At 42.0% G+C, this 144,179-nt stretch overlaps 1 protein-coding gene and 1 pseudogene across 8 annotated transcripts; one reads left to right on the forward strand and one right to left on the reverse strand.

Annotated features, from left to right (window-relative positions):
* Positions 1-28,631: 28,631 nt before the first annotated feature.
* On the reverse strand, positions 28,632-103,776 carry LOC117078561 (annotated as a pseudogene). Its single transcript, XR_004435018.1, has 8 exons — positions 103,307-103,776; positions 102,386-102,443; positions 99,851-99,932; positions 95,776-98,098; positions 95,557-95,645; positions 83,076-83,259; positions 29,000-29,165; positions 28,632-28,889 (listed from the first exon to the last, which is right to left on the reverse strand). The product of XR_004435018.1 is annotated as an uncharacterized LOC117078561 (transcript).
* Positions 103,777-105,204: 1,428 nt separating this feature from the next.
* Positions 105,205-119,942, forward strand: LOC117077389 (protein CXorf40A-like). 7 transcript variants are annotated; one of them, XM_033201068.1, is made up of 6 exons: positions 105,205-105,879; positions 106,590-106,636; positions 109,920-110,052; positions 110,154-110,435; positions 111,294-111,472; positions 119,390-119,942. In XM_033201068.1, exons 4-6 carry the CDS (start codon positions 110,183-110,185, stop codon positions 119,396-119,398), a joined length of 441 nt encoding a protein of 146 aa, XP_033056959.1. In that variant the 5' UTR covers positions 105,205-105,879; positions 106,590-106,636; positions 109,920-110,052; positions 110,154-110,182; the 3' UTR covers positions 119,399-119,942. The 7 variants fall into 7 exon arrangements, with proteins under 7 accessions (XP_033056959.1, XP_033056955.1, XP_033056956.1 ...); XM_033201064.1 differs by lacking the exon at positions 119,390-119,942 and having other exon boundaries at positions 105,207-105,879; positions 106,590-106,655; positions 110,156-110,435; positions 111,294-113,156; XM_033201065.1 differs by lacking the exon at positions 119,390-119,942 and having other exon boundaries at positions 105,207-105,879; positions 111,294-113,156.
* Positions 119,943-144,179: the final 24,237 nt, after the last annotated feature.

Here is a 144,179-nt window from a genome sequence, read left to right on the forward strand (position 1 = left end):
TTTTAGGTATTTTCAATTTTTTAATACATAGAATCAGTTATGCCAGTTCTTATCAAAATTGCAAAATTACAACTAGTCCTCTCTCCAGAACCAAACCCTGGCCATGTCACATAATCCAGAGATGGATATTTCTACCAAATAGCTAAAAAACGATGAGGAACCACTGGTAAAACAGAAGGGCCTGTGGATGGATCAGGAATCTGAGTAGGGTAAATTAGGGAAAAGGCAGCCTAGAAAAGAAGAGGGCCAAGCACAATGGACAGGAGTTAAGGTAGGAAAAAAATTTTTAATGTGTCCATTTTCTCTACTTACTACTCTGAGAACACCATTCTTTTCCCTGCTTTGCCACTGGGAGACATTTAAACAGTAGACTAGTACCCACTAGTGTGAAATCAGGGCTGGCTGGGATGATGGGTACTAGATATCAACTGCATGTGGAATGACCAGGCTTTAAGAGTTTTTTCCCCACTTCCATCTGTATCTCGACACCCTGAACACTAGAGAACTACAACTACAGAGGATTCTTTTGAAAGAAAGCAATGCCAAGGCTGAGTTACCATTTGTTACGCTAGAGGCTCTCTCCCCAGCAACACAGCTCCCCACTATCAAACTTATTGGGTTGGGAGGGGCACTAGGCAAGGCTTAAGTTTTAGTTGCTCCCCATAGTTACACATTACAATCCAAGACAGTCAAAACCCTAGTGGAATAGGAGTTCACAAGGAAAAACAGCTAATGAGTATTCACTGAAAAGCATAGTGGAACAATTGAGAATAGCAGCTGAAACTGGTGGAGGTCGTCCACTCTCCAGTACTAAGTGAGTACAAAAGGTCTATGGCAAGAAGGACTAAAGAGGTTGTAAGAATCTAGCCACTATGAGTTCTCAAAAATGACTTGTCAAGATTCCTTTCTAGGACAGAATACCACATTAAAGATAAACTGCTAGGAGTGAAATCAAAATTGAGCAGGATCATCGCTTCTGCTTCTGATATGACTGAATAAACTCCTACTGATTGCAATCCTACTGGAAACAGCAATTTTAAACACTGAACAAAATATACATAGAAACAACGATATAAAGAGACTGGAAAGTGAACAGAAGCAGACATATTCTTAAAAGGAGTTGACATTTGAATAAAGGTATGGCATAACGTGAGCAACCTATTTTTACAGCTTTTAGACTAAGGGCAAGCCAAAGCTGCCAAGTGGCTAGCACACTAAGAGTAAACTGACAATCATTCTGATATGAAGAACCAAAGAACAGAGCTTGGGACAAACTAAGCCACTGGACAGTTCGGGGGAGAATCCTGTAAAGGAGAGAGAGGCCAAGATAGAAGGAGCACTAATTTCTGCATATACAAACTATCCAAGTCTCAGTTGACCCCTGAACCACACATACATGGCACGGACTCTAGCTAAGGATAAAAGCACTGAACTAACATTTAGCTACCAACCAAGAGACAGAATTTAGTTTCAGTCTAACCAAGTTAACTATCTGCTAAAACAATAAAATCAGTATTTTTCAGACACAGAACCCAGAGTCTCCATAATATAATATTCAAAAGACTCAGAATACAATCCAAGGTTACTCAATATATGAAGAACTAGGAAATTGTGATCCATTCCAAGAGATAATATAATCAACAAAGAGAAAACCTAAGATGATTCAGATGTTAGAATTAGCAGACCATAATTTTAAGGCAACTAGTAGAATTACGCTCAAGGGAGTAAAAGAAAGTATTTTCACAATAAATGAAAAGATAGAAAATCACAGCAGAGAAATATAACCCATAAAAAGTGAAAATTACACAATTGGAAAATACAATTTCTAACTTAAAATCACTGAATAGGCTTAACAGCAGAATGGAAATAAAAGAGGGAAGTTTCAGTAAACGTAAGATGAAACTTAAGTTACGCATTCCCATAGATATATAGAGAACAGAGAGAAAAGCGTATGAGAAAAAAATGAACAAAGTCTCAAGAATGTGTGGGGCAATATCCAAAGGTGTAATGTACATGAAGTTAGAGTTCTAGAAGGAAAGGAGGAGGAGGAGAATGGGATAGGAAAAAATTGCATGTGTAATGGTTTAAATTTCCCTAAATTTAAAGATTCTAGAGGCTCAGCAAATCCCAAGAGGACAGGAAACAAAGTCTGTGAATATCATAGTCAAACTGCTGAAAACCAGATATAATGAAAAAATCAAAAAAACAGCCACATTTTACACAAAGAGGAGGAAAAATGACTCAATTACTGACACCAGAAATGATGGAGGCCAAAAGAGAGAGGACCAACATCTTCAAAGTGATAAGAAAAAGAAGCCAACCTGGACTTGGCGAAGAACAAGATGGTGGAATAGAAATCTCTACTGATTTTTCCTCTGTGAGGACACTAATTTAACAACTATCTACACACCAAAAAAACACCTTCTTAAGAACCAAAATCAGTGAGCACTCACAGCATCTGGTTTTAACTTCCTATTCCTGAAGGAGGCACTGAAGAGATACGAAAAAGTACTGAATCACCAATGCCACCCCTCCCTCATCTCCCAGCGGTGGCAGTGTGGTTCAGAGAGTGTTCCTGTGTATCACAGAGAGCGAGATTGCAGCAATTGTTAGGCATTGAACTCACTGCTGCCCTGTAACAGAAAACAAAACCAGACCAAACTCAGCTGAATGGAGGGAACATTTAAGCCAGCCCTACCCAGAAGGGAATCAGTAGTCACAGTGGTTAGAACTTGAGTTCCTGCTAGTCTTGCAACCACAGGTTAAAGTGCTCTGTGTCTCTAAATAAACTAGAAGGGCAGTCTAAGCCACAAGAGCAGCAACTCCTAGGAGAATCCTAGTGCTGAACTGGGCCTAGAGATAGCAGACTTTGAAAGGATTTGGGTGTTATGATCTAAACTGTATCTAAGCCCTTTTAAAGTAGATTCAGCCGAGATAAACCAGAAAACTATTAGAACTGTTAAACAAATTCAGTAAAGTTGCAGGATACTAAGTCAAAAGCAACATACAAAAATCAATAGCATTTCTATATGCCAACAATGAACAATTTAAAAAAGAAATCAAGAGAGTAATCCCATTTTTAATAGTCACAAATAAAATTAAATACCTAGAAATTAACCAAAGAAGTGAAAGAGCTCTATAATGAAAAGTATAAAACACTGATGAAAGAAATTGAGGATACCAAAAATGTAAAGGTATTCCATGTTCATTGATTTAAAGAATCAATACTGTTAAAATGTCTATACTACTCAAAGCAATCTACACATTCAAGGGAATTCCTATAAAAACGCCAATAAAATTCTTCACAGAAGTAGAAAAAAATCTTAAAATTTATATGGAACAACGCAAGACCCAGAATAGCCGAAGCTATCCTAAGCAAAAGAACAAAACTGAAGGAATCACATTACCTGACTTCAAATTATACCACAGAGCAATATTAACCAAAACAGCATGGTACTGTTATAAAAGCAGACACATAGACCAACGGAACAGAATAGAGAAACCAGAAACAAGTCCACACATCTACAGTAAACTCATTTTTTTATGAAGGTGCCAAGAACATATATTGGTGAAAACACAGTCTTTTCAATAAATGGTGCTGGGAAAACTGGTTATCAATATACGGGAGAATGACACTAGACCCCTACAAAAATCAAATAAAAATCAAATCACCATATACAAAAATCAAATCAAAATGGATTAGAGACTTAAATCTAGGACATCAAACTATAAAATACTATAAGAAAACATCTGGGAAACTCTCTAGGACATTGGTTTGGGCAAACATTTCTTGAGTAATACTCCGCAAGCACAGGCAACCAAAGCAAAAATAGACAAATGGATTACATCAAGTTTAAAAAACTTCTGCACAGCAAAGAAAACAATCAACAAAGTGAAGAGACAACCCCCAAAATGGGAGAAAATATCTGCAAAGTACCCATTTGACAAGGGATTAATAACCAGAATATATAAGAAGCCCAAATAACTCTATAGGAAAATATCTATTAACCTGATTAATAAATGGGCAAAAGACCTGAATAGACACTTTTCAAATGAAGACATACAAATGGCAAACAGGCATATGAAGAGGTGCTCATCACCACTGGTCAGCGGAGAAATGCAAATAAAAACTTCAATGAGATATCATCTCACCCCAGTTAAAATGGCTTATATCCAGAAGACAGGCAATAGCAAATGCTGATAAGGGTGTAGAGAAAAGGGAACCCTCGTACACTGTTGATGGAATATAAAATTAGCACAACCACTATGGCAAGCAGTTCAGAGGTTTCTCAAAAAACTAAAAATACAGCTACCATATGATTCAGCAGTCCTACTGTTGGGTATATAACTAAAAGAAAGAAAACAAGTAGATCAAAGAGAAATGTGCACTCCCATGTTTGTTGCAGCACTGTTCACAACAGCGAAAATTTGGAAGCAACCTAAGTGTTCATCAACAGATGAATGGATAAAGAAAATGTGGTACTTATACAAAATGGAGTACTATGCAGCCATAAGAAAAAACAAGGTCTTGTCATTCACAACAACATGGATGAAACTTGAGATCATTATGCTAAATGAAATAAGCCAGGCACAGAAAGACAAACATTACATGTTCTCACTTACTAGTGTGATCTAAAAATCAAAACAATGGAACTCATAGAGACAGAGAGAAAAAGGATGGTTAGCAGAGGCTGGGAAGGGTAGTAAAAGGGTGGGTGGGAAGTGGGGATGGTTAGCGGGAACAAGAAAATTGTTTGAAAGAATGAATAAGACCTAGTATTTGATAGCATGGGAGGGTGACTATAATCAATAATAAATTAACTGTACATTTAAAAATAACTAAGAGTATAGTTGGATTGTTTGTAACACAAATGATAAATGATTGAGGGGGTGGATACCCCCTCAATTACATGATGTGATTATTACATATTGCATGCTCATCTCAAAACATCTTATGTACCCCGTAAATATATACACCTACTCTGTACCTACACAAATTAAAATATCTTTTTACAGTCAACCCAGAATTCTATACTCAGCAAAAATGGTTTTTTTTAACAATGAAGGCACAACAAAGATACTTTGAGATACAACAAAATTCTAAAAATATATTGTTATTAATCCCTTGTCAGATGGATAGTTTGCAAATATTTTCTCTCATTGTATGGGTTGTCTCTTCACTTTGTTGACTGTTTGTTTCCTTTGCCCTGGTGTGGTTATTATGCGTTGTATGCCTGTACCAAACTAGCCTATGTACTCTATAAATATACACAACTACTATATACCCACAAAAATTTTAAATTAAAAAGATAAAATAGTGAAATTGTTAAAGAATAAGGGAAGAAAAAATTCTTTGCCAGCAAACCTGAACCACAAGAAATGCTAAAGTTGTAGGAGAACAGCTCTACCGCATGGTGCTCCAGTGATCATTTTAGTCTCCATATGGGCCACTTAGGCAAGCCTTTACTGTAATCTGACCTGGGTCTTTGGAGAACACCACACAATTCCTCTTGGAGCAAGGGAATATAAACAGCCTGGTGAGGAACCATCCCAAGGCTGTTTTTCATCCATCTCCCTAATGTCAGTGAGCACAGAACTTTCCACCTTGTTCCACTCCCTTATGATACAGCTGTATAAACATGTTTGGCTATAGTTTAGAGTTGGTTTCTCAGTGTCAGAGCAACCTGTTATTCATGTCTCCTGGTTCCTCTGGTTCAGTGTAATCCTGTTGGACTATGGATACGGGCAGCTAATGCCATGTTGATCTTGCTGTTACTGTCTAAGTAATAAACTGAATCTATCTGGGTTTGTTTTTCCTTACTGGCTGAATCTATGAAAATGTGACAAGCTGACCTAGCAGCTAGACAAGTGATCCTATTAGCTTCACTAAGCACGCCAATGCTGCCTAGATACTGCTTGACTTCTTGACAAAAGGAAGTTCTTCACCAGGCTGAGGGAAGATGAATCCAGATGGAAATGCATATATTAATTTTAAAAATAAAGCAGAAATTAGAAATATCTGGGTAAATATTAAACAGCCATTTCATTCCTCTTAATTTCTTCAAATACATAGGATTCCTTAGACCAAAAATTATGACATTTACTTATAGGCTTCATATGTAGATGTAATACATTTGACAACTATAGAAAAAAGGATAGGGAGTGGTTAAATTGACCTCTAATGTTGTAAGTTTTCTACATTTTATATAAAATCTTATTTTCTTTACTTAGACTGAAAAGTTAGAGATATGCATACTACTAATTCAGAGAGCACACACTAAAAACTACTGTAAAAATGAGTATCTAAAAAGCCAAGAACTTTTATGTCATGCAAAGAATTTGGAGTAAAATGCTTTCAAATAATTATTTGCTTTAAACTTGAAATAGGTTAACATTAAATCATTTTACCTTATCTTGGTTGATGAAAGTGTTATTTGGATAAATGAAAAACATTTTTAAAGGCAACAAATAGAATGAACCTGGGAAGACTTAATGTTGTAAAAGTGTCAATGATCCCCAAATTAATGGGTAATTCAATGCTATTCCAATTAAAATTCTAGCATTGCTTTTGAAGCTTTTTCTTTTGAAATAATTATAGACTTACAGGAGGTTGCAAAAATAGTTTACAGAATCCACTGAATGCTTCCCTTGGCTTTCCCTAATGGTGCATCGCAGGTGATTATAGGAAAATACAATTAACTAAATTACAGAGTTTTTCAGTTTTCACCAGTATTTAAATGCACTCATGTGTGTGAGTGAGGTATAGTCCTGTGCAATATTATCACATGTGTAGATTCACACAATAAACATCACAATCCATACCGCCAACAGACACATGAAAAAATGCTCATCATCACTGGCCATCAGAGAAATGCAAATCAAAACCACAATGAGATACCATCTCACACCAGTTAGAATGGCAATCATTAAGAAGTCAGGAAACAACAGGTGTTGGAGAGGATGTGGAGAAATAGGAACACTTTTACACTGTTGGTGGGATTGTAAACTAGTTCAACCATTATGGAAAACAGTATGGCGATTCCTCAAGGATCTAGAACTAGATGTACCATATGACCCAGCCATCCCACTACTGGGTATATACCCAAAGGATTATAAATTACTCTACTACAAAGACACATGCACATGTATGTTTATTGCGGCACTATTCACAATAGCAAAGACTTGGAATCAACCCAAATGTCCATCTGTGACAGACTGGATTAAGAAAATGTGGCACATATACACCATGGAATACTATGCAGCCATCAAAAAGGATGAGTTTGCGTCCTTTGTAGGGACATGGATGCAGCTGGAAACCATCATTCTTAGCAAACTATCACAAGAAGAGAAAACCAAACACCGCATGTTCTCACTCATAGGTGGGAACTGAACAATGAGATCACTTGGACTCGGGAGGGGAACATCACACACTGGGGCCTATCATGGGGAGGGGGGAGGAGGGAGGGATTGCACTGGGGAGTTATACATGATATAAACGTCATGCACATGTACCCTAGAACTTAAAGTATAATAAAAAAAAAATAATAAATAAATAAATAAATAAAAAGACAAAAAAATAAATAAATAAATAAACATCACAATCAAAACACTGCTTGCACTACCACAAAGGCATTCCCTCATGCTACAACTTTATCTCCTTTCTAATCACACCCACTCCTCATCCTTGTTCCTGTCCCCTGGCAACAACTATTCTCCATCACTGTATTTTATCATTTCAAGAGAGTTAATAATGGGAATAATATGGTACTGACCTTTTGAATTGGCTTTTTTCACTAAACATCAAATCCTTAATATCCATGCAAGATTTGTCAAGTAGTAGTACATAGTATGGATGTAACACAGTTTGTTTATCCATTCCCCCATTTGAGGGTATTTGGGTTGTTTCCAATTTAGGATTATTATTAATAAAACTGCTATGAACGGGCCGGACGTGGTGGCTCATGCCTGTAGTCCCAGCACTTTGGGAGGCCGAGGTGGGCAGATCACCTGAGGTCAGGAGTTCGAGAACAGCCTGGCCGATATGGCGTAACCCCGTCTCCACTAAAACTACAAAAAATTAGCTGGGCATGATGGCAGGTGCCTGTAATCCCAGTTACTCTGGAGGCTGAGGCAGGAGAATCACTTGAACCCGGGAGGTGGAGGTTGCAGTGAGCTGAGATCGTGCCACTGCACCCCAGCCTGGGCAACAAGAGTGAAACTCCGCCTCAAAAAACAAACAAACAAACAAAAAACTGCTATGAACATTTGTGTACATATTTTTATGTGCACATGAGTCTTCACTTATCTAGAATGAATGTCCAGGAGTGAAATTCCTAGGTTTTATGGTAATTGCATGCTCAGTTTTTAAAGAAATTTCCATACTTTCTTTCAAAGTGGTTGTACCATGTTAAATTCCCACAAACAATACACAAGAGATTGAGTTTCTCCACATCTTCACCAGCATTTGGTGTTATCACTATTTTTCATTTTAGATATTCTAATAGGTATGTAGCAACATCTCATTATGGTAATTTGCATTCTCTGATGCCTAATGATATTGAACATCTTTTCATGTAATTATTTGCCATCTGTGAATCTTATTTGGTGAAATGTCTCTTCATGTCTTTTGCTCATCTCTTAATTGGATTTTTTTCCTGTTGAATTGTGAGATTCTTTGTATATCCTAGAAATGAGTCATTTGTTGGATATGTGGTTCGCAAATACTTTCTCCCTGTCTGTAACGTGTCATTTATTCTCTTAACAGCGTCTTTCATAGAGCAAAAGTTCTAAATTTTTTAACTTTTAATTTTGTAAAACCTTTTTTAAGAGCTCTAATTTACAAACATTTCCTTTTATAGATCTTGCTTTAGGTATCAAGTCTAAGAATTCTTCACCAAACCTTAGATCTGAAATTTTTTCCTATATTTTCCTCTAAAAAGTTTTATACTTTATATTTTACATTTAAGTCCATGAAACATTTTGATCCAGTTTGCTTTAAAATACATTCTGAGTAAATGGATAATGGGCAGGAATACTCAATTCACTTCCTCACAAGAAGAAATATAACTGCTAAACAAATACACAAAATTCAGTCTCACTATTAATCAAAGAAAGCAAATTTGCAATAACAATAAAAGTTATATTTCAAGCAGTTAAGTTAGTAAAAAATCAGGCCATTTTTCCTGCAGAATTCTCCACCCTCTAGATTTGGTTGATTGCATTGACACAGTTTTTGGTCTTTTAAAACAGGGGTTCCCAACCTCCAGGCCATGGACCAGTACCAGTCTGTGGTCTGTTAGGAACTGGCCACACAGCAGGAGTCGAGCAGCAGGCAAGCCAGCATTACCACCTGAGCTCTGCCTCCTGTCATCAGTGGCAGCATTAGATTCTCATAGGAGTGCAAACCCTACTGTGAACTGCACATGCAAGAGATCTAGGTTGCGGGCTCCTTATGAGAATCCAATGCCTGATGATCTGAGGTGGAACAGTTTCATCCTGAAACTACCTCCCCAGTCCCCCGTTTTGGTCCATGGAAAAATTGTTTTCCACAAAACTGGTCCCTGGTGCCAAAAAGGTTAGGGACTGCTGTTTTAAAATGTAGGTTTACTATTCAGGTGTTGTGAGGCCAAAGATCAGGAGACATCTGTCACTGAAAAGACAGTTTGTGGCCAGGCGTGGTGGCTCACGCCTGTAATCCCAGTACTTTGGGAGGCCGAGGCAGGCAGATCACTTGAGGTCAGTAGTTCGAGACCAGCCTGGCCAACATGGTGAAACCCCATCTCTACTAAAAATACAAAACTAGCCAGGTGTGGTGGCACATGCCTGTAATCCCAGCTACTCGGGAGGCTGAGGCAGGAGAATCACTTGAACCCAGGAGGCAGAGGTTGCAGCAAGCCGAGATTGCTCCATTGCACTGTCAGCCTGGGCGACCGAGTGAGACTCTGTCTCAAAAAAAAAAAGAGAGAAAAAAAAGAGAGAAAAGACAGTTTGTTACCCACAATTCCAAAGGGAGGGGGAACACCATGCCACAACATGCAGGGCCACATGGGGAAGCACCAGCCTCAGTAAGAAGGCAAGACTCCAAGAACTTGCTCCTTCAGGATCTCACACCAAGGTTGGTAAAAGAGGTGCTAACTACAAGTAAGGGCAGCAGGGCCTTCCAGTTTCTAGACAAGATTGAAGAGGATGATTATATCCATGGACAACTAATGAATTATCTTTTTGTGACTGAGAAGAAGCTACATAAAATACCAAAACTAATCAAAAATTAAAAAGATAACAGGGGCTTTAGTTATCTAATATAATGCAATAGGAACTGAAATTTAAGCAATCCAATTTTCTAGTTGGCCACAGAAGTTCAGATTCTGACCTTCCCACCTCAGAGGTAAGACCGTGCACAATAGCAAGGAATTGAACAAAACAAAAAGGACCCCCAAGAAGTGGAAATTCTATATAAAAGCTCTAAGAGGAACAGGGAGGTTTCTTTCCTATTCAACCCATTCTCCTCCCAGGAAGGTACAAAACAAATGAGGAAAAAAGAGAAGTTTTGGACCTGGTCATTGGTCTCTAACCTGTTGACCTCTTATTGACTGTTCATTTCCTGTTACAGGAAAACTCCTTTCCCTTTTATTTCACAATCTGGCACTTTTAAGTTCAGGATCCTTCACTTAGCATCTAAAGCCTAAAGCTCTTCACAGCATGGTCCTACCCTTTCTTCCCAGTCACATTTATTTCTGAGTCATAAAGCTTAGTGGCTAAAAAGTTAGGCTTTGGAGTCTGACAGACTTGGTTTGAATTCCTGTTCTGCCATCTCTTAGCAGGTGACCAAGTTACATAATTGTTCTGAACTTTATTCTCCTGATTTGTAAGGTAGGAATAATACCACCTGTAACAAATGAGACTGCTGTGGCAATTAAATAAGAGAATGCATGTAGAACACTTAACACTATGCATAGCACAGAGTAATGACTCAATACATAGGGACTATTACTAGCCCTAAATGGATCCTATGATCTTCCACCTTGTTACTTTTGACCAAGTTGTTCCTGCCTCCTAACATGCCACTGCCTGTAGAAATTATATCTGTTGTTAATGTCTAGTCCCCAAGGCTACCTTTTCAAGAAGTCTTTCCTTTTGTTCCACCAGGATATCCTATCCCTGCTTTGAACCTCCAGTTCATTTGTACTCTTCCCTTGGCACTTCCTTCACACTGATAAGTGTACCTAGGCACTGCCCAGGGCTGACCTTGCACTGAGCAGATGCTTCATGACTATATACTAAATTAAATCCATGTGGTGCCCAAATGTTACATGATTTTCTGGAATTTTAAGTAAGAATTCCAAATACCTGAGAAATAATTCAATTAATTCCATATGCCAAAATTGCTGCTAACACCCTCAACTCAATGTTATTATAAAAACACATGACCAAAAACTGAATTGGGGGTGAGAAAACATGGAGGAGATAATGGTGAGGAAGAACTCTCTGTTGGCACTTGCTAACGTGATAATGTTGGCCTCCAGGATGTGCCTGTGTCATATATTTGTTTTGGGGACCTGCCACTGCCATTTTCTGCTTTGCCCAGCCTGTTTTCTTTGGGATTAGCAACAAAATAACTATGAAAAGTCTGAAAATAGTTCACAGGCAAGCATCTTAAACATCTACAAATGCTTTTTAGATAGATGAAGAAGATGGCATTTGTTTACAACAGGGAAAAGACATAACTTTGATGCCCCTTATCAACCTCGATGTCTCTTGTTCTGCCTGCCTCCAAATATCAACAAATAGTGTCAAGGGAAAGTAAACGTGAAACACTACCTACCTATCCACCTCTTCCCTGGAAAGCAAAGGGGTCCAATACAAGACAGGTGCATCACCCATACAGCCTCAGTGGGCACTTGTTATAGAACCACAGATAAGCAAAAAGTACTGTCTCACTGAAGAGGGAGGAAGGGAGATTTTTCACCAACTCTGTGGAGATGCACTGAAAAATTCCCCCCAAAAAGCAACCCTAGAATCCCTTGTGGATTACTTTCCCTTCTTTTTCCTGGCCTGGGAATGTTTACTGGCATGTGAGCATATAATTTTCCATCATGAATGACTCAGAGGGAGCTTAAGTGTCATGGAGAACCAAATAAATGATTAATTCAAGTGGATTCAAACTAAGCTGCTTTTAATATTTTCATGGTGAAACGAATAATGCTCAATTATCTTCAAGTCACTCATAGTCAAACTTAACACAGGAGATGATCTGCTGAAGTGCAAAATATTGACACACACTGGGATGTCACTTAATCCTCTGTGCACAAAAACCAGAGAGAACAACCATTCTCTTGAATGGAAGCAACCCTAGCTTCATCTTCTGGCCTGTAACTTCCTCCTTTCCTTCCTTTCTGGCACAGACATTTAATAAATACCTCCCACGTGCAGAACCCTGAGAAAGGTACTACTGGTAATACAGAAATGAATAATACTGCATCCTCAGGTAGTTTATAAGCTTAGCAGAAAAGATACGATTGTAATAAAAGCAAAAATGAGCCACTTGAGATTCTTAAAGAATAGCCTAAAAACTCCAGACTGGCTCCCTCAAAAGAACTCTGTCCTGGAGATGTCGTCACAGTAAGAGGAAGACTGACAGATCTGAGAAATTAAAGAAACATTTGCGAGAGGATTCTGGGGAAGTCATCTCACTCATATTTATTATAAATTCTCTTTCATTGAACTTATTTCAAAGACAGTCTTTGTGGTAAACTTTTTGAGGCCTTGGATGCCTTAGAATATTTCATTCTTACATTTAAATGATACTTAGCTGGGTATAAAATTCTAGATTCTAAGTTTTTTCCCTCATTACTGAAAATTAATGTTCCACTGTTTTCTTCTATCTGGGTTGCTTTTGAGTATTGAGGTGTCAATATGATTTTGTTTCTTTGTAGGTAATCTGCTTTTTCTTCCTGGGAAGGCTTCTTTTTTTAAATTTTACTACTGTGTGTCTAGATATATGCTTTGTCTCATAAATCCTGGTTAGCAAACTCTGAATCTTTTTAAACTGAGATCATCCATACTTTCCTAAGATTGGAGAATTCTTGGTCTTTGTTTCCTCAGATACTTACATCCCCTCCACATACTCTTCTCCCTCTCTCTTTCTAGTACTCTTATTAAACTGATTTGACATTTCTCCTTCTAAAGTATTTTTCCCCTACAGTATTTTTCCTGTACTTCCCAACTGTTTATCCCTTTCTGATGACTTCTGGAAAGTTGTTCAATCTAGTATTCCAGGTCAATAATTTATTCTTCATCTGTATCTGTTGTTATTAACTCCTCCATCACGTTATTTCAACTCATATTTTCATAGCTGCTATTTCTGAATGATGTTCTTTGTTTGTAACTGCCTATTCCTGCATCAAGTTACCAACATTGTCTCTTAGCTTTTCAATGATATTCTTGTTGTTTTCAATCACTGTTTTGATTAGTTCATTCATTCTGCTTTGTCTAGTACATTAAGATTGTTGTCTTTCTTTTGGGGTAGTTGCACTCCTCAAAAGATATGTCAGTAACTTCTAAATTTATTTATTAATACTTATTGCAGTTTTTTGACTGAGGAGACCATTTTGGTTATAACTTCAAAACAGATTTCTCAGACTAATGTCAGTGATCCTACTCTCATTCTATTAGGTTTAGGTCATACATTCATCCTTCCAAAGGTTCATTCACCCATCAAAGAGACAATCTTACAAATAAGATAAGGCATCACTGTGGTTGTTACTGCTGTGGTTGCATAGCCTGAAGTATCAGTTGTGTGTGTAGTTTCTTGAATTAGACAACAGCACTAAATATTGTGAGATATTGCTATTTAAACTTTAAAATACAACGTTTAGTGTCAAAGTATGCCAGCTCTAACATCCCTTCACACTAAGTTTATCATTTAGTTTCATAAGGACATACTACTCCAAATAAACATCAATATTTTATGTACAGATATTTCTTTAGAATAAACCAAAAAATAAATTTACTTTTACATGTAAACCATGCAATCCCACACAAAACAACAGAGAAAAGATGAAAGTCTGTAAGCAAAGGGTCCAATTTGTAACTTACTGTGCAGTAAAACTCAGTCTTTAATCATTTTCTTGCTAATCTTATTCTTAACTATAAGCTGCCTCAGGGCATTTTCACAGCTTTCACCAGTCTGTCCCAGTTTAGTTTTAGGTGTTAAGTCTATAGACTCCAGGTGCTAAACACTAGATTAATAAGTCCTAACTAAGAGTTCCAATATCTCAGTAAGCACTTTTGCCCTGAGCCTAATCTTAACCAGTAATCAGCCTTTGCACAGTTCCCATGTCTCAGCCCGTTTCTCCAACTCTCATTTTTCTCTCCTTCTTGGAGTATCTGAGCTGCCTTTTTTGCTAGAGGCATATGAAGGCATTGTGCCTACCCCCAGCTATTCTTAATTTTCTCTCAGATCAGCTCTCTTGAAGGATTCTCTGCAGGTCCAAAGACACAGCCCTTGCTTCTAGGGTGCAGATGAAAAGCTGGAGTGGAGGGAGAAAAAGGGCAGTTCACTAACCCATAATGACTAATCCTAGTAAAATAAAGGGCAGGGCCTTTTAATAAACAGAGCACTCCAGGAAGAGGGTGGAGCCAACTGAATAAGCCCCAGGCTCTGATGAGCTGGGGCTGTCATACCAACAGGAGTTTGCTATTCAAGATGTGGACTATCTCTACTTAAGGCAGTTCTCTACAGCCAGGACATCACTCTCTAAGGCCATCCTTGCTTCTCGCTGTCTTTAAGTACCTGGCTCTAACTACCTGCAAAACCAGTCTCCTGCCTCAAAGCAAGGGCTTTCCTTCCCTGTCTAGAGAGTTAAAATGGACTTTAGGAGACGCTAGACAAATTTAGCTCTCTCCTCCATAGAAGCCCAGTGTTTTGTGGTGTTACAGAAAAAGCCCTGATACACCAGTTCACATGACCCATAATTCTGACTGAATTCATGTGCCGACATCCAGAAGTGCTGCTTGAAAAATGATGATGTAATGATGCTTTATGAAAAGGAATGAACCTCTGAGGTGAAAAGTCTTACCGTAAAATGACACCTGGCTAGAGTAGATAGGATAGTGCCCATGTGCTATTAGCTTTGGAATTAGTTTCCCACTGGGATAGTGGTAGAAACATTTTAATTTTTTGTCTCATCCTATTTAGGCCAGCAGCCAGTTGAAAACAAATCCCTTCAGAGCACAGCAACTTTGATGGAGGAAGGGCGGACTAGGGAGTAGGAGAGTATAGTGGAAACCTATGAGGCGGGACCAAATGGATGAGGTAGCAGTGGTTCTCAGCTCTGGCTACACATTAGAATCTCCCAGGAGGCTTTCTTTAAAATTTTATTTTGAAATAATTTTAAAATTACAGAAAAGTTGCTAAAACAGCAAACAGTTGCTGCACACACTGCATTCTTCATGTCAACATCTTATATAACCATCACAGAGTTATCAAAACTAAGAAATGACCTTTGGCACAATATGATTAGATTTTATTTGCATTTTACCAGTTTCTCCACTACATTGCATCTTCTGTTCAGGGTCAAATTCAGGATTTCACATTGCATTGTCTCCTCTCATCTATGGCAGTTCATCCATTCTTCTATGTCTTTCATAATCTTGACACCTTGAAGAGCACTGATCAGTTATTTTGTATAATGTACCTCAACAGTTTTCCCATTAATGTCCTTTTCCTGTTCCAGGATGCAATCCAGAATATTATGTTGCATTTAGTCATCATATCTTCTTATTTGCTTCCAATCTATGGAAATTTATTAATGTTTCCTTGTGTTTCATGATCTCAATAATTTTAAAGATAAATGGTCAAGCACTTTGTAGAATATCCCCCAATTTGGGTTTGTGTAATGTTTTCTCCTAATTAGACTGGGATTATATATTTTGGGGAAGGATAGCAGAGGTGAAGTGCATTTCTTATCACACAGCATAAGGGGTCCAAGATATGAACATAAACTTACCAGTGATGTTAGTCTTGATTCCTTGGTTAAGGAGATTTCTGCCAGGTTTCTCCACTGTAAGCTACTTGAAGAAGTATTTTATCGATGTAATTGTAGAATCAGATGAAGTTGTAAACGTAATACAGAGAGGTCCTGTGAAACCCTCACTCAATTTTTCCCAATGGATACATCTTATGTAACTATAGTACTATACCAACACCAGGAAATTGACATTGGTGCAAAGTATTTGTGTAATTCTATGCCATTTAATCACATCTGTATTCTTGTAACCACCACTGCAATCCAGAAACAGAACTATTCCATCACTACAAATATCTTCCTTATGCTACCTCTTTATAGTTACAACTCCCCTCACCAGCACCCCTAACCTTTGTACAGCACCAATCAGTTCTCCATCTTTTTAATTTTATCATTTTTGAGAATATTATATAAATGGAATCAATCAGTATATGACTGTAAGGACAATGGCTGTGCTGCAGTCAAGTATAGGCTGAGGTACACATCCTGCACAGTATGACACAGTGGGATTGGAGCACAGGCACACAATCCCATGCATTATATAATCACAGCTATGTAGCCATAACATAGGAAGGTTCATCACCTGGCTCTGAGCTATTATTGTCTGTGAGGTGCATAAATGCAGCACTGACAGTGTGAGGAAACTGCTGAATAAAGCCATGTCCCACCTACCTGGAACCTAACAGTGACCTTTTGAGATTGCCTTTTTTCACTCAGCATAATGCCAATGAGATCCATCCAAGTTGTATATATCAGTAGTTCTTTTTTTTTTTAATCACTGAGTAGTATTCCATGGTATGGATGTACCATAATTGTTTTTAACTATTCACCTATTAACCAAACACCTGGGTTGTTTCTGTTTTTTGATCATTGAAAACAGCTCTGCTATGAACATTCATGTACAGGTTTTTGTATGCATGTATGTTTTCATTTCTCTGAGATACACACCCAGTAATGATTGCTGAATAGTATAGTAGGTATATTATTAGTTTTGTAAGAAACCAATAAGCCATTTTCCAAAGTGGTCATACCATTACCCATAAGCAATGTGGAATGATCCATGCATGGAGCTATAGTGATATCACATTATGGTATTAACTTATATTTCTTTAATGGTTAGTGATGTTGACTGAACTTTTCATGTGCCTATTTGCCATCTGTATATCCTCTTCAGTGAAATGCCTGTTGCTGTTTGTTGCTTATTTTCTAATAGGATTTTTTTATTCTATTGAGTTTTGAGAGTTATTTATATACTTTGTTGGATATGATTTACAAATACTTTCGTCCAGTTTATAGCTTGTATTTTCATATTTAGAAGGATCTTCCATAAAAACTTCCACAGAAAGTTTTTAACTTTGATGAGTTTCAATTTATCAACTACTTTTTCCTTTTATGGATCATGCTTTTGGTGTCAAGTCTAAGAATCTGTTGCCTAGCCTTAGATCTGGAAGATTTTCTCCAGTTTTCTAAAATATGTTTAGTTTTATGTTTTACAAACTTACATGATCCATTTTGAGTAAATGTCTACATAAGGTGTAAGGCTTAAATTGAACTTTGTTTTGCCTATGAATGAATGTCCAGTTGTTCCAACACAGCACCATTTATTGAAAAGTCTATCCTTCCTTCATTGAATCACCTTTGCATCTTTGTTAAAATTCAGTTGGGAATATTTATATGGGTCTGTTTCTGGGTTCTCTATTCTGTTCCATTGATCTATATATTTAACCCATCTGGCAATACTGCACGGTCTTGGTTACCATAGCTATATAGTTAGCCTTAATGTTAGATAGACCGATTCCTCCAACTTTATTACTCTTTTTCAAAATTGTTCTAGCTATTCTAGGACCTGTGTCTTTTCATATAAATTTTGGAATATTACTCTAAGTTCTGACAAGATCGTGGAAATCATCACTCCCATCCTGACAAGAAGAAGCAGACAAACTTAAAATCAATGACTTTTCATGAATCCTTCAGACAAATGAGGTTGTAGGGAAATCTGGAGAGTCAGGAACATCCAGAGAGACATAGCTGCAATTTGCTTGCTTGGACCGAGTCACTGGAGTCATAGACTAGTAGGAGTACCAAAACTGGCAATTTGAACAAATTGCTGGAGGCTGAGTGTAGACTACTATGAGAATGACAAATTGAGGACTGCAGGCATAGGGAAAACCCCAACATTTTGTTGTCTTTACCTTCCAAAAAATCCAACAAGTTCTTATAGTAAAGATCTGAGTAAAATTATCTTGTGGATCTGTCGGCGAGAGCAAAAATCATCATTGTGAAATATGCCCAGAGCTTCCCCTTAACATTGGACAACTTTACAGGGGAAAAGATTTTTCTAGGGTCTTATCTGAGCTGGGGAAGGGCATTGCTCCTACCTACTCCAGTCCCCTCTAGCAAAACTGCAGAAAACCAAAGGAAAAAAACCTTGAAAGACAAGAGAGAGACAGAAAACAACTTATAAAGGAATAAGGAAAAGAATTACATCAGGCTTCTCAAGGAAACATGCAAAAAAGAAGAGAGTAGAGTGAAATATTTAGTCTTGAAAGAAAACAAAAACAAAAACAAAAACACCAACCCACAATTCTATATCCAGTGAAAGCATCCTTCAGAACTGAAAGGGAAGTGAAACAGTTTTCTCAGGAAAACAAAAACAAAAACCGACAGAAATGAAAACCAACTGGCCCTGCAAGAAATGTTAAAAGGAGTTCTTCAGGGGGAAAAAGTTACAGTGATCAGAAACTCAGTCCTACAGAAAAAAAGGATGAGTGTAGACTGTTGGAATATATGAAGGTAAAATAAAATCTTTTATTTATTTTTCTAATTCTTAGCTGATCTAAAAGAACTTTTTTTTTTTTTTTTTTTTTTTGAGACGGAGTTTTGCTCTTGTTGCCCAGCCTGGAATGCGATGGCACGATCTTGGCTCACCGCAACCTCCACCTACCAGGTTCAAGCGATTCTCCTGCCTCAGCCTCCTGAGTAGCTGGGATTACAGGAAAGCGCCACCACACCCAGCTAATTTTGTATTTTCAGTAGAGATGGGGTTTCTCCATGTTGGTCAGGCTGGTCTCAAACTCCCAACTTCAGGTGGTCCGCCCGCCTCGGCATCCCAAAGTGCTGGGATTACAGGCGTGAGCCACCATGCCCGGTCCAAATATAACTGTTTAAAGTAACAATAACAACAATGTATTGGTTGATTATAGCATATGGATAAGTGAAATAAATAGCAATGTCACAGAGGATTGGAGGGAAGATTTGATAATACTCTGTTATGAGGCACCTGCACTGTATGTAAAGTATTATAGTGTTATTTGAAGGTAGACTCATAGTTAGCAATGTATATTTTAAACTGTAGGGCAACCACTAAAAAATTTAAAAGAAGTATAATTGATAGTGTAAGAAAAGAGATAAAATAGAATTCTATAAAATATCAATTAAAAACAAGAAGGCAGACAAGAGTTGGGATATGAAAATGAAAAATACAATAAATAGAAAATAGTTACAAATGTAATCCATACTAATCTAACTATATCAATAATAACTTTAAATTTGAGTGACCTAAAGGCATCAATTAAAACAGAGGGGATAAAAAATCAAACAAGACACAGCTGTATCTTTTCTCCAAGAAATCTACTTTCAATATAAAGACATATGTAAAAATACAGAGATGGAGAAAGATATACCAGTCTAACATAAAAGAAAACTGGAGTATCTATATTAATTTCAGACAAAGCAGAATTAAGAACAAGGAAGATTATCAGGAATAAAGAGGGGCATCATGCAAATTTTAGAACCAGTTTACCTACAAACAAACTTTGTTGAAATTTTGATTAAAATTGCATTAAACCTGTAGATCAATTTGGGACAGATTTGACAACTTCACTGGGTTGCGACTTCCAATCCACACAGTGTTTCTCTCCATTAATTTAAGTCTTCCTGATTTATTTCATCAGCATTTTGTAATTTTTGGCATACATATCCTGTACATGTTTTGTTACATTTTGTTAAGTTTATACCCAAATATTTCATTTTTTTGTAGCAATTGTAAATGGTATTGTATTTTGAATTTTGGTTTTGATGTGTTCACAGTTAGTATTTGAAAATGTAGTTGATTTTGGGGGGCTGACATTGTGTTTTCCAACCTTACTGAACTCAATTATTAATTCTAGAAGTTTTATTGTAGATTCTTTGGGATTTTCCACATACACAATCATGCCATCTGCAAATTGGGAGAGTTTTACTTTTTTTCCAATTCAAGTGCTTATTATTTCTTTTTCTTGCTTTATTATACTGGCTAGAATTTCCAGTACTATACTACATTGAATAAGAGTGATGAGAGCACCTGTTCTTGCCTTGTTTCTGATCTTATTGTATTTTTCACTTTTTCTGATGCAAGCATTTACTGCTATATGTTTCCCTCTCAATATTCCTTTAGCTGTGTCCCACGAATTTTGATATGTTGTCTTTTTATTTTCACTCTGATTAATTCATTTTTTGCTCCATGGATTATTGAGAAGCGTGCTGCTTTGTTTCCAGGTATTTGGATATTTTCCTGGTATCCTTCTATTGATTTCAATCTTCTAAACTTCTTGAAGTTGCTCTAAGGTCTAGTATATAGTTTATCTTGGTATATGTTCCATGGATGCTTGAAAAAAATGTATATTCTGCTGTTGTGAGGTGGAGGTTTTTATAAACACTATATTCTGTTGGCTAATAGTCTTGTTGAGTTCTTTTACATCTTTGCTGACTTTCTAATTGTTCTATAAGTTGTTGAGAGAGGAGTTTGAAGACTCCCACTATAATTGTGAATTTATCTGTTTTCAATTCTATTGAATTTTGCTTCACAGATTTTGTAGCTCTGTTATTTGGCACACACCCATTTAGGATTGCTGTCTTCTTGATTCACTGACCATTTAATCATTATTTAATGACCCTGTCTACCTTAGTAATTTTCTTTGTTCTTACGTCTATTTACCTAATGTTAACACAGCCATTCCCACTTTCCTTTGAATAATACTGGGGTGATATATCTTTTTACTTTCAACTTACTTATATATTAAATAGAAAATATAAATAGTAAATAGTAAAACTACTAAATTTCCCTTTCATGCTTTATTAGAACTGAGTTAGAAAGTCCAGCTCACACTCAATGAAGGGGAATTTATCTCTACCACCTGTAGGGTGGAGTATCAAATAATTTGTGAACACATATTAAAACCACCATAGTAATTAATACAAATTTGGGAGCTAATAGTTTGTAGCTATGTAAATATCTTGTCCTCTGAAATTATTACTGTGGTGTATTCTCTCATTACCTATTTCTCTAAGAAGGTCTAATTCTTTTTAATTGAGAATGGTATTTAGGAAACAAGATGTAGTTTTAGGTAAGCTTAATTCTACTTCAGTGTTGCTGCTTCTAGGCCCTCTCAGTGGACAGAGATCTGAAATACAGTCAGCCTTCAGTATCCACAGAGGACTGGTTCCAGAACTCCCTGTGGAGACCAAAATCCATGTTGGATACCATGAATGCCCAAGTTCCTTATATTAATGGTATAGTATTTGCATATAAATTACACACATCCCCTTGTATACTTTAAATCCTCTCTAGATTACTTATAATAGCGAATATAATGTAAATCCCATGTCAGTAGTTGTTAGACCATATTGTTTTTCCTTTGTATGTTTTATTGTTATATTGTTATTTTTTTTATTGCTTTTCCCCCCAAATACTTTAATCCACAGTTGCTTGAACTCACGAATACAGAATCTACGGATATGGAGGGACAACTATATACATATACATATACACATAGATATATATCCAAGAATACATCTGCTGAATATTTGTGTCCCTCCAAAAGTTATATGCTGAAATCTTATTCCTAATGTGTTGGTATTAAGAGGTGGGTCCTTTTGGGAAGTGATTAAGTGATAAGGGCAGAAACCTAATGAATGCGATTAGTGGCCTTATAAAAGAGGTCTAAAGGAGCTTCTTTAGCTCCTTACCCCTTCCACCATGTAAGGACACAGCAAGAAGGTACCATCTATGAAGCAAAGAACCCTCACCAGACACAGAATCTGCTGGCCCTTTGATCATGGACCTCCCAGACTCTAGAACTGTGAGCAATATATTTCTATTGTTTATAAATTACCCAGTCTAAGGTACTCTGTTATAGTCGCCTGAACAGACTGTGACAACATGGTATCAACATTCATTTCTGTATCTACTTATCTTTACAGATAGACAGATAGACAGACATATTTACTGGTTTTTCATATGGATCTCTCTGACGCTAATCTAGTACCACAGGGTTTAATTCTAGCTTTCGCTCTTTGCTTATTTCTACTTTCTTTCTACAACAGAGTCTCTGGAATGCCTTAAAAATGCAGATGCCTAGAGCCCTATCCAATGCCAATTAATTTGGATACATCCATATATTTTAAATATAACCCCAGACAAGACTGGATATGTAATTTGTGGGGCCCAGTGCAAAATGAAAATGTGGCATGCCTTGTTCAAAAAAACAGAGAAAAAGTGCCTTTAAAGGTACTAAAATATAACGATGTTTTCCTTTCTTCTATGGTTTCTCATTCAACCTGCCATGGTGTTTCCTCTTTGCTATTCAATGTCATTCTAAGTAAAGAAAAACTAAAATTTTAAATCATTAATAGATATTTTACTGTTCATCTTTATATTGTACGACACAGTGATATCTTAAATTAAAATATCAGAGCATTTAACTCCTATGCAGAATCACCAAAATTGTACAATTTGTATTTCATACTTCATCTCTGGAAGGTGCCTTGAGCTGGCTGGAAGAGACTAATGCAAGTCAGATTCAGGAAGGTTGGAAGGAGAAAGAGAGGGTCTCTCCAGACATGAAGCAGGCCCAAAGGACATTCTCTTGGGCACGGGGATATTCATGGGCTGAGGGTAGACCCTTGAAGGCACCCAGGAGCCCCACCCAGTGACTTGTGTCTTGTGTGTGTGATTGGGCCTGACAACTATTGGGTCCTCCCTTCCACCACTCACCAGACTGACATGCTGTGCCTTATCAGAAGGCAAGGAAATTGAGCTTTAGCATCTCTCTTCCCATGGGCCCACCATCCCATCCCACAGAAGACAGGCGACTCCCAAGGATACTACAACCTCTTTACTAGGGTACACTTAGGTACCTAAATCAGGGATGGACAAGAGGCTTGTTGCCACTGTGTTTCCCACTGAATGTACCTGGTGCTGTGAGACAGGAGCAGAGATGATCGATGTCATGCCCTACTTAGAGGGGCTGCAGGGTGCATGCATCTGATCCTGACTCTCCCAACATCCAGGCTCCTGCTGGGGATGGATGAACAAGTATGAGAAAGGGGGGCCCAGGTAAGGCCAAGGGCACCAGAAATCAAGGGAGTGGTGGCCAAAATCTCATCCTGCAGATGTGGGCAGTTGGTAGGAGGTAGACCCATATGTGAATCAAGATTTCAAGCCCCCAGTACATGCTTCATTGTCTCATTATACTTCACTTACAAAACACAGGTTCGAAGATAAAAATTACTAAGTTTCAAATGGAAACCACAGAGCATTAATTTCCCAGCATGGCCCTCCCTTCTGAGCAAGGGGTCCTGTGTAAATGCACTGGTCACATGTCTATTAAGCTGGTTCTGATCTCTGGAGATCCTAATGTGCAATCATGGTTGAGAATACTGAGCTACATACTATAAAAATAGGTGGTCAGGTTGGTTTTGCTCAAACTCTCAGGCTACCAGAGCTTCCACAGAAAATAATGGATGGAGATACTGACCTAACAGTTGCTGAGAGGAGATATTGCCTAAGGCAGTGGCATTATAGTGATCACAGTAAGTAAGCAGAAAGGTCAAGCCCTCAGTTTTGAAGAAAATCTCTAATTATCTCTCCCTCTCAGAGCCCCACGGTCCTATCTCAGTGCCTGCCGGTTGCAGGTTGGCCTGCCCTGCCCAATGTGAGGGATTTTAAGACACAAGTTACACACATCTAATCAAATTGCAGGTGCCAGATAAGCCACCGAGGCCACCTTTCCCAGACTCTTCTCCTCTCACTATTTTACCTACCAGCAGGCCAAGAAAGTACCTCAGGCTGCTCCAGGCAGTCACTTGGGTCCTGGGTTCAGTGTTCATCAGCTAAATTCCAGAACTAGAATACAGAAACCCTCTCACCTTTGGCCCCCAGCATGATCAAGCTCCTCAAGGGCCTTCTTTCTTTGTTATTCAATCTTGATTCTTTTTAGAACCTTTTAGCCTGTGTCAACTGCTTGGCACATAGCAGGCACTCACTCAATGGTTGCAGCCTGATGGATTGGCTCACTTTTGGCTTGCTCATGGAACAGTTCTTACATTCTCTCCCCTAGCTTCCATTGCCTTCTTTGGCTCCTCATTCAGGCAGAATGCCTTCCACTTCTCAGCATTCTCTCTCTGACCTTTCCCTAGTACCCAAATGTACCTTTATGATACCAGTATAACTGCATTTACATTACAGGGCAAAGAGAAGTAAAATGAGTATATATCTGGAGATTTATCACAGGCCCTTTCTGACACCACAATCAAGTGGGGTTTATCACAAGATTGTAAGGTTGCTTCAATAATAGAATAATTCAATTGATATAACTGATCATACTAACAGTGTAAAAAAGTCACGTAATTGTAGCAGTTGATATAGAAAAAGCACTTGACAAAAGCCAACATCCATTAATTATTAAAAATAAATCTCAGCAAACTAGAAATAGAAGTAAACTTTCTCAACTTTAAAGAACGTCTCCAAAAAACCTACAGATAACATCATACTTAATGGCGAAAATCTAAATGTTTTCTCCTGAAGGCTGGTAACAATGTAAGACATCCACTCTTACCACGTATTCCATATCATTATGGAAGTCTTAGCCAACGCAGCAAGGCAAAAATCAATCAATAAAAGGCACACATATCAGAAAAAAAGAAAGAAAACTCTGTTTGTAAACAGCATGACTATCTACATAGAAAATCTCAAGAAATCTACATAAAAACTCCTAAAAATAAGTGAATATTATCAAGGTGATGGAAAACAAGTCAACACACAAAAATCAAGCATATTTCTATATATTAGCAAAGCACCACTGAAAACCAAAATTTAAATGTGTGTGTGTGTGTGTGTGTGTGTGTGTGTGTGTGTATATATAATTTATAATAGCTCAAAACAAATTTAAATACTTAGGTATAAGTATAACAAAATATGTACAGATTCTTCATCCTGAGAACCACAAAACCCTGATGGAAGAAATCAAAGAAGATTTAAATAGAGTTATACCATGTTTATGGACTGAAAGAAACAGCATAATTTAATGCAATTCCAATCAATATCCCATAGAACTTTTTGTATTTACAGATAAGTGGAATGTCAAATTTATATAAAAAGCAAAGGAACTAAAAGAGCTAAAACAATTTTTAAAAAACAGAATAAAACTGTAGAAATAACACTATTTGATTTTAAGACTTACTGTATATACACAGTAATCAAGACGGTGTGGTATTGTCAAAGGGAAGGACACATAGATCAATAAAACAGAAAACAGAGTATAAAAATGGCTCACATAAATATGGCCAACTCATTGTTGACAAAAATGCAAAAGCATTTCAATGGAGAAATATGTTTTTTCAACAAATGGTACTGAAATCATTGTATAACAGTATGAAAAAAATAACATCAACCTAATCTTACACCTTATACAAAAATTTACTCAAGGTGGATTATAGATCTAAACATATAACATAAAACAATAAAATGTTTAGAAAAAAATAGGAGAAAATTTTCCTGACCTTGAGTTACTTGAAGAGTACTTGGATATGACATTAAAAGCATGATCCATAAAAACAGAAGTTGATAAATTGGACTTTATCCAAATTAAAAAAATTTTGTTCAGTGAAATACACTGTTAAGAGAATGAAAAGACTAGCTACAGACTAGAAGAAAATATTTTCAAATCACATATCTTACAAAGGTCTTTTATCTAGAATATAATAAAAAACTCTCAAAACTCAATAGTAAGAAAAAAGTTCAGTTAGAAAATGGGGAAAATACATCAAGAGACATTTCAACAAAGATGTGCAGATAGCAAATAAGCACATGATATTTTCAACATTGTCAACTATTAGAAAAATGGAAATTAAATCTGTGATGAGATAGCACTGCATAGTTGCATAGTTGCAAAAGAGACCTCATGGCCTTCAAAGCCTAAAATATTTACTTTCTAGGGCTTTACAGAAGCACTAAAATATGCACTTATCCACAGTGTTCTCAACACATCTGGTGGGCTACAAACAAACGCTGAGTCTACATTTCATGTATGGCTGTCAGGTCTGATCAGAACTCTTACCAGTATTGGACAGTATAGGAAGTGCACAGCATTAGAGCCCAGGGTTTGCCCTCAGCTAAAACACAATCTTCTACCCGCCCCCGCCACTTGTTACTATGTAAACACCTCTTTACCCTTTAGGACTTAGCCCAAGCACCACCTCTTCCTGAAGTCTTCTCTGACCACTCATTCCCACTCCAGGCTGGGAAAGGAACCTTCTCTTTATTCCCATGATACCCTCTGCATGCTTTTGTCACTTTGAAATAGTATTTGCTATGGTCTGAATGTTTGTGTCACTCCCAAATTCATGTTGATACCTAATCCCCAAAGCAATAATATTAAGAGATGGGACTTTTAGGAGGTGATTAGGTCATGAGGGTGGATCCTCATGAATGGGATTAGTGCTCTTATAAAAGAGTGCTCAGAGAGTTTATTAGCCTCTTGCCCTTTTCACCATGTGAATATGCAGCAAGAAGGGACCATCTATGAAGGAGAGAGCCTTCACTAGACAACTGAACTTGTTGGCACCTTAGTTTCTGGACTTTCAAGCCTCAAGAACTGTTAGTGAAAAATTTACGTTATTTATAAATTTTCCAGTCTAAGGTATGTTGTTATAGCAGCCCAAATGGATTAAGAGTGTCTTATAACTGTTTGCTTGTTCCTCTCTCCAAGAGTATAAGCTCTTTAAGGAAAGGAAAAGTATCAATCTTTCTATCATCACTACTCAGCAATGGTGACAGAAATATAGTGATGGGTATATTTCATAAGTGCTTTTTGAATGAATGGACAGATGGTTGGATGAATGGATAGACGAGAGAGAGAGAGAGAGAGAGAGAGAAACTGAGAGAGAGCGGGTAAGTCCATTTCCTAAAGTCACACAAGTTTTAGCCAAATTAGGACATCCCTTAACAGCAATCTCATCATCTCTCTACTATGGGATTATTTGATATACTCTCTCACCCAAGCCACGTGTATGTGTGTGTGTGTGGTGTGTGTGTGTGTGTGTGTGTGTGTGTACACGTGTGAACCTACTTTTGTATGATGCTGTGACAAAAGAGGACTTATTTTATCAGCTGCAACCCACAAAAGGAGACACCAAAGCCAGAGCCCAATTATCCTCATTTGATTCAGACCCTCACTGTGATTGTACATGGTAGCCCCATTGTTAGGGTTGCATACTAACCCTGGATTATTACCTCTTAGCACTCACAAGATCATTCAAATTCCACTTGCCCTCACTGAACATATACTCTATGCCAAACTGAGCGTTGCATACTTTCACATCAAATGCCTCACTGAATCCTATACCAACCCTTGGAGGTAGGTAGTGATCATTACTTCCATTTTAGAATGAGAAAACTGAGGCATGAGTGCTAAACAGAGAACAGATACTCAGCTCAATGGGAAACTAGATAGTAAGGCACTTAAATCTTAATCCCAGATTATGCCATTTTGATTTCCCATTATGAAGCCATGTTATGAGTCAGGGAGTTATTAAAGGTTTAATTAAAGGTTTTTGGAAAGAAAAGTTTTCACTGCAATAAGTAGCACTCTAGGTAGGGGAAACCTGGTCATCTGAGTTGATCCTGAATTAGGGGCATTTGCCCAAGTCATTGGCTTCCATGCCTGCAAGGTATAAAAGGAGAGATATCACCTGATTAAAGGAAAGACTCTCTGGTTGACCAAGGGCCTACGTGTTCTAGCGTATGGATGGGGGAGCTCATGGTGTCTTTGTCTGCAGGAGAAGAGATATTCTCAAGAGTTTCTTTCAAATTAAGAGATAAAAAGTGGAAGTAAAACAGAGAAGTGAAGGAAAGAAAAAACACCATAAAATGCCATTTCTTCTGCCTTAGCAAGATTAGTTCAACACAGTATGTCTCTCCTCTTGCTTCCTTCCTAATTTCACTCCTTAGATCACATATAAAGTATTTAGCTTTATGACTTTTATTAAGACATAATCATTAGTGTAAATCACAAGGTCAAAAAGCCATACACCTTTAGGGAAATCCAACTTGATGTGGTGATCAGTAATTTGTGTATTCAGGATCATCAACCCTACTGCACCTTTTAAACATCTATCAAAACTAGTGCTGATGAATGGAAATACTGCCTTCAATTTTAAGAAATCTTATGGCATAAATAATCCAAGCTCAGATAGCATTCTAGTGACAAGATAGGCCAAACCAAAATGGACTACACAAGTGTAAAGGCCTTGTGTTAAGAAGAGTTGAACCATATCTCACTCAGTGTAAAGGTTTTCATTTGAAGTAGATTTAATGTGGTCCATTCCAAACAGGCCCTTTGCAATTCACTGGGAGCTTTAAGAAAGGTGGGAAACTTTAAAGGCACACTTTATTCAAAAATTCTTTGTTGGACACCTGCATACAAGAATGACAATCATTGGCAAGAATAAAGGTTTTATCTCATTTCCACAGTACATTTTATTTAATATGCCTCCAATCAGCAGTGCTCTACCTCTGGAATTCCAAGCTCAACTTGTATCTAAGCACTGTCAAATGAAAAGGAGATAATAAAATTACTAGTGTGTTGCAAGGTGATTAAATTTACATAATGACTCTGGATTTGATTAAATGCCAGATCCCCCTCTAAAAAAATTACCTGTAGAGGCATTAAATCTTCCAGCCACACACACTTCACTGCGTTTACGCTTTATCCACAGAAGCTCCCGTTTATCTTAGCAGAGATTACTGCCATCCCACCACAGGAACACAGCATGCAGGTAATGCCTGGAAGCTTATTTAGAAGAGTGGCAGGGGCTCATGCACTGATTTGCAGAATAAATATCAGAAAAACGTGAGAGAGACAATCATTGTGTTCATCCAGAGAACAGACTGTACTAAAGACTCAGATGCAGACTTTTTCTACTCTACCAAAATGGAATGGCTTCTTAAATGCCATCCAAACACGTTCTCCTGAAACTCAAGGCTTCCCCACTACTAACAAATTCTAAGGAGCTTACCATGAGCTGGCCTTTCCAGGAGCACACTGGTGAGAATTGAGGCTATGGTGTGTCAGATTTGGAATCCATTCCTGTCAAGCTGGTAGGTAACTAATGCATGTTCTCTCATCCTAAATATCATCTCAAAATAGGATTGCATAGTGGAATATTTCCCTATTGCTTGTTTGCTGCATGGCCCTGGATGGCAGTCTTTGGAATAAAAACATTTACACAAACAAGTAAAAAACCTATGCATTATAACGATGACACACAGCCAAGCAAATAGCACCATGATACGGCTTCCAGAATACCCATCATGCCTATTGAAAAAAATTACACAACAAAAGAGCTCTGAAATATGATTTGCTTCTAGAACATACCACTGCAAATGGTTGGTACCAGCTAAGAGAGAAAAAGAAGTCTTACCACTTTCCAATAAAACATCAAGAATAGGGACTGTAGCATCAGCATGTTGTTGACTGGGTCCAGACTGCTTTAGTCAGATAAAAGCAATTACTTCTCTTCTATGACTGATGTAAACTGGTCACTCCACATATCCCTAGCTTCAATAACAGGCAGAGTCTTGGCTGGACAACTACCGAAACCTAAACTCCACTAAAGCTCTTGCTGTTGTTCAGTGTTCTGTTATCCAACCCTTTCAAAGCATCACACTGTTTGCTATTAAATATGCACCAATCTCTTGCCAGTCTTCTGTAGAGATTTATTTTATTTTACTTATTTTCTATGCAACAAAAGCCACATTCAAAATCTTCTGTAAAGATTTAGAGGTAGCTATGGTCCACCCATGGCCTACCTACAGTACACCTGTACTGCATTCAGTGAAGGTAAGACTCAAGTCTCAGGTCAGCATTCTCAGTAAATTGTAGAGTTAACCACAACTGTAGCAGGCAGGTTGCCTCAGCAACCTGTAACAATACTTTAGCATATGTCTGACCAAGAGTACTTATGAAATAAGCTATAAAAAGTACCATTATTGGCCGGGCGCGGTGGCTCAAACCTGTAATCCCAGCACTTTGGGAGGCCGAGACGGGCGGATCACAAGGTCAGGAGATTGAGACCATCCTGGCTAACGTGGTGAAACTCCGTCTTTACTAAAAAAATACAAAAAAAAAAAAAAACTAGCCGGGCAAGGTGGCGGGCGCCTGTAGTCCCAGCTACTCGGGAGGCTGAGGCAGGAGAATGGCGTAAACCCGGGAGGCAGAGCTTGCAGTAAGCTGAGATCCGGCCACTGCACTCCAGCCTGGGCGACAGAGCAAGACTCCGTGTCAAACAAACAAACAAAAAGTGCCATTATTGGGCTATTTTTCATGTGGGTAACAATTTGTATATAAAAAGACCAAATTTTCAGTTGCCAGCACCAAGTAAGGACTACATACTAGTGGATTAAGACTTCTAGGCATCTTTTACAGCACTTAAGAATATGTGTGAGTACAATAAATAAACAGTTTGAGAGGACACAGGATGTCTTTTAGTATTTCAATTTTTTTATTATTTGTTAATTTTTGTAATAATCATTTGGAAGGTTAAAACTGAAATTTGTTTCCCTGAAAAAATGTTTTTATCACATTGGTTATTATGGAAGAGTTATTGTGAGTCATGAAACTGCCGTGTTCCATTTTTCTTTAAAAAAAAAAAAAAGTCCCCAGGGAACTCAGGGAATTAAACTCATAAATTTAATTTCAATATCTGGTAAGCTGTGAGGACAATTATTAAGGCAGTCATTTATGAGTATCTAGGGGAAACCCAAGTGATAAACAGTAGTCAATACAGATTCTTCAAACACAAATCATGCCAAACAAAGCTAATTCCTGTTCATGATAGAATGACAAGCTGAATGGTAAAAGAGGATGGAGCAAAGTTAACATATCTTGGAGAGAGAAGCATCTGATATAATTTAACCTGACATTCTTATAGGAATGTCAGAGAAAGACCATAAATAGAGCTGGTAAAGAGAAACCTGATGGCATAGCTAGACTGGTTTGGTGTAAGCTCAATGGAACATATTACAGAGTAGGATAAATTTCAGATGCAATACCACCCAGATCATGCATAACCACTCTTAGGTTATATCAACACAGACTGTAATCATAGTCAATGATTACATAGTGTATGTAGTTACATACACTATTGGGGAGAGAAATGAATAAAATACATTATTAATATATCAGAGATGTTTAAATCAACTTATGTGTCACATTTTTAAAAGTCAAGTATTTCTCACAGAGAATCTTCACCAAATGAGTACAAATGTAACTAGAAGGAATTTGTCTGTAAAAGGGGCTACTGAGAAAGAACCAAGTGCTATGATGACAGGAAACAGACTCCTTTGTGATTCTGAGGGGTGGGTATTCAAGAGTCCCCTTAATCTACAGAGCAAGTCCACACTCTTAGTCTAGTATTCAAAGCTCTTCATAAACTGGGTCGGACTTACCTCTCCAGTTGTATGCCATCCTGCTCTCCACCTTACCAGACTAATTGCCATGCATTCCCTGGGATTGCACACCTGCAGAATGTGTGGTTCTTCAACCTAAACTACCTTTCACCTCAATGTCTTCCTATAATAATCTCATCACCCCAAGACAAAGCTCAAAACCACCTTCTTTCAAACAACATACTTCCAGATACTCTAATTCGAAATAATATTTTACTCCTCCAATATTCCCGTAACACCTTGTTTAAACTTCTGTATAGACCTTTATTATTGCCTTCTTTGTATGAGAATTAACAGTGCACATGTCAATTTCCCATTACAGTGTGAACTCCTGGAGAGTGAGAGCCATGTCTTATTCATTCTTTATCTTATTCACAGCAGGCATTTGACAAATATTCATTGAACTGGATTGGATTGGAACTGGAATAAACACACCATCTAGACATTCGTTATTGGGAATGCCCCCACAATTCCAGGGCAACTGCGATTGGTTTGGCCTTTCCCTTTCCAGATTTTCAGGCTTATTTTCCAGTGCTAGAAATAAACTAAAAATAATAAAACTAAAAACATAAAAACAAACCCCTTTGTAACCATTAAATTTCTATCAGACAGTGAATAAAGGACAGTTATCTAACATCTGAAATGCCCTTCCTTTTGGATACTGAGGAACTAGTTAGAGATACAGACTTGCAACCCCTACTTTGACCCAAAACACCAAGACACAAGAGGGAATGGTCTTTTATTTTATTTTCCTGATCAGAGTTCTGTAGTTTCCTTATCAACGTTACTCACCCTGGGTGTTGCCTCTTTGAATTCAGATTTGTGTGAATGAGGTTTTCTAAGAGAAACCTAGGTAACTAAGAGACGGTTTCTATCTCTGCCTTCTTCTGGTGGACTCCAATCCTGGCTCTCCAGCTGCCTTGCCTTTGTGTTTTAGGGATTCAGAATCAGGATGCGATCATGGCCCAATCACAGAACTGAACATTTCTAAGTTCCTCAGTGTTGCCCAAGGCCAGAGTGGACACATGGTGTTCAGGAAGGAAAACCAATCAAGTTAATTTTCATCTCCATGGAACATTTGCAAGCCGCCAGAATTCTTCAAGTGTCAGAATGCATAACTGGGTAGTGCCCTCGATATAGAGAAAAAGTAAAAGAAACTGAAGACAGCAAATGAACACTGAATTTATACATTCAAAATCAAATTCAGTGCCCTCTACATAAAACTTATCAAAACCTCAGGGTTTTCCTAAAGTTACATTTCAACCATGTAGCCTTTTTTTTTTTTTTTTTTTTTTTTGTTGAGACGGAGTCTCGCTCTGTCGCCCAGGCTGGAGTGCAGTGGCCAGATCTCAGCTCACTGCAAGCTCCGCCTCCCGGGTTTACGCCATTCTCTCGCCTCAGCCTCCCGAGTAGCTGGGACTACAGGCGCCCGCCATCTCGCCCAGCTAATTTTTTGTATTTTTTTAGTAGAGACGGGGTTTCACCGTGTTAGCCAGGATGGTCTCGATCTCCTGACCTCGTGATCCGCCCATCTCGGCCTCCCAAAGTGCTGGGATTACAGGCTTGAGCCACCGCGCTCGGCCTCAACCACGTAGCCTTTAAGGGAGTCAGCAAGACTGAATGTGCTGACATGGAAAGGATGGAAAGGTACACATGTGACATGGTTTCAATGTGTGTCCTCTCCAAATCTCATGTTGAAATGTGATTCCTAATGTTGGAGGTGGGACCTGGTGAGAGGTGACTGGTCAGCCCCTTTAGCTGCTTAGCATCATCACCTTGGTGATAAGTGAGTTCTCACTTTGAGTGCACATGAGATCTGTTTTTTTAAGAGTCTGGGACCTCCTCCATCTCTCTCCTGTTCTCTCTCTCACCATATGATGTGCCTGCTCCACCTTAGCTTTCCACCATTATTGTAAGCTTTCTGAGGGCTTCACCAGAAGCAGATGCCAGCACCAAACTTCCTGTACAACCTGTAGAGCCATGAGCCAAGTAAACCTCTTTTCTTTACAAATTACCCAGCTTCAGGTATTTCTTTATAGCAAAGCAAATGGCCTTCCATGTTGTAATATGGAAATGGATGTACAAAACTGTGTTTGCCATGCTCCAGTCTGTGTTTTCTAAGAAAGCATATATAAGTAAATGTGTGTGTTATCTATGTATACATATATGTATGAATGTATACATTACATACACACTTATATACATATAGAAAATTTTTACAAGGATATGTAAGAAATTGTTGTTGATGTTATACAAAGGAGTGAAATGAGGGGCTTGATGTGGAAGAGGATCTTCTTTTCATTTTATACCCTTTTGTACTGTGCATTTTTACCATAAGTATGTATTATTTTTATAATTTAAAAAGGGACAACAACTCAGAAATAACTCTAAAAACTCAGTACATTGTACAGTACTTTGCATGAAGTAGGTCGCAGTAAATACTTGACTGAATGGATGAAAGTCACTCAATCACCGCATCAGTTGGTATATGGGATGGCGGAAAAGCATATACAAAGAAGAGAAAAGAAATAAAAGGGGAGAATAGCAAGAAGCAACCTGGAGCAGTTTTCATTCCCTCCAAAGATAAAAACAAAAAAAAAAAAAATGGAAGGAAAGTCACCAAAGGAAAAAGCTGACAAGTATCTTCCCCACCCCAGTGGCGCCTGCTGTCAAAAATGGCAATGTGCTTTGCAAATACTGTCAGCAGATCTGTGAGAGCATGTAAACAGAAGGCTCTTTAAAGAGTTAATCAAAGCTGTGCTGCACTCCAAACAGGGAAGGAGCAGAGAGGAGGTTAATGTCCTCCTCCTGGCCATGAAAGATGCTTTGCCATGAGGATGCGTCTCAGTGAGGAGCCCAGGGACTACATGCAAAGTGCAGTAAAACACTCCACATCGGCAATAATAGATGCCATTTGCAGAACACTGCTTTCCCAAATATGAAAGTTTGTAACGAAATGCTTTTCCACAAAGAGTGGTAGAAATTATGGGTACAAAACCCTACTAGGTTATCCACTGTCTTTTAGATTGGATTTAATTCCATATAAATCCTCATATGGATTTAACACTACATAAATCCTAATGCTTTCAATGATGTATAAGGGGGATTTACACTAATAAATCCTAAATAGAAAACACAGGCACAAAGCAACAATAGTAAATGCAAAGGAAAGAGAGTCACCTTCACTGATTCATCTTGATACACACCAAGGTAACTATGAACTGCCAGCATGTTTTAAAATTTAGGTTTTTTTTTTTAAGAAATTACAACTTCATTGAAAGTTTAATGGATGAAGCTATCAAAGTCAAGTTAAAACAAACAAGCACAGATGCCATTTTCATTGATCAATTCAATTTAGTATGCTCATGGGACAGAACCAAATTCCTGAACAAATACAGAAGAGAAATAAGGAAGCCTGGTCCCACAGCAAGCACAGTGTACCTTTATTTTAACAAGGGCAAACCTGGCCTTTGGTCAAGGTGGTCAGACTGACTGCAGTGGCCTTGTTCCCACTAGAGAAGTCCACCAGAGAGCAGATTTACTCATCAATGAAAACCATATAGATCATTTTCAGTTTTGTAATTTAGTAGTTAGGGGCCCTTACAAATATGTTATGTTATTTCACTTTATTTTTTAAACCTTTCTATTTTCTCTCCATTCTATCCAGCTATGAAAAATAGGACACTTCCAAACTTTGGAACAATTACTCACCAAATGGCCCACAGAAAAAGCATAATGGGAATCCAGACTTCTCTTCTAGCAAACAACCTTCATCTCTTTCCTTCTCCTTTCTTCTCTACCTTACTTATTGTCAGGAGATGTGAGTGTGAGGGCTGGCTGTGCCACCAACTTGCTGTGTGGCCTATAAAGGTGGCGTCTCTTCTCTCAGGTTCACTCTCCCTTTGTGTACAATGAAGAGGTGGACTAAATGAATGCTAACTTTCAATGGCATTGACTCCATTAATATAAAAAGTCCTTCTTGATCCCAGTATTAACCTGACAGAACTGGAGGCCTTTTCTAGTCAGATCCCCATTCCCTGATGGAGGATACCCAGCTTTTGGTGCTCCCTTCAGGAGAGTAAAGTTTCTCTGACACGAAGATGAGAGACTTCCACTCAGGCTCTGGATTAGCATCTCAGAAATCTGAGTCAATAGAAATTGTGCCAACCAACCTCTATGGCACAATATATGCTCACTTAGTAGACATAGTAATAATTAATTATTATTACTCAAATATTACTTAATATTTTATGACTATTTGGGTGAAAGAACTCATAATGACAGCTCACTCAAGGCTCTCCATAATCCTGCAACTGTCTCTGCTCAAAGCCACACTGCTATCTTCTTTTTTTTTTTTTTTTTTTTTTTTGAGACGGAGTCTCGCTCTGTCGCCCAGGCTGGAGTGCAGTGGCCGGATCTCAGCTCACGGCAAGCTCCGCCTCCCGGGTTCACGCTATTCTCCTGCCTCAGCCTCCGGAGTAGCTGGGACTACAGGCGCCCACCACCTCGCCCGGCTAGTTTTTTTGTATTTTTTAGTAGAGACGGGGTTTCACCGTGTTAGCCAGGATGGTCTCGATCTCCTGACCTTGTGATCCGCCCGTCTCGGCCTCCCAAAGTGCTGGGATTACAGGCTTGAGCCACCGCGCCCGGCCATCTTCATGATATCTGTTTCAGTCATAGTTATCCAGACAGAACAAATAGGAGATACACACACAAACTCACACACATGCACATGCTCATACATGTGCATACACACACATAAACACACACACACATTATCTTAGTTCATTTTGTGCTGTTCTAACAGAATACCATAGACTGGGTAATTTATAAACAACAGAAATATGTTTTCCACAGTTCTGGAAGCTGGAAGTCCATGATCATGGTACCAGCTGATTTGGCATCGAGTCAAAGCTGTCTCCACTTCCAAGATGGCTTCTTGAATGCTACATCCTCCAGAGGGATAAACACTATTCCTCACATGGCAGAAGAGCAAGAGCTGAGAGGGAGAGAGCAAAAGGGGGCCAAACTTGCCCTTTTTTAACAGCATTAATCCACTCATGAGGGCAGAGCCCTGTCGATCCAATCACCTCTCAAAGGCCCCACTTGCTAAATATTGTCACGATGGCAATCATATTTCAACATGAGTTTTGAAGGGGACAAACAACATTCAAAAAATGTGTGCGCGTGTGTGTGTGCGTGTGTGTCTGTGTATGGAGAGAGAGAGAGAGGGAGAGATTTTAAGAACTGGTTCAGATAATTGTGGGAGACGGTAAGTCTGCACATGCAAACAGGCTAGAAACCCAGGTAAGAAGTGATGTTACAGTCTGGAATCCAAAATTTGCATGGCCGGTCAAGCAGCCTAGAAACTCAGGCAGGTTTCCATGTTATGGTCTTGAGGCCAATGTTTTCTTCTTTGGGAAACCATTTTTTTTTTTTTTTTTCTAATCTCAAGGCTTTCAATGAATTGGATGAGGCCCACTCACATTATGGAGGGTAATGCTTTACTCAAAGTTTACTGATTTAAATGTTAATCTCATCTTTAAAAATCCCTAAACAGCAATATCTAGACTAGTATTTGACCAAACAACTGGGCACCATAAGCTAGTCAAGTTGACACATAAAATTCACCATTATTAGTGTCCAAATATGGTCTGCCTTTGCTGCTCATCTAGGCCATTTACTCTTCTCCTTTGAACTGGGTTTACCTTGGACTAGTTGATACTGGCTTTGTACCCTTTGCCTGGTCCCTAAATCCTGTCATATCTTATAAGAATAGTCCCACACATTCTGTCTGCTCTTCTTCTACCCTTTAACTGCTTCCAGAATAACTTGGGTCTAAACTACCAGACAAGCAACAGCAGGCACCAAACAAAAAGAAGCCAGTAGCCCCTGTACTCTAGCTCAGGAAATTCCTCTCCACTCAGGAAATTCCTCTCCTTCAAACTTCCTCATGTATTAGCTCTGCTGGCCCCAAAGTACTTGGCTTTCTGTACTGTCATGCTGGTCTCATCTAGCTCCATGTCAAGCTGTTTGCCTTCACTCTGACCTCAGGATGTTGATCCAAATCTTCCCTGTCCACCAATACTGGGAAAGAAGTCCCATGTCTGTAAACTCCATCCATCTGGGAAGGAAGACTAGATAACCTGCATGATGCATTACAGTTCTTAAAACACTTTCACATCCACTACCCACTAACTGGTATTCCTTGGCATTGCCTGAAAGCTTATAAAGATATCATCCACAAAGCCTTACTTGACATATGAGAAAATTGAGGTTCAAAAAGTGTAAGTCCTCAACACAAGGACATGTAGCTAGCCAATACACGCAACCCTGCTATGAAGCTGAGGCTCTGGGTCATTTCATTAAACCAGAAGCGCCTTGGCAAGGAGTTGAATACTACTAGACTAAGTACTACTACCAATGCCACCTTAGATTCACATGTAACTCAGCTTCCAAAATGATCACAAAGGCATTTCTCACCTTTCACCTAATTTTCTCAGGGTGGCTCAAAAATTCCCAACAGCATCCCTCTACCTACGGTGGGCTACAAAGACACAAAAATTCTGCTTCATCATCCATCTCAGAATATTAACTTGAATTTAGCCTACAAGGTCATCAAAAGCAAAGTTTTACAAGGTTGTTCATTAACTGGTACATAGTCACTGAGAAACAAGACACAGTAGCTTTCATCTCGAGAGACGGGCCCACAAACCTGGCCCAGGCAGGGCAACCTGGCCCAAGGACTGCCCATATAGTCTTTGTAAGTTATAACTAAAACTTGGCTGGGATTAGAATAGACCAGCCTGGGGAAATCTAAAACACAGAGACTAGGCAGGCCTGTGATGGCTTTGAGGTTAGGGTCTCCAAAAAGAGATGAGAAGCAGAGACTAACTGTGTTGTGTAGGCCCAGACATGAGTTACAGGGCAATGTCCCCACAGAGCAGATGAGGCACACCTTAAAAGGGTCTGGTAATAAGCAGCAGGCAGAGGTCTAGGCAAGGCAGGCCAGCAGCCTCACTGAGGATCAACAGTAAGCAATAAAAGGCTATGCTGGCTAGTAGGCTATGAGGCATTATGGAGTCTTGGACACATGCCTTAGACAAATATCTCCATGGACAGGCAGATGAGTGATCCCAGATAATTCTGGCAGTGGACAAGCCCAGACCCCAGGGAGACTGAAAAGGGCAACAGAATTTCAGTCCACAGGGGAAAAAGACACCAAGTACAAAGCCAAGGTAGGGACCAGGCTCCCTAAAAACAGAAAGTAGGTAGTAGACAGGTAATGAGCTCCTGGATATGGAAGAGAAGGCAAGGTGTGCCAGTCACAGAAAGGTGGCAAGAATCTATTTATTAGGACTAAGGTGAAGAGTCCAAGAACAACTTGCAGCTGTACCGCATCCATGACCTGCTTTTATGACTGGATCCTTCAGATCTCTCTTGACTACAAGGTAGGGCCTCAGAGCCTTGCTAGGTAGAGTGGAGTAAGGTGCAGGGCCTCATTTTGGGAGTCACATAGGCCCAGTTGCGGGGAAAGGAGGAGTGAAGGAGCATGAAGTCAACAGGCCCATTATAGGGTTTGTTGAGTGGAGAAAACACTTACCTATCCAGGGAAAAGCCTATAGGGGAAATCACAGTTCTCTTTACGTGTCACCCACCACTCTGATCCAGGGATCCTGGGATGTGGGTCTCTTTCTTATTTCACAGGATGTCAGTTAAGTACCCGCCAGAGCCACAGCCGGGAGAATTAGAAACCTAACTATTCCAGAATCCTAGAATTGGAAGGCAGAAGAGCTTAACACCTGGCATTTAAAAAATGGAGAACCTGAGATCTGCCCAAGATCACCTAATAATTTAATCATAGAGGCTGAGACTTAGGTTTCCTGACTCCTAGCCTGAGGTTCTTTCCACTAAACCCCAAAGATGAATATTCCGACACCCACACAAACCTGAAGATGGCTTTATGACAGCCCCAATTTCCATCCATGCCTTGGACAATCAAGCTGATTTATCTCATTTGCTTTCAAAAAACATATTTATAGATATAGATCAAGTAAGGGAGACTTCAGCAACCACCATATATAATAAATTACCTTTCTGTCTAAAGCCTGACTTACTTTGTCATTTGAGAAATAATGGAAATACCTACAATATGAACCCCTCCACAAAGCGTGATATATTTAGCAACTTTCAGTAGTATGTTAATTTCAAAATTCCAATATTTCCCTGTTGCTATAGCTATGGCATCTGGTTACATCAGAGTTCAGCAGCTGTGGGCAATGCTAATACTGATTCCAGCCAACTTTTTGCTTTGTTTCTAATGCAGGATGAGGAAAATGAGAGCAAAACAGTCACATTCTCTCCCACTCCCTCTGAGGAGCAAAACCCCTTAACTAGTCTGAGTTAGACAACACATTAATTCTCCATCTGGCACCAATACAACTGGAGCCCTAAGTCCCAAAGTATTGAATTGATGATGCAAGTAACTCCAGATCTATAACTGGGAGTTACATGTTCAGGACGTGCTAATATGTGAAAGCTGTGATCTGCTCATCCAGAGAATCTTGCTGCTTAGTATAGCTGCATGCTTTTGTCAGTTCCTTTTACAAACATACCATTTGAGGATTCCTGGACAGGAAAAAAATAAGGGCTTTCAAATAGAGTCATCACTTTGGGCTACACAGCTCACAGCCTTCCATTTTTAAACTTCCATTTTGAGCTACTATTATTTGAGGGCTTCTTTTACTCAATTTTTCAAGAGAAGTTATCTTAGGCAGGTTTCTTAGGTCTACACACTGGGTCCATTAATGGGCTCTAACCTGTCTACACAGCCTTCTATTTCCTTGACTCCAAATAGTGACTTGGTCTCTAAATGTTATTCCACACATTTATGGGCCATCATAAATACACATGACAGAGATTTCCAAAGTTGTGACAATAAAATCAATACAGTATAAATTATGGCATAGATATGTGATGGCATGCTATCTTATAGGATTGGAAAGTAGGGCTGGGACCATTTTTAAAAAGGCATTTAGCAGGTTTTCTATAATCCTTTCTCTCAAATGTTAATTTTGTCTTCAAATTTTCAAAGTTTTGTTGGCACAGATTTTCTAGAAAATGGGGTCTAGAAAATAGCATCTATACCTGAATTTAAATAGAAAGACCCAAGTCTGACAGAACTAGACTTGGGTCATTCTCAAATAAGGCCAATGGCTCATCTCAATCAGTATAGTTTCTACCTGGGAACCCTCAGCTTAAGAAGGACCTAGACTCATAGGAGATCTGCTACTGAAATGTTTTGGGGGACTACATAAATGGGAAATCTAGACATTGGGATTGTCTTTGTTTTTCCAATTAAAAATATCCACAAAGTGCCTGCAGGGTGAATACCTTTCGTCTGTCTCCAATATCCTAGAATTCTAGCAACAGCTCCCCATTTCCACTTTAATGTGCATTTCCAATGTACACGTGAAGAACCAGGTACATTGCACACATGTCCGGAGGAATTCAACGATTTTGAGTTTCTGTTTAGACTGATGTTGCCATAACATGATTATACGACATCAGGGTTTTATTACACAATAATATGCATTATTGGCCAATATTTTCTTCTTATTCTCAAATGTCTTATCAATATTCCCTTGTGGTATCCATGTTATTAGACACTCATTGTACAAATTCCTCATAGTAATGGGGACTTATCCTCACTGATGCGCACATTAATTCAAAACTCAAAAAGACACAAACTGCTAAGTTTTCGGTGAATAAGGCAGGGATGCTTTGGAGATCAATCCAAGAATCTTAAGAGCATTCTTATGTAACTCTGTAACTTTTGAAATATATTTTGAAGTGAAATATAATTGGTTAACAGTGACTGGAGAGAAGGTAATAAAAGGATATCCTTTACTATCTGGCTGTTGCTTGTGTCCCAAGTTAAGAAAACACACACAGAAAAGCACTGAAATGGTAATCAAAAGACATGGATTAATTAGTCTTTGCTGTGCCAATGTAGCTGTGAGACATTGTGTATGTCCTTTGGCCTCTTCAAATCTCAGTCTCCCTATCTAAAAAATGATGGAGTTTCATTAGCTGATTGCTAAAGGACTTTCCTATTTGCAGAGTCTATGGTTTCCTAGCATTTTCATTCTGCAGATCATGCTGAGGGTGATCCCTAGTTTTTTGATGTCTGTGCTCATGGCCTATTATTAGCCTAACTGATAGCCTAACTGATATGTTTCAGAAGACATAAGCTTCTGAAACTGTATGACCAGACTTGCCTTTATTATCTCATTCTCAAATACTTCCATATTTGATTCCTTTCCAAGATTATTTTAATTTGTGGTCATCTCATTGAAATTATTTAGGCCAAAAACAAGACACAAGAGAAGGAACTGACACATTTTACTACATAGGTGAGGGTTTTGTGCCCAAAATGATAGATGGGTGGGAAACAATGTCATCTGATGACCACTGAAGGAATTTTAAATGCTTACTCTAGACAGGAGTACTTGAAAACTATTTTTACATATATAAAGAGCTTTCATACTTACAAAGAATTTAGTGTGGCTGTGTGGCCCCAAGAAGTTTAATCTAGGAACAAGCAGTAGAAAATACTAGTTGATAGATTTTGCTATGGCCTAAAGAAAAGCTTTCTAATAGGGCAGCCTGATGAAATAAGCTGCCTTGAGATATAAAGAGCATGCTGTCAGTGGAGGTACTCAAAGCATAAGCTAGATAACTACTTGGTAGCGATGCAGCCAAAGGTACTTAGCCTACACTACTAGCTCATCTTTGAGGCCCCTTCAAACTCTAGAATTCTATGGGCCAATTTACTCCCTCACTCCCTTTTCTCACCTTCCCAGATAAAAACTGCTCCGTTATCTGTGTGATGCTCTCACATTCTAAATACTTTGACATATTGTATTCTGTGGTGATGTGTTAGGTGACTTGTGCATGCAGCCACGTCTAAAAACACAGAATGCGAATGTGCCCTAAATGAATTCCCAACCTACAGGGTTTAATCTTCAACATGGCATTGCTGAGTTTGTAAACTGTTTAGCTTCTTTAATAATATTTCTTTATGCTTTGGTCACAATTCAATTTTTAGATGCCTAGGATGGAAAGGTTTTATTATTATGACTTTTTCTTAGAATCTTAAAACATTAGTGGCCACAGCATCCTGAGGAGAAAGATGCTGCTGTGAAGAAAAATGCAAATTGCTTGCTTGTGGAATATAGTGAGTCAGTAGCAGATGAACAGGCATAATTTAATTTTACAGGGCTAGAAAATATGGAATGGAAATAGAAACTAGAAATGCTTTACTCTTCCTAAATGATGATTTCTACTTCTTCCTGTCCCAGATTAAGGTCTTACCAAGTCAGAGTGGCAGTATGAGAGCAGGTGAGCAGTAGAAAATAGTGAAGCCAAGACAGGTTAGCAGACAGGGTTGGATCCAAATAAATGAGCTATTGCAGGAGCTAAAGATGAGCAAAAGATCACACAAACTGGTGGGCAGAGCCAGATGGGAGGCTTTAAGACCATACAAATATCTACATAGTGCTTATGTTTGCACAGACTCACTAAGGAAGGACCTGAAAGAAGGTAGTCATAGCAGTTGCCTCTGGAGGAAGGAATTAAGGAACACAGGATTAGTTAGGACAGGCGAGGCTTACATTTCACTGAATATACTTCTGTTTTATTTGCATTTTTATCATGTAGGTCTTAACAAAAAAAAGAACCTATCAAAAGAAGACAAGTTAGCAACTGTGAATAGTGAAAATGCTGAAGGAACAGCACAAGATGCTCAACAGCCAGAAAATAAGCAAGACTGTCCCGACCTAAGCAAACAAGACAGGCCAGAGAACAAAGTAAGGCCCTTGATCTTGACCCTGACCCTGAGAGCAGTGCTGTCCAAATCACAGGTACCTGTATTAGTTTGCTTCTCACCTTGCTGTGAATTAGTCCTAAGCAAACCTGATTTAGATACCATAGATATAAATGAAAATACCTGGCTGGGTAGAAGGTGAGCTAGGAAGGGCAGGGGGCTTTCTTGGTAGAGGGACTGCTTTGATAATCAGGTTTCTTAGTGCACATTAAGCACATGTTCTTGCAAGACGTTTGATGAAATTTTCTAAAACCTATACACTGATAGGCATTTAAAGAGTGATGGTCACTTACGTCCCAAATGATAACTCTACCTTACCTTGGTGACAGACATAATATTCATATACATTGAATCAGATTCACTTATCACCTTGAAAATGCAAAACCCAAACTTGAACAGGCTTGTGTGCAGGCTTGAATGAGATTTTAAAAGTCATGAAGTTCAATCTCATCAGATGTGTAAGCCCCCTTTACGGCTTCCCTGCCAGGCAAGTGATCAGTTCACTACTTGAACTCTTCCAGTGACAAGGAACTCACTACCAAATGAACTAGCCCACTGAAGTCTTGGATAGCATAGTCATTAGAAAGTTTTCCCTTGTGTTGACCCAATAATCTGACTTGCAGGCATTTCAATCCATTAGTGCTGATTCTGTTCTCAGGAGATTACAGAACCAGACTGTTCTTTGCCCTACATGTCAACCCTTCAAATCTTTGTGAGTTGCTACAATAGTCCCCAGACTCCTCTCATAATATTAAAGTAAATTATCTCCAGTTATTTCCACTGTTCTCTATACAACCAGGTTACAAAGTTATCCACATCCTGATAACTTTCTGAATGGACTCTCATTTGTCTAGGTGCCTTGTATGACAGGAACACAAGTAAGAAGTAAACAGAACAGGTGTGTGCAGGTATGGACCACTGCTTCTTGTAATCTAGGCAACAGCCTTCAATAAGGTGGTTTGAGGTCACATCAGTCCTTTGGAGCAGCAACATCAACCTGTTAGGTACTGTTGGTCTTTCTATCAGTTGAAATCCTGAAGGCTTTTTCCTACCTAGTGCTGTTAAAGCAGATCACTCTTGCGTGGTTGATTGGGGTTTGAAACCCGTATTTCCCTAACTGTTACATTTCTTCCTCTTGGGTTTGATTTACTGTTACTTTCTGACAGCCAATGACTGTGTGAGCCAATGCCTTCACTTAGCTGCCCAGCTCCCCCATCTGTGAATCTCCTCACAGGCCATCAGTGGTCTCTTCATGTCACTCTTGACAGTGCTGAACAGGTCAGAGGAAGGGATGGTGCGCTGAGCAACAGCACCAGCAGCCTTTCTCTGCGGACATTAGTCTAGCCATCAGCATCTGTCACTGTAGGTTCAAAAAGGGCACATTTCTCTACCTTTTCCTTAATAGATGAGAAAGGCCTTTGAATTTTAGAAATCTTCTTTGCAAATACAATGTACTCATATTCTTCTAACTCATATTTACTTTTTACTTTTCTCCAAGGATATAATAATCCTTGCAAAGACTTGCTTATTTCATACTTGTCTGAAGAAAGTAAACAATCTTTTATTGTAAGGTGGAGCCATTTCTTCATACATAATATTTACTGAGTATCTCCCTATGTACCAGGCACCAGTCTAGGAGTTGAAGATAAACAATGAAGAAAGGCAACATTCCCTGCCCTCTTGGCATGTACACTCTAGCATGGCTCGGGGTCCAGATGAATGTTCTTGATGTACTAAGAATATGCTAATAAGCTAAAGTGTTTCTCTTCAAAGTGCAGTCTAAACAAACAATTTGGTCCCTCCTGAAAGAAGACTTACTGCCTAGGAGGGTTCTGAATCTTGTTCATCTTCAAGGAACTCCACAGAGTTTTGTGGTTCAATTCAGTTCAGTGAGTATCTGGGAGGGGCCTGTGTGTAGCCAGCACAATACTTGATACTGTCAGAGACAACAGGGACCTAGTAAGATGATGGTCTCTATCTTTTCTAATAAGGTTAACCACCTAACTGGGGAGCAAGCCTGCATTTAGGTTCCCAAACTTAGTTACAGAAATACAAGATAAAGAATAACAGACTTGAGAGTATCTTACTTCAAAAAGAGCTCACTGACAGACTTTGAAGAATTCCCTCCCTGCTCTTGAGACCCATTTCCCTCCCAAATAAAATGAAGGGATTATACTGGCAGTGGTTCTCAGTGGGGATGGTACTACCCTCTTAGGAGGAATGAGGAAATATATGTGGTGGGGATTTTGTTGGTCATCAGAATGACTGAGGGGTGCTACTGGAGTCTAGTTGGTGGGAACAAAGTGTACTACATGTCTTGCATTGCACAGGACAAACAGTCCCCTGCAAGGAAGCATGGTGCCACCTAAAATTCCAATAGTGCCTGATATGGTTTGGCTCTGTGCTCCCACCCAAATCTCATGTTGAATTGTAATCCCCAGTGTTACCGGAAGGGCCTGGTGGGAGGTGACTGGATCACGGGGGGTAGTTTGTAACGGGTTAGCAACATCCTCCTAGCACTGTTTGTTTAAATGTGTGTTGCACCTCGTCCAACTCCTGCTGGCCATGTGAAGATGTGCTTGCTTCTCCTTCACCTTCTGCCATGAGTGTAAGTTTCATGAGGCCTCCCTAGAAGCAGAAGCCTGTACAGCCTACAGAACCGTGAACCGATTAAACATTTCTTTATAAATCACACAATCTCAAGTATGTCTTTATAGCAGTGTGAGAACAAACTAATACAGTGCCCCTATTGAGTTGCACTGGTAGATCATCCCTCTAAGGGCCCTTCTATCATTTTAACTTTGTGACTTTGTGACTTTAGTTGATCACAAGACCTGATAGGGCTGTCAAACTACCACTACAACCTTGGACTACTTTGTTAACCAGAGACCCATGTTTCTTTTGGGACCACCAGCATCATGATCACCTGTGATGTCTGTTAAAATACAGAGTTCCAGGTCCTACGTACTGAAACAGGATCTCTGTAGGTAAGGCCCAGGATTGTGGATTCCAGTGCCCATTAAAGTTTGAGGGTTTACATAAAGAGAAAGCTGGTCCTGCCCTTCTTGACACTGATGATTAGAGTGCTGGATTCCAACTTCACTACCCCATGACCCTGTAAATGAAATGTGCCCAAAACCCTCCAAAATATCCTGAAGCTTACATCCTGTTGTCCGTCTCTCCTAACTCTCCTCATCAGGGTTCTTTAACACTCCATTTTGCTGTTTTTCCTCCTGTTTCTCTCACTTCTCCTCAGTTTTCTTCATTGACTTCTCTTTTCATCCTATTCCCTAAAATAGCAGTTCTCAGGTTGTGTTCAGGCCCTGAGCTATTCATTCATAACCCTTGCTATTGAAGAGCTTAGTGTTATCTTGAATGATTTATGACTAGCATACTTTAATCATACATGAAATTCAGAGAGAAAAACTTAATTATACAAAATTTACAGACAATAAATGCTTAAATGCTATGGGAGGTCAAAATAAGAGATATTGTCATGTCACATGCCACCCAAATATACTACTGTATCCTCTTAGAAGAAAGAACCAGGAGTAAAGGTGGCAGATGAAGGTAGGATACAGAGGAGTGTGTGGGAAAGTGCCTTCATTACACCGCCCAGGACAGCAAAACTATAACTTCTGCTAAAAGTCTTCTCTCTGAAATATTGCCAAACTCTTTTGCATTTTTCTTCTATCCTGGCACTGAGCCACAGTTGGAAGGAAAGGGTAGAACTGCAGCTATAGTGAAGTCATTGTGCCAGAAGCCATGGGACCCGTATTCTCCAAGTGAGTGAGCCAGGTAACCATGTCATTGGAGTCCAGAAGCTCTGATAACGGTGTGGTTAAGGCCAGCCCTGGAAGCAAGCCACTATCCCCATCTAGGAAAAGTACCCTAAAGTAAATAATATACTGGAGAGAAAGTAATCAACAATGTCTTCTTTGAATACAAAAGTCAATACATTAAGATGGGATATGGGAGGGAACTACCACTTTCTCAGCAATTACATGGTAGGTACTACACTTAAAATAACCCTATGATGTCATGATTTTTATCCCCATTTTTGCAGATGAGAAAATTAGGCTCAGAATGATAAAGCTGGCAAATAGAGAAGTCCTTTCAGAATCAATTATGTCTAGTTCCAAGGGCTATACTTTTTTGTTGCTGTTCTAAAAACTTGGGATTACTGGGCATGGTGGCTTATATCTGTAATCCCAGCACTTTGAGTGGCCGAGGAAGGAGGACTGCTTGAACCCAGCAGTTTGAGAACAGCCTGAGCAACATACTGAGATCCTGTGTTAACAAAAAATAAGAAAGTTAGCCAGGCATGGTAGTACATGACTCCAGTCCCAATTACTTGGGTGGTTGAGGTGGGAGGATTGTTTGAACCCAGGAGATGAGGCTGCAGTGAGCTGTGATGGCACCACTGTACTCCAGCCTGGATAACAGAGACCTTGTCTAAAAAAACAAAACAAGACAAGACAAAACACTAGCCAACAACCTTGGGATCTGGAAATCATATTAGGGAAAAGCCGATATTGGAAGGCAAGTGAACCAGGAAGGATCAAGGTAGCTGCCAGCTAGGTTCCCCAGAACATGGTAGAGGGCAATGTGTGTCTGCTCAGGACAGGCACAGGTCAGAAGAGCCCTAGTCAAGTACTGCTATAAATTATTCCAAAGGATAGGATATGACGGGCAGCAGGAAACAAAGGTTCATCTATCGACAGGGTCATGATAGCTAAAGTCAAAGGTTAACAAAGAAGAAGGTCAAACCTTGATATGTGAGGTACCACCTTGCAGCCCCCCAGATATCAGACTGACCAAGGGATGAGAGGAGGCTGGCATAACCTGGCTGGCAGCAAAAAGGATCGACTGGATCCAGATGTAGGCCCCGTCCCCACTGTTTCTTTTATTTTTTATTTTAATTTTTAAGTTCCAGGGTACATGTGCAGGATGTACAGGTTTGTTACACAAGTAAAAGTGTGCTATGGTGGTTTGCTGCACTTATCAACCATCACCTAGGTATTAAGCCCCGCATGCATCAGCTATTTTTCCTAATGCTCTTCCTCCCTCCACCCCCATCCACTGTTTCTTAATGGAAGGCATCATGGCCCAGCCTGGTAAAATCTTAGGAGGGCTCTAATAAAAAGATAAATGACATTCTACTGACATAACTTTATCCACATGCTCAATAAATACACCACCAAAATTCATTCATGCACATAAAAAACATTTACTGATACGGTATTATATGCCAGGCACCATGACAACAACAGAAAAGATGGCACAGTCCCTATCACTACCCATGTGACTCTGAGTCAGGCATTTTTAGGAACATTCAATACATTTGTAACGATTCATTTGATATCTGCCTTCACCACCAGACTGGGAGATTTACTTGTGCAGGGAGCAACTGTATCATTCTGAATCACCCCAGTATCTGTAGCTCTCTCAGCAAGAACCTGGTCAATAGCTGACATTCCCGTTGCAAATATGTCTGCTGGATTAACAGTACATTTTTTGGGTGGTGCTGGGGAGTCCACAGGAAGGCATCTAAATTAAATTGGGACAAGGGTGGTCAAACATTTTTTTTCCAGAAAGAAGAGGCTCCTCATACTGAATTCAAAAGAATGAGTAGCGTTAGCAAGAGGAAGAAGAGAGGGAACAGTCTCAGCAGATGAACAACAACGCCAATTGCCAGTTCTGACTGAACTAGCCTAAATAAGTACTAATCACTTAGCAACCCCTGAATTCATTCAAACAATTAGATTTTAACCAATCAGAATGAAAGCAGCAGCTGTGTGTAGAGACAAGACTATGCACTGTGCCCTGTGCATGTGTGTTTGCCAGCAGAGTTGGTTGCTGTTCTAGTATGATATGTAATGCTGAGCAGGAGGTGGGGGGCATCACAGGAATCATCCAAGAAAGCACAAGGTAGCAACCTCAAACTCTCAGCAGCTTAATCCTCAAACAGTATTCACTATACCACTCAACAGGCTTTCTAGTCACTTCTTCAAGGTAGCCTCTGCCCCTGGACTATTTGCTGACCAGTCTGCTTCTTGTTCCACTGTCATATAATCTCATCAAGCAGCTCTGGCTGTCTGTGACATGTTAAAGTTGTCCATCAAGTCTCTGCTATTTCTTTCATTGAGAGGCAGAATCTAATTACCTTCCCTTTGAATCTGGGTTGGTCCTCAGTGACTTGCTTGACCAAGAGAATGCAGTGGAAGTGATATTTTGGGACTCCAGAGGCTGAGTCATAAAAGGTTGTGCATTTTCCACTTGGATCGCTGGAACACTAGCCCTGGGGCCCTGACATGACATGTAAGAAGTCCAGCTACCCTGAGGTTACCATGCTGGTGAGGTCATGTGTAGGTTCTCTGGTTGATGGGGTCAGCTGAACCTAGCCTTCCTGCCGTCCTTGCCAAAGCACCAGACAAACATGTAAGTGAAACTGGAGAGGGGGGTTGTAGAAAGGCGGTTACCATACCAGTGCATTTACCATCTGAATGCCACTGAGTAATCCATGTTGATCAAAAGAATCACCAAGATGAGCCCTGCCTGAATTTCTGAATTGTGAGCTATAGTAAAATGGTTTTTACAGTAAAATCATTTTTACATTAAGCAACTAAGTTTTGAGGGTGGTTTATCACACAGCAATAAGCAAGTAGAACACTGTCTTAGTCACCATATATCAATGATGCTGGTATTGTGCTTGGCATGTAGTCAGCTTGCAGCATAAATTCACTGACTGAAGGAATGAGTACTAGAGAGAAGGATACGAAAAAGGGATATCAGGGAAAGATAAAGATGACTTCCAAGTGGCAGTTGTTACGTGTTGATACAACTTCATATACAATCAGTAGAGTTTTTTAAATAACATGGTACCTACTCTGGGAAACTAACCAGAGTAGACATTTACATTGTCCTGGAAGGGGTAAAAAAGAAACAACTGAATCTTTGTGCTATGTTGCCTACCATAAAGTACAGCTGCCCAATGGCTGTCCCTTTGTCCCAGATCTCAGGATATTCCAGCTCTCATGATCTAGACCCAGTCCAGCTACAATTAATATGCTTTTCCTTCTCTTCACTGTAAGATCTCTGCACTTTCCTGGAAGTGATTAATTCCCAAAAAAAGGCCAGCAAGAAACTACGAACAAGAAAATAATTACCATGAATCTTTTCATCTTATTGATAACAATTTTATAAATTAGTTTCCACGGAATAAAGATTATTCTTGCTTTAAAAAAGAAAATAATTACCAAAATGAATGGGCTTTCAAGTTTGGCTTCACCCACTTTCTAAAGTATACATACAGACTGTGCCTCCTGATGGAAACACAGAGACTTTGATTCTAAATGTAACTATGTTTTACTTGCCTCACCTTTAATTGTATGAAGTTCAGACCTAAATTCAATCAGTAGCCTATTGTTTGTTGCTTCCTGGGAAGCAAGTAGCAGCTGAAAGGAGAGCCGGGGAAGAATTGGGTGGGGTTGGAAATCTGAATCTTGGCACGACTCTTATGAATTTTCTTTTCCACTTTACTCACCTCCTTCTGGCTCTGATGTTATCAGTAATTTCCCAAGACAGAGAAAACCCAGACTTCCTCAAAGAGTTCAACTACCTGCCTCAGCAAAATCAAAAATGGGGAGACCAGCTCCTCCATAGAAACTCTGCTCCTGTGTTTGTGTCCAAGGAAACTTACAGAAAGGAAACACACTGGCAGGGCTCTTTCATTTCTGCCTTCCTCTAGCTGGCTAAGAAGCAAAGTCTGTGGTGATTCTGGGCAGTCCATCCAAAATCTGGAATGGACAGGACACTCTTGCAGCCAGTGAATAGGCAGCAAAGAGAAAATCAAGCCACTTTTGATGTATTCAAAGACATGAGCAAAACAGCACCAACAAAATGGATGATGGGCTCTGCAAAGGACAGCGCATAAAAGCAAACTTACTTTTAATTTTCACATTGAGTCTAGGGTTGCAGTTGTTTGACAACAGCTTTCAAATGGCACAAATGTTACAAGACCAAACCTGGCTTTTTCTACCTTACACTGTTCACTTGAATTCCTCTGGTTCCTCCAAAACCACATCTCTGAGTTTCTGCTAAGCTTTTGAGAGTTTTGAGATGAAAAAGCCAATGACTTTCTTATTCAAGTACTAAAAGGCAATATTGTATAGCTTTACAGATGCAAAATGTAGATACAGATCAAGAAGCAGTGTACTTGGGCTCTAGTTCTGCTTATGCTGTTAACTGACTATGTCATCCTAGACTATTCCTTTCCCTCTCTAGGCTTAAGTCTTCTCATCTGCAAAATGAACAGCATGGACAGACAGTGTGTAAGGGCTCTAAATGGCAAATATAATGAAATACTCATTATCCAAGGCTCAGTTTTACAAATGTAGCTTCTCTGTGGATCACCTTGGTTTCAAACTTATGGATAACAACACTTTTGATGAATGCCTTCCCTGTTAAATTAAGGCTTTGCTGCCATTTCAACATCTTCTTAACTTTGTATTCAAAACTACTCTTGGAAATCCACACGCTTAACTACCTCCCATGTTGTAAAGGAAATCTTAGAGGGCAATGATTAAGAGAACTAAAAAATGAGGGGCATATATCTAAAATTAAGTACAAAAATCTGTCGTCAGATAATAGTGACATTGTGTTAAGTGACCACCATATGTGAAGACTTTACATGGATCATTTTAACCCTTATGACAGCAATAAAGGTAATAAAGGATTAAGTTGTTGGTGAGAGTCAGACACTGTATTTGACACTCTGAAATACATGATCTCTGACATAAAATGCTGCATAGCACTTGCTACCTGCCAGGCCTTGTTTTAAGTGCTTCCTGTATATTGATTTCCTTAGTACTCACACTGACCTCATGAGGAAAAAGGTATTATTAACCTCATTCCACAGATGAGGAAACGAAGGCACAGAACGGTTAAGTAACTTGACCAAGGACGTACAAGTTAATAGATAACAGAGCTAGGAATCAAATCTAGGAAGTCTGATCCATACAACCCTACAAGAAAGATAATGTCCTGTACCTGTAGGGATGCTTTTCAGCTGTGGATTAGCTGACAAATCAACCACAAAACCCCAATGGCCTAACACAACAATGGTTTACTTCTCACTCATGCTACATGTTGATTACAAGTTTATGAGTGTCTGTGTTCCATATAGTCACTTAAGGACCCTTTATTGATGGAGGTTCCACCATGGAGATTGTTCCCTGTTACCTCAGCAGGGGTAAGACAGCACATGGAGATTGCACACTTGCTTTTTTCTACTTCAGCTCCAAAGTGTCACAGGTAATTTTCCCTCACAGCTCATTGGCCAGACCTAACCATATGGTCCCTATGGTCCTAACTACAGGAAGGTTGAAAATTAGTCTTTCATGCTTCCAGAAGGAGAGAATCAGATGGTAGTAAATACTAGTTATGTCTATGCAAACTGCATGTATCAAAACATCCAACTAAATGTTCAGCTACATATATAATGGGAAATAGCATTCTTTTAGCAAGGGAGAAGAAAATGGCTAGGATAGGTAAGTAGCAGTGTCCATCATATACCTTAATCTTAAGATGAAGAATGTGAGACTTAGAGAGGTTTAGTAATGGATTAAAGGTCATATAGTAAAAAAGTAGTAACACTTGAATTTGAACCCTGGTCTGACTCCAAAGCCTATAATCCTTTTGCTCCAGCAAACCGCCTCCCAAAGACAGGAAAAAATTGTTTTGTGATTATCCACTACTCAGAATTATCCACAATGGTCCACAAAGTCTATACAAGAGAACTAGAGCTAGAACTGGCTATTGACCACTGCTGCATCATATAAAACCAGAGATGTCAGAACAGGAAGGGGTTCTTACATGACAGATCAGATCACCTATTGCCACCTTAGTACTTTTCAGATATGGAAACTGAGGCCCATGATGTGGAGTATGTTGTTCAAGAATACATGGATGATAATGAGATAGTGCTACTATAACATTTGTATCAAGCAGGGTCTTGGCAGGAAACAGAGAACATTCAAAAGGTGTAACTGAAGGTAGAGGCAGGGTTAAGGGAACCTATAAGGTATCGTGCATTGGTCCTGGATCAGTAGCAGGAAGAAACCACTACCATCTCTAGACTTGAAGTGGGAAGGAGAGTAATGGTTACCAGAACCTGGTCAAAGCTGAGGCTGTCAGAGAGGGACAACCCAACAGAAGGTGTGGCATGAAATAGTGGAACACAGCCACTGCCAAATGCAACCTGACAGAGAAGAAGCTGGAGAAGTAAACACCAAGATCTGGCTTTCCTTTCAACCCTCTGATCCTTTCTCCCTCCCCCACTGATACCTCTCATTGTCAAATCTAACTGGAAGCCAGAGGACAAGGGAGCCTGGCTGATGCAGCCCATAGCAGTCAGTCTCCAGGGGCCCAGAGCAGGGTAAGGAAGGGTAGAGAGTGTAGCTGGAGTGGGAAATTCAAGAGTATCCATTATAGTGACTTTCCTTTCTTTTCACTGATTCATTCATTTATTTACCATGCATAGTATCAGAAAGCGCTAAACACATTTTAATTTCCATCAACATTCAAGTTTTGTCTTTAAAATTTGGTGGTGAAAGCATGTCATCCATCCAAGTATAATGCCATTTTTATTTCAAAGACCAGGGGTAGATTTTAAGGCCATGCTCAGTTTAGCATGACGTAAAGAAAACTACATTTTAAAAATGCTACCATAGCTTGACTTCTGGTTAAACATGGCAGACCGATGATACATGATTATCTCTCTCCCTCCCAAAGTCTCATTAACAGAATTAAAACAATACAAATAAAAACAGTGTGTGTGTGTATGCGTGTGTGTGTGTGTGTGTGTGTGACAGAGAGAGAGAGAGAGAGAGAGAGAGAGAAGATAAAGACAGAGAGAAAGAGGTGTAAGTCCACACAGACTAAGAAAACAGGGAAGGAGACATTAGTGGACAAGAATTGTTCACAAATGTTTCGAAGACAGGAAATGATTGGAAGAATGCATATTTATTTCAGAGAGTAGAGGAAAATCAAGTTAGAACATAAGTGCTTGTAGAAACACATGCCAATGAAAAGTGAAACAATTAGTCCCCAGTGAATCCTGGGAAGGCTTAAGGGTTTAGAAATACCAAGTACCACAGAAATTGGGATAAGACACAGGAAAACAGGAATTAAAACTCTGTATATGGAGCAGCAGGCTCCCATATATACTTTTCAGCATGCAGCTACCCAGGTTAACTATTTTATCCTCCCCTTTTGCCCCCAGGAAACAAGAGAGTTCTACTCTTCAATATGAATAGACAGCCAAGGATCACAAAACATTTGAAGAACTCATCCAACATGAGAGAAGTCAAAACAAACAGAGAAAACAGAGATGATACAGTAACAGAAGAAAACTTAAAACTATAATTAAAATCCTCAGAGATAAGAGAAAAATTTATATCCATAAGCATAAACAGGATACTACAAAAAGGAAGCAACAGAAAACAAAGGAATTTAAGGACACTGAAAATATGATAATCAAACTGCAAAAAAGTAAAAGGATTAAAATAAGAAATCTCCCAAAATAAGAAAATAAAGACCAAGAGAGGAAAAGATAAGAAAAGTAGAGGAACAACGTGGGAGGTCTAATACCCAAATAATTGAAATTTCAGAAAGAAAAAACAAAGGGGAGAAAATTATCGAAGTCATAACATAAGAAAAATAAAGACATAAATTTCCACATTTAAAGCTCCTAAGGAAGGATCAGTAAAATGAATGCATAAAGATCTATACCAAGTCACACTCAAAATATGTCTGAATTGTAAGGGCTAAAAAAAAGAACCTAAAAGGCTTCAGAGCAAGGGAAAAAACAACGCTTATACAGAAGACTCTTATACCAGGACTAGATTGGCATCAGCCTTTTAAATAACAACACGAAAACGAGGAGACAACGAAGCAATGCCTTCAAAATTCTGTGAAAAACCAATTCATAATTTTATATGCAACACAGCTATTTATTTACTTTGGCAAAAAAGTATAATTTTACCTGTGGAAGGATTATTTTTATTTTCCATGCTTATTGACATCAAGCTTGGCCATAAGACTTGATTTTCCAATGACATGTGAACAGAAGTGATGTGTACCACTTCTGAGCAGCGGCTTTGAGAGTCAACACTGATTCAATCAGTGCTGTTTTTCCTCTGCCTTGAGAACTGCTTCTCCTAGAGAGGGGCTGCTCCCTCAACCTAGATGCCAGAGTGAAAAGACCTAGCTAGAACTACTGCTAACCCATGAAAGACATAGGATAGCAGTAAGAAAGAAATCTTGTATAAGCCGTTGGGATTTTGGAATCATTTGCAACCATGGTATAACCTACTAAAACGCTGACTAATACAATTCCTCATATACCTTTACTTAGGAAGCTATTAAAGCACGTGCTCCAGCAAAACAAGTGAGCAAATAATTTTTAAAAAGGAGACAGAAGACCCAAAAACTAGGGTCCTAATACAGGAAACTGGCAAAGGGAGGATGATTCCTGTACAGCAGGCCTAGAGAGCCAAGACTGAAGCGGGAGGCTGGAAGACTCCAGGAAAAATAAAATTGGTAGGTTACTGATATATTTCAGTACTCAAAAAATAACACTGAGGACTACTTAATAAATCTGATGAATGTTGTGCAGAAAATAAGCAATAAATAAAAAGAAAACTAAGCAAATAAGAAATTAGGCAATTATTGACTGGGGAAAATAAAATATTATTCAAAAAAGGAAATGAAAGCATAATGCATTGCTTGGCTTGGCACTGGACATAAATGCAAAGCTATAATAACAACATTGAATACCAATTTTGAAAAAATTCATGATTTGCTTATGCAGCGTAATGGGGGAAGAAAATGGAGGGGCTGTATGGTCGTCATTAGTGCTGTTCACAAATATTCCAGAGCATCTCTTCCCAGGCACATGATAGGGTTGTACTTCTAGGCCTCTTTTCAGATTAAGTATAGTCATGTGGCTTGCTTTGACCAATAAAATGTGAATAAAACTAATTTATATCATACCTGGGAAGAAGTTTTGAGAGGCAGCAGGAAATTACCTCTTTATTTGCCCATTTTGTAGATCATAGGATCAGGTGTTGAGATGGAGCCTCCATCAGCCCATGTCCGTCCTTCAGTGACCAACATGAGCCGGAGGCCCCCTGCCCACTTACGTTGAATGTGTAGCATGAACAAGAAATAAACTTCTGTTCTGTAAAGCCCCTGGTAACTTGGAATGTCTTCTTATGCAGCACAGACCAGCCATGCCTGACTGATAGGGACTATGAGACAGCCAGCCTCTCATCTATCATCACAGGAAGTAAACACACAATATCTAAAATAAAGAAGCAAGTAATGGCAGCATAAGCATATTATATAAAATATGAAGGTAAGTACCAAAAGCAAGAGGAGCAGGATTGGAAGGAAGCAGTACTGGACTGATTGGTTTTGTTGATGTTATTATAAGCCTGATTACAAAAATTATTCATATTATTGCATTGATAAAAAATAACTTTAAACCCATATATATATATATATATGCACATTTTACTGGAGATCCAGTATAAGGAATAAGATATCGGTAGCAGCAAGGTTGTAGTATGAATTTCCTCACCAATGCTCAGGATCCTAATGGAGAAAACAGGGTCTAGCCTTCACTGTTTTTAACAGAGGAACTCAATGATCTCTTGGCCCTTAAGACAGGTTCCTTTAGATTAAACATTAACTCTAGATACTTTGTAGAACTTTATCCTCAAGGATCATCATTCCCTAAACAACAATGCTAAAAACAGCAGAAATGGATAAATCAAGACAGTTTTTATACTAAATAATTAGGGATACTTTAGAAACAGTTTGTGAGAAGGACTCGGAGATTGTATTATTTTAAAAAATCACATTGAATCCAAGAAAACACACATTTCTCCAAGGGCTAAGCAGAAAAAAAGACAGCCATGTCATAATAGAACACCTGCCCAAGTAGACCCTGGTACCTCCATCAAGAGATTTTTCTTCCTTAGAGAGTTTCTCTATTCATGTTTGGAAGGATTTATGCTGTACTATTTTTTTTTTTTAAGACAGAGTTTCACTCTTGTTGCCCAGGCTGGAGTGCAATGGCGTGATCTCAGCTCACTGCAGCCTCCGCCTCCCGGGTTCAAGCGATTCTCCTGTCTCAGCCTCCTGAGTAGCTGGGATTACAGGCCCCTGCCACCACGCCCAGCTGATTTTTTGTATTTTTAGTAGAGACGGGGTTTTACCATGTTGGCCAGGCTGGTCTTGAACTCCTGACCTCAGGTAATCTGCCCCCCTTGGCCTCCCAAAGTGCTGGGATTACAGGTGTGAGCCACAGCGCCTGGCCCTGCTGTACTTTTTAAAGGAGCAATACCTTTTACACACCAATAGCAAAAGAGGAAGAGTAGTCTATGAAAGACCCATGTATCTCACAGCAAAGCAACATAGATATGAAGCAACATAGATATGAAGCAATATGAATGACAGCCCATGGTGAAGGTGAAACAACATCAGGAAAGAGGACCTCTGGCAAAATCTATGTTTCCATGTGGACTGCCACATCAATCCAACCATGCTCCCTGTTATAATCATGGTGTGCATTTGGAAGATGGTAGGTCGGGGACAAGGATAGTGCTTGTGGCTATGGGCTGGAGGGTAATGATACATGTGCCTGGATGAGGGTGCACTGTAACCAATAGCTCCTATCATCCCCAATGTGTTCCTAAATGGTCTGACCTCTGGCTACTCTTACAAGCCTAGTAAGCACTTGATTATGGCTGCTTGTGAATTGAAATCATATAAATAAGCCAAATGAGTCCTTTATATCCGAATCAGATGCGAGGTAGCCATGCTTACTTTTAAATATTAATGGCTGTGTGTTCTGGGACATCACAATATTTCAAGGCAATAATGAAATCAAACTATAAATTTCGGGCTGGGGAGCAGCAAAACTATCCAGCTCTTCTATCCCTCCTTCCAAGCCTTCCTCAAAAAATCAAATCTTCTCTCTCTTCCCTAAGCTAAATATACATCACATACATTTCAGACTGATGCAAAGCTCTGGCCACCAGCCATGCTGGATGCTCTAACCTCTGACACACACTGTCCCTAAGGCTAAGGATCACTATTTCAGCTTCAATAACTTTTTCTTCTACCTCCTGCTACTCTACAAAAAAAGTTCTAAGAATGTAGACAGAATCATTAACTTGGACCCAACACCTTGAGTTCAAGGGATACCAACATAATCTTCTAAAAGCTAAAAGTCTCAATTCTTCAAAATCTGACCTGAATCTACCTTTCCATCTTGTCTCTAGTCATTTTCTGCCAATATCCATATTACTACAGAAGTGATTCCCTGAACAAACCATGTATTTATCTGTTCTCAATTTCTGTTCATGCCAGTGCCCTGACCTGAAATTTTCTATCCAGATTGTTAGGTATTAGAGATAGCTGTTGATGTCTCTCTCTCTCTCTCCTACTAGACTGTGACACAATCTGCAAACAGGGGCTGTGCCTTTCTCATCTGTACATCCCCAGCATCCAGCTCAGCACCTAGCCCATAGGAAAAATATGTGCTAAATCAATCTTAAAAGGCACCACAAACCGTTTGCTGATTTCTTATATTAACATATCTACCAACTAAAACATACCACTCCCTGCAATGCTTCAAATGGCCGAAAAGCCTACACACCCCATATATGAGCTCAAGAACAACAACAACAAAAAGGCAAAGAACTAAACTGAGATGATCATAGATTCCATCTTCAAAAACAAAAACAAAACAAGACCCAAAGAAACTTCATTTCTGCAAATACTACTTTAGTGTGACCAGAAGAAAAGCCCATGGAAGACTTCTAACTCTGAAACAAAAGTGCAACGTATGGCTCTGGGCCCTCCATGTGTTCTGAGCCTGGAACAAATGACTTTGCTCTAGATAGGATTCTGTTTGTCAACTGGGCATTGAGAAATTAGAAATGTGGCAGGAGAAAACAGCCAACCGTTCTTAATTAATGGGTCTGTGAAGATTATGTTGAAATTAACACAGAATAAGAAGAAATGAAATATACCTTAATCCATCAACACAAAAGGGAAAAGAGGAAAGCGGGAAAGCCCCACTGAAGGATGGTCCAGGTACCAACTAAAAGATCAAATACCAACATTCACTTCACCTACAGGGCATTAATGCTATAATACCCCTGTACCCTCGTGAACTGGTTTAAGGGCTTAAGCCTAATAGATGTCATCAAGAATTTTAAAATTAGGTATAATGTGGATAATCTATAAATGATAAAGAATGGGTTATTGTACAGACCAAATACCACTCTACTGTAAAGGTCATCCAGAAGTCTGCTGACATGTACCTTTAGGCACCATTTTTATCCAAAGCCTGAAAGTCTGAAGGAAAAAAATGGCATCTCCAATCCTATATAGAAAGCAGAGGGAGGTAGGGGTAGAAAAACAAGTGTAAGAGGGAGGGACAGGGGGTTGACAGCAGTCAATAATGATTTATGTAATTGGACTTGTCTGGCCTACCCAAAGACCTTGAAGTAAACATAGCCACCAGCTGACAGAAGCAGTAGCAATTCAAGTCCATTTGCCAGAAGGGCAAGGGCAAATCTTATGGAGAAAGAAAGGAGCACCACTTTGGAGCTCTGTAAAGCGACCTGGGCACAGTGAATATTAAGAAAACAAAAAAGGAGAAAACCATTTTTAAGAGATACATGAAAGTACCTTTTTAGTTATCACAGTACCCTGTGATGAAGATGGAAGGTATGTGGAAAACAATCAATAACCTTCCCTAATAGCTTTTTGGGAAAATGGCGGTAATACTTTTGTTGGCTTCTCCTCAGCCATGTACTGAGGACATATGGCATCTCCGAATTCCTCCCAATGACAATTTGCCCTGAAGGGTCTCTCATACTGAACTACAGAGGAGAGAGAAAAAAATTTCAAAAAACTAAAGCAGCCAATTTTTGCTGAAAAATCTGGACAGTTAGCTGTTTGGTATCTGATAGCATTTTATTTCATAGGAGACTAGTGAATCCCCTTGTGGCTTCTTTGGTTAATACTTCCTGAAGAGGAGAGGCAGGAATTTCAGGTTCAACTCAAAGTGAACAGTGAGATGTCCATAGCTCCCTATGTATGTGTAACTAGGCTACGGGATAAAATAGGCTATTTTCCATTCTTTGCAACAGAACTTCTATAGCAATGGTTGGGATTTCCAAGACTTCAATGTAAGAAGAGCAGAAAAAGAAGAATGAGCATAGATCAAGAAGAGTCAGAACTTGGAGAGCCCCAGAGTTGTCCCTAAGAGGGCTGACTGGCTATCCAAGTTACAAAGATGAAAAAATCATGATAAATGCAAGCTGAACAATCTGGCTAGAAAAGACCTTGCACAGTGGCAATACTAAGCTTGGAAATACGGTGCTACCACCTTGCACCTTGCATACGGTGGCAGCACTGTATTTCTAAGATGTTTTATTTGAATTGAGTGTTAGTTGGCAGTTTGGTGGAGAAACAGAGTCCAACAACCTAGGGAAAAACTTAGCAATGGCTAGGCTGGATGCCAGAGGCCCACCCAAGCAGGACAGCCACCAGTTCAGTCCTGGAACACATCCTGGTTTCACCTACACCATCGTGTAAAAAGAAAAAGCTGCAGATTAGTGAGTCTCCATGGGCCCCAGGGGTTCTTCTCAGGGGCACTTAACACTTAAGGTATCAGACTAATCTAGAATTAGAATTACCTACTATGTGTAGGTACTTCTACTATCCTGTCAAGCTTAGTTGCCTACCAATGCTTCAGGTACTGGGAGACACTGAGTTTGCCAGCTGCTGGCCTTTAGTGTCTACTCCTGATTGGGGCTGGGACAGCCAGAGTCTGACAATCGGGTGACAGGACTGGAATGCAGGGTCTATCTTACCATCATACTCTGCCAAGAATCATCAATCCACTGGTGCAGGAATCCAGTGCCATATAAGGAAATGGAATTCAGTCTTTGGTTCAGTGACCCAGGGTACTAGCTCATATTGTATCAATATCTAAATGATAGCAGTTGATAGAAATCTAGCCTTAACATTTCAGTGTCAGTGGCCTCATAGAGAGCTTCAACACATGTACCAGATGGATTCACTCTCTTAGATTTAGTTCCCTTCTCTCAGAAAACTCCTGCAACACCAAAGGAATAATTACTGCTTAGTGAAATGCTGCAGAGTTCTAGCCAAAAAATAGTCACATCAATTTAAACCAGCAGATATGAATTTTTGGAAAAGAAAAGAAGCCTCTTCCCAGAGGCAATTATTTGTCTCTTCAGAAATATTTGCCAGTATAAAATCTCCATCCCAAATCTGTGGAACTCAAAAATGAGAATCACAGCAGTGTATCTGCATGGAAGAGGCTGGAAAGTGTCAGGAAGAGGGGTAGATATGGTTTTGCACAGAACCTTATATGTTGCTGTGACCTGAAAGCTGCAGTGCTAAGGAGAGGGCAACCTAAATCTAAAACTCAAGTGCAGGTGAAGACACATTCACAAAGGAGAGACAACAAATGGCAGAATGATCATCATTTCTTCATGCACGGACTTGACAGGTTACAAAGCACTTTTCCATCCATTATCTCACTAGAGCCACCCAACATCTCTGCAAGGTAGGCAGGACAAGGACTGTTAGACCCATTTTATAGAGGAAGAGGTGGGGTGTGAGAGCTGGGACAGCAATCTGTTGATCTTCATTTCAGACTTGCCTCCGTCCCACAACCATGGCATCATACAGGTGGTGCTGAACACAAAATGGCATATTTTGCCCCTCCAACAGCCACGCCATCCCAACCACACCAGACACTGCTCTCAATTCTTTAAGAAAAGTGGCCTGTTTCCAGGAGAATGGCGTGAACCCGGGAGGCAGAGCTTGCAGTGAGCTGAGATGCGGCCACTGCACTCCAGCCTGGGCGACAGAGCGAGACTCCGTCTCAAAAAAAAAAAGAAAAGTGGCCTGTTTCTTAGGTTTGAAGGAAGTTGTTCAAAGCCCTCCACAGTCACATCCACCTGTCTCCTATGGAGGCTAGTAGCTGATCTAATCAAATTGTTATTAGGCACTACAGGAGGCACCTTCGCTGTACACCTTCTACAGATAAGTCAATGAATATGTCTCTAGCAACCAAAGACTTTGTTTATAACAGTTCACACTGATTCCCTCTTAAAGCAGTAATGGTCCCACCACCGTAACTTCCCCACACTCCAAAGAGCCACCAAGACCCTGGCTGCTGGCCAGGAGCTATGAAGGAGCTGCCCACCTTGCAGAGATGTTGGGTGGTTCTAGTGAGATAATGGATGGAAAAGTGCTTTGCAACCTGTCAAGTTCGTGCATGAAGAAATGATCATTCTGCCATTTGTTGTCTTTCCTTTGTGAGTGTGTCTTCACCAGCACTTGAGTTTTAGATTTAGGTTGTCCTCTCCTTAGCACTGCAGCTTTCAGGTCACAGCAACATACTAGGTTCTGTGCAAAGGTATGAATTCAAGGAGCTATGAATTACTCTCACTCAATCTCCATCCCCTTGAATATTTAGGACACCTTTCAATAGTGTCACTCTTAGATTGGGACAACCAGATCCTGCCCTAGGCCCCATGGTTGGCAGGGCCTTACTCTGGCCCTGCTGCAGCCACACTCCTCACAGGGCAAAGGGTATAGAGGGCCAAGGGGCCTTGCCAACCCCAAGTCTATGCTTCCCTCTTAGAGGCTATCCTCAGGATACCCATGACCTTGAAATCCTCTGCCTATGTCTATTTGTCTCAGGCCTGCCTTTGTAGCCTGTGTGATCCTCTTTCCTAGTTCTGTCTTCCTAAGGATATACTAAACCCTAGGCCTGAAGGGTGACAGAGGGGTGGCCACAGGGCAGCTGTTGCCCCTCCACTCAGTGGTGATGGAGCTTGAACACGTGGGCTATGGCAGTGTTTCTCAAACTTTAATGTGCATGTGAATTACCTAGTATCTTATTAAAATCCAGATTCTGGTCAGCAGGCCTAGAGTAGGGCCTGAGAGTCCATAGTTCTAATAAGCTCTCAGGTAATGTGATGCTGCAGACTGGGGTCCACACTTTGAGAAGCAAGGCTCCTCAAATATAATGTGTTGAAGTCCTCTTAGGGGAAGGAACAGAGCAAGAATGTTGAAGAGAAGTGGGACTTTGCAGTGAGTCTGTATTTTGCACCCTTGCCCCAGGCCCCCAAAGTTAGGAGTGGCCTTACCTTCCATCACGCCAAGGAGAAGTATTAAAAGTATGCTGTCCCTGGGCAACAAAGAAAGTCAAGTGGGAGACCCCATTTGTCCAATTTGTTCCTGCTTCATAGCCTATATATCCCTCCCACGATCACCCCCCATGCCAGAAACTGGAACACTACCTTCTGAGACCCTTCACAATGACATGTCATCAATGTTCAACACAAGTACCCCCTTCTATAGACATTTACATGGTGTTTTACTACTCCACTACAATGTCTGGCTCTTAGAAAGAATACATTCCACCTTGCCTGTCGGTAGTCAGCATCAGACACTGAACAATAACACCTCCTACCAAGCAATCATTCATATGCCCTGGCCTGAGAAGGAGGGTCGGGACCCTTTATGTAGACCTGATCCACCCATACTACCACATAGCCAAGAATCCATAAAACCCCAGTCTTAGGCACTGGTCCACTAACTAGTCACAGACAATCTATATTCAAATTACCAAACCCACATGAGCAAGCCTGGATTTTTTCCTGTCTTTTATTATTGTAAAGAGAAAGGTTAAAATAAAAATAAACACAAAACCACAAAAATATTGTTTAATTGGAATATTCAACTTGGGGAGCAAACCAGCTAATGTATTCCTGAGGTGCAGTCATTTTTAAAACTTTTACAACATAGAATCATCTATTTAAATCCAATAGTAGTGTAAGTCCATATAAAACAGATACAAACACAGCTGTCTGGCTGAAACGGGGGTTGCCAGCCCAGGGCCCTATTCACTTGACACCTCAATGAGTGATATATATGAGGCCCCAAGGCAACTCCAAGAAAGCCCTGGTGCTCCAAGGTGCCCCATTTGAAAATCAACACCGAAGCATATGTCACTTTATTATGTCCTGGATTTTTTCCTGTCTTTTATTATTGTAAAGAGAAGGGTAAAAATAAAAATAAACACAAAACCACAAAAGTATGGTTTACTTAGAATATTCAACTTGGGGAGCAAACCAGCTAATGGGTTCCTTTCTTTCTAATCACACTGATTAGCACTCGGGCTTGAGAGAAGCAAAAAATGATCAGATGAAGGAAGTCATGCCACAGTCATCTGGGGGGGTGGGTCACGGAGCTGCCAAATGTTTTAACAATGCATCTAAATGAAGCCTCAAGATCACTCGAGTAATACAGAGAACTGGGTCTGAGTCCTACTTCCGCAGCTAACTCGCCCTGTGATGTTAAATAAAGCCCTTCCCTTCTCTCAGCCTCAGACATAGGATTCAGACTGATTTACCCAGCCAGCCCTGACGCTCTGGGATTTTATGGTATTTCAGAATTCCATATTTAAGTGAAGATTCATGGTCACATTGTCCATCAGATAGATGCTAGAGGAAAATAAAGGAAACTTTTATGTTGTTCCTGCTGGCATGGTTCCGTGCTTTCGTTCAGAAGCTTAAAGCATTTTAATAACTTATTCCATTGGATTCATAGCAGAAAAACAAAAAGGAAATTAATATTGAAGAAATCATATGTCTCTGCAATCTTTGAATATCTCTTAGTAAGGTTCCAGCTACTTCTGCACATTGGCAGCCCTTACTGACTTCTGGATGCAGAGAGAGAGAGAGAGAACAGCATTTGCCTGTTTGGAAGGAGGGAGGTGGTCTTTAGGGAATAAGATTAGGGAGGCAGGGAGGAGGAAGAAGCATTTGCAGTAGTCTAGATAGCGATAAGATAATGAGGACCTGAACCAAGGCCACGTCAATGGAGGTAGAAAGAAAAGGACAGATGCAACAGACATTCCAGAGAACAAACTGACAGGACTGTGCGCTGACTGATGTTCCAGAGGAGGGAGGGGGAGATGGCACACATGATGGTGACACTATCCAAGTTATGACTGGGGAGAAAAAAGAGATTTGAGAGGCAAGAAGACAGATTATAGGTTGGAATGTTGACTGTGAGATGTCTGCGGTCATTGGGTAGAAATATCCAGCAAGCCTTTCATCATACCGGTATAAAGTCACACAGGCCTAGGCAGGTCAAATGTAACCACAAGAGTAACTTGGAAGTCCTCAGCATATAGGGCCCCTGCCTCCTTATAATTATACCACATTGCCTCATTTAGTCATTAAAGTACTTAAAGTCCCTCCCCAAAAATATTTATAGTCCCTACTTACTTTGCTAGGCAAGAGGATACATGGGTTAATATTTGAGGTGGTGGATATGTTAATTAGCTTGATTTGATCATTCCACATTGTCTTCATAAATCATAACATCACTCTGTATCCCATAAATATATGTAACTACAACAATTTGTTAATTTACAATTAAAAATAAAAAATTTCAAAAATAATAAAATATAGGTGTGGTCTCTGTCCTTGTATAGCTTACATTCTAGCTGGGGAGACAAGTTTTTTAAAAAAAAATACAAGTATAATTTTAAATTGTGATAAATACTATGGAGAAGACAAATGGGTACAGTGATCAAGAATACTAGGGGGAAAAGGAGAGACTTATCTGAAAAGGCCTTTAAACCAAGGTTTGAAGGGCATTCCTAGACAACGGAACAGACTACATGAAGACTAGAGGCAGGAAGAATTTAGCCACAAGGCTGGGAGACCCATTACCTTGGTCTCTGTGCTATGCCTAGAATATTTGCTGCTGCTGTTACTGATACTTAAATGATAGTGGCTGGGCGCAGCGGCTCACGCCTGTAATCCCAACACTTTGGAAGGCTGAGGTGGGCGGATCACAAGGTCAGGGGTTCAAGACCAGTCTGGCCAAAATGGTGAAACCCCGTCTCTACTAAAAATACAAAAATTAGCTGGGCATGGTGGCACGTGCCTGTAATCCCAGCTACTCGGGAGGCTGAGGCAGGAGAATTGCTTGAACCAGGACCTGGGAGGCAGAGGTTGCAGTGAGCTGAGATCGCGCCATTGCACTCCAGCCTGGGCTACAGAAAGAGACTCCGTCTCAAAAAAAAAAAAAAAAGATAATAATGAAGTACTACAATAAGAATAAGGCATGATCATAAAATTACACCAAAGCCAAAGCACTTAATGCCTATGAAATGGTGTTTAACAGTTTTATGTTGTCACTGATGGGGCCAGATACAGATGGTTACATTAGTTGGATGTAATATTAACTTAGGCAAAACTTTAAATAAAATTGCTACAGAGATCTGCATTCCATTATCAATAGCTCTGATTGCCTAAATCGCACTAGCATATTGAAGCCACACTCTGGGCAAAGTCACCATTCTGTAGAGTTTCTGTCAAACACTGTTATTGAGGAAGCAATACTTAAAATAACATTCCTTTTAATGATTAGAGTTGGCACAAACCGCAGGACAGAAAGAAATTCTATATAGCCATTGGGGAAAGGATAAGTAGGTTGTGTTTTGCAATTCCTTCCCGGTGAGTTTACAATTATTCCACAGCATGACAGCTAAAATGCCTAAGAAATCACTTACCTGAATCTCAATAATAATTAGTCCCCTATTCTTTGTATGTTCACCATGAGTTCTGTTGACCTCACCACATGGAAAGATTAAGTTTACCCATTTATAGTTCTAAGTATTTATTCCTTACAGGCAAACAAAAATATGCTAGAGGTTTAACAATTTCTGGCCAACTGTGTGTATTTTAACTAGGATGTTTAAGATGTATCGGTTGAATAATTAATGTATAAATCTTAGCCAGCTGGGTAAGGAAAATGAAACAAGCTTTATTTGTTATAGATATAGATTTAGCTATATTAAAGTCTTTCTGCTTTTAAGATGAAGTCTTTGTGTCAAAAAAAAAAAAAAAAAGCCAAAATACAGAAATACTCCTGTTCGCAGTGTAATTAAAAAGGAAATTAACAAATTGTGTTAATTTGTTGTACTCGTAATTGACTGAAGACTGTGGTGTTGCAGTATTACCATTTGGGTGTGGGAAAGCATGCAAATGAATCCACCAGCACTTACCAACTCTTCACTTATTTCCGCATTTATTAAACTATTCAGAAATGTGTGGCCTGCCTATAGTAAGCTATAATTAGGGCTATTTCTAATAATTAAGGGTTATTTTTAAAATTAAAATTTTAAAGTCCACTGGTAGCCCTTACATCTTTTGTCTCACACTGGCAGGACCAACAGGGTGGCCAGTTCAGAAGAAGCAAGAAGCAGCACTTAACTTTACTGCAGCCCTCAGCAAATGAGCCATGTGTGATTTTGGCAAAGGAGGAAGGTCATCCAGCTTGCTGGTGGTATGTGCGTCACTAGGGGGTCTATCAGCCCCATCAGAGTCCCTGGAACACAGTGAACCTCTGGTTTAGTACTGGTATGTAAGATATTGCATCTCAGAGGTCAAGGAGCACAACTGTTCAACCCTATTCAATTTGCTTCCTGCCATTTCCACAAACGCTAAAAAGCTGACTGTCTTCAACACTCCTGGCTCTAACAAACAAGCTGGGGAAAGGATTTTACTATTTATAGTTTAGTTTTGACTCTCAGGGTTTTCATAGGTTCAACTCAAACGTAGTGCTTAGGGTGTATTTACTTTTCTCAAGTCAAAAAAGCCAAATGCCAAAGCCACAGAATTCTTTTCTATGCTTTAGAACTCACACGTGATAGATGAACTATACATCTGTGCCTCCTTGATCCTCATTGTATATATGGGGAAACTGAGGCACCATTTAGATAACTTGCCTAATGTTTCATGGCCAATTAGTGGCAGAGCACTAGCTAAAACCCAAGCCTCTTGCCCCCTCTTCCACAAACCTCCATGGAGAGCTCTTCCCAGCACACTGTATCATCCCCACCAAAAGTGAGACACAAAATGTCTGGGCAGTGGGTTGTATAGGGTAATTTACTGGTACAAAGAAAGATCCACAGGGTTGTCAGTGAACAGACACTCAGGCTTTTAAGGAATGGCCTACTTACTGAGCTGCTCAGCCTCCCCCTGGGGTCAGACCAAAGTTTAACAATGTGTTGCATTAAGAAAGATAATGAGGGGCCCCCAACAAGGTCAGACACCATGGCTCAACCAGGGTTTGGCTGGTTTAGACTTGTTCCTTACAACTGTTACCTCTAACCCTGACCCAACTGCCTATGATCTGGCTCAAGACCAAGACTCTTCGGCTCCTCCCTTGGTTCATTTTTAGATTCTCATTCTTTCTTCCTCCCTCCCAGCTTCCATCCCTCCATAATTCCTCTGTTCTTGAATCTTCTACCCCACCCTGCCCCCTCATCCCAGGATTCAAAGTCTAGGACACCACAGCTGGAGTACTCTCTCCCTTGGTGCACTAGTTCTTGCAGATGAGAACCAGAAGTGTAGAATGAGGTAGGGAAGGCAAGAGTATTTAAACATCTTTCCTTTTTAAAAAAATCAACTAGAAGGTTCTATCAATTTTTTTCCACAGGAAGGAATTGCAAAACACAACCTACTTATCCTTTCCCCAATGACAACCTTTGTCATAGCCATAGTACAATGAAAAAATAATCAAAAGCTGACCAGGGCTTTGCAAAGATCTTGAAGGGCCTATGGAAGCATCAGGAAGATGAAATTTGATTCTACCACAATTAAGACTGAATGTACTTTCCTAAATTCTTGACTTTTCAAAATTGTTCACCTCTATATGGTTCGCAGCAACTGATTCCTAGTAGAATATTTTCTAGGTATAAAATTACTATTATTTGGGGCTATTGTTTTTGTGATGTTTTTCAAAGAGCCACGAAGTCACCTCAACAATCATAAAGATAATTCCTCATTAAATGGCATGGGTAGAGATCTTTCATTTAGCAAAATAAGCTTTCTGTAGGAAAAGTTACCAAGAAAATTAGAAGTTGTTTAGCAGATGTGTGTCACATCAGTGATTGGCAATAAAATAAACACAGAAAAGTATAATTCAATTCATGCCATTTCTAAATTTGTGATAACTCAATCATGGCTGGCATATTTTACCTTTCCTCTATCTATTAAAGAAAGAGCAACAACAGGTTTCTGAGTAAATTAAGAGTATAAACATGAGCTCTTAGGGGACTTTTTTGTTGTTGTTGTTGTTGTTGTTGTTTTTTTGAGATGGAGTCTCGCTCTGTCGCCCAGCCTGGAGTGCAGTGGCTGGATCTCGGCAAGCTCCGCCTCCCGGGTTCACGCCATTCTCCTGCCTCAGCCTCCCAAATAGCTGGGACTACAGGCGCCCGCCACCTCGCCCGGCTAGTTTTTTGTATTTTTTAGTAGAGACGGGGTTTCACCATGTTAGCCAGGATGGTCTCGATCTCCTGACCTCATGATCCGCCCATCTCGGCCTCCCAAAGTGCTGGGATTACAGGCTTGAGCCACCGCGCCTGGCCCTTAGGGGACGTTTAACCCAGTTCAGAGAACAACTCTTTCCAAGATCTCTAACATTCATTTGCATATAAATAATTAGTGTGCTGATGTCATATGATCTGTACCTACTCAGTGGAGCATACTCAATCAAGACCTCTACTTGGCAATATTTTATTAGCTTTTTGTAATATCATTTCTGCTTGAAAATAAGAAAAAAATTCTTTTAAAGAGATCTCATTAAAGAACATTAAGAAAATGTCTGTCCATAAATGCCTCATGCAGTAATACATGAGGTAGTTTGCCCCATTATTCAGGGCATATAAACCAAGTCTCCACTTAGGATCCAAAATGCCCAGTACCTCAACAGACTCAAAGGGAAAGACCATGCACTTGTATTGCTTTTACAATTTAAAAAATCTACTGAGTGCAGAAAATTTCAGAAAACAGGTAAATAAGTGTTCTATTAACTCAAACTCTATCTGAGCCTGAAAGGTAACTCAGAGGTCATGCAGGACGACCCAATCCCTGACAACAAAACCCTCAGCATATGCCCAGAAACCTGGCTTCTGCTTAAGGACATCCAGAGCCTCAGAGCTTCCCATCTCCCAAAGCTCTTCCCATCATTCAACAGTCAAAGTATTAGTCTTTCCTCATATTGGGCCAAATCTGTCTCCCTGTAATTCCTACATATTGGTCCAAGTTTCTAGGGGAAAACACAAAACAAACAAACAAACAACAACAACAACAACAAAACGATGTTTCTATGGTTCTTTACACAGCACTTTCCACATACACGTTCTCATTGGACTATCTTAATAATCGTGTGAAGCAGTTATTCCTACTACCCTTGTTTCCTAGATGAAGACCTGGAGGCTAAGAGAGGCTCAGGAACTACTGAGGGTTGCAGTGTGGTGAAGTGCCAGAAGCAGGGCTTGAACTCAGGTTTTCTAACTCCACCTTTGATGGCATTTTCAGTATCCCTTGTTGCCTCAAACATTAAAAAGAGAGAGAGAGAAACAAGCTGCTTCTGCTTCCCCAGGGTGAGAGCCCTTGAAGTTTAAAGGGGGTAGAATTATTGAAGAAGCACTCTCTACACATTCTCTCTGAGAGATGGGGTCTTACTATTCACTTGGATTTACACTGCCCAGACAGAGGTGCCTGGACCTGTATTTCCAGCCTAGACACATCCTGAGTTCCAGAACAAAATAGCTACTCTCCCTCTGGAAGTCCCACAGTACCTCAAATTCAACAGGTTCCAAGCTGAATGTATCCAATTTTTTGTACATTCTATCTCCACTGTTCATTCCTGAATTTGGTCAAAAACACCACCATCTACTCAGACAGCCAGGCCAGAAACCTGGAGAATTACCTTAGACACTTTTCTCTCCCTCACCAACCTGCCCCACAACATCCTAAGAGTTTCACCATTTTGCATCTGCCTCTTCCTCTCTGTCCTCACTGCTACTGCCTTATTCAGTCCACCGTATCTCTTAAATGAATTCAGTGACTTTCAAAATGGTTTCTAAGCGTCTAGCAGCATCCCTTTCAAATCTACCTGCCTCCATGTAGACTGTCACCAGAGTGATCCAACATGGCAGGCTATGTTACTCACTGCCTCCACATGTGACTCTCAAATCTAGCTAATTAAGAAAATACCTAAGTTCCCCAGATGATGATAATAATTCAGCAATGTGTAGGAACTAATGGTGTACAAAGCAAAGTCTACCTCCTCAATGATCTGAATCTTGCCTATCTCTCTAAGTCATCATTTCTGCCATTTTCCCCTTGCCAAGAATACTCCAGCAATCCTAAAAACGTACCATACTGGTTTGCACCTCTGTGCCCCGACTGGGGCTGATCTCTCAGCCTAGAATGTTATCTCTACCCTTGACCAATCTCCACTGAACCTTCAAAACTTAACTGAGGTGTCACTTCTTCAGGCAGTCTTTCGCAACATTATCAGACTGGATTAGGTGCCCCTCCTGTATAACTCCATAGCATCACACAAAGTTCTCTATCATAACACTTAGCATATTCTATTGAAATTATTTGCTTATATGTCTGACAAGCCTATAAGCTCTCAAAACCAAGGAACATGCTTATTCATCACTGATAAGTACCTGTCACTTAGTAGGCGCTAAGTAAATGTTCACCTGAAATGGATCTAATTTCAAGTGTAGGCTCCATACTTGGCTAACTGTAGAGTTGTATTTTAGGAAACTCAATTCAGCCGCTTAGACCTCAGTTCGCCAAACTATAAAACAGGCACAATAAATCCCCATGTTTGGCCAGGTGTGGTGGCTCATGCCTGTAATCCCAACACTTTGAGAGGCTGAGACAGGATGACTTCTTGAGGCCAGGAGTTCAAGACATGCCTGGGCAACCCTGTCTCAAAAAAAAAGCCAGGCATTAGTGATGGTGCGTGCCTTTAGTCCTAGCTATTTGGGAGGCTGAAGCATTAGGATCACTTGAGCCCAGAAGTTCAAGGCTGCAGTGAGCTATGATTGCACCACTGCACTCCTGCCTGAACAAGAGTGAGACCCTGTCTCTCTACAAAGCAAAATAAAACAAAACAAAAACCTCCATGTTCATTCATACACCAAACATGTGATTACTAAGGGACAGGCACTGGCTTCTGTGAAGATTTAATAAATTGAATAATGTATGTGAGAGTTTTTGTAAACTGCCACATAGTATTACAAAGGTATTTCTGCAATTTTAGCTTCTGCTTAGGGTCTCAGCCATAAATAATTTCATTCCCTAAAGTCAAAGTCAACTAAGCTGTAGTCTCCATTAGGCTCACCAAGGTATCAGAGGAAGAAAGCCATGTGAACAAATATGAACCTAAAAGAGTAAATCCTTCAAGATGGATCCCAAGTGGCTAACTGGGCCTAAATTTAAAATACAGCCAGGCAGCCATTTGCTGCCTAGAGGTCACACATATACTCTGAGTTTCCCCAAAACTCCCACCTCTCTTTAACTTTGGGACTTTCAGAGCTCACCTATACCAACCAATTAGGGCTTAGCTGTATTTACCAATCAGAACTCAGTTGCATCACCCAACTAGAACTAAGACCATTTCAATCCTTCATTTGCATAAATAAAGCTGACTCAGGCAGAAACGTTTGCTATAAAATCCAAACACTCTTTGTTCTCTGAAATGTACCTTCCTTTTATACAAAAGGCTGTGTCTCCTGAGTTTGCAAACTGTTCACTGGAATAAGGTATCTTTCCTCCGAATTCCTTTTCAGAAAACATCTTTTCACAGCCACTTAACTCAACAGGAACTACACTGGCCTAAACAAGAGTGGAAGTGCACTCTGGGAAAGCATAACACAGTAAAAAGCCACTTTGGCAGAGGCAGTGCTAATTTCCTACGGACACAGGCTTCACAAGTAAGCACTACTGAGGAAAGGTCACTGAGCTCCAATCCTTCTCCTCACTGACATCTGCCCTAACTTGTACTCAGATTTCCAAAGTAAAGGGTGTGGATCCTGGTGGAGCAGGCAAAACTGAGCTAAAAAGCTGATTTCCAGAGACTCATCCGGGTCTTCCTGGAGCCTGTCTACTCAGGTGATTACTGAGACCCCTGAGATTATCCTGGGGAGGTCAATCCCAGGGGCAGTTTTAAAGTTTCGTCTCATAGAGCTGAGGGGAGCCAAATTGATTAGTTTACCCAAAGGAATTTGAGCCCCGAGCCCTGCACTGTTCTTTACTCAAAAACACTGCCATCCCTGAGTGCTTGTATCCTGTAGGCCTAGATGGGACCATAAAACTTCTCAAAGTCCTTGGACTAGAGGTTCTAGGGCCTGTTTGAGGCTCTCAGCGTCTACCATAGAGTTGCTCATCCTCTTGGGCTAAGTTCTAGTCTGAAGATTGCTTCTCAGAATCCCAAGCTCTGCAGGCTTCTATCAATAACACCATGTGACATCATTCCCAGGCCACTAAAGGAATCTGATCTCTCATTGCTCCAAAAGTGACTACTAAAGCAGGAGAACTCATTGCTCCAAAAGTGACTACTAAAGCAGGAGAACTATCAGAAGTTATATGCCAAGAGCCAAGCAAGGAAGGGCTGGAAGCATTTCCTTTACATACAGAGCTCCCAGAAAGTATGTAAATTCACATTCACTGAAGCCGGTTCTTATCAACCATCCCTTCTGGATTCCAGCCATGTGATCGTGTCTACCTCCAAGAAATCTCAAATGGTGGTTCACTAAGTAAACAAGGCAGGAAGAAGTGTCTGAGCAGAGGGAACACATTAAAAGACAGAAGAATATTTCTGGAGTGACAAGAGACAAAGCTGAAGAAGTAGGCAGGGAGCAGTACAATATGACAGGCTAAGGAGCTTAAACTATATTCTTTAGAAAAGTAAGTAGCCACCAGGGAGACTATAAATATTGTTGTACTTGTTCTTATTTTGATTTGTTCTTTGCAGTGAAATGGCATGACTAAATTTTCAATTTAGAAATTCACTTTGTCAGTAGACTGCATGAAGGGGGGTTGGGGGGCATGGTAAGAGACTAGACAGAAAGGCAAGATTGAAAATCATTGAAATAGTCTAAATGAGAGATGATAAAAGCCTGGACAAAGAAGCAGCATGGGGATAAAGAGAGAAGATCAAAGAGAGTTTTAGAATAGTACTGACTTGGTGAATACTTGGCTTTAGGGGAGAGGGAGAAAGGAGGAATGATGGTCAGATGTACGTCCTGAGAACCCCAGATGGATGGTCTTGCCATTGACTGGAAATATGAGTGGAGGAACAAGTTCGGGGGCAGCTAAGGTGGGGAGAGTTAAGTTTGGACATGTATACAATTGCACATCTGTTCTACAAATGTCCATCTATCCAGTTGGACATCTGTCCCACAGACAGTTTGATGTATGTGTCTGAAGTTCTCAGAATATTCCAAGCCTAGAAATATTTATTTGGGAGTTATGTGTGTAAGTGATAGTTCATATCTTAAGATTACATACAAATAGCCAAGAAGGAAAGTATACATTGATTTGTAAAAGATTGTGGACGGTTGGACACAGTGGCTCGTGCCTGTAATCCTAGCACTCTGGAAGGCCAAGGCAGGTGGATCGTTTGAGCTCAGGAGTTCAGAAGCTCAAGACAAGAATAGGAAACATGGTGAAACCCTTCAGCCGGGCATCGTGGTGTGCACCTATGGTACTGGCTACTCAGGAGGCTGAGGTGGGAGGATCACTTGAGCCCAGGAGGCAGAGGTTGCAGTGAACTGAGATCATGCAGATAGGTAATTTAAGGGGCAGATAAGAATAACGTGAAATAAAATGATCAAAGACAGGAGAACCAGAAGAGTGAGGGATCAAAAAAGTCAGAATAGGACAGAGATCAGGAAGGAGAGAATACAAAGTAAAGAGAAAACATATGCAAAATATTATGAAAGTAATGTGGAAATTGGCAACAAATTGACTCTTTCCTATTTCATTTATCTTACATTTAAATATGATGCCAAATTGAAAGTCTGGATGATCAGAAGAATAGTCATATGATTAACAGAAACAGGGAACACAGAGGAAGAATAAATTGATTGGAGGAAAGACAATGAATTTCAGTTGTGATACACTGATTCTGCGATTAGGGCAATAATGGCTAAGAAACAGATGGGAAACTGCGACAATCTTAGGAGAAAGGTCAGAGTTGGAAGTAAATATTGGAAATCATCTGCACAAAGGTTTTAGTGAAATCCATGAAATTCCCATGGAAAAGAATATCAAAAGTGAAGAGGCAAAGAAGATATACAAGTGGCCAATAAGCACATGAATATATGTTCAATGTCATGAGTCATTAGGGAAATACAAGTCAGTCATAATGAGACACCAGTTTACACCCACTACGATGTCTATAATAAAAAATACTGATGATAACAAGCATTGGTGAGGATACGGAGAAAACGGAACCCGTCTACACTGCCAGTGACAACGCAAAATGCCACTAGCAATGTAGGAGGCATGGCAATGTAAAATGGTGCAGCCGCTTTGGAAAAGTTGTTCAGTTTCTCAGAGTTAAACATTGAGTTATTATATGACTCAGCAATTCTACTGCTGGGTATCTACTCAAGATAAATGACAACATATATTCACATAAAAACTTCTACCAGGCTGGGCATGGTGGCTCACACCTGTAATCCCAGTACTTTGGGAGGCGGAGGTGGGTGGATCGCCTTGGTCATGAGTTCGAGACCAGCCTGACCAACATGGAGAAACCCCGTCTCTACTAAAAATACAAAATTAGCCGGGGGTGGTGGCGCCTGCCTGTAATCCCAGCTACTTGGGAGGCTGAGGCAGGAGAAGTGCAGAAGCTGCAGTGAGCCGAGATGGCACCATTGCACTCCAGCCTGGGAAACAAGGGCAAAACTCCATTTCCAAAAAAAAAAGAAAAAAATTCTACCAAATGTTCATAACAACATTATTTACAATAGCCAAAGGAAACAACTCAAGTGTCCACCAAGAGATAAATGGATAAACAAAATGTGGTATATCCATATGATGGAATATTAGCCATAAAAAGAAATTGGACTTTAGTAAAATTAAACCAAAAACCTTATACTCTGTGAAAGGTACTGTTAAGAGAATGAAAACAGAATCCATAGAGTGTGAGAAATATTTTCAAAACACATTATCTGATAAAGGATTTGTATCCACCATACACAAAAAGAAAACAATCAATTTAAAAATGGGAAAAATATCTAAACAGACATCACATCAAAGAAAAAGTATGGATGACAAATAAGCATGTAAAAAGATGCTCAGCATTATATGTCATCAGAGAATTGCAAATTAAAACCATGAACTACCACTGCAAACCTATTAGAATGACGAAAATCCAAACAACTTACAACACCAAATGATGGCGAGGATGTAAAGCAACAGGAACTCTTATTCACTGCTGGTCAGAATGCAAAATGACAAAGCCACTTTGGAAGCCAGTTTGGCAGTTTCTTACAAAGATAAACATAGTCTATGCTCACTGGTATTTACCTAAATCGGGTGAAAACTTATGAGCCCACAAAAACCTGCACACAAATGACTGAAGCAGCTTTATCCATAATTGCCCCAAATTGGAAGTAACCAAGATGTTCTTTAAAAGCTGAATGGATAAACTGTGGTAAATCCACACAATAGAATACTATTTAGCCATGAAAAGAAATGAGCCATTAAGCCAAAGAAAGGCAGGGAAGAAGCTTACATGCACATTACTTAGTGACAGAAGCCTCTCTGAAAAGATTACATGTTGTATGATTCCAATTATATAACATTCTGGGAAAGCAAATCAAAAGATCAGTGGTTGGTAGGTGTTGACAGGGTGGAGGGAAACACTGCCCTAAAAGTTCCCTGTGTTTTACCTTTTCATCAAAACTACTCTGTATGATACTGTAATGGTAGATATATGACATCAGACATTTGTCAAAACCCATAAAACTGTACAACACAAAGAATGAACCCAAATGTACAGACTTTAGTTAATAATAATGTGTCAATATCCGTTCATCAATTATGACAAATGTACCACACCAACGCAAGATGTTTGTGGGCAAAACTATGGTCAGGAATGGAGAGAAGGGGAGTATAAGGGAATTCTCTGTACTATCTGATCAACTTTCTGTAAACTTAAAACTGCTCTAAAAAGTAGTCCGTTAATTGAAAACAAAAACTTAAAAAGAGAGAGAGAATAAAGTGCTGCTACATGCTACAATATGGATGAACCCTGAAAACATTACACTAAGTGAAAGAAGGCAGCCATAAAAGACCATATAGTATGTGATTCCATGTATACGAAAGGTCCAGAATAGGGGAATTCTATGGACACAGAAAGTAGATTAGCAGTTATCTAGGACTAGTGGGGGGGATTACGGGAAATGGAGGGTGACTGCTAATGGGTATGGGGTTTCTTTCTGGGGTTTTGAAAATGTTATAAAATTTATTGTGGTGGTTGTGGTGATGGTCTAGAGCTCTATGAGTACACTAAAAATCACTTTAAGTGGGTGACTTGTATGCATATCTCAATAAAACTGTAAAAATGGTAAAGAGTTTGAAAATCTCAATAAAAAGGACAATTTTCTAGAAAAATTAGCTAACTGGAATCACAAAGAAGTAGAAAACATGGGGAAAAATACGGTGTTACAAATTTTCTTCCGATGATCGTTACAGTGCCCAGACAGCTTTATGAGCAAGTTCTTTTTAATTTACAAAGAACAGGCAATTTCCATGCTCTACAAGTGGTTCTCATTATAAAGTAAAAGAAGGAATAAGCCCATTCATTTTATAAAACTAAAGTTATCCGAATCACAAAACCTGACAAACACCCACACAAATACACACAGAAAGAAAACTGAAGACTGATATCACTTAGGAATATAGATGCAAAAATCCTAAATGAAATGCCAGCAAGCCAAATCTGGCAAGACATTATGAGCAAGGAGGGATTATTTCAGGAGTGCAATTATTATTAGGAAGTCTAGACAGATAATTCATCACAATAATCAGTTGAAGGAGAAAACCTGAACAAATAACAAGAAATTAATATTTTAAATGTATTTTTTAAATCTATTAATAAACAAGGAAAACATAAAATTGGGCAAAACAGAAAAAAAAAGTTCAGTTTTACTTGTGATTAAATAAATGTTAATTTTAAAATACGATAATTCTTTGTAGTCAAATTGGCAAAATAGTAATATCAAGAATTTGGGAAAAAAAGGATATACCAATATTCTGCCTCTAAGATAAAAATTGTTATAGGAACATTTAGCAATACCCATGAAAAGCCTTACAAATTAACATACAGGTGAAACACAGTTGCACATTTAGGAATTTCTTCACAGGGAACAATCAAGGACTTGAAAGACGTAGTCACACACTACTTACCCCTGCATTGCGTATAGTACAGAAAAACAGAAAGTGACTGAAATGTCCAGCATTAGAAGATTCGTCAGATAAATTCTGGTATGTTCATTCAATGAAATGCCATGTAACCAGTGAAGGTAAAAAAGAACAATGAACTTAGGTATTCTGAATACATTCAGTAAAAAAGCTTATGAAAGAGCATGTAGAATACAGAGAAAAGAAAGCTGGGTGGTTACAATAAAATGTTAATAGTGGCTATCTCTGAGTGGGAAGAATACAAGTAACTTATATGCTGTCTTTTTTGTATATCTGTGATTCTGTACATGTTCTATAATAAACATATATTACTTTGGTAAAGAAAAATACAGTAAGTGTGTATTTTAATGTATATACTCTTAACTAAGAAGTTTCACTGCTAGAAATTTATCTTTAAAATCAGATACTCACAAGATTTATGTATAGGAACACACGTTATTATAATAGCAAAAAAAAGAAACCAACTAAATGTCTAGCAATAGCAATTATAAAGTATGAAATAACTATGGCTATACAATGGAATACTAGGTAGCTATTAAAAATCATGAGGTAGAAGAACATATAATGACAAAGAAAATTAAGAAAAAAGGCAGATTATAAAATAGTAAATACAAAATGAGGCAAATTTTTTCTTTTATACATTTTTAATTTTTAATTTTTAATTTTGTGAATACTAAGTGTGTATATATATGTGCGTATATACATATATATATATATGGGGTATAATTTTTAAAAATAAAACTATATGGAAAAAATGCTGGAGGGAAACATACCAAAATGAACATCAATTACAGTTCTCCTGAAGCCAAAGAACCACTGGTAATTTGTTTATTTTTACCTTTCTGCATTTCACAAATTTTCCACAATAGATTTTAAACTCTAGGCATTTGAGGAGCAAGCAAGGAGCGAGAAAAGGTATAAACCATAATAATTCTCTCTGCTGCCATTATACTAGGCATTTATAGTATCCCATAACTGAATGCAAGAATGGTCCTGTATAAATGGGAAGAACATGGATTAAAACAAACGAGAAAAGGGGCAATGTACTAATATGTTATCTGCATAATTTTTTAAAGCATAAATATAAATCTGGAAACCAACATATTACGAGGTTGAGAATGGTTACTTCTTGTTGGTAGGAATGTGGGTAATGGTTAATTTTGTAAGTGTGATTTTCTTTAATTTTTGAAAAATAAAAAAATTAAAATTAAAACCAAACGAGAGACCTATAAATATTTCCACTCACTGGTGTTGGGGCAGCGTGAGTACATTTCCTCCTCTGTGTCCGAAACTGTGGGAGGAGCCCAGTCAGTCCCTGGGATGGGAGGGAACATTCATGGCCACTGCTTTCCTCCCCAAGTCTCAGGAGCTGAACATTGGTGCCCTCTCAGTGAAATAACACAGCGATGCTCGTCTCTCCATTCACTGCATGCCAGGGAGCCCCTGATCCTATGGCAACTGCCCCATAAATCAGGCTCATGGACCCCTAACCCTTCAGAGCTCCTAGTCAGCAGAGTTCCCACACCATCGCCCTCTATTCCAGCTTCTGCACCCTGCCATGAGACCAGGAGCTCCTGAAGGGCAGGGCCTATAGTTTAGCTCAAAGCTTGCCTCTGTGACTACCCTAGTGCCTTGCATAGAGTGGATATTCAATTAACATTTATGAGACTTTGAAAGGCAGGCAGGTATGAAATATCATCTTGGTGCCTGACTTGGGAATAGAGGAACATGGATACTAGCATATATCCATGAAGCCTTTCATCCTCTCAGAAAAAGCACAACCCAGCCCATGGCTTGGCTACTTCTTGACGAGCGCACAGGTGCAGTGGTCTCATGGATGAGAATGCCACCTAGTGGCATGGATGTGACAGTCTCGTGGATGAGAATGCCACCACGGTAGGCATGGGCAGTGATGAAAGCAGGTTAAGGAAGAAATTAAACCTGGTTCAAACAGATCTTCTTTGAAATAAAGATATACAAACCATCACAATCAGTGGAACAGTGGGGGCTAGAAGAGGTGTCTGTATAAAGGCATGGCAGCTACAAAGTCAATATAGCATCAATATACAAATTTACCTGTGATGCAATAGGTTTCCTTTGTTTCAAATTGAAAGAAGACATTCCATCTCGCTGCCAAAGGCTTACAAATTAATCCTGAGGGTCAGGGTTCATGGTACTTACTCAAAGTTCCTGTGGATGCTGTTGTAGCCCATAACTTTAAAATTATTCTATCATCCTTGAGCACTTTCTCTTAGTGGGGAGACGACGGAATTTGTTGATCATAAGAAATATATAATGGGAGAAATCTCCTTTGCTAAAGGTTCATGTAATGAAAGTTATGAAAAACCCTTTTTTTTCATTAAAGCAAACTAATTTTTTCACCGAAGAAAAAGTAATTATTTAAATGTTTAAAGAAACAACTTTTTTCATTAAAGCAAATTAATTCTTTAAATATGTCAGAGTGTCTCTAGGTACTGACTAGTGTTCTTAAAAAAAAAAACCTTTTAGGAACAGAAAAATTCAGATGAAAAGAACACAGCCCTTATCTTTCCCCCTTCAAATATAAGTCAAATAGTGGCTGTGAAACTGAGTGCAGGGAAATCCCTCCATTTTTTATAACATCAAAATGGAATAAGGCTTCATTGCTCAAGCTCACATATACCAGGTCTGAAAGCACGTGTGGGTTAAATATCTCAGACTTGGTTTGTTTGAAATGATGTTCTTGCTTTCAATATGATTAACTAAAGACAATTACTCTGGACTTAGAGCTTCATGGAACAACATAGACTGGATTATGCCAAAAGTACTTTACGCAGCTTGAGAAGTCTACTCTTAACAAGTGCCTTTGGAAGTCAAGGCAAAGGATTTTTTTTAAAAAATGAGGTGGAAGAGATCCTGACCGGTATAACTAGACAGCCTGTGGGATTCAAGAGGTAACAGCTTATCTGCTTTTAAACGCTAGTAAAATAAGAGAGTTCACAATAAAGTTGGACAACTACCATAATATCTTTTATCGAAACTGTCTCAAGTTTGTAACTGATCCTTCTGTTTTCACTTGACCCAATTTGGCCAAACCCACACAGCCTAGCACAGGCTCATAATGGTAGAATTATGAGCCTGTGCTCCAGTCAAACTAAATTTCTCACTGTTCAACTGTGTCAATATTTTTTTAACTCTCTAGCGCTGAAAAAAATTGAGTCACCCTGTTAGGATCATTCTCAAGTACCGTAAAAACCCTGTCCAGAAGAGACATATCCTCAGATATGCTGTCACACAAGACTCTGCCTTTGGAAATATAGATCCATGGAGGACGAGACAAGAGTTTACACCTCTCCACACCTGACCTGGGTTGTTTTATTGCTTGTTATGCTACTGACTAATCCAGTGCTTCCCAAACATTTTTGGAGTTTTGACATTTCACTGGTTCTAAGCAAAACAACTGTTTGAATTGTTTTTATAAAATGTACCTATCTTACCCCCAAGAATGCTGTAACTTTTCAAAAAAAAATTAAAGTTAATTAAAATGAATTTGGCTTTGAGAAATTTAGAACAATTTTGTGAGGTACTTTGAAATCCTATGAACACTCTAGAATTCCCAAAACAAGGAGTTGAGAATAACTATTTTGGCAAATTGTTTGTCTCTCCATGCTTTGTTATTCCCACCTATAAAATGAAAACTAATGATGCTCCTACTCTTTCCCAAGTTTCCCAGTCTGTATATTATGAGAACACAGGCTTATAGAAAGAACTTTGCTTTCCCCAGAATAAAGGATTCCCATCTAACCCAGATAAAGAAATTTAACTATAACTCTGAAATCTCCTTATGAGATAAACATTCTACATGTTACCAGCAAAATATGAGATACTGTAACATTACCTGATAACACAGAGACATAAAATTCTTTCAGGCTGCAAAAAGATATTTATGTTACTAAACTTACATTTGAAGATCACAGTGCTTGAGAAAGTGTAGATCCAACATCCAAACATAGTTGCCACTGGGAAGGAACTGCCTTTAGCTTCTGTGAACAGAGGAGTCTCTTCTGAGGTAGGGATGGGAGTTCAGGACTCTGAGAAGATAACATGTCATAATTTCCACTGGGTTCTCTGTTGAAATGTTTCTTTCTGCAGAGAGATTAGAAGTGCGGCACTGGGAGGAGAGGCTGAAAAACAAACATAAGCCTCCCTTGTTGGAGTACATTTTGTCCCCACAAAGTTATTTTGTTTGTGATCACAATTCAGTGAATTCTTTTTGAGAGAATTATTTTATTGCAACTGTCTCTAAGAAGCTAAATTTCTCCAAGCAGCACTCTGTGGAGAATCCCAGCATTAGACAATAATTATAAATAAGAGTTCTACAAGTAACCAGAGACACAGACGAAAGGGAATGTGATAGGCCATACAGGGTACTGCTCTGCCTCCAGGCTGGATAAGAATCCTAACCCAAATGGACTGGGAAAGAGTTCACATCATTCTAAAATAGTAACAGGAGAATCTGTTATGGACTGAATGTGTCCCCGCAAAATTTATATGTTGAAATCCTGACCCTTAAGGTGATGGTATTAGGAGATGGGTCCTTTGGAAGGTGATTAGGTCAGGAGGGTGGAACCATCATAAAAGATAAGTACCCTTATAAGAAGAGGCCAGAGAGCTAGCTCTTTCTTCCTTCTGAGGACACAGCAAAAAGATGGCCATCTGCAACCCCAAAGAGGGTCCTCACCAGAACTCATATTAGCACCCTGATCTAAGACTTCCAGCCTCCAGAACTATGAGAAATAAATTTCTATTGTTTTCAAGTCATCCAGTTAGTGGTACTTTGCTTTGGTAACCCAAACCTTTCTGGATGAGGCAGAATCCAAGAGTTAGAGATCCGAGAGTCAGAAAACACCTCTAGAGATCACTTGTTGTAGCCTTTTGAAGAGAACAAAGGTATTATGCTATTTTCTGTAGGCCTAATGTTAAGGTATCCTCAGGTGAAAATAATGAATGTGATATAAGTTACATATAGTATAATACTGTACAATCTCAAATAACATGATTACACAACTTATTAGATCCTATGACTATTTTTTGCATATAAAAAAGAAGTTAGCATAAATTAGTTGTTAGCTAATGTAAAAGTATTGAACAGTCCTTTATGCTTTTTTTTTTTTTTTTTTTTTGAGATAGGATCTCACTCTCTCACCCAGGCTGGAGTGCAGTGGCTTGATCTTGGCTCACTGTAACCTCCACCTCCTAAGTTCAAGCGATTTTCCTGCCTCACCCTCCTGAGTAGGCGCCCACCACCATGCCCAACTAATTTTTATATTTTTAGTAGAGATGGGGGTTTCATCATGTTGGCCAGGCTGGTCTCGAACTCCTGACCTCAAGTGATCTGCCTGCCTTGGTCTCCCAAAAGTGCTGGGATTACAGGTGTGAGCCTACTGAGCAACTGCTTAGGTTAACCTACTCCTGCTCTTACCCAGAATCACAGGTGACTTTGAGCTTTCAGAAGAGGAATCTATCCTTTAAAAGACCCCAAAGAAACCTTGGAGTGATAGAACAACATCTCATTTTCCTAGGAATTTCTCAGTGTTTAGAGAAGGTCTAGATTAAACCAAGCCACTTCTCAGAGCTAACCAGACATACTAAAAGGAGGCTGCAAGTTTCTCAGATCATAAGCCAGGCAAAACCACACACAACTCCTGCAAGAATGGCCACAATTTAAAAATTAAAAAATAATAGATGTTGGTGTGGATGTGGTGAAAAGGGAACACTTTTACACTGCTGGTGGGAATTTAAACTACTATAACCACTACAGAAAACAGTATGGAGACTCCTTAAAGCACTAAAAGTAGATCTACCATTTGATCCAGCAATCCCACTATTGGGTATCTACCACAGGTAAAGAAGTCATTATATGAAAAACACACTTGTACATGCATGTTCATAGCAGCACAATTTGCAATTGCAAAATTTTTGCAATTTGCAATTGCAAAAATATGGAACCAGCCTAAATGCCCATCAACTAACGAGTGAATAAAGAAAATATGAGATAGATAGACAGATAGATAGATAGATATCTCCCACGTATACCATGGAATACGATTTGGCCACAAAAAGGAATGAAATAATGGCATTTGCAGCAACCTGCATGGAGGTGGAGACCATTATTCTAAGTGAGTAACTCAGGAATGAAAAATCAAACATTGTATGTTCTCACTTGTAAGTGGGAGTTAAGCTATGAGGACACAAAGGCATAAGAATGATATAATGGACTTGGGACTCAGGGGTAAGGGTGGGAGGGGGATGAGGGATAAAAGACGACACATTGGGTACAGTGTACACTGCTTGTATAATGGGTGCACCAAAATCTCAGAAATCACCACAAAAGAACTTACCCATGTAACAAAATACCACCTGTTCCCCAAAAAACAATTGAAATAATAATAAAAATAAAATAAAAAATAAAGATGATGACATTGCTGGTGTGAATATAAACTGATGGAGCCACTCTGGAAAACAGTTTGGCCATTAATTCTTTCAAATGTTAAATATAAATTTACCATGTGAACCAGCAATTCAACACCTAGGCAATAAATAAAATGAAAACCTATATCTGCACAAAGACTTGTAAGTATGCTCATGACTGCATTATTCACAATAGCCAAAAAGTGAAAACAATCCAAATGTTCACCAACTATTAAACAGATAAACAAAATATGATACATCCATACAATGAAATACTAGCCAGCAAAACAAAGAACAAAATACTGATACATGCTACAACATTGATGAGCCTCAAAAACATTATGCTAAGTGAGAGAAGCCAGATACAAAAGACTAGATATTGTATGATTCTATTTATAGGAAATTCCAAAGACAGGAAATCTACAATAACAATTTTGGTTGCCAGGGTTGGGGATAGGAAGGTAACTGACCGCAAATAGGCACGAAGGATCCTCAGAGGTGACGGCAATGTTTTAAGAGTAGATTATGTTACTGGTTACATAACTGTAAATCCACTAAAAGTTACTAAATTGTACACTTAAAAGGGTGAATTTACAGTATGTAAATTTTACCACCATAAGCCTGATTTTTAAAATGAGGGAGAAATAAGGACTTTCTCAGGAAAACAAAAATAATGATGGAAATCCTCACCAGTATTTCTACACTACAAGAAATCTTGAAGAGGTTTTTTTATACCAAAGGAATATATTAGATGGAAACATAAATGTTCACAAATAAATCAAAAGGGCTAAAAAGAAATAAATTAACTGATCTAAAATATTACTAGGAGTAAAATATTGTGCAGAAGTAGCTATAGTAATATCAGACAAAGTAAACTTCAGAACAAAGAATATTGTCAGAAATTGAGATATTACACAATGAAGAGGTCAATTCTCCGATTAGATATAAAAATTGTAAATGTGCATGCACTTAACAGAGCTTAAAATATATTAGACAAACTGTGACACTACTGAAAAAATAAAATGACAAATACACAATTATAATAGGAAACTTTAACACTTCTCTCTTAGTAACTGAAAGAAAATGTAGGCAGAAAATTAGTGATGATATAAATTACTTAAACAGCACTGCTATTCACCTTGACTTAACTGATATGTATTTTTAAAACTACATCCAATGCATGTTTTTCAGCAGCACATGGAATGTTCATAGAGATCAACCATACTGTGGGCCATAAAAAACTCAACAAATTTAAAAGAATTGAAATCATTAAAAGTATATTCTCAGGAGCTGGGCGTGGTGGCTCACGTCTGTAATCCCAGCAGTTTGGGAGGCCAAGGCGGGCAGATTGCTTGAGGCCAGGAGTTCGAGACCAGCCTGGCCAACATGGAGAAACCCTGTCTCCACTAAAAATACAAAAATTAGCTGGGCATGCTGGTGCGCGCCTGTGATTCTAGCTACTTGGGAGGCTGAGGTATGAGAATCGCTTGAATCTGGGAGACAGAGGTTGCAGTGAGCCAAGATAGCATCATTGCACTCCAGCCTGGGTGACAGAGTGAGACTGTGTTTCCAAAAAAAAGTATGTTATCAGGAGATATTGGAAATTAATAAAAGAAAGATATTTGTAAAGAACACTTTCGAGAGAATAAAAGGACTAACCACAGACTGGAAAAGAATATTTGCAAATCATAAATCTGAAGAAGGACTTGTATCCAGAATAAAAAAAAACAACCCTCAAAATTCAACAGTAATAATGATCCACACAGTATGGTACTGAAGGAGGTATAGACACATAGAACGATAGAACAGAAGAGCATATACTTTGGGAGGCCAAGGTGGGAGGATCACTTGAGGCCAGGAGTTTGAGACTAGCCTGGGCAACAGAAGGAGACTCTGTCTCGACAAAAAATAATAATAATTAAAAAGCTGCATATAGTGGCGCACACCTGCAGTCCCAGCTACTCAGAAGGCTGAGGCAGGAGAATTGTTTAAGCCCAGGAGTGAGCCATGATTGTGTCACTGCACTCCAGCCTGGGCATGGAGACCCTGACTCTTAAAAAGAAAAGAAAAAGAATATCAGAGACAGAAATAGATCCACACAAAGATGCCCAATTGATTTCTGACAAAGGTGCAAAACCAATTCAAAGGAAGAGGCAGAGCTTTTTCAACAAGTGGTGTTGAAGCAACTGGACATACATGGAGGGGGGAAGAAAGAAAAAGAAAAATGAACCTTGACTTAAACCTCAAACTTTAACTCAAAATGGAACATAGTGTGAAATGTAAAAATGTAAAACTTTTCAAAAACACACAAGAGAAATCTTCAGACATAAGATTAGGTGAAGAGTTCTTACACTTGGCATCAAAAGCATGACCCATAAAAGTAAAAATTGAAAATTATACCTCATCAAATTAAAAACTTTGCTCTGTGAAAAACTCTTTCAAGGAGATGAAAAAAGACAAATTACAGACGGAGAGAAAAATCTGCAAGTTATATATCCCACAAAGGACTTATATCTGGAATATATAAAGAACTCTCAAAACTCAACATTAAAAAATATCCAATTAGAAAAGAGGCAAAAGACATTTAACTGAAAAGGATACACAGATGCCAAATAAGCATATGAAAAGATGTTCAATATCATTAGCCCTCAAGAAAATGCAAATTAAAACCACAATGAGATACTACTACAAACCTATCAAAGTGGCTAAAACACTGTGACAACACCAAATGCTAACGAAGATGTGGAGCAAATGGATCACTGACATTGGTGGTCAAAATGTAAAATTGCACAATCACTCTGGAAAATAGTTTGGCAGTTTCTTTTTTAAAATTATTTTATTATTATTATTATTATCATCATACTTTAAGTTCTGGGGTACATGTGCGGAATGTGCAGGTTTATTACATAGGCATACATATGCCATGGTGGTTTGTAGTTTCTTTGAACACTAAAAATGGACTGGCCAGGCACGGCGGCTGACGCCTGTAATCCCAGCACTTTGGGAGGCCAAGGCAGGCGGATTATGAGGTCAGGAGATCAAGACCATCCTGGCCAACATGGTGAAACCCCGTCTCTACTAAAAATATAAAAATTAGTGGGCGTGGTGGCGCATGCCTGTAATCCCAGCTACTCAGGAGGCTGAGGCAGGAGAATCGCTTAAACCAGGGAGCTGAAGGTTGCAGTGAGCCAAGATCGTGCCACAGCACTCCAGCCTGGTGAGAGAACAAGACTCCATCTCAAAAAAAAAAAAAAAAAAATAGATTTACTAAATGACCCATCAATAGCACTCTTGGGCATTCACCCCAGAGAAATGAAAACTTATGTTAATGTAGAAACTTGTATATGAATGCTCACAGAAACTTTATTTGGAATAGCTGAAAGTGGAAACTACCAAAATTGACAATGCTTAAATTATAGTACATCCATACTATGAAATGCTATCCAGCAATAAAAAGGAATGAACTATTGATACATGTAACAACCTGAAGGAACCTCCAGGAATTATGTTGAGTGGAAAAAAAGCAAATATGAAAAGGAAACACACTATATAGTATGCTTCCATGTATATAACATCCTTGGAACAACATTATACAGATGGTAAACCAAATAGTGGTTGACAAGGGTAAGGAATATAAAGTAGGAAGTGGGTGAGGCTGTGGAGAGGTAGTATGAGAGGAACATTGTGGTGATGACACAGTTCTGTACGTTGATTGTTGTGGAACCTACACAAAACTATACTTGTGATAAAACTGCATAGAAACACACACACACAAGTATATGTCTAACTGGTAAAATCTGAATAACCTCTGTGGATTGTACCAATGTCAATTTTCTGATATTAATATTGTACTGTAGTTAGGCAAGATGTTAACACTGGGGGAGAGTGAGTGAAGGGATCATTTCTTTGCAACTTCCTTTAAATCTATAATTATTTCCAAATAAAGTGTTAAAATTAACCATAAGAAAACAAGCAACCCAATATTTTGAATGGATGAGAATATAAACAGAAGATTTACCAAAGAAGTTGGTAAAATGAGCATGTTAAAAGATGTTCAACATTAATAATCATTACAGAAATGCAAATTATAACCAGAAAGAGATACCACTATACACCTTAGAGTGGCAAAACAAAACAAAAACATACACAGAAAAATTAGCAGTACCAGGTGCTGGCAAGAATGTGGAACAACTGGAACTCTCAAGCCCTGCTAGTGGGAATACAAAATGGTACAGCAACTCTGCAAAAAGTTTGACAAGTTCTTAAAAAGAACTATAACCCAGCAATTTACCAAGTAACCCAGCAATTTCACTCCTGAATATTTACTCAAAAGAAATAAAAACTATGTTCACACAAACCCTGTACACAAATGTTTATAACAATTTATCCATAATAGAGAAAAAATGGAAACAAACCAAATATCCCTCAACTATAGGACTCATAAACAAAATGTGGTACATCTACACAATGTAATATGACCCAGCAGTAAAAAGCAATGAACTCCTGGGCTGGGTGCAGTGGCTCACACCTGTAATCCCAGCAATTTGAGAGCCAGAGGCAGGTGGATCAGTTGAGGCCAGGAGTTCGAGACCAGCCTGGTCAACATGGTGAAATCTCGTCTCTACTAAAAATATAAAAATTAGCCAGGCGCGGTGGTGCACGCCTGTAGTTCCAGCTACTTGGGAGGTTGAAGCACGAGAATCCCTTAAACGTGGGAGGCAGAGGTTGCAGTGGGCCGAGATTGCACCACTGTATGCCAGCCTGGGCAAGAGAGCAAGACTATCACACACACACAAAGGAATGAACTACTGATAACACAACAACATAGTTAAATCTCAGAAGCATTCTGCTACCTGAAAGAAGCCACATCCAAAAGCTTACAACCATATCATTCTGTTTCTTTGATAATCTGGAAAACTATGGGAATGGAAATTAGATCAGTGGCTGCCAAGGCTGAGAATGGAGAAGGGATTGAATACCAAGAGGCGGTACAAAGCAATTTCTGAGGCGACGGAATCGTTTGGTAACTTAACTGTAGTGATGGCATTAGGCAAAAGCCATAAAACTGTACACCACACCAGTTTCCACTATGTAAAAAAATAAGTAAACATGCCAAAAAAGGATCCCCCTGCATACCCACCTAAGTGACAACATGTGCTGTCAAGGATGGAGAGCAAATGGAACTCACACATTGCTGGTGGTAACGTAAATTGCTACAGCCGCTTTAGAAATCTGTTTTTCAATATCTGCTAAAATTAAACATATGCATATCCCATAAATCATCAATTTTACCTCTAGACATATACGTAACAGTAATACATATTCACCAAAGAAAGTAAATCCAAGCATGTTCATAGCAGCTTTGTTTGTATTACAAAAACCTGGGACCAATTCCAGTATGTACAAATAGTGGAATGGGTAGATAAATCACGGTACACTGATAAAATGGAATAGTATATGGCAATAAGAACAAAGTATTGCTCACATGACAACATGGATGAATCTCACAAGCAATATTTAATATAAAAATCCAGACAGTAATAAAAGTACAGTGTATGATCCCATTTATGTAAAGTAATAAAAAATGTTGCAAAATAGCAATTACCTTTGGGCAGAAGTAGTGACTTGGAGGGTATTACAAAGAAGTCCTAGCGGTGTTCTATTTTGTGATTTAAGTGCTGGCTATCTTGTTAAGTTGTAAATGTTCATCAGTGCATTCACTTAATATTTGGGCATGTTTTCTATTTGCAAATTATACTTCCATTAAAAATGTTTTAGGCCAGGCATGGTAGCTCATACCTGTAATCTCAGTGCTTTGGGAGGCTGAGGTAGGAGTATTGCTTGAGGCCAGGAATTTCAGACCAGCCTGGGCAACATAGTGAGACCTCATCTTTAAAAAACTTTTCTTTTAATTTCCTGGGTGTGCTGGTGTATGCCTGTGGTCCTAGCTACTAAGGAGGCTGAGGTGGGAGGATCACTTGAGCCCAGGAGGTCAAGGCTGCAGAAAGCTATGATCACATCACTACACTTCAGCCTGAGTGACATAGCGAAACCCTATTTCAAAAAAAAAGTTTAAAAAGTTTTAAATGTATGCTTCATTTTCTTTTCTTTTTAAAATTTAGGTTTGCTTATATAGCCAATAGCTGTAAGTCTGTAACTAAAACCAAGATTACAGTAGCTCAATGCATAGAAGTTAAAGATAGATAAGCCAATTTTGTAATCTCGCCTTTTACTTTTTGTTTGTTGGCTTTTACATTACTTAAAAATTGTTAAGGTGTAATAAATGCCTGTCCACGTCCATTCCCATCTGGCCTAGCAAATTTAAATTGTCTATTTAAGTCTTTTGGTTGTAAGTCTCTTGGCCACAGTGGTCCTACCACGGGACAGGATGGACCTGGGGCAGGCAGCCAAACCATCTCCACAATGCTATGGGACAAAATAAAAGTTTGGCCATTGATGTTGCCTCTGACAAATCCTGGCCAGAAGGAAAGAATGTAAACCAAAAATACAATTCTAAGCTCCCCAACCATCTGAATGGACCCCTCCTCTTGGCCAAGGGCATTCCAAAGTTAACCTGAAAAACTAGTTCAGGACATAATGGGGAAGGCGGAGTCGGACATGCCTCATTACCATTAACATGAACACAGACCTTAAGACTGATAGAATAGACTCTTTAAGTCTACTAAGAACATTTACAATCTATTCTCTCTGAAGCCTGCTACCTGGAGGCTTCATCTGCATGATAAAACTGTGGTCTCCACAACTCCTTATCATAACCAGACATCCCCTTCTAATGAGTCCAGGTCTTTAGATAACAACTCAACCAATTATTAATGCCAGTCAGAAAATTTCTGAACCTGCCTATGACCTGGAAGTCCTCCAACTTCCATTTGTCCTGCTTTTCCAGACCAAACCAATGTACATCTCACATGTATCAATTGATGTATTATATCTCCCTAAAAACCAACCTGTGGCCTGACCACCTTGGGCATGTCACCAGGACCCCCTTAGACAGTGTCACAGGCATGTCCTTAGCCTTGGCAAAATAAACTTCTAAATTGATTGAAAAAAAATTTTAGGTTTTCTGATAAGATTGATTCCAAGTGAGAGGAGTGAGAATTATACACGAAAGCTTTTGTTTCCAATTGGACAGAAGGATGCAAGCAACTTTTGATCACCTGCTCTACCATGAACAGTGCCAGGAGCTTCATAATAACCACGAGAGGTATGTATTTTATTTCCATTTTAGAGATGAAGAAGACTCAAGAACAAGAACATTACTAGTTTCAATTACAATTATATGATTCCAGCATTTCCAGAATGAAAAACTCAGGGAATATCTGAGAGAGAAGGTCTGTAAAGAGCATTTAATCCAGCCCCTTTATTTAACAAACTGGGAAAATCTGTCCCAGGAGGGAAAGGGACTAGTTCAAGATTACCCATCTACTCAAAGAGAAGGAACTCGAATTTCAGTCTCTTGAGTGCCACCCAGTGGACAATGTACCATGACCGATATTTACAGACAAGTTACCAAAAAACTTTACAGAGTAGTGGGAAGAGCATTCATTAAATTGGGAATTGGAAGAACTGGATCCTGTCCTGGTTTTGCCAAGTAAGGTTAGCTTCCCCTCTCTTGGCTTTAATTTCCCCACCTGTGTAATATGAAGTGACAATAGGAAAACCGACATGAGGCAGCAAGTCTTGGATCCAAGACAGACACAGATCCAGGTTTTGTGGGGCTTGAAGCTTGTAACATTTGGGGCCGTCTTTAAGTATAAGAATGCAAAATTACCAATATAAAATTGGGAACAAAAGCCAATATTTAAAATGAGGAAAAAAAAGAACACACACATTTGAAAAAGTTGACAAATGCTAGAAACATCTGAAAATTAAAAAAAAATACATAAATAGCTACTTATCTTTAGTACTTAATTGCCTCACACACTTCTGTAGTACGTTATTCCTGCTTTTCTTGTTTGTTATAGTTGGAAACACGGGATTCAGCATATAGTTATAATCACAACTAAGATTTATTACAGCAATGTACTTAGGGCACACAGCCAGATCACAAGCGGAAAAGACACAGGCAAAGTTTGGAGGAGCCCATGCACAGACTTCCTTATGCTTTCTCCCTCCCAGGAGGGGCCACGCAGAGCACATGCTTCTCTCGGCAACAAATATGCAGTGGCACGTGTGATGTTTCTGGCCAGAGAAGCCCAGACGCATTGCCCACAGTTTACACTGGGGTTTGGTAACAGAGACATCCTCTGCCTAGCATGCACCAAAATTCCAGACTCCCAGAAAGAAAGCAGGTGTTCAGCATAAACTACATTGTTTGTATTAACAGTCAAGGCACAGTGAGCCACCTTATTAGTTAACTGTTGACTAGGGAAATTCTGAGAGTCAAGTTTCCAGATGCCAGCAGGAAGCGTAACTTCCAAGCAAGTCTTTCTAAGGGTAGCAGTCACAGGAACTGTGACTGTGCCCTTTCTAGCTCCGGACACATTTGATGCTGTCACTGTTTGGGAATTCAGCCCTGACCAATTTAAGAGGTTGTGTTTCTTAGCTGTCTCTGGCCCCTGGTTTGCCCAGTTTAATTCTGTGCCTGTCCAGCAAAACTCTTCTGCATACTATTCAGTGTTTCTAGTCCTCCTACAGGTCCGTGTCCTACAATCACAGGAATTCTGAAAAATGCCATTTTACAAAATCCCCTTCCAAATGTGCAAATAAATGTATCTTGTATTTACAGTTGCGTACACTGTACGCTGGGTATATTCCTGACAAGAGGGCACTTTTGCTTTTCAATGAAAATGGAATCCTTCACTTACAATTTTACACACCTGATTGATGACTGGAAGATTTTTCCACAGACTAGCTTCTGGTGCTATACACTGTGAATCTTGGTTCTCCTCCACTGCCAACATACCCCGATGCCAAGTGCTGCAAGTCACAGTGACATTGCAATGTACCCTCCAGCCTCACCCCTCTTGTTCTAACACCGGATGCATTAGCACAGTAAGCAGAAGTATTCCTGCAAGCTATTTCAATAATAAAGGGCAGCTGGCAATAACTGGGAAATATACGAAATTGCTTGTGGACCCCTATATCCTAAACTAAATGAATCCCAACTTAATGTCCCCTTAGTTGAATTCCCAACATGACCATGGTTATTGCATTGCTACCCAACACACAGGCAAGACGGATAGAGATAGCATAGTGGAAAGAAAGATTCCCCGAACCAACTGTGGTTAAAATATCTTTTGTAGATTTTCCAAACCATACAACTGTAGGACCATGATGCTAGGGGCTGTGTAAGCAAGAGACACTGAAGCTTTATCTTAAACTTCATTCACTTCACTGTGTACTTGTGTCGGGTCTAGAGACTTACAGAAGAGAAACCATGAGAAAAGACGTAGGGCCCAGACAATGAGACAGAACGGAAGAAAGTACACAATCAGAAACAAGGACAAGGAGATTAAGACAAATTCCAGATAAACAAAGTGCAAAATTTACCTGGGAATGTGTGACCTGCATGTGACCTAGCATGGGAGAGGCAGCCTGAAGAGTTATTCTTCCTAAGCTGGGGCACAACACACGGATCAAAACAACAGAGCTGGCTTTATTCCATGGCTGAGCCAGGAGAATGTACCATGAGATTCTGTCGATATTGAGTGAACAGGAGGACGACTAGTTCAGAGATGTCAGGATTCTTGGACCAGACAGAGAGAAGTTTTGCTGAGCAGGCCAGAATTAAACTGGGCAAACCAGGAGCCAGAGACAGCTAAGAATCACAACCTCTTAAACGGGTCAGGACTGAATTCCTAAACAGTCACACCATCAAATGCGTCCTGAGCTAGAAAGGGCCTTCTAGGTACCATACTCCACCATTCCACCACTATCTTGTGGGTACAGAGATCAAATCACCATAGTCAGGGTCAAAAAGACTGGTTGAGTCCTGCCTTGATCACTTACAGCACAAGCTGAGGCAAATCACTTCCCCTCTCTGAATTTCAGCATCCTCATCTCTTGAGTGAAGAGAATGATAATGTGGTTCCAGGAGCCTGTGAAGAATTCAGTATCACATTAGGATGAGAAAAAGGACCTGGAGAGACATTCCCGCTGACCCAGAACACAACACAAGAACCTAAAGGCAAGCACGCTGTAAGCTTCAAAGCCTTGCAGGAATGTTACCTTTGCTTTACTATAGAGGAGGCACCAGCAGGAGAACTCTCTCTCGGAAGACAGCTGGAGTCCTCAGAAAATGCTGATTCTCATGAACTCTTCTCTGTCCCTAATGTACAAGTAGTTTCAAGCAGGAGTCTTGTTGGTATTTTAGGGGGAAATTGATGGTACTACTTTGGGATTAATTTGATAAGACTAACGGTCATTTTATAAAGAGCAAGTCTCCCCATAAGTAGTATGGCTGGGAAGGGAGAAGGAAGGAGGGTACAGGGGACCTGAGCAAGCATTGAAATATCTAAATGAGAGATAAGAAAGCAAGGGCAGTTATGCTGTGATTGAAGGTGACACTTGCACCCCTATCACCTCCCCACCCACCTCTGGCCCAGATGACTTACTGGCCACATGAGTGAATCAATGAATTCTCCTCAGGAAGAGAACCAGTTTGCCTTTTAAAAATGCTGACAGTGAAATCCAAGTGAGGACACTCACCTGCTGCACCCAGCGTGCAACCCACACTCCTTCAGTGGGCCTTTAGGAGTTGGACCCAATCTAGTTTGCCAGCCTCTTCTCCCACGACTTCACTCTACGAATGGGTCTGCTCCAGCCACCAACTTCTCTGGGCTCCTCGAAGGTACCTAACCCCTTCAGGCTGTCCTTCCCCCATTTCCCACCTAACAAAACCCTTTCGACCTTCGAGGCCCAGCTCAAACACCCGCTCCTCTACGAAGCCTCCCCCAGTCCCTTGCCCAGAGTGAGCAGTTCCTTCCTCTTCACATTCACCTAACTCCTCTTGCCTGTAAGATGCCCCCTTACAAGTAACAAAGACATGAGTGTGCACCTACCTTCAAGGAGCCTCTTCCAGGAGGGGGCCTGGCTTCGATCTGCTTTTTGACATGATACTTTGCACTGAGATTCGCCCTCTCCTGCCAGGCTGTGCTCACACCAATACCAAGAGATCACGAGACGCCCTACCAGCAAATGCCCTGGAAGCACATCCCCTGCATGCCCCTGGTAGTTGTCTAATGCACACACGAGATGAAAGCAGCTCTCGGGTGGCCTGTTGCAGGGCACAGCACAGTTCTGTCTATGCCAAGGCAGATGCTGGGCCCTCCCCTATTGCGCTCAGCACATACCCGTTCTCCAGGGCACCTTTCCTGGGCATTAATTCATCCAGGCAGTTAATATGGATTGCACAGCCTGCTGTGTGCCAGGTACCATGTGGACCCCACCACCCATGCCCAATGCAGGCCCCTCTAGTGGGCAACCCTTGCTCCACACCTCCCTGCTGGGCTGCTCAAGACTGTCAGGTCGGGCTCGACCTGCTCTCCAGCCCTGCTTCCTTCCTGTCCCTTTCCTGAGGGTTAGTTAGCCCCAGTAAACCTTTGGTCCTGCCAACTCCCTCTCACAGTCTGCTTCCTGGAGGACCCAATCTGAGACAGTGGGTTCCAGAGTGGTCCGAGAAAACAGGTGGTAAGATGGGGTCTTGGTACAGGATTGTCCTGCATCTGCCCAACTGGCAACGAGGTTCCCATCTTCGGGGATAGGTGGCACGCAGGTGGCTCTAGGGACAAGATGGCAGGCTAGTTGCTAGACCTTTGATGTTAGAACTTTTGCTGGGATGGCTGGCTTGTGAAGAGGAAGTTCCTGGAAGGCGAGGAGATCCAGGCAGGGCAGATGCCTGGAAATGAAAACTCAGGGAACGGACAGTGGTATGTTTCCTGAATGACTCACGGGGATTAATGAGAAGCCAAGGGCAATTAACAAACATCTAAAAATTAAGCAGAAACACTGGAGTCTTCCTGGTGGTTTACAAAGTAGGCCCCGATCCAGGCAATGGGCAAGCAGCAAAGTCTGAAGAACAAACCCAGGACTTGCTAAGGTGGCTGAACTCCAAAGACAGTTGAACGCTCAGCCAAGGCGGGTCTGTCATGCCAATGACACAAGTCCTGCTGGGAAAACCTATGTCCCTGATACATGGAACAGGCACATCTAGGAGAAGGTCTCTGAATATCTGGTCTCCCTAGATGCCCTTGAAACTTCTGAGCTTGCAGCATCAGCCCACCCCCTCCCATGAAGCACTGCAGACACCCTATCCCGAAGGAGAAATAAATAACACAATAATTTTCCCCACAGGTGTCCTCCCTCCCAGGAGTGGCCCTCATCTTATCACTGGCTGCCAGTAGGGTGACCAACAGTCCCAGTTTGCTGAGGGACTTGCAGTGCTAAAAGCCGGCGAGTCCCAGGGAGCAGGAGGAATTGGTGAGCTGACTGCTACACACCCGTGACTAGAGTGAAGGTGCAGCACAGAGCTGCACAGGCAGGGTGTGCTGGTCTGGGAAGGGGAAAAGCGATGACATCCCTGAGGAGCTGCAGGATCAGCATGCACCTGTAGCGGCGCGGGGTCCCTGTGGGATGGGACCCGGATGCAGCTCAACCAGTGGGGGCCAAAACAAAACTACCTAAGGGACTTGGAGACACTCTGCTGCTCAACACAACTGATGCCCTGGTAGGGAGCCGAAGGGATGGGGCAAACCTGTGGATGGCATGGGATGGGCATCAGTGATGGTCCAGGCCTGAGTGACGGTGAAAGGCCCGAATTGTCATGCAGATGGTGAAGGAAGGGATTCAAAGGCTAAGCAAAGTGAGCTTGCTGGAACTGGACAGAAGAGGTGAGGCCAGAAGACACCCTGGAGAATCATGTTTCAGGAGAGGTGCCCAGGACACATGCGTCAGCAAGAGCATCAGGAATGTGCTGGAGAGAGGGCGCCAGCATCCCTCAGAGATCCAGCGCGGGAATCCTCTGCAGGCCAGGGTTGACCACAGGAGAGTGTCTTACAGAACGGGGCACACCGAGAACTGGAGCCTGATAAGGGTGCTGCAGCCTCCTCCTCCTCCTCATTTCCTTTTCTTCCTCTCCTCCCCTCTTCCTCCCCTCCGAATTCTCTCTCCTCCTCTCCACCTCCTGTCCTTCTTTCTTCCTCATTTCCTCCTCTTACTCTCCTCCTCCTCCCCCTCCTGCTCTCCTTCTCCTCCCCTCCTCCTCATCCTCTCCTTTCTCTCCTCTTCTCTCTTCTTCCTCCTACTTTTCTCCTTCTCTCCTTCCTCTTCCTCTCCTCCTTCTCCTCTTCTCTCTTCCACCTCCTCCAACTCTGTTCCTCCTCCTCTCCTCTCCACTCCTCCCCCATCTCCTCCTCCTTTTCCTCTGCTCCTCTTATTCTATTCCTCCTCTTCGTCCTTTCCTCCTCCTCCTCTCCTCTTGGTCCTCCTTTCTTCTGCCTCCTCCTCTCTGCTTCTCCCTTCTCCGCCTCCTCCTTTCTTCCCCACCTCTCCTCTTCCTCCAAATCTCCTCCTCTTCCTCTCCTTCTCCTCCTCCTCTACTCCTCCTCTCCTCTTCCTCCTACACCTCTCCTCCTTTCCTCCCTCCTATTTCTCTCCTTCTCCCTCTCCCTCCTCCCCTCTCCTCCTCCTCTTCTCCTTCTCCTGTTCTTCTCTCTTCCTCCTCCCCGCTTATCCCTCTCCTCTCCTGCTTCGCTTCTCTTTCTCATCTCCTCCTCTCCTCCACATCTGCCTCTCCTTTTCCTTCTGTCCTTCCCCTCTCCTCCTACGCCCCCGTCCTCCTCACTTGCTCTTCTTATCTCTCTCTTCTTCCTCCTTTGCTGCTCCTCCTCCTCTTCTCTATCTCCTCCTCTCTTCTTTCTTCTCTTTTCTGTGTCCTCCTCTCCTCCTTCATCTCTCTCTTCTCCTTGGTCTCATCTCCTCCTCCTCCCCTTCTCCTCCTCCAACCCGCTCCCTCTCTCCCCTTCCCCTCCTCTTTTCTTCCCTCCTGCTCCCCTCCAGCTCCTATTCCTCCACTTTACCTGTCCCCTCCTGCTACACCACACGTTCACGCGACCCTGTGTGAGTCCAGGGCAGAAAAGGAAAGCTAAAAGGCGGACAAATGAGTGCAAGAGAGCAAAGAAGGGAGCCCTCTCTAACCTAATGGGCAGGGCTCTGGACGCATGGGAGCACCTCCTCTTTGGGGGAGGGGCTACCGCCTCCAGATGGAGGGGCAGTGGCACACTCCATGACCTCTGGGGTTACTTACAATTTGGAGTGCTTAGGTGAATATTGAGTCCAAAACAGCCCTGCAAAGAGACGAAGAACAAGCCCCTGAGCGGACAAGGTCTCTGAAATACAAAAAACCAACATGGGGTTTGAGGTAGAATTCAGAAAGAGCTCCTACAACTCCATACCAACAAAGCAAGTGACTCAATAGAAAAATGGGCAGCCGGGCACAGTGGCTCACGCCTGTAATCCAGCACTTTTGGAGGCCGAGGCAGGTGGATCACCTGAGGTCGAAGTTCCAGACCAGCCTGACCAACATGGAGAAACTCCATCTCTACTAAAATACAAACTTAGCCAGGCATGGTGGTGCATACCTGTCATCCCATCACTGGGGAGGCTGAGGAAGGAGAATCACTTGAACCAGAAGGCGAAAGTTGTGGTGAGCCAAGATTGCGCCAGCCTAGGCAACAAGAGCGAAACTCCATCTAAAAAAAAAAAGAAAAGAAAAGAAAAGAAAAGAAAAACGGGCAAAAGCCATTTCCTAGACGAGGAAGGCAGGCTGAACAAGAAGCATCTGAAGGGAAACCATGAATTAGGGTCAAAGCGGTCCAAGACTGGCCGTGCCCCAGAAACTAGGTGGATCAAATGTGAACTCTCCAGAGGAGGGCAACTTCCCCCTGGGCCTCAGAGTCAAAAAAGGACAGCGAGGGGAGGTGGCTGCACTCTGGAAAGTCTCAGTGGGAGGCAAAGGAAGAGGAGGGGGTGACAGGCTCAGAAAACAGGAGGAATCACACAGAAATCACGCTGAGCAAAAAAGAATGCTTCCTAGGGGAGCATGTGGGCAGAAGAGAGGGACTACACAGTCAGGGATACTGAGCACAGAGAGGGAGGGTGATGGCAAATTCCCAGGGGACAGCTGTGGCCAGGGAGGCTACCCTGCCATGGAGGGAGAAGACAGAGCAAGAGAGGGCAGGGCACGGGGGTGCAGGGCAGGGGAGGGGAGGGGAGCGGAGGGGAGCAGGGAGAGGGGAAGGGAGGGGAGGGGAAGGAACGGGAGGCAAGGCTCAGAAGGTTACTGGGATGGACAGGGAGCTTGGCAGGGGGCTCCCTGGGGATGAAGAAGGAAGGAAGACCTGGGGGCGGGGGGTTGGTTTCAGGAAGGAGGCAGTATCCTGGGGGAGGCAGGCAGAGGGTACAGTCAGCTACAAAGCAGGATCTTTGGAAAAGGCAAGGACTTCCTAAAAGAGATACGATGTGTGGCACGATAGGCATGCAAGCAAGGCCTGAATAAGAAAGCAAACCTTGAGGAGACACACCCCCAGCCCCAGGAGTTGGGGTCAGTTGAGTGTGCCAGCAGGGTACAGCCAGGCAGAGCGGTTTCATGGGACCACAGCAAGGAACCCGAGAAGGCCCCCCATGCCCACGTTGGCTGATTATTGCCTGGGGCTCCAGAGCATCCACGGAGGGCCCCACAGGGGAAGGCAGGAGCAGGACAGGCCTGGGGAGGTGAAGGCTGACCTCATCTGCTACGAGACAAGCAGAGAGGGCGGGGAAAGTCTTGTTCCTGCCAGGACATTGTTAATGGGAGGAATGAGGAGGCAGCAGGTGAAGAGAGTGTGGCATGGAGGGCAGAAATCAGAGCGTTTTCGGGTCTGGTGCTGACCTGCTATTGGGAATGAAAATCAAGACTCAGGTGCATTCTGGTCCCTTTCTCAGGGATAGCTGAACACCACCCGCATCCCTACCTGGCCTGGTGATGCCATTCTTCCTAGGCCCACTCACCGCTGCAGCTGCTTTACTTGGACTTCCTCTCCTCATCCGACCACAGATGAGACCTCTGAAGGCGCCCAGGAAGGTTCAGACCAACCGGGCATGCACCAGGTGATGTCAATTCGAGGAGACCAAGATTCACCTGGTCGCACCTACAGAACGCCCCCCGACACGCCCGTGCCCCGCCTATTGCCCTTCCACTCCTAGAAAAGCCGCTCCCGGCGAGCGCCCCGCGCGGGCTTCCTCAGCCCCACTTTTGTCGGGACTGCATCAGGAACTCCACCCGAGAGCTCCACCAGGAGACTCTCTCGGCCTCCTTTGCCGGAGGCCGACAGACCTCACCCTACACACCTTCTTCCCTGAAGCTAGGTGATCAAAGAATAAATTTGCAGTTTTGCTCCTAACCTTGCTACTCGCTGGTTCTTTTGTGCTCGCTCTGGTGGTCTTAGAAAAACAAATCAAGGGGCAGCTGGGAGAGTTGGAAAAGGGAGCCCTTATGTAGCCACCACGGGCTTCCCCACTAGCAGCCACATGGTGACTATCCAGCTCATTATGCAAGTTCTAGTCCTTCATACAAGAGGTCACAGGAGGAGCAACAGCAACTCACCATCCTGGGGATCCTCACTCATGATTTGAAACCACTCCCAGCAGGTTCTGGGGTGTTTGGCAAAAGTTGGCAACCATTCTTGGGGGGAAGGAACCCAGGAGGGCATGCTAGCATGCATAGGAATTGGAACTGATGATCTGAAGGTCCCCTGCAGCCCTATGGCCTACATCCCATAAAGAGGGACCCTCTCCTTCTCACCTCATCTCCAGCATTCCTGCTTCCTTGAGCTTCTCCAGGGAGAAGCAGGTGCATCTCACTAGAAAAAAACAAGAAAGCAGCCCTTTGCTGGTTTAACACTTACTAAGCAGATACTGTGCCCTGGGCACCCAGTTTCAGAAATGGGTAAAACACTGGCCTTGCCTTCAAGGAACTCAAGAGACCCTGCGGCAGCCACAAACTCTTACAGAGCAATTGCCACCAGGGGTTGCAAGAGCCTAATGTGGGGTGCGGATGGGGGATGTACAAAATGCTATCAGAGCTGAAGACGAAAGTCCCTAATACTCGGGGTGGGACTGTGAAAGTGACATTAAAGTTGTGCCTTGAAGGAGGCCAGGAGTGCACCAGGACAAGGCCATGGGAACTACCGGTGCAAAGCAAGGAGACCTGGAACAGCAGGCTGGTGGGGACCAGTGACTAAACAGCACAGCGTGAACCAAAGAGTGTTCGGCTTAAGGGTGGGGAGAGCTGAGCCGACTCCCTGAACTGTTAGGACTTAAACCTGAGAAGGCCCGGCCGCGTTTTCACTAGAGGACTGTTGGGGACAGATCTGTGACTTAGAAACTGAGCCAATGGAATGTGGAGGACAGACCTGAGGGAGGAAAGACAGAGGCTTCCAGGTTGGTCAGGAGGTTCATGGAACAGTGCAGGCTCCAGACCACGAGCCCTGAGTTCTGGAAGTAGCAGCGGGGATGCAGGATGAGGAGCAGTTTTCTCATCAGGCACTCCAGAGGCAGGGACTCAAAACTGGCTTATGAAGTCAATGCGGGAGACTAGATAAGGGGAGGGACAGAGGAGTAAAGCATGGCAGCACTACAGAACCTGAGCGCCTGACTGAGAAGAAGAAGAGAGTTTGAAAAGCAAGTTTGCCAGGGAAGTTGGGCTGTGTGTCGGGCGACTTACAGGAGGCAAGACATTAAGAGTGTGGATGTTTCTCATCACCTGCAAAAGAGGCGTTAAAAAGACGGTCCCTCTGGACCCCACTGGCAGGCACTGACAGCGACTAGCACACAGGAGAGCAGGCCTGGGGGTGCTCAGCCCTGCAAGACTTAGCCTAGAGCTGCATAGAACCCAGGCAAGTGTTCCCACCTTCTTGCTGCTTCCATGCCCTCTGGGGGTAGACACTGGAGGCGCCCTTAGGTCGCTGCACGCAAGTTTGGACTCTTGCCTAAGGGTGCATCACAGAAAGGGCTCAGCTCCCTCCCCCAGTTCCACCCACAGCTCCATCTGCAGTTCGGCTCTGCTCCACCAGCATTCCACCCTGCTTTTCCTCTTGAAACTCCGTCCCCAACTTCTCTTCTTGCAGCTTCGCTCAAGCTGCTCCTCCCACAGCTCCACCGCAGCTGTTCTGCCCCCTGCTCCTCCTCCCTCAGTCCCACCCCAGCTGTTCCTCCCACACTTCCGCCCCAGCCCCTCCTCCACCCAGCACTTAACTAGTTCCACCCACAGTTCTTTCCACAACTACGCCCTCCTCTTGCATGCGGCTCCCCAAGCAGCTCTGGCCCAGTTCCCGCTGCAGCCACAGCCCCAGCTTCCTACCCCCACCTCCTCCTCCCACAGCTTTTTCCCACAGCCCCACCTCCTCTAGTCCCCTAAAGCTTCTCCTACCCCTCTGCCCACTCCAGCACCTTTCGGCTTTCCTCCAGCTCTGCACTAGCACCTCCCCCGCCATTCTCACATGGCAGCCTTACTTCACCTTGGCTCCTCCTCCTCCAGTTCTTTCCCGCAGCCCCGCCCCATCTGCTCCCACAGCGCTTTGCACAACCCCGCCCTTCTCCTCCTCTGGGACCGCTGGGCTTTCCCTCAGCTCCACCCTGCAGCTTAGCTGTGCACCAGGCCCTCCCACAGAGCTTTCTCGTGATTCCACCCTACACCTCCCCAAGCCTCCTCTCCCCCAAGCTGGTTCTCAGGAGTCCGCGGGGTCCTCCCGCAGCTGCTCCTTGCTCAGTTCTCCCACTGCCCCTTCTCAGGCCACTGATTCCAAATCCCGGGTCCCAGACCCTCCCCAATGGTTTCTCTCAGCCCCGCCCCTCCCGCGTCTGCTCCAAGGCCCCGCCCCCAGCCCCTCCTCAGCGGTTTCTCTCAACCCCGCCCCTTCCCAGCCCCGCCCTGCTCCTCCAGCGGCTCCCTGCGGAGCCCCGCCCCCAGCCCCTCCCCAGTGGTTTCTCAGCCCAGTCCTGCCCCGAACCCCGCCCTGCTTCTCCCGCAGCTGCTTCTGAAGCCCCGCCCCGCCCCGAGCCCCTCCTCTCCCCAGCTCCTCCCCGCTTCTCCTGTTGCTGCTTCCAAAGCACCGCCCCCAGCCCCACCCCAGGGCTTTATCACGGCCCCGTCCCCAGCCCCACTTCGCCAGCTTCTGCTTCCAAAGCCCCGCCCCCAGCCCCCACCCAGTGGGTTCCTCTCGGCCCCGCTCCGCCCCCAGCCCGCTTCTCCCGGGACAGTTTCCAAAGCCCCGCCCCCAACCCGTCCCCAGAGGTTTCCATCCGCTCCGCCCCGCCCCACCCCCCCTGAGCCCCGCCTGCTTCTCCTGCACCAGCTTCAAAGCCCTGCCCCCAGCCCCTCCCAGCAATTTCTTTCAGCCCCACCTTCGTCCTCTCATCAGCCCCTCCTCCCCGCGCTCGTTATCAGGAGTCCGCGAGCTCCTACTGCAGCCTCTCCTCGCTCAGATCGCCCACAACCCGCCCCAGTGGTTTCCCTCAGTCCCGCCCGCCTCCCTCTAATCCCTGCCCCGCTCTCAACCACGCCCCAGCGGTTTTTCCCACTCCCACCCTTCCCCTCCCCAGCTCCGCCTTCCTCCTCTCAGCCCCGCGCCCCAGCCCCTCCCCAGTGGTTTCTCCCAGCTCCTCCCTGCTGGTCTTGCAGCTCTGGGCTTAAAACTCCTGCCTGGTGGCCTCGTCCCGCCCCTCCTCTTCCTCTTCCTCCCTCGGGTTCCTTTTCCTCCTTCCGGTTCTTGGTCCAGGCTGCCGGTTTGGAGCTCCCTTGGCCTTGGCCTGGTTGGCTGGTGCGCGTCAAGATCCGGTAAACTGAACAGCGTCTCTGGCGGGCCGTGCGTGCGTGCGTGATGACGTCAATGCGTGGCTTCGTGATACGTGGACTCCTAACGACTTGACGGTCTATAGGCGTGACTGAGTACGTGCCTCCTGCGTACGTGCGTGGTGTACGTACTTGCGTGTTACGTGCACACGTACGTTCTTTGCGAAAAGGATTATGGGAGCCGCTTGAAAGCGGAAGAGTTATGGACCGCTAGCACCTGTTACTGGCGCCCGATTTCCCGGAGTTAGCGGCAGCTACCTTGCAGCCCTGACAGGAGCCGGCTGCTCTCTCTTCTCACTGCGGTCACGTCTCCTCGCTGGCTCCACTGGCCTCGCTGGGTCGTGAGGAGGCGGAAGACCGTTCTTCCCTGTGGCCAAAAGCCAGAGTCGACTCTACGCCCACGACTCTCAGGATCCGGAGGCCGTGAGACTGGCCGCCGGTGAAAGGTACCAGGGCCCGTGGTGCCGGAGCCTGTGTGCTCAGCCCTCTTGCGGGCGGTGCCTGAGGGCTGGGGTTTTCCCTGGGTTTGGGGCAGGGAACCCGTGCGGGGCGCGCCCGAGGCACCCTTTCGTGTCCCCTGCTCTCGCCAGCGTCTCGGCCCGCCTCCTAAGCGCGTGTACCTGCGACGAGCGTCTGCAAGTGCTGCTCCACGCACAGCGACCCCACCTCGGCCCGGACTTCCCTGCCTCCCGCTTGGCCCTTGTGCTGTAAACTCGCCTGGAACTGAGGCCGGGCAGTGCACAGCTCTGTGGTCTATGGCCCCGTGCTCAGCATGACCTACCCAGAATTAAACAGTGGACAATGGGATTTAGGCCCCCCAAAGCCTCGCCCGGTGACAATGGGAGGGGAAGTGGCATTTTTCTCCCCTCGGATGGAGCGTGCTCAGCTGTAGGAATGTGACTCAACTTGCTGAAATGATTTTCTGCCCTGCGGGCTGATGCACCCTGTGACCCAGACAGGTGCGGAGGGTCCCACTGCTGTGATTAGCAGAACCAAATCGTGAATGAGGTGCACAGGTGTGTTACTCTTAGGACCGGCCCTCTCAGCTCATCTTGGTTTCCAATGCCTGCTGAGTAGAAGACCTTCCTAGGGCCATTAACCAGCTTTGCTGTCTTGCACTTAATGACCTTTCCTCTTTATCTTCCTTGTTGTGCAGGTAAAGAAGCTAAGTGGAAGAGGTTTTCTCCTCTGGCTGCAAAGCAGGTACTCTCTGCAGCACCAGGTAGGAGGGGACTCAACCCCTTCTTGCCTTTTCAGTTACATCAGTTCCCACTAGGGATTCCACACACACACACAGTTTGCATTTGTTCCGATTTTGTGGTGATGATGAGAAAAGGGTTGGCTAAGAAACTGGGCGGCAGAAAAGAGGCATTTACTGTAGCCATGTATCCCGATGGAAGTGGCCAGGCCTTGTGGGGGACATTCAGCCTCTGTCAGAAGTAATCCAGAACTTTGGGACCTGGTGATGTTTTGTCACCCATCAGGAGAATAATGAGGCTCAGGGGCCACAAGTGTGTGAGGAAATGGCGCCATGGATGGGTTGGTGGAGGATACACAGGTGAGTCTTTGTGGAAAGTCATTTGCTGGCAGATATCAGCATCTTAGGTGGGCATGCCAGGTGGCGAGGCATTCCTTCAGCATGTCTTCACACAGCGTTAGAGGTAATGTCATTTCTAGTGGCAAAAGTGGGGAGCAGCTTGTAACTCTGCATCAGTGGAGGAATGGTCGGGCAAATTATGAGACGGCCAACAGTGGGATATCACACAGGCAGTGTAAAACAAGGTAGATGAAGATTGTCAGGTGGAAAGAATGGACTTGATGTGCTGTCAAATGGAAAACTCATGCCCTATCCTGTGGAGATGTGTTGGGAACAGCAGTTTGCCAAGATGGCTGAAGCAAAGGACCATAAAGGGGCTGGCTTAAACAACAGACAATCATTGTTCTGGAGGATGGAAGTCTGAAATCAAAGTGTTGGCCAGGTTTGTTTGTTCTGTGGGCTATGAAAGACAATCTGGTCTGTCCCTATCTCTTAGCTGCAGGCGGCTAGCCGGCAATCTTTGGCACTCATTGGCTTGTAGAAGCATCTTCCTTATCTCTGCCTTCATCTTCTCATGGTGTTCTCCCTGTGTGCATGACTGTCTCTGAAATCCCCTTTTTCATAAGGACGCCAGCCACACTGGATGTGGGTCCACCCTAATGGCTTCAGTCTCACTTGATTGCCTCTGTAATGACTCTGTCTTTATATATAAGGCCACATTTTGAGGTTTAGGACTTCAACATACGCATTTTAAGAGGACATAATGCAACCCATCAGAACTGACAAAGGCCCTGAGGTAGAAACAAGCTTGGCATGTTCCCTCAGGGGATGGAAGGCCTTTGTGGCTGCAGGGTGGTGAATGAAGAGGAGAGGAGAGGACATGGCTGGGGTGGGAAGGCAGATCAGGAGGGACCTTGAGTGCCCTGAGAGGAAGTGTGGATTCTGTTCTAGTTGGGGCAGGGAGCCCTTGAAAGCTTTCAGTAGAGGAGGGACATAATCTCATTGTCCCTGTACCAAGATCATTCTGATGGCAGTGTGGTCACAAGAGTTCAGAGGACAAGGGCTGAGGCAGGGGTGGGGGTGCTATCAGGAGACTTCTTCAGAAGGCAGGGGGTTTTAGGGGATTGGATTGGGATTGTGGCCATAGAGATTATGGAAAGGGATCAGATTCAGTGTCGGTTTTGGACACAGTGCCACGGGATGTGGGCCGCAGAGAGGGAGGGCAGAGAGCAGCTGGGTCTGGGGCAGGAACACTGCATAGCTGGTGATGCCACTCACAGTGGAAGGGAGGTAGACTTGGTGGTGGTGGTTGGGGTCCTGAGTATGTACAGGCCTGTCCACCTAAGGCTGAGTCTGAAGGGGCGTGGCCCTGCACCACGGGATTCAGAGCAGGCTATGAGTAATGTGGGGGTCCCGGAAGGAGTGTGCTCAGCCTGCTGGGGCTGCCGAGCATGGAATAAGATGAAGACAGGACTGGCATGAGGCCGGCCATGGGTGCTTGTGGGGATAGGTCAGTCAGTGGAGTGGGTGGGGGGGTGGGGAATAAAGGGAGAAAGGTGGGGGTGGGGGCAGAAGGTTCAGAGAGGAAGTAGAGACTGTGCATGTAGACAGCTTTTCTGAGGTCTCGGCTGTTCAGGGTTTAAGAGAAGGGAGGCAGAGCAGGAGGCGTGCGTGTGCTCAGAGTAGGGATGCTCAGCAAGCATAGATGGTGGCTGGTGGCACCCAGGGCCCGGAGTGAGCCAGAGGAGCAGGGTCCAGAGCACAGCAGGCAACCGGCTTGGCTGGGGCAGCTCACCCCAGAGGCGGGAGAAGAGCAGGAGATCTGGCGCTCAGAAGGCTGCACTGCAGATTGGGAAAGGAGTGACTACCAGGCAGCTTTGGTCCTGTCAGGGCTTTGTCTCATGAGGGTGGGTGTATTTTCTTAAAATCATAGAATGTATTAGAGGTCGAGTTTATGTGCTGAAAGGAAGGACAGAGAGATAGTAACCAGAATGGAGGGGGGCAGCTCAAGGGTGGAGTTCAGGGCCATGGGGCGGAGCCACAGGCCTGATGATGGTGACGACGGTGAGGGGCGAGGGGAGCCACTATTTGTGAGTGTTCTCTTAGGTGCCAAGTACTGGGCTGGGTGCTCTTCGTGCCTTGTCTCCCATCCTCACAGCCATGTGGAAACTGAGGCATCTCGAGAGTCTATGACTGGGCTGAGGTTCTGGCTTCAAGCCCAGGGCTCCTTCCGAGGCACAGGGCTGTCCTCCATGCAGGAGGAGGGGACCCTCTCCCAAGCCACACACGCAGGAGGCCAGGCAAGAGTTGTGGGAAGTCAGAGCCCGTGTGACCGTGGGCTGGTGCCTCATTCTCCTCAGCCATAGAGTAGGCCTCCCAGTACCACTGACCCTGCTGGGTCACTTGAAGATTCAATCTGATGATCTGAGGATCATGCCATCCCAGAGGCTGGCACGTGGAAGGCATGTGTGTGGGGGTGCCAGTTGTTCTGATTATCATTCTTCTTTTCTCCACTCAGATTGGGACAGGGGCATCTGCTGACAGTGGAGAGCAGTGGTGGGGGAAGGGGCTTGAGAAAGGTGGTACCCAGAGGGGTGGAGAGGAGATATCTGACTGAGGGCCATCTGAGGTCACAGTGCATCCTGAGAGCAGAGCTGAGATTGGGTATCAACGATGTGGGCTCAGCAGCCCTGGAGTAGGAGCTGGGAAGGTCAGTGCCTTGGTGGCGGCAGGGCCAGGGCACTGAGAGTATTGGCAGAGCACAGCAGGGGGAAAGGAAGAGAAGCAGAGCCTGGGACTGTCCCTCTGTGCTGGAAGACGGCTAACACCCGCCCCGACTCTCCACTCTGGCTAGGCTGAGGGGGCCCTCTGTCCTCTGTGTTGCCCTAGGGCTCAGTGACCTCTGTCATAGCACTGACCACATACTCTCCTGCCTGTGCCTTTCTCTAGCTGTCTCCGCCCTACTCCAGACCGCCCCAAAGACTCTGTGGGATGAACCTGAGTTAGCCAAATCCCAGCCCCTTCCCTTGGACCTGCCGTGGCTCGGGACATCAGTGACAGACAGAAGCAGCGGACCATCAGGGTCAGTGGGATTTAGGCCACCTGAGAGACACAGGGGTATGGTCAGGCCACTGCCCGTGAGCTTGGAGGGCTGGCATGTGATGCGCTTCTGTGCTTCCACAGGCCATAGGAGGCCCGCGGCGCTTGCGAAGATGAAATTTGGCTGCCTCTCCTTCCGGCAGCCTTATGCTGGCCTTGTCTTAAATGGAGTCAAGACTGTGGAGACGCGCTGGCGTCCCCTGCTGAGCAGCCAGCGGAACCGTACCATCGCCGTCCACATTGCTCACAGGGACTGGGATGACGATGCCTGGCAGGAGCTGCTGGTGGAGAGGCTGGGGATGACTCCTGCTCAGATTCAGGCTTTGCTCAGGAAAGGGGAAAAGTTTGGTCGAGGAGTGATAGCGGGTAAGTGACGATGTGCCAAATGTGCAGACAACACCTAGAGTTGCCACCCAAGATCTTGCTTGGGAGTTTGGGGACTTTTGTTGTCGTCTGAACTGATTGGCATGTATACCACTGTTTCCTTTGGCAGCACACCTTCAAAGGGACGGCAAGGGCCCTGGGCTGGGGGTTGGCAGGCCTAGCTTCCGTGAGCTCTGGTAAATCATTTCTCCACTCTGGGCCTCAGTTCCTGTTTCTGGTCTCAGTGAGAAACCAGGTCAGGTCCATGTGCATGTGGTGCTTGTGGTGTTTGGCTGTGTGTGTATGTGTGTGTGTGATACATGTGTGAGTGCACATGTGTGGCAGAGACCATGAAAAGCAGCCCAGCCCACCGAATGGGTCAGGTGGCCTCTAGAGTTGGGCTGCCTGCCTGGCTTCACGAGCCTGCCCCAGCCCCACCACTTGCGGCACCCTGGGCAAGTCCCCTAACCTTTAGGTGACTGAGGCCTGACAACAGCATCTGTCCCCTGGTGACCTGCTCAGGCATCACCTGTAGCTTCCCAGGCAGTGGCTGGTGCCCTTCCAATCTGCAACCGCTGCCCTCGGAAGTCTGGCTTGGACCTGCCTCTTACTTGTGTGGCTTCATCGAGGACAAGGCCCTCTCCTCTGCCTTCTGGAGCCCTCCCCCGCCTCTCCCAGCATTTCCTGAATCGGGTTTGGCTCGTTATCAAAGCAATGGAAGAAGGACTTGACTCCCTTCTTGTCATTTTGCTGATGCCACCTTACTCTCTGATTGTGACTTGGAGTAACCGTGTTGTCACATGGGCAGGCCTTGGGCTATGGAAGTGAAAGGCTTTCATGTGTATCTCTCTTTGTGTACAGGACTCATTGACATTGGGGAAACTTTGCAATGCCCCGAAGACTTAACTCCCGATGAGGTTACGGAACTAGAGAATCAGGCTGTACTGACCAACCTGAAGCAGAAGTACCTGACTGTGATTTCAAACCCCAGGTGGTTACTGGAGCCCATACCTAGGAAAGCAGGCAAAGATGTATTCCAGGTAGACATCCCAGAGCACCTGATCCCTTTGGGGCATGAAGTGTGACAAGTGTGGGCTCCTAAGAGGAATGTTCCAGAGAAACCAGCTAAATCATGACACCTTTAATTCGCCATCATGACGCAGACCTATATACATTAGGTTAAATCTGAATTTCCACTGCTTTGGAGAGTCCCACCCACTAAGCACTGTGCATGTAAACAGGTTTCTTTATTCAGATGAGGGAAGTAGGGGGAGGGGCTTTCCTTGTGTGATGCCTCCTTAAACATAGGCAATGTCTCAAGTACTTTGACCGTTGAGTAGAAGGAAAAGCTGCCAGTAAATGTCTCAGTATTGCTGCTAATTTTGGTCCTGCTAGTTTCTGGATTGTGTAAATAAATGTGTTGTAGATGACTGGTTAGTGTTTGAGGCTCCATTCTATTGAGACATCAGGTGGGAGAGGTTCCCCAGAGAAACTCCAACCAGCCTACACACTGGGAGGAATGTGCACTGGGGTGGAGCCACAGAAGTTCACTCCGCTTGCACTGGGGAGGAGCCTGGCCCCTCCTCTTCCTGGATGGAATCTTGGATTCAATCCGTGAGGCAGGAAGTGCACCAGCAGGGACCCTGGCTCTGTGGAGGGTCCCTGTTTCCCCTCTTTTCCTTTTTCACTCAATAAAACCCTGCCTCACCCTTCAAATCGTCTGTGAGCCTAAATTTTTGTGGCCGTGTGATAAGTACCCCATCTTTAGGTGAACTAAGGAAAAGTCCTGCAACATGTTTGGTGTGCAACGTTGATGCTCAAAACCTCTCACTGTTGTGCATCTAAGCATTTTCATCCTCGGATTTCTGAGCTTGCGGGAAACCATGCCCCCACTCCTGTTGCTCCCAGGCATTGGGAAGGTCGGCCTTGGTCTTCATGGCCTTTTCCCTTTTGGAGGGGGATGGACCAGCTAGCAGTGGCTCCCCACCACCCTCCCCTGCCTGCCAGGGCCGGGACACATGGCTCAAGGCTCCCTGGGTGGCTGACTGGCAGTCCATGTCACGCGCTGCTGGATCCTTCTTCCCAAGCCAAGGGGTTTAACTCTGTTGGACAGTAATTAAGCTTTTCTCCTGGTGGAGGAACCGGTTGCATAAGAATAAGAGGTTCTTCCCGGCATTTTTAAGCTTTTTTTTTCCTCTTCTCCACCCTTTGAGCAGTTAGCTTTTAGAGGTCTGCCCTGCTACCTTTAGAAGATGTTTTACTAGGCTAGAAATAAGGATCCCTGTTTATATTCTCTGTAAAGCTTTCATTGTGAAAAAGGATGTGTTAAATCGTAGACAGTCTGCTGTGCTTTGCTTGCCTTTATGGTTTGTAGCAAACTTCCTTGCAACCCTCAGTCTTGTCTTGTTTTACATCCTGGGGGGCATGGCTTGTAACTCAGGGGGCAAGGCTTTGTTTAGCAACCCTGCCTTAGGGAATGAGTTCCTTTCTTTTTTGATATCTGCATGTTTTCCTAGCCCTGTCTCTTTAACTCCACCCAGGGACTGGGTTTTCTCCTGCCTGTCTGTGTAGGGGTGTGTGTGTGCGCGCGCGTGCGCGTGTGTGAGATAACTGTAAAAAGAGCTCTAATTTGGCCTAAAGAAAGACAAGTGCTTGGGTCAAATATTTTTTAAAGGGAAGATAAAAGCTGTGATACCTTTCAGTTCACATGGTTTTAATGTTTGAGAAATAAAAATAGCCTTAAAGATTATTGGTAAAATGCAGGTGTCATTAAAATGTAAATAGGTGAACTAAATTATGCAGGTTAGATGTAAGGTTTGCTAAATGTTTTAAGGTTGTAAACTACTTTTTTTTGTTTTGAGAACTGTCTGTCTTGCCTGCTTCACAATTCGTAGGGCCTGGAGATGTTTGGAACTAACCACACCCTTAATTAAGAAGGAACCTTGGTGGCACCTAGCACACAATTAAAACAAAAGGTTTTACATTAGAGTTAAAAATGGCTGGGAGTTACCATTATAACATGTAACTGAAACTACTGAAAAATAGATGTACATGGAAGATGTGTAAGAATAGTAAAATGTGTTTTTTAGTAAAAGGTTATAAGAAAGCATGGAAATGTAAATGTTTGCCTAGGGTTAAAGGATTGTTTTAAATTAGGTAAGATAAAGCTGAAGGTTCAAATAAGTGGAGGAAATACTATGGAAATTAATCTTGCAGAAGAGGTTCTCTATGTGAACATATTGACTAAATTCCAGAAAGGTATTACATTATATTCCTACCTCGTAGGTTTTTCTGTAAATTGATCATTGAAATAAAAACACAAGGTTTTCTTAAGGTGCTAATTTGCTCTTTGGCAAAATTTGTAAAGGATTTTAAAAGGTTTTTGCTTTAAAATTTCTGAGTCATCATTTTGGCAACATAAATAACATGGTAATTTGGAATTCTATTTCATAGCATCAAATACTTTAAACGTATTTAACAGCCTTTTCAAAATCAAACTTCTATTTCAAAATTGTCTTTCCTGACACTTGGCTTTTCGGATACTTCAGAGGGCCCCTGAAACATCCAGAAAAGAGGTCAACAGGATTATTTGACATGTTTAGTTAGGTACGTGGGATTGCCAAAATGATGTTCAGTCTTCTTTAGGTTATATTTTTATGAATAATGCTAATATATGTTCCAAGAATATATGGGATTTCTAAAATTATAATGTCTAAGTATATGCTGTCAATCATAATTAAGGTTATGTTATTGTAAACCACAGAGATAACCAAACTTCTTTGTCAGTTATGTTTCTAACTGTAATTATCCTGGACATTTTGCTGTTTACAGACAGTTGTTGTCTTATTTGAATCCTTTTCAAAAGATGGCTTATAATAAGCTATAGGACTTTGACAGGTGCTCTCAAATACAGGCTTCTGTCTGATAACTTTGGAGATTGTGACATTGGAATAAAGAAAAACGTACAGGACTCAAAAACAGCTGAAGTGTTCATGAACTGAAGCAAAACAAGAACTAAATGGACTGAACTCAGAAAGCTGAAGCAAACTTTTTGACTTTTGCTTGGAGTATTGTTGATCCTTGTTTTGCTTTCCAGAGTCAAAGAAACTTTGAACTATTTAAGGCATTTAATAATTAAGCAAGGTATACTCTGGTGAGCAAAATTTGGAGCATGTTTGTTTCTCTTTGTCTGGTTCCTGTAGAATTTGGAAACTATCTGTGAATATTGTTAACGTATGGCAATATAGTTGTTTGCATCAGTGCAGTAAGAATCCATTTTTCTTTTGCAACAGGATGCAATTGGAAAAACTCATAATTTTACCAAGGCTTTGACTGGAAGGGTATGCTTCACTTTAAGGAGTCAGTTTCGACTTGCAAAGCCAATAAAAGCCGAGTGGGGAAACTGGCCTCATACCCTTGCCTGTGCAGTCCCTGTACAGGATTCCCGACCTGTGGTCAGTAAAGAATGTCACGTTCTAACAGGTCCAGGAGCTCCAAGTTTATCTTGGGACTGTAAGAGGAGAGGATCACCCAACTCGCTGCTATTTGAGGATACAAACCCATGGCTGGGCTCAGCTTTAAAAGGTCTTATTAGGCCGGGCGCGGTGGCTCAAGCCTGTAATCCCAGCACTTTGGGAGGCTGAGACGGGCGGATCACGAGGTCAGGAGATCGAGACCATCCTGGCTAACACGGTGAAACCCCGTCTCTACTAAAAAAATACAAAAAACGAGCCGGGCGAGGTGGCGGGCGCCTGTAGTCCCAGCTACTCGGAGGCTGAGGCAGGAGAATGGCATAAACCCAGGAGGCGGAGCTTGCAGTGAGCTGAGAACCGGCCACTGCACTCCAGCCTGGGCGACAGAGGGAGACTCCGTCTCAAAAAAAAAATAAAAAGGTCTCAATTAAGATTCCTTATAGAACAGAGTTCTGTCAAAACCAATCCAAAAGGCCTGTGTAGAAATACTTATTCTTGCTATACTTTATGCAAATAATCAGGCCGAATATAAGACTGAAGTCTATTTTGCAAACCACTGAGCCCTATGATTTGTTTTTTTTTTAACAAAAAGTGAGGACTGAAGAGAGAGAAATTATGTTTTAAAACGTATATGTCATTCAATCCTAAACTCGGTTGTTTTTAGGTGTTCACCTACATTTTAGACTAAATCTGTTTTTTCCTGTGAACCAACCAGCAATCTCTGGCTGCAGCTCAGAAGGAACAAAAGGGATAGGTAATGCAAAACTCTGGATCAGTATCCTAGTTCTGAGGAGGTATCCTGCAAATCCTGCCAGAGGATGGAATAAATAGGTTGCCCATCTCTCAGAGGTCGCCTTTTGGGAAAGTGAGACCAGGGGAGCTAACGAAAGCAAGCACCATGCACCCAAACCCTACAGGCATAACTGTATCTACCAGTTGTCTGGGTGTATCACAGGACATCCGTTTCTCTCCCTCGGAGGAGGACTCAGTTCCAGAGCTTCACCTTAGCATTCGGCTTATAATAAGGAGTTCATGCAGTCCCCGCTGAGACATATTTTTGTCCCAAACTCAATTCCAAGCTTTGGGTCAAAGCCCTAGGAAGGAAAACTGGATCTGAGGAATCCAGAGGCAGATGATAATGGAATTTAAAAGGCACAGTACAGGTGAGCGTGGCTGATTCCTGCCAATTAAGCCAAGCTTCAAAGGCCATGTTAGCATCCATGGCATAAATGAGGTCTAAGGAATCCAAGGCGTATGTGGGTAAGAGTAGATGATTCCTATCCCGTAGGTCCCCTTGCTTCATGGGTGCAAGCCACCTTGGCACCCATGCAGCACCTGCCAAGGTTCCCAGGACTCTGGGAGGCAAGGATGGAAGAGGGAAAGACAACGCTCTTCCCTCTGTCCCTCATGTACCCTGGGTATCTGCTAGGAAAAGAAGGGAACCAAGGACACCTGCTCTCCTCTTCTAGATGAGTAGCCATTCATCTGCAGTCTGTACCCCTTTCGAATGTATCCTGAACTCCTGGGACTCCTTTGAAAAACACCTTTTTCCCTTTCTCCTCCTCTGTTCTCTGTTCATAGATAGGTACTTGTGTCTCCATACTATGGGACACTCCCCTTGGATGCATCCTCCAAACTGGAAAGAGTTAATTTCCTGAACCTTTAACTGGTTGGCTCAGGACTGGACTCAGGGGAAGGGAACCCAGAAGCCCAACATGTTGGCAAAAGGGTAAAGTATTTTTTCCCAGTCAAGCTTTTGGCTTCCCTCTCCCTGTGCAAACTGGTAAAAGGCCTCAGGATTTTTTAGCTGTCCTTAACACTCCCCTTGTTTCATTTTGATACATGTTTTCTAAAAACATGATTTGTCTCTGCTTGCCTTCAGGCCATCAGACTCCAAAGGGTCATGCAACTGGAGTCCCTGACGATGGCCCCTTTTGCTGGGAATGCTTAGATTGACTTCTGAAGGAGCTCTGACTGCCATTTTTCCAAAACAGGGGTCCCTTTCAGCAGGAAGCAGTTAAGATCAGACCTTGTCCTTATTCTTATTCTAATGGAAGCTAGATGGACTTTTTTAGAGGGAAGAATGAGACAGCCAGGTGGGAAGGGGTCCCTAGAGAAACTCCAACCAGCCTGTGCACTGGTAGGAGTATACACTGGGGTGGAGCCACAGAAGTTCATACCATTTGCCATGGGGAGGAGCCAGGCTCCTCCTGGGTAGAACCTGGGATTCAATCTATGAGGCGGGAAGCATACCAGCAAGAACTCTGGCTTTGGTGAGGGTCCGTGTTCCCCCTTTTTTTCCTTTTCACAGATAAAACCCTGCCTTACCCACCCTTCATCTGTGAGCCTAAATTTTTGTGGCCGTGTGATAAGGACCCCATCTTTAGCTGAACTAAGGAAAAGTCCTACAACACTGTGTTTTCCCCTGTATTTGTTCTGGTCAGAAGTCATCAAATGTGTGAATAACATCCAGGAAACATGGAAAGTGTGGGACCTGATAGTGAGCAGCCATTAAAGGACTAACTTATCCAGGATGAAGAGGGCCTCAGACTTAGAGCAGGTGTCTGTCCTTTCAGGTTACTCTCACTGTGTTGTGAAAGTGTCTGTTGGTTTCTGAAGCATGTGTGTTACCTGCATCACATAGCTACTTCCTATCCTAGCAATACATCCAAAATAAAGCTCTGGTAGAGTGAGGTTAACTTTGAAAACTGATTAGTGTTGTTTTATTTTTTAGTAATTTTTTTTCAGTAATTTCTTAGCAGTTTCTAGTGGTTATCTATGAAGATGATGGACTTTTTCCCCTAGACGTTAACTGCAGTGGCTTTCTCTTCTGAGCCAGGATGTTATAGTGGTCGTACATCCCTTGGCAGATGGGGTGGCCTGACTTTGAGATGGCCTCTGGAGGCCCCTGGATGCTAGGCTAGGGATGCTGAGCTGCTATTGATCAGGAAGTGATCAGACACTTCCTGGCAACACTGGAAGGAACCCATGAGGATAGAATCACCTGTTTGAAGATACAGGAATCATGTAAGATGATACTGCCAGAATCAGGAGCAAGGCTGTTCTGTCTCCTGACCAGCAGGCCAGACTCAGGGGACCAGATCTTCCTGGGCTTGGTCTCAACATTCCCTAGCAACATCCTCTGCTGAGTGTGTGAAAATGCTGCTCTCCAAATGAACGAGGACAGTGGGGACCACAGCCTGTCTTGGACAGGATTTCCAGCCTCCCCTGGCTTGTCCCAATGAGATGTGTATAGGATAGTAGGTTAGAAAGAGCACAGACTCGCAATTCTCATTTAAATTGTTTATTCTCATAGAATTTTGTTTTTCTTTGTTAGGACCAAAAATGTGTTTCTCACTAGAAAATGCCAACTTTTATCAGTCATCAGTGGCCTGTGAGTTCATGGACTTGGAAGATTGTCCCCAACGTATTCACAGAGTACACACTTGTAGTCTGAGGGGCCTTCCTCCTCCTCCTCATCAGGGGGCTCATTTGGAGACATGACCGAGATGGCAACCGACAGAATAGAGTAACGGGTATTGTACAAAGACATTACACAATCATAGTCTGGGTAAACCAAGGTACTAGGCACTTTCCCTGTGCTTTCCATCCCTGTGCACTTCCCCTGTGTAGTAGTCAAAGACGCAAATGTGACATCCTCAGAGGTGCCCTCCCCACTTGGGTCATTTGGCTCCTGAGGGGGCCCACTTCCCAGGGAATGCCCAGTGATACTGTTCATGGAACACATACCAGGGGACAAGAAGGACTGGTGTCACTGGGTCCCTGAATATTGTTGGCTTCTTTCATGGCATTATTGTGATGAAATCGGGGGGAGTGTCTTATAGGTACCAGCTTCTTTCTCTTTGGAGCTGGGACACGGCTTGCTGAGCAGTGTTTCTGAAGTCATCTTTAGTCTGGATATTCTCAAGTAGCCTGGACATGTCTCTCTGAAAATTGGAGTTGCGGTAGATCTGAAACAAAATGAAACATTTTAGTAATTCTGGGATAAATTGTTTATTCCTTTCCTCCCCTCCTCCCAAAATGATGGTCTTGTTTTACAATGGAGAAAAGAATGTTTTAAGTGGCGGCAAGTGTGGTTATGCTCTACAGCATGACCTGACTAAAGATAAACAATTCATAAGTCAAGGCAGTAATATATAGATAGCATGGATTTTGATATTAAACTGTAACCCCCTTAGAGGTAATATGCAGGTCCGCGTAATATGATGCTTACATTATGTCTAAGGGGGTTGTAGTTTAATTTCAAAATCCATACTTTTTAAGTTCTATACTTGTCATCTTTCAATAAACAATATTTCACATTTTAAAATGCTATCCTTGACACTTAAGCTCTTATAGTATATTCTTTATATTAGTGTCCTATGAAGATACGTTTGAGAAAGAGAGAAAAGGGATTACAGAAATGCTTTCTACTTTACCATCATTTTCTTGTTTCCTGGAGAGTTGCTTGGGCGTGTTTTGCAGAATCCATAGAGGTTCAGTTGGTGAATGAAACTCTTCAAGCTGTCTGTTTCGAAGATCCTCTCTGTACCTCTCCGTTGAAGAACTTCCCTCTGGAAGAGATCCTTCTCGATGATCACGGTGTCTCCATCATCGTTCCAGCTCACAGACTTGAATGTGTCTTCTTCCACCATCATCCAAAGCTTTCTTGGGAAGGAGAGCCTAAAAAGGTTGTGGTTGTCTTCCGTGTTGACCACGCATTGGTTTCGGTCTTCTGGTGGTGAGTTAACTTGGGAGCCTGGATCTTGGCTCACGGCGTGGTCCTCATGTCTGTATAAAACCTCACTGGAATCTGGATTTGGATCAGGTGAAGAACTAAATGGGTCCCCCCCACTGGTCGGCTCTCCACCAACAGACGGGGCCAGCTTGTCTTCGTATTCCTGTTCAGTGTTCTGACTCGCCATGGAGCTACACCAGAATCAGGAGCATTTTGTACCCTAGACCCTTATCACTGTCCTAGCAAGTCCAAAATGCCTTCAGTCAGAGTAGGCGTGCCCAATAAATACTGTCCACAAAATTCTAGAGTCTCGGTATTGGGGCAACCAGCGGCTTAACTCATCACCTGCCGTATTTGTCGCACGATGTCACAAAGGTGGCTCTCAGCCAGTCTGGAGAGGGAGCCCTGGCCAGGTGTTGGGGGAGTAGACAGGTGGCATGGCCTTCAGCTTCTCCTTTTTCTAAAAGTATAAACAGGCATGGTTCAAGTTCCCAGAAAAGTCTCCCATCTTCTGACAGTCACATTGTGTCATAGGGCCAGGCCCCAGATAAGCTGAGAAACCATGGCTCTATGGCCACTCCCAACCCTGAAGACAGGGGAGGTCTGTTGCTGGTCTCTCTGATTTGCTCAAGGGCCAGCCTCCAGTTAGCTCTAGCTTGGGTTTCCCCAAGACTACCTGAGTCAGCCTGGCACGGTGGCTCATGCCTGTAATCGCAGCACTTTGGGAGGCCAAGGTGGGCGGATCACGAAGTCAGGAGATGGAGACCATCCTGGCTAACACAGTGAAACCCTGTCTCTACTAAAAATACAAAAAAATTAGCTGGGCGTGGTGGCGGGAGCCTGTAGTCCCAGCTAGTCGGGAGGCTGAGGCAGGAGAATGGTGTGAACCTGGGAGGCGGAGCTTGCAGTGAGCTGAGATTGCACCACTGCACTCCAGCCTGGGCGACAGAGCAAGACTGTCGCACAAAAAAAAAAAAAAGACTGCCTGAGTCAGACGGGTCCCTCACAGGTGACTGTGCCTTCCAGGAGATGGTGGTCCCTACCAGACTGTTTGGCCTATTCTGGATTGGTAGCACCCCATTTTCCAGCCCCCCATCTCCTTCCTGCTTTGGTCTCTTCCAGCTACTCCTAATGGTTGGTGGGATGTGCTCCAATGGACCCAGATGAAGTGTTCCTTATTCCACTTGGTCAAGTTGTCCCCAGAGTGGTGCTGTGCCTGAGCTTGGTGGGAGCACTCCCCTCACTCCTCTACCACTATGTTACCCAGAGCACCATTTGTGGTTGGATGGCCACATCCTCAGCTGTGCTTTGGAGTCCCCTGTGGAGCTCTGCTTGCCCCTGCATCTAACCCTCTTGCAGATCACAACAGGAGATTACCTTTAGTTTCTATTCTTGCCTGTAAGTACTGTTCTCATTGCCCAAGACATGCTCACTTCATGTAATTCAACACAAAACTGCCCATTATTGTATATTTGAAAATAGATGAAAGTCTGGGTGTGTGATGAGGGGATGATCAGGAGGACAGAGAAAACCCAAATGAAAGTCATTTTCAACCACAGATGAGAGAATACAACAGTCTTTTTGGTGATATATTTTCTCTAGCCATTGTAGCCAACTTCGTTCTTAATATTCATTCTATATAAAGAGATGGAGTGATACAGTGGAAAGGCCCTAGGCTGAAAGGACCCTGGGTCCTCATCCCACTGAGTAGCACCCTTTGCTCTCTCTGAGGGTCACCCCTGACCGCGAGCAGGGTTGGAAGAGGCTCTCCCAAGGTGCCTTTCAGTCTCAGGGTTCCCTAATCATTCATAGTGCCCCCACAGCTAACTCAGGCATGAGGACCAGTGGCCCCATGGAAAGTGGTCTCAGTCCTGACTCACTGCTGCTTCTGTGTAGCTGTTCAGTGATGGAGAACAGTGCCAAGCTCTCGACTATGGGGTCCTAAGGCCTGGAGCCAACCATGGGTCAAGACTCACTATGTAGGCCTTGCCTGCCACATATTCCTCCAGGGCCTCCCTCGTCCTCTCACTAGCTTCCAGGAGCTTCTTCCTTACTGGTCTTTCTTCTGGGCTCCAGGATGTGTCCATACAGTTGTTTCATCCCATCTTGGAGGGGTCTTTCTAAACTGTGACTTGGAACTTGTCAGTTGCTTAGGCACCAACACCTCATACCTCCCAGGCCTTCCTTTCCCAGCCTCATTAGCCACTGGGCTCCTCTTTCTTACATACTTAGACATCTGCCATGCCATTTGCCCTTAACCCTCCTTCACTCAGCATTTGCTTGGTGCTGGGTCCTGGGTAAAACAATTCTCAGCCTCTGGTTCCCCCAGTGCTGTTTTCTGAGCACACTGTGAACTTCCTTGCTGGTGTTGGTGCTTGTACTGCCCCTCCTACAGAAATGCCCTTCCACCCAGAAGCCACTCAGTGTGTTAGGGTCCAGGTCACTCCATGAGGTCACCTGGCAAGACTTGTTCCCAGGGGCTGGCCCAGCACAGCTCTCCACCATTGGTTGGGTGGATCCTATGGCCAAGACCATGGTGTGAATGTGACCTTCAATACATACAAGTTGGAATGAAGAAAGTTCTGTGTCATAAGTAGCTGAGTGGGGTTTAGCATCCTCGGGCATGACTCTGCATTAGAATAGTGAGGATAGGACAGTTACTGTGAGCTCCTATGTCACGCTACTTTGCTAAGCACTCCGCTGGTCTGTGTCATTTACTGTACACAATCATCTCTCGGGTGAGTGTTAGGAATGAGCCCATCTTTCCAATGAGCCAAGCTAGGCCATGGAGGGATTGAGCCATGGTGCAGGTTCCACAGTGAGGAAGCAACAGGGCCAGAATAGGCCCACACGGTCAGACTGTCAGACTCACAGCCTCACTCAAGTAGAATAAATGTTCCAGTGATCTGAGCAGAAAAGGTGGGCATTGTATGTAGAAAATTGTTGGAGAAAGCAGAAACAGAAAACAAAGAGCAGACTAGTCATTGATATGGTTTGGCTGTTTTGTCCCTCCAAATCTCATCTGAAATGTGACCTTCATTGTTGGAGGTGATCTTAGTGGGAGGTATTTGGGTCATGGGGGTGTGTCTCTCATGAATGGCTTGGTGCTGTCCTCATGGTAATGAGTGACTTCTCACTCTGTAAGTTCACGTGAGATTTGGTTGTTTAAAAAAGCCTGACAGTTCCTTGTTCTCTCTCTTGCCATGTGATACACAGATTCCCCTTTTGCCTTCTCTCGTGATTGGAAGCTTCCTGAGCCCTCACCAGAAGCAGATGCTGGCACCACGATTCTTGTACAGCCTGCAAAAATGGGAGCCAAAATAAATCTTTTCTTTATAAATTACCCAGACTCAGGTATTCCTTTATAGCAATGTAAAACTGACTAACATGTAAAACTGGTTCAGGAATTGCGTGTTGCTATAACAACATCTGAAGATGTGGAAGCAGCTTTGGAACTGGGTAGTGGCAGGGGTTGGAAGAGTTTGGAGATCTCAGTAGAACACAGGAAGATGAAGGGATGTTTCAAACTTCTTAGAGACTTGTTAAGTAGTTTTGACCAAAATGATGATAGAAATATGGACAGTGAATGCCAGGGTGATAAGGTCTCAGATGGAAATGAGGAATTTATTGGGACTGGAGCAAAGTTCACCCTTGTTATACTTTAGCAAATAACTTGGCTGCGTTGTGTCCATGCCCTAGGGATCTGTGGAAGTTTGAACTTAAGAGTGATGGCTTAAGGTATCTGGTTGAAGAGATTTCTAAGCAGCAAAGCATTCAACATGTGGCATGGTTGCTTCTGGCAGCATATTCTCAGATGGGGGAGCAAAGAGATGACTTACAGTTGGAATTTACAATTAAAAGGGAAGCAGAACGTAAAAGTTTGGAAAATTTGCAGCCTGGCCATGATGTAAGGAAGGAAGAGCATTTTTGAGGATGAATACAAGTGGGCTGCTGAGGAACCACTTGCTAGAGAGATTTACATGACTGAAAGGGAGCCAAGTGCTAATATCTAACACAATGGGAAAAAACCCTTGAAGGCATTTCAGAAATCTTCTAGACAGCCTCTCCCATCACAAGCCCAGTGGGCTAGGGGGATTGAATGGCTTGGGGAGGCCAAGCCTGGGACCCTGCTGCACTACATAGTCTTAGGACACTGCTCCCCACATCCCTCCTGCTTCAGCTCCAGCCATGGCTTAAAGGGCCCAAGGCACAGCTCAGGCTACTGCCTTGGAGGGCACAAGCTGTAAGCCTTGGTGGCTTCCCCATGGTGTAAAGTCTGCAGGAGCACAGAATGTAAGAGTGAAAGAGGCTTGGCAGCCTCCACTAGATTTCAGAGGATATGTTTGAAGGCCTGGGTGCCCAGGTGGAAGCCTGGTGCAGGGGCAGATCCCCTGCAGACAGACTTTTCTAGGATAGTGACCCAGGGAAATATGGGGTTGGAGCCCCTACATGGAGTCCCAACTGGGGCACTGCTGAGTAGAACTTTGAGAAGGGGGCTGATCCTGGAAGAGCCACCAGCATCTTGTACCCTGAGACTGAAAAGGCCATGGGCACTCAACTCTAACTCATGAGAGTAGCCATGGGGGCTGGCCCCAGCAAAGCCACAGGGGCAGAGATGACCAAGGCCTTGGCAGCCCACCCCTTGCACCAGTGTGCCCTGGATGCAGGACATGGAGTCAAAGGACATTATTTTGGAACTTTAAAATTTAATGATGGCCGTGCTGGGATTCAGACTTACCTGGGGCCTGTTGCCCCTTTATTTTGGCTGATTTCTCCTTTTTGGAGTGGGAATATTTACCCAATGCCTGTATCACCATTGTATCCTGGAATTAAATAACTTGTTTTTGATCTTACAAGCTCATAGGCAGAAGGAAAATGCCTCAAGTCTCAGATTTTGGAAGTTTCAGTAGATGCTGAAATGAGATGAGACTTTTGAGGGACTATCAGGATGGGATGATTGTGTTTTGCAGTGTGAAAAGGACAGGGGATTTGGAGGGCCAGGAGCAAAATAATACAGTTTGGATGTTGTGGCCCCTCCAAATCTCATGTTAAAATGTGACCTCCAATGTTGGAGGTGGGCCTATTGGGAGGTGTTTGAGTCATGGGGGTGGGTCCCTCATGAATAGCTTGTTGTTGTCCTTACAGTAATGAGTGAGTTCTCACTCTGAGTTCACATGAGATCATGGTTTGGCCCTGTGTCCCCACCCAAATCTCACCTTGAATTGTAATCCTCATAATTCTCATGTGTCAAGGGTGGGACCAGGTGGAGGTAATGGCATCATGGTGGCAGTTTCCCCCATGCTGTTCTCATGATAGTGAGTGAGTTTCACAAGATCTGATGGTTTTATAAGCATCTCTGGCATTTTGCCTGCTTACACTCATTCTCTCTCTTGCTGCCCTGTGAAGAGAAGAGGTGACTTCTACCATGATTGTAGGTTTCCTGAGGCCTCCCCAGCCATGCAGAACTGTGAGTCAATTAAACCTCTTTTCTTTATAAGTTACACAGTCTCAGGTATTTCTTCAAAGCAGCATGAGAATAGACTAATACAGTAAATTGATACCATGGAGAGTGAGGTGCTGCTATAAAGATATCCAAAAATGTGGAAGCGACTTCCTGGATAACAGGCAGAGATTGGAACAGTTTGGAGGGCTCAGAAGAAAATAGGAAGATTTGGGAAAGTTTGAAACTTCCTAGAGACTGTTGAGTGGCTTTGACCAGAATGCTGGTAGTGATATGGACAATGAAGTTCAGGCTGAGGTGGTCTCAGATAGAGATAAGAACTTGTTGAGAACTGGAATTAAGTTGACTCTTGCTATGTTTTAACAAAGAGACTAATGGCATTTTGCCCCTGATCTAGAGATCTGTGTAACTTTGAACTTGGGAGAGATGATTTAGGATATCTGGTGGAAGAAATTTCTAAGCATCAAAGTGCACAAGATGTGACTTGGTGCTCTTAAAAGTATTCAGTTTTCTGCATTCACAAAGATATGGTTTGGAATTGGAACTTATGTTTAAAAGGGAAGCAGAGCATAAAAGTTTGGAAAATTTGCAGCTTGACAATGCAATAGAAAAGGAAAACCCATTTTATTAGAAGAAATTCAAGTCAGCTGCAGAAATTTGCATAAGTAAGGAGGAGCCAAATGTTAATCACCAGGACAATGGGGAAAATGTCTCCAGGGCATGTCAGAGGTCTTTATGGCAGCCCCTCTCATTAAAGGCCTGGAGGTCTAAAAGGAAAAAATGGTTCCATCGGCCAGGCCCAAGGCCTTGCAGTCTCAAGACTTGGTACCCTGCATCCCAGCTGTGACTAAAAGGGACCAAGGTACAGCTCAGGCCATTGCTTCAGAAGGTGCAAGCCCCAAGGCTTGGCAGCTTCCATGTGGTGTTGGTCCTGCAGGTGCACAGATGACAAGAATTAAGGTTTGGGAACCTCCACCTAGATTTCAGAGGATCTATGGAAACGTCTGGATGTCCAGGCAGAGGTGTGGTGCAGGGGTAGAGCCCTCATGGAGTACCTCTGCTAGGGCAGTGAGAAAGGGGAATGTGGGGTTGGAGCCCCCACAGAGTCACCACTGAGGCACTGCCTAGCGGAGCTATGAGGAGAGGGCCACCAATCCTCCAGACCCCAGAATGGTAGATCCATTGACAGCTTGCACCGTGCAACTGGAAAAGGTTCAGACACTCAATGTCAGCCTGGGAAAGCAGCTGGGAAGGGTACTGTACTCTTCAAAGCTACAAAGGGAAGAGCTGCCCAAGACCATGGGAGCCCACCTCTTACATCAGCATGACCTGGATGTGAGACATGGAGTCAGAGGAGATGATTTCAGAGCTTTAAGATTTAATGACTGCCCCATTGGATTTTGGAATTGCAGGGGCCTGTGGCCCCTTATTTTGGCCAATTTCTCCCTTTTGGAATGGGAGCATTTACCCAATGCCTGTACCTCCATTGTATTTTGGAAGTAACTAACTTGTTTTTGATTTTACAGGCTCCTAGGTGGAAGGGACTTGGCATATCTCAGATGAGACTTTGGACTTGGACTTTTGAGTTAATGCTGAAATGAGTTAAGACTTTGGGGGATAGTTGGGAAGGCATGATTGGTTTTGAAATGTGAGGACATGAGATTTGGGAGGGGCCAGGGGCAGAATGATGTGGTTAGACTTTGTGTCCTCACCCAAATCTCATCTTGAATTGTAATCCTCATAATCCCCACATGTCAAGGGAGAGAACAGGTGGAGGTCATTAAAGCCTGGGGGCAGTTTCCCCCATGCTGTTCTCGTGATAGTGAGTTCTCATAAGATATGAGGTTTTTATAAGGGGCTCTTCCCCCTTTGCTCAGCACTTCTCCTTCTTGCCACCTTGTGAAGAAGATGCCTTGCTTCCCCTTCGCCTTTCACCATGATTGTAAACTTCCATAGGCCTCTCCAGTCATGCTGAACTGTGAATCAATTAAACCTCTTTTCCTTATAAATTACCCAGTCTCAGGCAGTTCTTTATAGCAGTATGAAAACGGACTAATGCATGGTTGTTTAAAAGAGCCTGGAAACTCCTCCCTTTCTTTCTTGCTTGCTCTCTCACCGTGTGGTACACTCTCTCCCCCTTTGCCTTCTGCCATAATTGGAAGCCGCCTGACCCCTCGCAAGAAGCAGATTGTGTCACTATGCTTCCCGTACAGCCTACGGAACCATAAGCCAAAATAAACTTCTTTTAATGACAAATTATCCAGCCTCGGGTATTCTTTTATAGTAATGGGAAACTGATGAACATCATTTCAAAGTTACTTTCCATCTAGGATTAAAGCAGAGAGGACTTCCTTATTATGCTGGCTTAGGTTAAATTGAATCTTCTGGGATTTTTGTATTTGTTTTTTGAAAATTGGCCTACTTGAAAGTTCAGTATGATTATGTACACTCAGCACAAGTGACCCCATTCTAGTTTGGTGTGGTTGGTTGGGGCTTAGTGAAGGATGCTAATTCATTGCAATGGCCTCCCCTGAACATTGTTTCACAGAGGCTCTTGGGTTAATGAGCCTTTCTAAAGAGGGCTGTGCTAGCTTTGGTTATCAACCATCTTTTGTCCCTTGCTGTAGACAGGGACAATTGGATGCTCATGATTTCTACTGGTTTTCTTTTCTTCTTCTTCTTTTTTTTTTTTTTATTTAAGTTCTGGGATACATGTGCAGAACATGCAGGTTTGTTACATAGGTATACACGTGCCATGGTGGTTAGCTGCACCCATCAGGCTGTCATCTATATTAGGTATTTCTCCTAATGTTATCCCTCCCCTAACCCCCCACCCCCTGAAAGGCCCCAGTGTGTGATGTTCCCCTCCCTGTGTCCATTCCACTGGTTTTCTATAGTATCTTAAAATCCTTTTGTAGGAAAGTTTGTAAGGAATTGTGTTAAAATTTTTCTGAATCAATATCTATTTAGTGCTTGTGTGCTTGCTCACTCTCTCTGTGTGTGTCTGTGTTAAACTTTTCTGTTTTTGTTTTGTTTTTTTTTTTTTTTTGAGACAGAGTCTTGCTCTGTCACACAGGCTGGAGTGCAGTGGCATGATCTCGGCTCACTGTAACCTCTGCCTCCTAGGTTCAAGCAATTCTCCTTCCTCAGCCTCCCAAGTAGCTGGTATTGTAGGCATGCGTCACCACTCCCAGCTAATTTTTGTATTTTTAGTAGAGACGGGGTTTCACCATGTTGCCCAGGCTGGTCTTGAACTCCTGACCTCGTGATCCACCTTCCTCGCCCTCCCAAAGTGTTGGAATTACAGGCGTGAGCCACCGTGTCCAGCCTGTGTTAAACTTTTCAAGCATGGAAACTAGAAAATGTTTCAGGTGATAATTCTCACCTACTGGAATCCCTGGAAAAGAAATCCACATGGAAAAGAGAGGCAGTCTCCAGGTGGAGATAACATCTTCAGAGATTTTAAAAGCACTTTTCAGGTTATGTTCTAAATGGATCAGAGATTACCTGTATGTATAACCCCTAGGCTGGAGGAAAGCCTTGCCTGTTGTTTGTACTTGGTATGTTGCTGTCAAAGGCTTTGCAGCATGTCAGCTTTCGTGCAGCACTGTTGACGTTTCTCTATTGCTTTTCTCCACCACACTGAGACCTGTTGGTCTCAGCATGCAACTCAGATTTTCACACATCCAACTTGTTTTCAACATAGCTCAGCCAAGCAGATTGTTAGGCATTGAAAGCCTTCCTAGCTTCTATACCCTGATAAAACTCTCCCCAAACCTACTAACCACAGATAAGATAGAGCCTTGTGGTTAGGAGATTCCCAAGCCACTCTGCCTAGCTGCTAAGCAACATCCCCTAGACCCATAAGCCCCTTTTCCAACTCCCATCTCACCCAGTAGTTCGCTGCTTTCCTCCCCTTCTGATGGTGACCCCAGACCCATAAACTGTGGACAGATTTCTGCTCTGAGGATATGCACTGTCCTGCACCTTGTCCAAGCACAACTCAATAAAGCTCCTTGTGTGATACTGCCACTGGTAGTCATACTGTTGTCCTTGATTAGTCCCCTAATCCCAAACAGCTTGCAGTGAGCTCTTATGAACTCAGATATTTGACCCTTAGAGGCTGAGGATTGAGCCGAGGTGCATGATTTGAGTGGGTCTGTTTGAGCTGTAGGACCGAGAAGGCCACAATACCTTAGGAAAGCACACCAGGTGGACTTCTAAAGGGGTCCTGGAATGCTGCTGCTGTCTGGTCTAGCAGGCATTTCAGCTTTCCTGTGGCTATAGAAAACTCTCTGACTCTTTTGGAATCTTGAATTCACAAGTCTCAATAGGCTGATCTAGACTCTTTACTGAAACTTGAAACTATCCCCTCTGGGCTGTTTCAGACTCACCACAAGCTGCGCTGAATAGAAAGTGGTCATAGGGGCTGGGCACAGTGGCTCACCCCTGTAATCCCAGCACTTTGGGCACCGGAGGCGGGTGGATCGCCTGAGCTCAGGAGTTCGAGACCAGCCTGGGCAACATGGTGAAACCCCATCTCTACTAAAATACAAAAGATTAGCCGAGTATGGTGACGTGCACCTGTAATCCCAGCTAGCTACTCAGGAGCCTGAGGCAGGAGAATTGCTAGAACCTGAAAGGCAGAGGTTGCAGTGACCTGAGATTGCGCCACTGCACTTCAGCCTGGGTGACAGGAACGAGACTCTGTCTCAAAAAAAAAAAAAAAGAAAAGAAAAAGCAGTCATAGGTGAATGCACTGAAGGGGTCTTTGACTCTGGGACTCTGGTAGGTTTTGGACAACCCTCTTCAGGGGCTCAAAACTGTCACATTCCGGATGATGCCCTGGACCATCTGCATCTGTTTCAGATGCACATGATGAAGGGCTTGTTCTCAGATGGGGCAAGCTGGAGTTGAGCTGCTCATGGGCACTGCATTTCTGATGCAGACAGGTTGCACTTCTAACTGGTGATGTCTGTCGAAAGCTGCACATCAGGAGAGGGCACCCCACAGGGACTGTGATACCTCCACCCACTCATGACAGATCAGTCTCAGACCCCTTCTCTGGGATGTCCACTGGTGGTGACTTGTGTCCAACAATCCACACCAGTTGCCGTTAGGGACAGTGACAGCCTGACTCTTCTTCCTGTCCTTCCTCTCCCTCCTGGTCCATACTCCAGGCACTGGATTATCAAATGCAGCTGGGCCCAGGAAGGGATGGATTTTTAAAAATTGTTGTTGTTCTCCACTGTTCACTGCATAAATGAGCAGGATGCAAAGGGGTATGTAAAACCCATTTTGGAATCTTTTGGAATTGCAGGATTTTTTTCCTGACTGCTTCCTAAACATGATGGGTCTTTCCATTCACATCTTGTTTTTTGACAGCATTTTTCCATGAAAATGTTTTTGTCCCTGTGACATACAGCCTTACCAGGTGAGAAGGCCTGAGGGAGGGTAGGGGATAATTGAGGCAATGTAAAGCTTTTATTACTGAGTGGGCCGTGCTGATTTTATAAGGATGGAGGAAAAATATAACAAGACATTTTGGGAGGTGTCGGGGAGGGCATTGTGATCTTGATGTTGCAGAACTGTTCCTGGAAGCTTTCTTCTCTTGCTGAAGGAAAACTCTTCATGCCTCCTTTGCAAGCTGCTGCAAGTTCTGTGACTCCAAACTGATGGCTTCGCCCACGACAACATCTGACCCTGCTGAGTAGGGGACAGAGGGAGAGGCCCTGGCTCCTCCATGTTCCCCCAGAGCACCTGTAGGTATCCACTGCACCAGTCATGGACAAGCCAAACTGTCTGCAACTGAAACCATAGTTGGAACTGGATTTTTTGTCTTGTACTGGAAACCCTGTGACTGGCAGAAGGTGCCACAGTGGGAGTCCATGGTGAGGCCCTGTTAACATGTGTTGACTGACTTCCATACACCCTCTTGGGGTGCTAAAACTATAGTACACTCGGTGTTTGAAAGGGACCATGTGTGCCCTCTGGCATTGTACATCCTGTGTGTCCCCTGCCTGTCATGACACTGCCTCGGCTCTGGATGGCTTTCAGGGCAGCTCCAACTTGCTAGCCAGAGCTGTGTTTTACCCGAATTGATGCCCTCAGCCAGGTAAAAAGAACAGATTAGTACTGAAATATAAGACAATCCACGTGGCTGTCTAAGACCTGTGTGGTTAATGGGGTTGATAATTTTTTTCAGTCCAGGACCCCTAACAGGCATAAGTGACATCTGTATGCAGCTCAGTGTCACCCTGCGATGTCAGGTCCTATTATCCTATAATATCCCTTGGCTAATGGGGTGCACTGTGCAGTTTAAAAGAGCTCACACAGCAGGCCTCATGCTCTCCTTAGAAACCCTGCATCTTTCAATATCCATTGGCTGGATTCTGAGGACTTGGATTTGGGAGGGATTCCACTTTCCTCAGAACTGATCAGAGTACCTCACTATATCTAAACTGTATATGCAAACAAAAAGCTGCACACTGCTTTCCTCCTGGGAGTCTGGAATTTTGGTCCATGCCAGGAAGAACTACTTGTGTGACCAGCCCAAGTCCAACTCATGGGTGATGAGGTTTTACTGAGTTCCACTGGTTGGCAGCATTTTACATGTGTGGTCACACCTTGTCGTGGGGGAATTAAGTGCATTCTGTGTGACCCTACTGGGAGATGAGATGACTCTGGAAACCTGTGTCTGGTCTCCTGCACTTCTTCCTGTGCACCCTTTCCCTTAGCTGATTGTGCTTGGTATCCTTTCATTGTAATAAGTTGTAGTCATGGGTAGGACTATATCATGAGTCCTGTGAGTTCTCCTAGTGAGCTACTGGACCTGATTTAGTGGTTGGGGTCCCCCATGTGGTCCATTTTTGGGACCCTGACACACCCATCCAACCCCTCCATCTCCCACTCCAGGAGGTTGCAGATCAGGACACTGCTGGGAAGAATCATAATGGACAAGCTTGCTTGAGTGTTTCTTAGGTCTCGAGGTCTGTTCTCAATGCCTTTTAAACATCTAATTTAATCCTCACCACTCCCCTTTGAGATAGATTCTATTGTTCCACCCATTTTGTGAAGGAAACCCTTAGTCCTATCTATGCAGCTTTTCTCTAAATCCAACTCTGTTCTAAAACAAAAAGTTTAGGTTTCTAAAAGGTAAATGGTAACAAGAACATTGGGGAAAGAAACCAGAATTTGCAGTAAGATCAGTGTGGTGGTGAAATTCCTGTACCGTGTTTTCCCCTTCTATCTCCAAGCCTAGAGTCAAAGGCAGCCCAAATATGAGAATTGCACATGAGGTATGGATAAGAAGAGATCTATGAGAAAGATTTTTCTTTACTGACCAAGAGCTAGGAAGACAGGCCTTTACAGCATATAGATAATGAGGGACAGAACCTTTTTATCTTGCTTGCTCTGCCTCCAGACCAGCCTCTGTCCTGAATCTGTAACCTGTGGCGGCAGCATCAACCACAGCTGGGCAGGCACATAAACACTCCAGGCAGTGATTCCTACTCTCTGATAAGAAATTTCGTCCAAAAACCCTGGAAGGATTGCAAGGAGGAAATGAAAAGTACTTGTGCAGGTCACAGCAAGGGGAACAGGCTAACAAAAAGACTGAGGCCTACGCATAGGTGTGTAGGCCTCCACGCCTTACCACTTCGTCAGGAGGGCTCCTGTGTAATAGCAGGAGAATGGCACTGAAACAACTGTGCATCTCAAACTTCACTTAAGAAGTCTCTGGGGAAACCCAAGATGACAGGGGCAGACCGAAAAAAAAAAAGGAAACCAGAAGAAAGTTCAACCTGCGAAACCTCTAGCTCCACAAAACAGTAAACACAGTTTAATTCCTAGTCAGATAAAATAAACTATCACTGTAAAGGCCATTTTCCTCAATTCCATTTACCCAGCACATATGTTTTTTAAAAATAATAGAAATGTTTCTTTATGGAGGTAATATTTTGTGTCTTGATTTTGTTTTTATTGAACAAGTAATAAAAAAATAGTAATGGAACACACATAGTCCCACAACCTTTACACATATACCATTGCATTGTGTAACAGCAGTAGTAGTAGTAGCTAGCATTTATTGTACATTTACTGTGTGCAAGGCAAAAGCTAAAAACTTCCTTTAATTCGCATGATGATTACGTAAGGTAGTTATTTTACTATCTCATTTTACAAATGAAGAATTTGCAAAACAAAGATAAAAATGGGTATCATACATACTTATAACCAGAGCATGAAGTCAACTTTGCATTAAGCTTCTTTCACTTAGTACAATGACGTATTTTCCATATTGAATAGACCATTCCAGTATATTCACGTATCAGTTTTCTTCTCATTAGACATTTAGATCATCCCATTTTTCACAATTATATTTAATATTGTAGTGATCAATTTCATTTAGTGCTTGTCTTGAATTATTTTTCTTAGGATGGGGTCTCAAAAGTAATCTGCCTCAATCCAGAGGTAAAATCACCTAACTTTGATAATAACATACTAAAACAAAAAACTTTTTTAAGAAAGCCCACATTTTGTCAGCGTTTGTATAACCAATCATTCTCTTGATAGGTTTAGTCATACATTTAAAATAATTGTACTGTAATTTTAAAATTATGAAGGTATTTTTATATAATTCAGTCTCATTGCAAAATCACTCCAGTGGAGGCTACCTTCCAGGCAGCTAGGCACTTCAAGAAAACTTCCAGATTTATGAAGGCAAGATGTTTCTGCCTTCTACTGAATTCACCCCCAAACCACAAAAGAATGAGAACCAGAATCACAACTCAATTTTGGACAACACCAGAAGACATTGTGACTCAGAACTCTGTTGTACAAGCAGAGGACGGTGGCAGGAAAGGTCAAACCAAGTGTCTGAAGAAAGGCGCAGGAACCCAAGGCACTGGCTACTGCAGAAGGTGAGCAAGAAGTGCAGGCTGAAAACAAGGGAGTTATGTGAGTCTATGTAAGGGACAGAGTCCCCCAATTTTCAATCCTATTAGCAAGAAGCAGGATGGCATCCCTCAGGGAAACTGAAAAGAGAGCCTCTGGATATGGAGACACCAGGCCCAGAGTGGAGCAGGGTATGCCAGACCAGACCCAGGGGACTGGATGAAGTCTGCATCTTGAATGGAGAGACCTCCAGATGTCTGGTTGTAAAACAACAACAATGAAATTACAAGGCATAGTAAAAGAAAAATAACATAGTTTGGAAAGAATGAGTATCAGAAACAGACTCAGCATATGGCAGAGCTGTTTTGTGGAGCTGGAGGTGTCAGAGTTTGAACTTTCTTCTGTTTTTTTTTTGTTTTTGTTTTTTCTAGTCTGCCCCTGTCATCTTGGGTTTCCCTAGAGACTTCTTAAATGAAGTTTGAGATGCACAGTTGTTTCAAATTGACAATTTCAATTTTTCATTTATTTTTATTTTTATGGGTACATAGTACCCGTAGTAGGTGTATATATTTATGGATTACATGAGATATTTTGATACAGGCATGCCACATGTAATAATCACATCAGGGTAAATGGAATATTCACCACCTCAAGCATTTACCCTTTGTGTTATAAATAATACAATTATACTCTTAGTTACTTAAAAATATACAATTAAATGATTTTTTGCTGTAGTCACTCTGTTGTGCCGTCAAATACTAGATCTTATTCTTTCTAACTATTTCTTGTATCCACTAATCATGCTCACTTCCCCCTTCCACCCCCAACTACCCTTCCCCGCTTCTGGTAACCATCCTGCTACGCTCTGTCCCCATGAGTTCAATTGTTTTGATTTTCACCTCCCACAGGTAAGTGAGAACATGTGATGTTTGTCTTTCTGTGCCTGGCTTATTTCACTTAACACAATGTCCTCCAGTTCCATCCATGTTGTAGCGAATGACAGGGTCTCATTAGCTTTTAGGGGTGCATAGTACTTCATTGTGTATATATGCCACATTTTCTGTTCCTTTTTTTTTAAATTATACTTTAAGTTCTGGGGTACACGTGCAGAACGTGCAGGTTTGTTACATAGGTATGCACGTGCCATGGTGGTTTGCTGCACCCATCAACCTGTCATCTACATTAGGAATTTCTCCTAATGCTATCCCTCCCCTAGCCCTCCACCCCCTGACACTCCCCGGTGTGTGATGTGCTCCTTCCTGTGTCTATGTGTTCTCATTTTTTCAGCTCCCACTTATGAGTGAGAACATGTGGTGTTTGGTTTTCTGTTCCTGTGTTAGTTTGCTGAGAATGATGGTTTCCAGCTTCATCCATGTCCCTGCAAAGGACATGAACGCACCCTTTTTTATGGCTGCATAGTATTCCATGATATATATGTGCCACATTTCCTTTATCCATTTATCCATTGATGGACATTTAGGTTGCTTCCAAATCTTATCTGTTGGGAATAGTGCTACAATATACCTGGGAGTGCTGATATCTCTTCAGTATAATGATTTCTTCCTTCTGGTATATACCAACCAATGAGATTGCTGGATCATATGATAGCTCTATTTTTAGTTTTTTGCAGAACCTCCAAACTTTCCCATAGTGGTTGTACTAATTTACATTCCCAACAACAGTGTTCCATTTTCTCCACATTCTCACCAGCAATTTTTAATTGCCTGTCTTTTGGGTAAATGTCATTTTAACTGGCATGAGATGATATCTCATTGTAGTTTTGATTTGTATTTCTCTGATAATCAGTGGTGTTGGGCACTTTTCATACACTATTAGCAACTTGTATATCTTCTTTTGAGAAGTATCTATTCGAACTTTAGACCTTTTACTCATTTTGAATTGGATTACTACGCTTTTTGCTATAGAGTTGAGCTCCATATGTATTCTGGTTATTAATCCTTTATGAGATGAGTAGTTTGCAAATGTATTCTGTGGGTTGTCTCTTTACTTTGTTGATTTTTTTTCCTTTGCTGTGAAGAACATTTTTTACTTGATGTGATCCCATTTATCCATTTTTTCTTAGTTGCCCATGCCTGTGCTTGCAAAGATTACTCAAGAAATCTTCCCCAGATTGATGTGCTGGAGAGTTTCCCCCAATGTTTTTAGTATTTTCATAGTTTGAGGTCTTAGATTTAAGTTTTTAATTCATTTTGATTTGATTTTTATATATGGCAAGAAATAGAGGTCTAGTTTCATTTTTCTGCATGTGGATATCCAGTTGTCCCAGCAGACATTTATTGAAAAGACTGTTTTCCCCAATGTATCTTCTTGCCACCTTTGTCAAAAATGAGTTGACTGTAGATGTATGGATTTATTTCTAGGTTTTGTTTTCTGTTACACTCATCTATGTGTCTGTTTTTATGCCAGTACCATGCTATTTAGGTTACTGTAGCTCTATAGTATAATTTGAAATCGGATAATGTGATTAATCCAATTTTGTTCTTTATTAGTAGGATAGCTTTGGCTATTCTGGGTCTTTTGTGATTCTATATAAATTTTAGGATTGTTTTTTCTATTTATGTGAAGAATATTAATGGTATGTTGATTGAGATTTTATTTAATTTATAGATAGCTTTGAATAGTATGGACATTTACCAATATTGATTCCTTCAATCCATAAACATAGAATATCTTCCCATTTTTTGGTGTCCTCTTCAATTTCTTGCATCAGTGTTTTACAGTTTTCATTGTAGAAATTTCACTTTGGTTAAATGAATTTCTAGTTATTTTATTTTATTTGTAGCTCTTGTAATCAAGAATTACATTCTTGATTTCTTTTTCAGATTATTTACTGTTGTCATATAAAAATGTTACTAAGTTTTGTATACTGATTTAGTATCTTGCAACTTTACTGAATTTATCAATTCTAATAGTTTTGGTGGAGTCTTTAGATTTTTCCAAATATAAGTTTGTATCATCTGCAAACAAGGATAATTTGACTTCTTCTTTTACAACTTAGATGCCCTTTATTTCTTCTTGTCTGACTGCTCTAGCTAGGACTTCCAGTGATATGCCGAATAACAGTGGTGAAAGTGGGCATCCTTGTCATACTGCAGATCTTAGAGGAAAAGCTTTCAGTTTTTCTCCATTTAGTATGATACCAGCTGTGAGTCTGTCATACACGGCTTTTATTGTGTTGAGGCATGTTTCTTCTATACCCAGATTTTTGAGTTTGTTTTTTGTTTATTTATTTATTTATTTATTTATTGAGACGGAGTCTTGCTGTGTCACCAGGCTGGAGTGCAGTGGTGCGATCTCGACTCACTGCAACCTCTGCCTTTTGAGGGTTTTTTTTTTTTAAATCATGATGGGATGTTGAACTTTGTGAAATGGTTTTTCAGCAGCAATTGAAATGATTATGTGGTTTTTGTCTTTCATTCTGTAGATATAATGTATCACATTGATTTATTTGTATGTGCTAAACTATTTCTTGCACTCCTGGGATAAATCTCACTTTGTCATAATGAATGACCTTTTTAATGCGTTGTTGAATTTGGCTTAATATATTTTGTTGAGGATTTTTGCATCTATATTCTTCAGTGAGATTTGCCTATATTTTTCTTATTTTGGTGTGTCTTTGGTTTTGGTATCATGGTAATACTGGCTGTAGAATGAGTTTGGAAGTATTCCTTCCTCCCCTACTTTTTGGTTTGAAATAGTTTGACCAGGATTGGTACTAGGTCTTTATATAATTTTTTTTTTTTTTTTTTGAGGCGGAGTCTCGCTGTGTCACCCGGACTGGAGTGCAGTGGCCGGATATCAGCTCACTGCAAGCTCCGCCTCCCAGGTTTACGCCATTCTCCTGCCTCAGCCTCCCGAGTAGCTGGGACTACAGGCGCCCACCACCTCGCCCGGCTAGTTTTTTTTTTTTGTATTTTTTTAGTAGAGACGGGGTTTCACCGTGTTAGCCAGGATGGTCTCGATCTCCTGACCTCGTGATCCGCCCGTCTCGGCCTCCCAAAGTGCTGGGATTACAGGCTTGAGCCACCGCGCCCGGCCGTCTTTATATAATTTATATATATGATTTATATATCTAAAACCACCTAGGTGTGGTACCTCTATGAATCTGCAAGAACCATATATATAAATCATATATATATGATATATATTATAATATATAAATATGTATTTAGAGATGGAGTTTCACTCTGTTACCCAGGCTGGAGTGCAGTGGTGGGATCTCGGCTCACTGCAGCCTCTGCCTCCCAGTTTCAAGCAATTCTTCTGCCTCAGCCTCCTGAGTAGCTGGGACTACAGGCCTGCAGCACCACACCTGGCTAATTTTTGTATTTTAATAGAGACGGGGTTTTGCCATGTTGGCCAGGCTGGTCTCAAACTTCTGCTAGGTCTCCTTTAAATGTTTGGTAGAATTCAGCAATGAAGCCAGTGGGTTCTGGCCTATTTTTACTGGGAGACTTTTTAGGTAATTAGCTGAGGTCATATTTTCCTGGATGATCTTGATGCTCATTGATGTTTGACTGTGCTTAGACATCGAAGAGTTAGGTATTGTATTCTTCACAGTCTGGGCTTATTTATACTCCTCTTTCTTGGCAAGGCTTTCCAGGTATTCAGAATGACTTGGGTGTTGTAATCTAAGCTGTTTCTGCATTAGGGGCCACCCCAAGCACAGTAATGCTATGGTTCTTGCAGATTCATAGAGGTACCACACCTAGGTGGTTTTAGATAAGATCTATAAGAATTCATTGGATTACCAAGCAGAGACTCTCTTGTTCTATTCCTTTCTCTCAAACAAACAGAGTCTCTCTCTGTTATGTGCTGAGCTGCCTAGGGCTGGGGTTGGGGTGACACAAGCACTCATGTGGCTGTTTTAGGCCAGAACTGAAGCTAGCACAGCACAGAGTCTTGCTCAAGGCCCACTGTAATCACTACCTGGCTACCACCTGAGTTCACTCAAGGCCCCAGGGCTCTACAATCAGCAGGTGGTGAAGCCAGCCAGGCTTGTGTCCTTCCTGTTAGGGCAGTGAGCTCCCCCAGGCCCCAGGCAGGTCCAGCAATGCTGTCCAGGACCTAGGGGCTAGAGTGAAAAACCTCAGAAGTCTGCCTTGCATTCTCCTCTACTGTGGCTGAACTGGCCATCAAACCATGAGATACAGTCCTACCTGATCTCTCCCCTTTCCATAGGCAGAGGAGCCTCATCACATGGCCACCACTTCTACAGGCCCATGGGAGTACTGACAGGCTACCATTGATGTTCACTTAGGCCCACTGGCTCTTTAGTCAGCTTGTGGTGAATTCTGCCATGTCTGAAACACACCCTTCAGGGCAGTGGCTCCACCTCTGGCCCAGGACAGGCCCCAAAATGCCATCCAAGTGCCAAGGCCTGGAACTAGGGACCCAAAGAGCATGCTTGGTGCTCTGCCCCACTAGCTGAGCTGGTACCTAAGGTGCAAGCGAAGGTCCCCCTTTCCCTTTGCTTTCCTCAAGCATAAGGAGTCTCTTGCCATAACTCCCACAGCTGGGAATGTGCTGGGTGTCACCGGAAGCCAGCATGTCTCAGAGTCTCACCTAAGGCCCATGGCATACTACCTGGGAATCACTGCTGGTTATTCAGAGCCAAAGGGATCTTTGGTTAGCAGCTGATAGATTCTGCCTGGACTGGATACTTCCCTTCAAGGCAGCAAATTCCCTTCTGGCACAGGTTGTGTCTAGAAATGTCATCCAAGACCTCGGACCTAGAAGGGGCTACTATTGAACAACAACAACAAGCCAGGAAATAACAAGTATTGGCAGGGATGTGGAGATACTGGAACTTTTGTGTTGTTGGAATGTAAAATGATATAACTGTTGTGAAAAACAGTATGTGATTTCTTACAAAATATAAAATAGAATTACCATATGAGTCAGCAATTTCACTTCTGAGTATATACCCAGGATTACTGAAAGAACACTCCCAAGGAGATATTTGTATATCCATATTTATGGCAGCCATATTCACAATAGCTAAAATGTAGATGCAACCCATGTGTCCATTGATTAAAAAATGAATTTAGGCTGGGCGCGGTGCTCAAGCCTGTAATCCCAGCACTTGGGGAGGCCGAGACGGGCGGATCACGAGGTCAGGAGATTGAGACCATCCTGGCTAACCGGGTGAAACCCCGTCTCTACTAAAAAATACCAAAAACTGGCCAGGCGAGGTGGCGGGCACCTGTAGTCCCAGCTACTCGGGAGGCTGAGGCAGGAAAATGGCGTAAACCCGGGAGGCGGAGCTTGCAGTGAGCTGAGATCCGGCCACTGCACTCCAGCCTGGGTGACAAAATGAGACTCCGTCTCAAAAAAAAAAAAAAAATTTAAAAATGTGATATATATGTATATATATGCACAATTCTCAAACTGCAGTATATATATATGTATACACACACACACACACACACACACACACAGTGATATTATTTAGCCTTAAAAGGGTAGGTAATTGTGGCATAGAATACAGCTTGCATGACCCTTGAGGACATTAGGTTAAATGAAAAAGTCAGTCACAAAAAAGTACTGTATGATTCCACTTACATGAGGTACTTAGAGTGGTCAATTCATAAAGACAGAAAGTAGAAAGGTAGTTGCCAGAGGCTGTGGGTAAGAGTGGGGAGGTAATACTTAACAGGTAGAGTGTTTCGGTTTTGCCAGAGGAAAACAGTTCCTGAGATGAATGGTGGTGATAATTGCATAACAATATGAATGTACTTATTACCACTGAACTGTATACTTAAAATTGTTAGGAGGATAAATTTTGTGTGTATTTCACCACAATAAAAATGTTTTATTAGAAAAATAAAACAAAAAAATCCATTGTAACAAAAATGAAGAATGCCTTATTTAACTCCTCAGTAGATAGGACATGGCTGAGGAAACAAGGAAAAAGCCTGAAGAAATGAAAGCAGAAACTTTTAAAACTGAAATTCAAAGTGAAAAAAGGAAGGAAAAAGATGGAACAGAATATTCAAGAAATGTCGGACAACTACACATGGTGTAACTGTGCATAATTGGAATACCAGAAGAACAAGAGAAGGAGAAAGGAACAAAATAAATACTTGCAGTGGTAAAGGATGTAATTTCCCCCAAATAAATGACAGACATGAAAACAAAGATTCAGGAATCTCAAAACATCAAGCAAGATAAATGCTGAAAGTATACATCTATGCATATCATTTTCCAACTGTAGAAAACCAAAGGAAAAAAATATGAAAGAAGCTGTAAGAAAAAACTAGTGTGAGAGGAGTCCCTTCTGTTATTTTCGTCTCTCTATTCTCCTGCCACTTGGCTACCTAACCAGACCCTTTCAAGGGAAATGCACAGCTGTGTGAGGAGAGGAAAGATCCATGTTTTAGCTAGAGGATCAGAGGGAGTCACCTGGGACCAACTGAGCATGGAGGAGATCACTAAGAATAGCAAATGTAAGAAAAGGAACACACTAATTGAGTAGAATTTCCTTGTCTCAGTGTAAGGTGCCATGTAGAAATTTTTATATTTACTAAGGACTGGAGAACTGAATTAAGGATAGGTCATCATTCGGCTCTCAGCCTTGGCCCAGGGTGACTCACAAACACTATGGATAGAAATATCATGGCACCAACAACATCTGAATATGCATTTTTTAAAGCACACATGGAAAACTCACCAAGGTAGATCATTTCCTCAGTCACAGAACAAACAACAATTTTTAAAAAATTCAAATCACCAAAAGTACATTCTTTGAACTTTATGGCATCAAATTAGAAAACAACCAATAACATAAGTACAACAGAAAATTCTCAAACCACAGGATAATTAAATAACAAAATCTTCAACAATCCAAGGGTCAAACATAGTCTCAAGGAAATTAAAAAATCCATAGAACTAAATTAAAATGGAAAAGTAACATATCACTACTTGTAGGTTGCAGCTAAAACAGTTTTTTTTAACCTTTGATTTTATGGTGAAGGTATAAAATTACATAATAGAAATCAATAATTGTAAACAAAAACCTATAGCAATGTAAAATAAAAACATGTTTATGAAGACCAAAGTGCCCCAGGTTAACTAAATATTAGTCAAGATTAACTGATCAGATAGACTTTATGATTCATGCACCATTTTTAAGAAAGCATTTTTATGGAAAATTGTAGAGAAACATAAAAAATCATAAACTACAATTTAAATTTATGAAGTATAAATAAACAAAATGTTTAAATACTTTGAGAACTACCAAAACACCTCCTGAGCCCTTCATAGATGACCTCAGAGCACACTCTGAGAACTGGCTCTTTTGCTTCTCAGAGCATTTTCAGAGTCAGCTTTTCCATGTGCCTGTGTACCACAACTGCCTAAGTAGCTTTTTAAAAACATGCATTTCCACATCTAACTTTTTTCTTTTATTATACTTTGAGTTCTAGGGTACATGTGCACAACGTGCAGATTTGATACATAGGTATACATGTGCCATGTTGTTTGCTGCACCCATCAACTCGTCATTTATATCAGGTATTTCTCCTAATGCTATCCCTCCCCCAGCACCCCACCCCCCTAAAGACCCCGGTATGTGATGTTCCCCGCCCTGTGTCCAAGTGATCTCATTGTTCAGTTCCCACCTATGAGTGAGAACATGCAGTGTTTGGTTTTCTGTCCTTGTGGTAGTTGCTGAGAATGATGATGTCCAGCTTCATCCATGTCCCTGCAAAGGACATGAACTCGTCCTTTTTTATGGCTGGTTGCAGCTAAAACAGTTTTTAAAGAGAAAACTATACTACATAATACTTAGATTAAGATAAACAAAGATCTCAAATAAATAATCAAAGCTTGTACCTTAACAGAAAAAGAAATAAACAAACTTATCCAAAGCAAGCAGAAAGAAAGAAAACAGGAAACAGAAATCATTGACACTGAAATCAGAAAAGAGACAGAAAAAACTAGGAAACCAGAACCTGGTTTTTTGAAAGGACCAAGACAATGGATGGAACTCAAGTCAGCCAGACAAAGAGAGAAGACACAAGTTATTAAGGTTATGATGGAAACAGGAAATATCATGACAGAAACTGCAGACATGAGGATTAAAAAATTAAATACTAAGAACAAATCTATGCAAAAAATTCAATAACTGAGATGAAACTTACGATAAAATGAAATGAAATTCCCCCCAAACTCAAAATATCAGAACTCACCTTAGGTGAAACGGATAACCTGAATAGTATCCTAGCTATTAAAGTAATTGATTTCATAGTAAAAATTTTTCTGAGAAAGAAATCTGTAGATACAGATAGGTTCACTGGAGATTTCTTATAAATATTTAAAGAAAAAGTAACACTAATTTTTATACCCTCTTACATAAAATAGATGAAAAATGAACGTTTCCAGAATCATCAGGTTAACATCATTGTAATAGTATCAGGCTGATAGTATAAGCAAACAAACTAGGAAATACAAAGAAATGAACACACTCGAGGCCAATATGCTTCATAAACATCGATGCAAAAATCTCAAAGAAAATATTAGCAAGTAGAATTCAGTCATATCTAAACAGTGAGTTTTATCTGGAGAATGCAAGTTTTGTTCAATATTTGATAATTTATCAGTGCCATCTACCATATAAATAGACTATAAAATTTATGATAATCTTAATTGAAGCGGAAAACAGCATTTGAGAAAGTACAATATAATCATAATAAAAACTCTGAGAAAGCTAGAAGTTTAAAGGAACTTAATTTGACACAGGACATCTACCGAAAACCTAGAGCAAATATCAAAATTGGTAGTGAAAGACTGAATGCCTTCCAGTAAGAGCAGAAACAAGAAAAGGATGCCCTGTCTTGTCACTATTCAGCAATGCAGTGGGATTCTTATCAGTGGAATAAATCGAGAAAAATAATTAAGAGGCATTCAGAATGGAATGGATCATATAACATTGTAGCCTCACAAGACATGACTGTCTATGAAGAAAATCCCAAGGAAACTGCACAAAAACTCCTAGAACTAATAAGTGAGTGCAAGCAAGGTTGCAAGATAGATATAATGGCAGTAAAAATCTCTTGCATTTCCTCAGGCTCACTGATTGTGTCCTTGGCTCTGTCCAGTCTACTGATGAACCCGTGAAAGGTATTCTTCGTTTCTGTTACCTTGTTTTTATTTTTAGCATT

The sequence above is a fragment of the Trachypithecus francoisi genome, unplaced genomic scaffold, assembly GCF_009764315.1.
Source record: "Trachypithecus francoisi isolate TF-2019V2 unplaced genomic scaffold, Tfra_2.0 Lachesis_group6, whole genome shotgun sequence".
NCBI lineage: Eukaryota > Metazoa > Chordata > Mammalia > Primates > Cercopithecidae > Trachypithecus > Trachypithecus francoisi.

Coding starts and splice junctions, on each gene's coding strand:
- LOC117077389 (XM_033201062.1), top strand. Junction 110,436..111,293: donor TGGTCGAGGAGTGATAGCGG/GTAAGTGACGAT, acceptor CTTTGTGTACAG/GACTCATTGACATTGGGGAA. Junction 111,473..118,241: donor CAGGCAAAGATGTATTCCAG/GTAGACATCCCA, acceptor TTTCTTTGTTAG/GACCAAAAATGTGTTTCTCA.